General features: G+C 47.6%; 2 protein-coding genes and 1 pseudogene across 2 annotated transcripts; 2 read left to right on the forward strand and 1 right to left on the reverse strand.

Moving 5' to 3' along the window:
• Positions 1–2,960: 2,960 nt before the first annotated feature.
• On the forward strand, positions 2,961–22,994 carry LOC136639090 (solute carrier family 2, facilitated glucose transporter member 5-like). Its single transcript, XM_066613115.1, has 12 exons — positions 2,961–2,966; positions 3,171–3,230; positions 6,699–6,859; positions 8,653–8,777; positions 11,062–11,214; positions 11,302–11,427; positions 13,047–13,234; positions 15,230–15,340; positions 18,322–18,423; positions 19,796–19,871; positions 20,823–20,950; positions 22,803–22,994. Exons 1-12 carry the CDS (start codon positions 2,961–2,963, stop codon positions 22,992–22,994), a joined length of 1,428 nt encoding a protein of 475 aa, XP_066469212.1.
• A 5,289-nt stretch (positions 22,995–28,283) lies between these two features.
• On the forward strand, positions 28,284–76,057 carry LOC136639091 (solute carrier family 2, facilitated glucose transporter member 5-like; annotated as a pseudogene).
• Positions 76,058–78,660: 2,603 nt separating this feature from the next.
• On the reverse strand, positions 78,661–108,150 carry LOC136639092 (solute carrier family 2, facilitated glucose transporter member 5-like). The gene is made up of 8 exons (XM_066613117.1): positions 108,109–108,150; positions 86,492–86,652; positions 85,945–86,078; positions 82,475–82,627; positions 82,271–82,396; positions 80,742–80,929; positions 79,005–79,115; positions 78,661–78,729 (listed from the first exon to the last, which is right to left on the reverse strand). Exons 1-8 carry the CDS (start codon positions 108,148–108,150, stop codon positions 78,661–78,663), a joined length of 984 nt encoding a protein of 327 aa, XP_066469214.1.
• Between the last annotated feature and the right edge of the window lie 23,266 nt (positions 108,151–131,416).

Raw genomic sequence — 131,416 nt, forward strand, 5'->3', positions numbered from 1 at the left:
ATCAGATGCCCCTGGGAAGCTCACCAGCGGGACACAAAAGGGATGGCATGAAGGGCCGTCTTCTTTGGCCTCACAACACTTTGCATTTGCCTGTCTTTGTGATGGGGGTTCCATCTCACTAGCATGGCTAACAACAGAGGTGTAAACCTCCAGGGGTAGCAGGACTCAGGTCTCCCCCCCCCCCCAATAAGGAATATTAGCCATCTTAGTGCACCATGGGCCCAGTAACTTAATGTGACTCTGCTTCTTCCTGCCATGAGCTTCCTGTGGGCAGACATGTAAAAAAGATGAAGGGAGAACTACTAATTCTTACTATTAACAAATCTGCAGATGAGGAATTTGTCACAGGCAGTGGCGTCACGAGGGTTTGCGTCACCCGTTGCAGGACGCCAGCGCATCATCCCCTTGCAGTGGGCGGGGCAACACCCCAGGTGGTGGGTGTGGCGATGTACCATCACTCCGCCCCCACTGGTTTCTTGGCTGTGCCTTTTGATAGAACAAATATAGAACACATTCTGCATGAAATTACACATTGATTGATATATAACATGATGGCATTATTCTTCCAAATTATGATTTTAGTGATTTTGGTCATTAGTGGTGTCACACATACGCCACAAGGGTGTCAAGTTACTAACACCTTATTGCAGCAGCTCTCAAACTTTTAGCACTGGGACCCACTTTTTAGAATGACAATCTGTCCAAGACCCACCAGAAGGGATCCATGCATTTTTTGTTCTTCAGTTTTTTGGTCATAACTTTTGATAGAAAGGAGATATTTCACTCTGGTTTTTTGTATTGCATTTCGCTCGTAATTCCACATCCAACGGTATATAATGTAATGGGGTTACTCCTAACCACCACGATTTTAGCATGTCACCCTCCCAGTGCGTGTCACCCCCCTGTGCGCGTCACCCAGTGTGGCCCGCACCCCCTGCAACCCCTAGGGATGCCACTGGTCATAGGTGATGCTTTTCAAACCTGTTGCCTGGCAAAATGAGAAATTCCCCATCACACATGCATCCTTCTGTCCTACCCAACTGTCAACAGCTACCCCTGGAACTTTCCAGTATCCGTTGCCTGGATTGGCTCTGGAAAGCTGTTATTATTGAAGAGAAAACAGGGCTTGGCTGACTTCTTTTTACCAGGAAAGGAGAGAAGCTCTCAATGTGGTCAACAAGACTTTTTCACCCTCTTTCGTCACTTTTGTCACCCTCCCAGTGCACGTCACCCCCTGTGTGCGCATCACCCGGTGCGGCCCGCACCCCCTAGCGATGCCACTGGTCACAGGTGATGCTTTTCAAACCCGTTGCCTGGCAAAATGAGAAATTCCCCATCACACATGCATCCTTCTGTCCCACCCAACTGTCAACAGCTACTCCTGGAACTTTCCAGTATCTGTTGCCTGGATTGGCCTTAGAGAGCTGTTAACATCGAAGGGAAAACAGGGCTTGGCTGATTTCTTCTTACTGGGACAGGAAAGAAGCTGAGGTTTGTTCGTTACGGATTCCTCCATGGCAATTACCTTGCGAAGGGTTGGATGACTGCCTCTCGTCAGCCTAGCCCCTCGCTCCTGGGCCTGCTTATCCTGGGATTACTATTTCTTCTGTCATCGTCTCTTGAGCTTTTGGCTTTGTTTCAATGTTCAGGGGTCAGTGTTTCTTCTTTGAACCCTTAGGGTACAGAGAACCATTTAGTTTCCCATTCCTTTTGCGAAGAAAAGCTCTGTGCGAACTTTTTGTTGCCACCGAAATGCAGGATAGACATATTCTTCCTCTGGAAGGTGCTGAGCAGGTGTGGAGAGAAACAGAAGAGGACCAGGGCTCTTTTCAGTGCAGTTTTATAAGGAACAAAAAAACCACCATTCCATAGCTGGAAGGAGTCCGACCATGACCAACTAGCAGCTGCTTTGCTTTGCTGTATGGCAGTGTTTCTTAGTCCACCCTGAGCCTCTTACTGGTGTTTATTGCACTGCATCTGGCCTTGCAAGCCTGAAGTAACTGGCAATGACATAATCACCAGTCACTTCCAGTGGGTACCTCCAATAGGTGGACCGTGCAAAGTGAGGGACAAATGTTGAGAAATGCTGCTTTGTGGGTTTGCGGGAGGAAGGGAGGAAAGGTAATAATTCCCCCACCATTGGTAGTAGTCCCCCAACAGTTGGTTTTCACAGGTAGCTCATGCCAGGAAGAAGAGTCACATTTAGTCACTGGGCCCATTATGCACTAACATGGCTAATATTCCTGACCACGGGAGGGGGTTTTGAGCCCTGCTACCCTGCTACCTACTAGCCCTGCTAGCCCTACTAGCCCTGCTACCTACTATCTCAAAAAAGACATAGTGGAAATGGAAAAGGTGCAAAAGAGAGTGACTAAGATGATTACGGGGCTGGGGCACCTTCCTTATGAGGAAAGGCTACGGCGTTTGGGCCTCTTTTCAGCCTAGAAAAGAGACGCTTGAGGGGGGACATGATTGAGACATACAAAATTATGCAGGGGATGGACAGAGTGGATAGGGAGATGCTCTTTACACTCTCACATAATACCAGAACCAGGGGACATCCACTAAAATTGAGTGTTGGGCGGGTTAGGACAGACAAAAGAAAATATTTCTTTACTCAGCGCGTGGTCGGTCTGTGAACTCCTTGCCACAGGATGTGGTGCTGGCGTCTAGCTTAGACGCCTTTAAAAGGGGATTGGACAAGTTTCTGGAGGAAAAATCCATTATGGGGTACAAGCCATGATGTGTATGCGCAACCTCCTGATTTTAGGAATGGGTTAAGTCAGAATGCCAGATGTAGGGGAGAGCACCAGGATGAGGTCTCTTGTTATCTGGTGTGCTCCCTGGGGCATTTGGTGGGCCGCTGTGAGATACAGGAAGCTGGACTAGATGGGCCTATGGCCTGATCCAGTGGGGCTGTTCTTATGTTCCCCTGGAAATTTATGCCTCTTCTGTTCGCCATGCTAGTAAGATAGAACTTCCATGTCAAAGGCAGGCAACATCCTTCCTAATGCCAGGTGTTGCAGGCCAAAGAAGAAGGGCCTTGTGCCAAGATTATCACATTTGTGTCCTGCTGGTGATCTTCCCAAGGGGCACCTGACTCTTATGTTCTGCTAGAAGCTGAGAGAATCAACAACTTCCTGACAGATCCCCCTCTTCTTCCCCCACAGTTGCTCCTGACCCCTCCTTTAGAAAGCATGGAGACTGCAAGGTCAGGGCCTAAGAAAAAGGTGAGAAATGAGTCTGTCCTGTGGGTTTATAAATCACGAATGACCTTAAGTGAAATGAAATTGTTTTCTAGACTACAGATAGGCCTGGCCTGAAAGAATATATTATATGTTGGATGGTACAAATTGTAATCTGGAAGAACAAGATGAGAAAAAATATGGAGTTAGAAGTATTAAAGAGATGATGGAGGAAAAGGCTCAGTAGAGAAGCTGGTTCTCAGAGCCTCCTTCCCTCTCATTGTGGTCAACAAGACTTTTTCTGAAGAAATGTGTCAATGCTTGTGTGCATTGTAAGTACTTATGAAAGCTTCCTGGAAGGTTGTCATCAAGAATGTGACTGGTAGTGCTGATGGAACCTCCTAGAATGGTTTTGGGGAGATAAGCCCCCTGGTAAGCGGGGAGAAGCAATGAAAATAAATTAGTGATATAGTTGTTATTGCATAGATACTAGTAGGCAGACCCTGGAAACAAAGGGATGAGTTCTCAAAGGTAGGTGTGAAAAGGAAGACAGTACGTGGCAGACAGTACTGGGGTCAAAGCAAGCAAGAGCCTGAGAACAGGTAAGTGGAGCTTCTACGGTTCAGTTTTTTAAAAATCAAATAGTGTAGCAGGGGAATGAAAGGGGACTAAACCATAGAGGAGCATAGAGGTGCTTTACAGGACTGATCCCAAGTGTGGCCCTGCAAGTGTGCATGATTTCTAATGGAACAGAAAGTTTTTGTTCATTTGGGCTTATTTTGGCCCAAATCCTAACCAACTTTTTTTGGAGCACTGATTTTTTCAGCCAACTTTGCTGCAATTTTAACCGCTTTGGACACACTCAACAAAAGTTGTTATGAGTTTCATTAAATAGGGCGCAAAAAGTTGTATAAAGTAGGTAAGTTTCATTTGTTTTGAAAAAACAGCAAGGGAGACATTATGTCTCAAAGTTGTCAAAATCTCACAATCGTACTGAACATGGTAGCAGTATGGGGTCAAACAAATGGCTATATCTCCACAAGTATTCTACCGGCGAACCTAAAACTTTACCAAAGTTCGTTTCAGACATGTGGGACTCTACACACAAAATTTCATAAAAATCCGTGATGGTCACGCGGGGAGCCCTAGACCACTGGACATGGAATGACCCAGATGCAAGGGAGGGCACCAGGATGAGGTCTCTTGTTATCTGGTGTGCTTCCAAGGGCATTTGGTGGGCTGCTGTGAGATATAGGAAGCTGCACTAGATGGGCCTATGGCCCGATCCAGCAGTGCTGTTCTTATGTTCGTAAGCCATGATGTTTATGTGCAGCCTCCTGATTTCCGAAGGAAGCTATCTCAGAATGCCAGGTGCAAGGGTTGGATATCAGAATGCCAGTCTCTTGTTGTCTTGTGTGCTCTCTGAGGCATCTGGTGGGCCACTGTGAAATACAGGAGGCTGGACTAGATGGGTTTTTGGCCTGATCCAGCTGGGCTTTTCTTATGATCTTATGTTATTATGTCTCATAGGAGCTCACAAATTTCCTTACCTGGCTTGTATTGATTGCCTCCTTGGGATCTACCTATTGTGGTTTCAACCTGTGGTTGGTCAATGACCCAATTACGGTAAGACACCCCTGAAGTGCAGATGGTTTCTTAGGGGTTAATGTGTAAGTTTTAACTGTTGCTAGTTTTCAGGGACATTCTATGTTTTGGGTACATGTACCATTGCATTTTGCAGGACATTTTGGGAATGCATCTTAAAAATTTGTACACATACATTCCTGATTTCACCTTTTCCCATCTGTAGAAGTTAAATCACTTCAGGGGCGCAGGGAAGTGCTTGCATCTGTCTGGAGACGCAATTATACTGCATTACTAGCTTTCCATTTCACCTCAGCCTGTCCAGATCAAACTGCCTCTGTGATAAAAGTTTATAAAAGGGGCTCAGCTGCAGTGGCAGCTCACTCCTGTATATGTTCGCTCAGGGGTAAGTCCTATTGTGTTCAATGAGGCTTCCTCCCAGGAAAATGTGCATAGGATTACAGCCTACTAAAATCAATATAGTCTGGTGCATTTTGAGATTTTAAGATTTCATTGGATGGGAAGCATACAAATGGTGCACTTCTAGCTGCAGAGATGGTGAGGTCATCACTGTTGCTCACTGGTTTACCAGTTGGTAACTGGCCATGAAAGTCACAGAGCTGATCATCATGGCTGGCGGCTTACCATTTGAATTCCCCTTTCCCCACAATACCCTGACCGCATACAGTTGCTTTTGAGTGAGCTTAGGGGCCAGATGTTGAGAGGAAGGGAGGAGGAATTGAAATAGCTTGCCGTTGATATCAGACACCCCAAGGGGAGCATCACTGGTGCTGTGCCATTGCTGCCACTATGCCAAGAAGGTCTGTCATTGGTTTACCAACGGGCGGGCAGCCCAATCCTAACTAAATACCTGTGTGGCAATGTAGCTGCACCAGCGTCGCTTCCTTTGAAACTCACAGGGGATTTTGAGCTGCTGGAGGTCTCCTCAAGGTAAGGGGACATTAGAGCCCTTACCCCAGGGAAAGTCCCAATGATCGCAATGGGATAACATGGACCTGCACTGACTCAAACGCAGGTGGAAGTCCGTGATGCTCTGTGCAGGTGGACGAGAACCGAGAAGAGGCCTGGGATATGGTTTGGATTGCCTCCACCAATCTCACACCCCACCAAGTCTGATCCACCCTTGTTTCTGTCTCCACCATTGTCTCTGCCTCTCTCCACTTCTCTGGCACACATAGTGCAATCACTATGGTTCCCTGTCCTCAAAGGTCTTATAATTTAAAAAGATGCAGAAGAAACAGCCCCTAGAAAACGCGCTTTTCTGGGGTGAATGGGGTCAGTTGCTCCCCCCCCTTGCCTCTGCTGGCTAAGTGGGGTCAGCAGACTTGGTGACGCAGCTGCAGAGGCAGAGACAGGCGTGAGGTGCAGGCCTTCAATCCTCTGGGCCTCTCCGTGCAGTGGGACAATCCAGACTCAGACAAATCTGCTCTGTGGTTATGGTTGCAGGAGGAATGTAGAGGGGTGGGGACAAAGGATGAACAGAGTCACTCTACCGATCAAGGGTGTGAATACAGCACTCTCCTCCAAGAGCAGATGGAGTTATCTGCTGTTGCAGAAAAGATCTTCCACAATGCAGCTGTGCCATGTGTGGGACTGATTTATTTCAAGGGGAGCCCTGTCCCAGCTCTTCTACTCTTTGCTGACCAAGGCTGTATAAGAACCGTGGTCCTGGACAAAAGAATTAAAGGACAATCTCACTTGTAAAAATTGCAGATTTGGCCCACCACAGATTCTGCTGGACCTTCCCCCCGGGAATGATTATGCCTGGTGCATCGTTCAGCTCCCTTCACTGGGCAGCCAAAATTGGCAGCAATTCCTTTTCAAGCATATGCTCAATTGTAATCCAGTTTTGTTAGCCAGCAATGTGTGCAGAGACCTTAACACTGTTTGTTGTGTGTGTGCTTCTAGCTTAAGCAGTATTTTCATAATATAACTACACAAGTTGTGGAGAAGAGCACCCGGGACGCCCAGATGCACCCATCCCTGTTGATCTTCACTGTTGCTTCCTTTCTACTGGGATGCTTGCTTGGGTCTCTTTTATTTGGCCCCCTGGCAGATAATTTCGGCAGGTATTGCTATTGTGATTGCTGAACTATTTATCCTAAAGTTCAACTAGGTTCTACCAGTGTCGGGGGGAGGGGGAGGGAAGGATGTAATGCAGCTCTTGAAGCTTCCCTGGAGCATTTACAGCCTAATCCTAATTTAAAGTAGCCCACAAGGTGCCAGTGGTGTTGGCAGAGGGTCCAGTGCATTCTTGGGGCTGCTAGGGACCATGTGGAAGCAGAATGTTTTATTTACCCTCCTCTGCTCCTACATAGTCCCCAAAGGGTCTACTTGAACCTGCACCAGCAAAACAGCAGGTGCAACTTTGAATAGATCAAAGAAGGTGCGTAGGGACAAAATGAGAGTTAAGGTATCTGTGGAGCTCTGCCAGCTGATATTCACCCCACCTGCCCACAACACCCTCTGCTGTTTGCCCACTTCCTGTCCACCCCTGCCCTATTCCTCCACCTCCCTGCCACATTCTGCTCACCCCCTGCCCCTATCAGTGGCCTACCTGTATTGGTGGGCGCGTGGGGTACGGTGATGGTGCTACCGCCTCTTGCGGCAGTGCTCAGAAAACAGCTGCCAGCACTGTGCTGTGTGTGCAGCTGACAACCATTTTAAGGAAGAAGAAAGCCTTTCTGCTGCTGTAAAGAGGTCCAGCCACTGGTCCGGTCCTACTTAGTAAAATAAATATGTATTCCCTGCATGGTTTCCCCTCTACTTGCCAGCAGCGTTCAGTCAACTGAAGCACCTTTGGGAAACTGCAAATGTGAAGATATCATGTTACTTGTATCTAGAGCAGGGGTGCCCAAAACCCGGCCCTGGGGCCACTTGCGGCCCTCAAGGACTCATAATCTGGCCCTCAGGGAGTCCCTAGTTTCCAACGAGCCTCTGGCCCTCCATAGACTTGTTGGAGCCCGTGCTGGCCTGATGCAACTGCTCTCAGCATGATGGCCCACTGTTTGACCTCTTGCGTTAGCTGTGGGACGAGAACTCCGTCCACTGCTTGCTGTTTCGCATCTGTGATGCAGCAGTGGCAGCAAAGAAAAGGCTGGCCTTGCTTTGTGCAAGGCATTTTCTAGGCCTTGAACTATTGCAGGATCTTCTTTCATTCATATAAGTTCCATCTCTAATATAGGCATTTTTGTAAATTTATTCAAATTTGAAATGTAAATTAATTCTTTATTTCCCTGGCTCCTGACACGGTGTCAGAGAGATGATGTGGCCATCCTGCCAAAGAAGTTTGGACACCCCTGATCTAGAGGACTTAGAGGACTGTGGGGTGGTGGTGGAGGAGGGGATGAGTGGGACATATCCTCCAGTCTTTAGGTAACTCTACTCAGTTTGACTTCCATTGATTCTTTGCCTGGGACATCATCTAGCACTAATCTCCAGTTTACTCAATGTGCTACAATATATTACATACAGTACAGAGCTCAGTAGCAGAGCACATATGTTGCATGCAGAAGGGTCTCGGGCTCGCAAATGCAAGTAGTTCAAATATCTTGAGTGGCAAGCCTTCCAAAGCAATTTCCTAGCCATTATGAAACATGTGAGCCATGCCTACTAGAAGCCAAATAAGGAGGCTGAATAAAGTTTACAGTGGATTGGGGGGGGGGGGTTGGGGGTGTCCATCCCTTGTGTGGCTCCTTGTCCCTTCCAGTAAGTAGCAACCCCAGATCACAATTTCCATGAATTATAATATCAGGATGTTATTGCAACTCAAGAGCTGCTCTCCCAGCCTATTCAATCCCTGGTCTTTTGGTGCAATCATGCATTCTATAGCATTCCCCCACCTTCTTCATTGTCTTTTTAGGAAAGGTGTCTTGCTGATTAATGATGTTCTCAGCATAGTCTCTACTATTCTCTTGGCTGTTTCCAAATCAGTCCATTCTCATGGTTTCTATGCTTTTGCACGCTTTCTCATTGGAATGTGCACAGGTGAGTCGGGGTTTAGTGGCTTCATTTTTTTTTTTTTGGGGGGGGGGGGAAGGAAAATTCCAGGAATGAAGATTCAGAGATACTGTTTCTAGATTTGCTTACACATTCCAGAGACACTGAAAAAGGGCCTGCGCTCCAAAGAAATGAGATGTGCACTCCGAAAGAAGTGCAATGATCACAGCTTTGTTCTGAAGCGGTCAGCAAAGCAACAGGATCCACTTTAAGTTGTCTTAAACCGAACAGTGCCTTGGCTTCTTAGCGGTGGAAACTGCTGCAGCAAAACCACAAGCAAAGCATGAGCTATGTTTATGGTTCTCTCTGAGATGAGCATCTCATGACGGGGGTTCGTGGCCACATTCTGAAGACTTGGCTCAAGTGAAGGCATCTCTTGCAGAGGATGGGGGGCATTCCTGACCCTTTGAGAGATGCCCTTCCCACCGTTAGGAAGCAAGGCCACTCCAAAACTAATCTGAGCTCTGTGGCTCAGCATTTTTCCTCACATTTTTTAATTTTCCTCCTCTTCCTTTCTCTTCACCTTTTTGTCCTCCTGCCCCCCTTCTCAGGGCTTGGCCCCCACACAGGCAAAAGAGGGGATTTTTCAGTGGGCTTTCTGCAGTCATGGATGTGACCCACTGGAGCTTTTTTCTCCATGCTACTGTGTGAGAGAAGCCTGCGGCCTACTTAGGTGCCTACTTAGGTCTGGCAGCAGCTCCTGATTTGAGTGACAAACAGAGAGGCCTCAAAGCCCTCGCAGTGTTTTTGGGGAGAAATGTGGCAATCTCTGGTGCTACCCCATAGCCAGTCCTGCCAGTGCATCAGTCCCGGAGGGCTCAGCTTCACCACGCTCAGATCACAGCAGAGGCGGGAGATCTGCAAAGCTCCCTGATCCACTTCGCCCACCCCTGCCAACTTAATAGGGTCTGGCAGACCCATGCATTCAACACCTTCCCTCACAGGGACCTAGCCGAACAGTCCTAAGCTGCGGCCTCCCCTTCTCACCCTACGCCTTTGTGGACCGGGTGGAATCGGGTGGAGCGCATTCTCCCTTGCCTCATGCTGTCCCTATCATGTGCCAACTGCACAAGAGACAGGAGGGAGGTAGGGAATGTGGCAAGCCCAGGAACAGTTGTCCAAGCATCCACGGTACCAGGAATGACACTGGGACGTGTTTTCTGCCAGGCTAACCCCCCCCCCCTCAAGCCAGTATGACTATCCCTAACCAGGGGTATTGGGGCTACTACCTCCCCAGGCTTGCTTGATCTCTCAGGAAATCAGGCCTGAATGCAGCTCCTTGACAAGGTATTATGGCTGAGTTGAGTTGCGAGTGTCAAGCTGCCTGACACAGAGACCCTGCTCCCTACCAACTATCGCAGGAAGAGCACCCTGGGACACAAAAGTCCCAGGGCTAAGCACCCCAGAAATTATTATTATTCACATTTTTATACCACCCTTCCTCCGAAGAGCTCAGGGTGCCGTACACAGTTGCTCCCCTCCTTTTGTCCTCACAACAACCCTGCGAGGTAGGAGAGGCTGAGAGAAAGTGACTGGCCCAAGGTCACCCAGGAAGCTTCGTGGCTGAGGGGGGATTAGAACCTGGGTCTTCCAGGTCTAAGTCCACCTCCCAAACCACTACACCACGCTGGCTCTCCAACCCAGTCTCTCCAGGTTTGGCCCAGTCCAGGGACTCCTCAGTTTCTGAGTCTGCAGTATGTTCCAACTCATCTACGGGAAAGGTGAACTATCGGGGGATGATGGTGAGGGCAACCAAGAGGACTGACATGGACAGTCCTTTTCCTACAGACCCAATCCCCATGGCTTTTGGGTAATGAAATGCAGGAGCTTGATCTTAACACTGTCATAGAGACAAAGGTGGAATCACCTTTCCATCATTCTCAACACTGTCACAGAGACAAAGGTGGAATCACCTTTCCATCATTCTGGAGGCATCAGAACAATGCTTCTCCAGGGCTCATTTAGGCCCGAGGTGGCCCTTTCCCGGATGTTTTTCATCAAGCAGTGGAGGCAGACTGGCCACCCCATCTTGCCCCAAACACACACCGCACCTTCTTAGCAGGTTGCACTCTTGGACACGGTGTTGGAATCACTCAGGGTTCCTGGGGTGGATGTCCCTATCACAGCCCTCTCCACTTCTGCAATTATCCCCTCTGGAGGGGAAGGTGGGCCTAAAGATCACATGTGGTGGTGGTGGTGGGGCAGTCCTTTCTATGCAAATATTCATGTTTCTGCATACTGTGAATTAACTTTTGATTTGCTATCTAATCAGGCATATTCTCCTGTGCTGTTCAAATATACCTTGGCGAAGTCTCCCCCACCAACCTGAGAGGGAGTTTAGGCATCTTACACATGTTCTTTATCAGCGTTGGCATCCTGATTTCCCAGGCCCTTGGTGGTCAAGAACTCCTAGGCAACCCGAAAGGTAAATCAGAGAAGTGCAGCCTTCGGCCTGTAGCACACCAGACTCATCATCATACCAGTCTCATCATCAACATGTCTTCTTCCACAGGTTTGCCATTCCTGCGGAGCATCCCTGGAGTAATGTCATTATTTCAGCTCTTCCTTCTGCTTCCCTTCCCTGAAAGTCCTCGGTACCTGCTGATTCAGAAGGAGGATGAAGAGGGTGCAAGGCGAGGTAAAATGGATCTGAAATGCAGAGGCCTGTGCAGCTGTGAGAACTGCAGAGACTGAAGACACCTCCCCTGCCTGTTGCGTAGAGAGCAATCCCGTTATTGAAACTTCTTGCCCGATCTCAGTGCTCTAACAATACTAGTTAATTGTTGTTATCCCAATGTTATTGTTTATGCGCAGCAGCCATCAGTAAACATTATGTATTGGTACACTTGGATAAGAACATAAGAAGAGCTCTGTTGGATCAGGTTGAGGGCCCATCTAGTCCAGCTTCCTGTATCTGACAGTGGTCCACCAGAGGCCTCAGAGAGCACTCAAGTCACTGTACCTTTTTGAATGGTATCTTTTGAACCAGTGTGAGGCAGCGGTGAAGAAGGCCCATGCCTGGGATAATTAAATAAGGGATTGAAAATAATATGGCCAATATTATAATGCAATTGCACAGTTTGATGGTAAGGCCACATCTGGAATACTGCATACAGTTCTGGTCACTGCATCTCAAAGAGGATACAGCAGACCTGGAAGAGGTGCTGGCCAAAGTGCGCCTACCAAAACATTTTCCTCTCTCCATGTAAATCTTAGGGAACATTTTGGGTACACGCTGCTTGGACGTCTCCAGGAGGCTAAGAGATGGAGCTTTACAACTGTGGTGTGTGAATTTGGTTGGCAGCAACCCACTTTCCTGTGGTAGTGCTATGGATGCAAAGTGCCCCCCTGCCCGAGCTGACACTGGCCCCCTCCTTGTGGTGCCAGGAGGCTCAGAGAGCAATCCTATGCAAGTATATTAAAAGCAATGGGATTTACTCCCAGGGAAGTGTGTATAGGCTGGCAACTATATAGGTGTATGGGATGGGATAGAATCAATAGAGACACTACTATACCAGGCCTGTAATGGAGGGACTGTCCTCTAGCGTCTGTTACAGGATTGGATCCAGAGAGTGGGAACTTTGGACCTACCCAGTGGAAGTCCCTGTACAAGGCCACCATGTTCCCTTTTGTGTAAAGGCTCGTCCTCTTAGGTCATCAGAGAAGGCCTTTTTACAAGTGCTGCCGCCTAGGGAGGTACGTGGGACAGCGGCAAGAAATAGGGCCTTCTCAGTAGTGGCACCAACGCTATGGAACTCCCTTCCCCTTGACTTGAGAATGGCTCCCTCTCTTGAGACTTTTCGGCGAGGCCTGAAAACCCTTCTGTTTAAACAAGCCTTCTGAGTTCTCGGCCTTTTTAACATCTTTTTAACATCTTTTAATATTTTTTACAGGCCTGATTCTTTTATGATTTGCTGCTGCTCTATGCTCTTTTTACCTATTTTTTATCTGACTGCTGTTTTTTATGATATGTGTTAATATGTTTTTATTTGTTTTAAATTATGTTTTTTAATCTGTTGTAAGCCGCCTTGAGTCCCTTTGGGGAGAAAGGCGGGGTAAAACTAAAGTTATTATTATTATTATTATTATTATTATTATTATTATTATTATTATTATTATTATTAAAGGTCTCAGCCAGTGAGAATTCTCAGTATGAGCAATTCACCGCTTCCAGGCAAGTGAGGTTGGCTTTGGCTGGGGCCCTCCAAACTCTGGATCTGACTCCTTCAAACCCTTCCTTCCTCACTTCCCACCCAGCCTTGCAGAAGCTTAGAGGTCAAGATGACGTGGAGGATGAGATCGAAGAGCTCCGTGAGGAGGACCTCTATGAGAAGAAAGAAAAGAAGATGACCATCCTTAAGCTGTTGCACTCCCCACGCCTGCGGTGGCAACTCATTTGTGTGGTCACCTTGTTCGCGACCCAGCAGTTCTCTGGCGTCAACGCAGTAAGATGATACCACTAGAGTTGTTTGGAAGGCTGAACTAGCAAAAACATGTACAGATATGGAAATGGAGGGTATTTTCAGGTGCAAATGTTTACAGTCCATCTTGGATCATCCATGAATCATTGTGGCCGCAATCCTAACCAACTTTCCAGTGCTGACAGAAGGGCAATGCAACTCTGAGGTAAGGGAACAAACATTGTCTTTCCTTGAAGAGGCCTCCATAAGTGGCCCCCAACTGCAGGATGCAACACATGCCCCACCGGCACAGCTATGCCAGTGCTGGAAAGTTGGTTAGGATTGCGCCCTGTATGTCTGTCTCTCGGGAGACCAGCCTTTGTGCATTGGGGGATAATGCATCTGGACAGACTATGATGTTGGCAAGAACTATCCACTAACAGTCATAGAGTCATAGAGTGAAGTTGGCATCACCTAGCAGGATGGGCTTCTCAGGTCCACTGCACCTGTGTTCTGATAGTACAGGTTCATTGGGGGTAATCTGGTGGTTGGCGGTGGTGGTTGGCAACCTTCAGTCTCGAAAGACTATGGTATAAGCCTACAGCACCAGGTATTCCCAGGCGGTCTCCCATTCAAGTACTAACCAGACCTGATCCTGCTTAGCTTCCAAGATCAGACGAGATCGGGCATGTGCAGGGTAACAGTTGCTAGGGCAGATTGGCATGGGTGCAGCTAAGCCCTTTCCTGTGACCTGCATTCACCAGTTTGAACCACTGCTATAATTAATATGCTGGTTAAGGGTCTAACTAGATGACCTGAGGCATCCCCATCTATTTCCCGAAGGCCATGTGAAATCAAAGCATGACACAACATATTGGTGCTTTGCAATTCTCCTTTTCTGTTCAAGTATTTTCCCCCTTGACATTAATCCGGAGATGCCTTGGTGTGATGCAGGTCTGTGGACATGTGACAGTCACATCTATCTCACTTTGCAAAGAAAGAGAAGTGAAATAGGATTTTTTTTTTAAATCATAGCATGTGTTGTTGACTCTTTTGGCTTCGTATTTCCTAGTTACGGCAAACTGTGACTCACAATGTTTGCTTTCCCTTACGAGTCATTTCTTCAGAACGTAATCAGGTTGCAGGTAGATGTGGATTCAAAAAGATTTTTCTGCGAGCGTTACTGATTATGTGCCCAATCCTATCCAATTTTCTAGTGCCGATGGGGTGGGCACTGCATCCTGTGGTGGGGAGGCTGTCACAGAGGCCTCTCCAAGGGAACATTTGTTCCCTTGCCACAGGGCTACATTATGGTTGCACCGCTGCTGGAAAGTTGGATAGGATTGGGCCCTATAGCAGCAGGTTTTGAAGCAGAAGAGAAAATGAGGTGTCTGACCTTGGACAAGCTCCTCCCACTAAAGAACTCCCGATAACAAAACTATAGTGGAGGACTTGATCTTCCAGGATTTGATACCCTGGATCAAAGGCAGCTGACCTTTCTTCCAAACCAGGGGTGCCCAAACCCCAGCCCTGGGGCCACTTGCGGCCCTTGTGGCCTCTCAATGTGGCCCTCAGGGAGCCCCCAGTCTCCAATGAGCTTCTGGCCCTCCTGAGATTTGTTGGAGCCCGCACTGGCCCGAGGCAACTGCTCTCAGTGTGAGGGTGACTGTTTGACCTCTCTCGTGAGCCGTGGGACGAGGGCTTCCTCCAGTGCTTGCTGTTTCATGTCTGTGATGCAGCAGAGGCAGCAAAGGAAAGGCCAGCCTTGTTTTGTGCAAGGCCTTTTATAGGCCTTGAGCTATTGCTAGACCTTCATTCATTCATATAAGCTCATCTTTAATATATTCATTTATGTAAAGTTATGTAAATTTATTCAAATTTTAAATGTAAATTAATTTTTTCCCTCCCCCCCCCGACACAGTGTCAGAGAAATGATGTGGCCCTCCTGCCAAAAAGTTTGGACACCCCTGTTCCAAACTATGGGTGACTAATAGCTTTTTCTATGAAGCTGACTTTTTGGTTGCTGTGATTTCATTTCAGGCATACTATTATTCAGACAGAATCTTCATGGTTTTGAACACAGATGAGAATCGTGTCCGGTACATCATGTCTGCCACAACCTTTATGCTCCTCTTTGGGCAAGGATTATCAGTAAGCCTCTCTCATCTCCATCTCTCTGCCCTCTTTGCTTGCAACCTGCACTGAAACCATTTTATGCCAGTTCAGGTAGGGGTCTCGAACGTGGGCCTCCAGCAGTTACTCTCAAGCACCTTACCTCCTAAGCCACTATTGCATTTTGTGGGGGATGGAATTGCTGCTCTGGCATGCTGCTCAGAAGATACAAAAAAATAGGCAAAAAGAGAGGAAAAAGAGGACATTCATTGCAACCAGTTTTTAAACTTATGCTTGGGAACAGTGGTGTTGTGAAAGTGGTACAGGCTGAGTCTCGGTATCCACGAGGATTCTGTTCCCAGCACCCACATGGATACCAAAAATCACATTAAAGGGAATCCATTTTAAAAACAATGTCCCTTTGCTCAGTGATTTAAAAACAACCTTGCTGACCTTTGCAATGCACGACAGAGGCATCGGGCAGGCAATCAACCAATCATTCTCCTTCCTGATACATAGAAAGGCTCCACTCTTGCAGCAACCCCTAACCACCGGGAGTGCGGCAGAGGTGATAATCCCCTGCATTCTTTCACATGCTCAGAGGGAAGGGAGGGTTTGCTTGCCTGAGAGTGAAGCTGTTCTAAGTGCCTGGAGAGTGAACGATTGATGGATTGTCTGTCAGCAGCCCTCTCCCGCACTAATGAGGCAATTGCTAGATGACTTTCCCCCTTTAAATTAAAGGCCCTTCTCATCACTTTGAGATAAAACTGCAAGTGGAAAATCCGTGGATAATTAGGTTATACCTGTACTTCGAAGTTGTTTGCACCGTTCACCCATGTCAATGGCCCCAAAAATGTTAGACACTGCTAATTATGACCACTCACTCTACAAGCATTGCTAATTCCCCAATTTGAGTCAATTGGAGTTATTCTGTGTGCACATGACATATATAGGGACACCCACGTACATGTGAATGAACAGGGCTTGTGCTTGCAGTGAATTCTATTACGACGGGGCACCCACATTTGCAAGACCTTCGTGAAAAGGGTGTCCCCTTTGGGATGGATGCCTAGCAGTGCTTACAGCCTTCCTTTCTCTTAATATCCTTTAATTAACGTGGCCTTTCCAAAGAGTTCAGCTTGACCTCACCCCTTTCAGAGCAAAGTCCTGCTTGGCTCCCAAGATTGCCATCTAGAAAGCAAAATGGAATTAGATAAGACTACACATGTGTTGGGAAAAAGAGGACTTTTATAATGTTGCCCTGACATTGACAGAAAAGGAAACTGCGGCCACTTAGCCTGAGAACTGAAGGAGCCAATAAGGGTCGTACTGGCACTATTTAAGAATGTACCTATGCTTGACTCTCAGGTCTGAGCAAAGTCACAATGCCAGGCAGCCACATGTACTTGCCTGCTTGACCACCTTCCTGTCATGAACCAAATTCCTCACCCGTGGCCCTGTAGATCTATGTCTGTTTGGGGTCTGAGTGGGGCAGCAGGGACATCACCCCTTGGCTCCAGGGCCTCCAGGCCCAAGGTTTGTCTGGGCTTGTCCTGCTCTGTCCTACTGGGAAAGTATCCAGAGGAAGTGAAGCTCAAAACAGTAGTGGAGAAGGGTTTATCTGCACCCCGGTCCCAGTTCAACTGGGGTGGCCAATCCCCTTTCACATGCTGGCTACCCAGTCCTTCTCCCTGATTAGGACCAAAGGGAGGGCACCAGGAGGCAGGTCTCTTGTTATCTGGTGTGCTCCCTGGGGCATTTGGTGAGCCGCTGTGAGATACAGGAAGCTGGACTAGATGGGCCTATGGCCTGATCCAGTGGGGCTGTTCTTAACCAGTTGCTTATCCCAGCCTCTGGACTTCTAATATCCTGGGCCAGCCTCATCAGATCCCATTATCAGCTCCACCCTCTTCCCATGGTGAGGATCCCTTCTGTCTTGTGCTGTGCCTGCCTGGTTGCCTGCAGGCTGCACTTTTCAGTGCTGCAGGGCACACTACCAGCTCCAGCACTCTTGCTGCGCCCAGACTGGCAGACATGGCATTGCAGTTTCAGGCAAGGATGCAGGCGGACACCAAGGAGATTTCAAGGATAAGAAGCTTTTATTCTCAGCCGGCTGCCGGTCACAGGAATAGCTTCCAAAGTCTGTGACACCTGGTTTCTCGGGGCTTTGGGTTGATATACAGAACAAATCCTCATTGTAAAGCATTGGCTAGGCTTCTGGTTGGCAAAATGCAAATTGCAAAGCATTGGATACATTCTTGATTGGCAAACAGCATATCACGTGAAGCTCGTCTCTGCCCACATATCCCACTACTCAATTTCTGCTCAGCATGTTTGGCTAAATATGGCACTTTAAATATGTGAAATCTTTCTAGCTGCAAAAAGTCCCATCTCTCCCTCCCTGCATTGGCTAATAGGATGCTTGCAAAAGTCTCTTTTCTCTTCCAGCCACCTGTCTGTTGCAGTTAAGCTAGCAGTTTCCTGTTTTCTTTTTAACTGCAAAAGTTCTGCAAAACAACTTCTTGCGGTCAAAGCTTGGTCAGCAACACCCTTTCCCCTGTAGACACAAAAGGCATTCAAGGGGCATCTTCTAAAATATCTCACTGACCCAAGCAGCTGAATATAGGGCCTGCTTTGACCAAGCGCCCTGCTTACGCTCACAGCAAGGCCCAAACGGGGCTCTGAATGGGTTCGAACACTCGAAATTCTAGGGGTTCCCTCACAATGGGAGCAAATCAGGTAGCCTGGGAGGTCACTTGGTCCTTTGCATGTTTGGTGCCAGACCCTAACTTGACTTGACCATATTATCTGCCTTTGGAGTTCAGGGCAGTATATATGGCTTCCCTCCGCATTGCATTCCTATTTTGTATGTGCAACAATCCTGTAAGACAGGTCAGGATGATCGATCCACTGTCAACCTATGAGCTTCATGGCCAAGCAGTGATCTGAGCCCAGCTTGGACATGATACCTTGTTGGCTAGTGATGGTTTCCTCTCCCTTCCTGCCTTTGTATTGTCTAGGTTTGCAAGATTGATTCCTGGGGACGGAGGCCTCTGCTTCTCAGTGGTTTTGGCATCTGCATCATCTCTTGTGTTCTGCTAACCATGACCCTTGAACTTCAGGTCTGTAACACAAAACATGAAGCATGAGAGCAATATTTTTTTGTCTGTTAATTTTTAAAGATTTCCAGATCAGCACGCAATCAGCGCTGAAAAAATAAATGTAATAACAGAAAAAGAGCAGCGTAACACCACAGAGATAAAAAAAATATATTAGGGCCCAATTCTAATCCACTTTCCAGCACTGACATAAAGGCAATGCATCTCTGAGATAAGGGAACAAACATTCCCTTGTCTTGAGGAGGCCTCCATGAGTGCCACCCATTGGCAGTGCTGGAAATTGGGGTAAGATTTGGGCCTATTCTTCATCCTAAAAATGTGAGTTAATCTTCATTTTGGGGATTTTTAAGTAAATGATGCATGGGGAGGACATTATGGGTTACATTACAGGTTACAAGCCATGATGTGTATGTGCAACCTCCTGATTTTAGAAATGGGCTATTTCAGAATGCCAGATGCAAGGGAGGGCACCAGGATGAGGTCTCTTGTTATCTGGTGTGCTCCCTGGGCATTTGGTGGGCCGCTGTGAGATCCAGGAAGCTAGATTAGATGAGTCTATGGCCTGATCCAGTGGGGCTGTTCTTATGTTCTTATGTTCTTAAGAATGTATGACAAAACTAACTAAAAGCTACAAAAAATGGGACCTATATGAGCATAAAGGTAAAAAAAATACTATATATGCAGTGTTATCTTCATTTTAGATTTCAAAAGGGTTTTGTGGCTCCCGAGGTTTTTCTCCAGAAAACGGGTCCAACTGGCTCTTTGAGTGTTTAAGGTTGCCGACCCCTGACCTAGAAGATCAGGTTTGGCTGCCCAGTTGCTAAACATGTGACAATCTTAGCTCTCTAGCCTTGCAGGAATTTCCCCAATCTACAAATGTATATGGGCTAGAGATAATGGAGTTTCAAACCAAGGACAGAGACTGCTTGCAAATGATGCCCTCGCAACTTTTTAGGCTGCTGAACCTGCACAGGAGCTCCTGGGGAGTTAAAATTGTCTGAAAGTACAGAAAAATAGAGGAAAAAGGGCTTTCATTGCATCTGCTTTTTAAAGTTATGCTTTGGAACAGTGGTGTTGTGAAATGTGAGTTGGCCTTCATGTTGGGTCGTTTGCAGACGTATACAGGAGGGAAAAAAAGTTAGGTTGGCCCTTAAAATTGACTTGGATGGAGCAGAGCAGTGGCCAAAGATGTAGATTTCCTTTGACTGATTTTTCCTGCAAAACCGACAACTCTTGCTGTTCTCTGGCATTTGTTGCATTCTATTGGCCAGTTGTGCTGTGGTTGAGGGCAAACCAATGGTGAGGAAGGGACATCCCCTAAGATAAGAGGCACCTGGCAAACTCTTTAGTGCATTATCTGAACTTTCTTCTACAGGTTGCAGAGTCACGGATGGCTTATGTTAGCAGTTTTCTCCTCCTTGCCTTCAGGACTGGAAATCTCATTGGGCCAAGTAAGATGTTGGATGCACTGAGCTCCAGTGGAGCAAGGGATGACTGGGATAGATAAATTAAAGCCCAATCCTAACATGCCCTGGAGCAGACCAGCCAGCTGGCCTGTGCTGGATCCAGAGTACGGCTGAATCAGGTTGCAGTGCAACTCAGAGTAAGGAGAATTAATTCCACTCTGTGTCATGCGGCAGCTGCACCTATGGGGCAACTCGGATCTGCATCACCTAAAGAAGTGGCGCAGATCCAAGTGGCTTGGTGTAAGGCTGGGTCGCTCGGGAGGGAAGTTAGGATCTGGCCTAAGTGCCGGATTCTGGTACTGCACCCCTCCTTGCCCTGGTCCTCCCACCAGTCACCTGCCTTCCCCTTGCCCTGGAACACCTTTGTTTTGCCTTTCTCCTGCCCTTCCCAACCTCCCGCTCTGGCTGCTCTCAGCTGGTGCAACTCTCTGGCTAAAGTCTGTAAAGCGGTGTGGGCAGGCTGGTGTGTGTCCTTGCACTGGCCTCCCAAGGAGGTGCAAATGTGCCTTTTGGCACATTTGCAACATTCCTGGGCCAGCGCAAGGGATTTGCGCCAGCCCAAGGGTAACCCAGGATTTCATCCTTAGAGCGCAATCCTAACTTGAACTGGAACAAAAGGCCTGCACTGTATTCAGTGCAAGGTTGGGACTGACTCGGCTCCCGCTCCCTGCCCGCCTGCCCCCAGGAATACCCCCCGCCCGCCCTCCCCCCACCCTGGAACGTCTCCCTCCCACCTCCCTCCCATCTCCTCTGCACCCTCCCCAGACCACTGCATCGGCCGAGCTTGGCCAACACAGCCTTGCCTCTACCTCGAGGAGGTGCAAATGTGCTTTACGTCACAAGGGACTTGCGCCGGCCCAGGGCGCTATTAGGATTGCTTCCTTAGTGACTCAATAAAATTGGTATTAATTGTTGCAAGCCTTTCTCTCTAATCAGCTTCAATTCCTCATCTGATGGTAACGGAACTGTTCCTGCAGTCCTCTCGGTCCTCAGCCTTTGCGATTGGGGGTTTTGTTCAGTGGTTCCTAATTTTTCTTATTGGTTTCGCGTACATATTGGTAGAGGTGAGTGATTTTGCAGAATTGTGCAGTTGGGAGGAAGTGAATGGTCTGAAACTGAACTGGTAAACCAAGTCAAGCTAGCCCAATCTATCCCCTCCCTAAAAATAGCAAATGAAGCTCTATCCTAAGACTGATAATCATAATTAGAAAGGCCTAGTTATTTTGTTTACAGCTGAACCTCAAGACATCTCAGAGATGTACATCTTTTGCAGCATGGTTTAGTGGATGGGTTAGTGCACAAGTGCCATAAATTCTACTGCCTGGCCTTGAACAAGTTTGTCTTATATTCTCAGCCTGACAAATGAGGGAATTTATGAACTGATAACCTCATGGCCTGAGCAACTGTGTATTGCGCCGCTGAGGCTTTGGCTGGAGACATAACAGCTTCTGCGTTGTGCCAGCATGTGAACTGCTGCTGCATCGTGCCACATTGCACCCCATAATGCCTTCTGGGTTTGCATTCTGGGATGCGCTTCTGGGGCATGGTGCAACCACCAAGTCTTATGAGATGGTTTGCGGTGGTGAAAGGTTCAAGAACTACTGGACTAGAAAATACCTTGGAGATCTGCTGTCAGTGGATGTAGACATAACGAACTAGATCAGTGTTTCTCAAACTGTGGGTCGGGACCCACTATGTGGGTCGCGAGCCAATTTCAGGTGGGTCCCCATTCATTTCAGTATTTTATTTTTCATATATTAGACTATGCTACCACGGCATGTGACTGCATTTGGGGAAATGTTACAGACCTGTACTTTTAACAAGCTATTATGTATATTTTTTTAACAATGATAGTAAACGGGATTTACTCCTAGGTAGGTATGGGTAGGGTTGCAGCCTAGGATTGTTAAAAATGTTCCTGCTTGATGATGTCACTTCCGGTCATGACATCACTTCCGGTGGGACCTGACAGATTCTCTTTCTAAAAAGTGCGTCCTGGTGCTAAATGTGTGAGATCCACCGAACTAGATGATTTGACTCATTTTAGGATAGCTTTGTCTGCTTGCATGGTTTCAGAGTTCTCCTCAGCCACAGAAGGCAACAGGGCATGTACAGCATCAGCCCTCCCTCCCCCCAATCTGTAGGCATTGAGATGACTTTGGATTGGCCAGGTCTAGTAGCCTGGGCCTTTCCTTTTGCCTGGTCAACCAAAAAATGCCTCCCCCATACAGCAGGATTCCAGACTGCAGCTCAAATTTCTGCTTCCAGCAACAGAATGAGTAGGAGAATGCACAATCCATGCCTGGTTTTATGTTTTGCCTCTCCTGGCCTGGCCCTGATCCCTCAAGGTTATATCCTCAAGGTTGCGCCTGATCCCTACCTCCCAGGGTGCTTGTGAAGACTAAAAAAAAAAAGTCATCTGCCCTGATCTCCTTAGAACAGTGTTTCTCAAACTGTGGGTCGGGACCCACTACGTGGGGCGCGAGCCAATTTCAGGTGGGTGCCCATTCAATTTCAATATTTTATTTTTAATCTATTAGGCTTGATGCTACCATGGCATGTGACTGCATTTGGGGAAATGTTGCAGACCTGTGCTTTCGACAAGCTACGATGGAGATTCATTTCACAATGATAGTCAATGGGGCTTACTCCTGGGCAAGTGTGGGTAGGATTATAGCCTAGGATTGTTAAAAATGTTCCTGCTTGATGATGTCACTTCCAGTCATGACATCACTTCCGCGGACAGTTTCTCATTCTCAAAAGTGGGTCCCGGTGCTAAATGTGTGAGAACCACTGCCTTAGAAGAATTATTCCTGGAGGAAGATACAGTATTAGCATGATGAAAATAAGCTTCTGTGTTGTGCTCATGCCTGTTTCTCTCTCTTCTCCTCTCCCCTCTTTTGTCTCCATCTCTAGAAACATATCAGGGCCTACAGCTTCCTCATATTTTTGCCATTCAGTGTAGCTGGCTTTGTTTATATCCTCAAGTTTGTCCCAGAAACAAAGAGAAAGACCTTTCTGGATATTAGGAAGCTCTTGGAAATATTTTTGTCCCGGCAGTACCTGAATGAGCAGCCCTCGGCCAAAAAGAAACCACAGAGGCATTAGGTGCAGCCCCAAGCAATTGACTGGATGTCACGGGAGATGTCAACCAACCAGAGTCTCGCCCTTGGGCATACTTGACAAGGTCTAGTGAAAGAACAATGTGATGCTATTGCACTGGATGTTTTCCACTCCAGTTCATTTGCTGTCACTTTGAAGGGGGAGGGGAAACTTTCAGTGCCCTGATGTCATGTTTCATGTTTCTTTTGTGTGATGTCAGTGGGAGAGACATGTGGTGACACCTACTTAATCCTTGGCCCTCTTGGCTCTCTAATTTGCAAAGAAAGAGAGACGAGGCAGGAGTCTCTAATAGCACCAGCGGCTTTTGACTTTTACTATTTCTGTTTATGGGGAAATTCAGCATTTTGTATTTAATCCATCAGTATGTAGACAAACTGTAATTGGACATGAATTTTAATAAAAAGTAAAGATAGCAAATGCTCTCGTAATCTTGTCATTCAGCTGTCGGGTTTGTGGACACATTTGAGTTTGTGGACTCAAATGCTGAAAGCAGTTATCCTCCTAGTCCAAAGGAATGCTCTGTACGGATATTTCTTCTTTTCTCATGAAATTATTTCATTAATTCTAAAGTGCATGTATGATTACAGCGTGGTTGGTCTGTGGAACTCCTTGCCACAGGATGTGGTGACGGCATCTGGCCTGGATGCCTTTAAAAGGGGATTGGACAAGTTTCTGGAGGAAAAATCCATTACGGGTTACAAGCCATGATGTGTATGCGCAACCTCCTGATTTTAGAAATGGGCTATGTCAGAATGCCAGGTGCAAGGGAGGGCACCAGGATGATGTCTCTTGTTATCTGGTGTGCTCCCTGGGGCATTTGGTGGGCCGCTGTGAGATACAGGAAGCTGGACTGGATGGGCCTATGGCCTGATCCAGCGGGGCTCTTCTTATGTTCTTACAGTGTCAAATATGTGAAATGCCTTCTTGGCTCTTTAATCTGTTATCCGTGTTGTCTCCCCTGTTGCACATTCTTTCTGTTACTTTAGGTGTGGTGTAAGAAATTAAAATTTCTGGAAAATTCTTCTTCATGTCCTCCCAGACAGATCTGAGCACCCATTTTTCCCCCCTGTTTTCTTGCCCCCCCCAAACTGAGTAAATACACATAGCATATTCAAAGCATAATCCAGCGTTGGTGCTCTGCCACTCCACTTAGCCGAGGTGTCGCAAACGTGCCATAAAGCATGCTTGCACCAACTTGGGAGTAAGCAGTGCCAGTGGGGAGGCCTGTGCCACCCCACCAACACTGTATCCCATCAACCGGCCACTGGCAGAGGTAAGACTTGCACCAGGTGGTGAAGGGGTGGTGGAAGGAAGGTGGAACAGGGGGCAGATTGGTCCTGGGTGGGATTGGCAGAAGCTTTCTCTGCTATATCCTAACTCCGTTCCTGGACCAGGCACCCTTACATCAGGCTGTTTAGATGTCCACCAGCATACAGCCCAGTCCTGAGCTGCCAGGGGCGCCCAACCTCGGCGGCACCGAGAAAGGCTGCCGCCAGATCCTGTGTGCCCCGGGCTACTGCGGGTGGCACCTCAGGAGAAGGGGACTTTTGTCCCCTTCTCCCAGGTAAGCAGCCCCGCAATGAGGCTACTCACTTTACTGCAAAACAAAAGGTCTGCGGTAAAGTAAAGGCGCTCGTGTGGTACGCTGACCGCTCCACGAGTGCTTTGGATCTAGTGGAGAGGAGCTCCATGGACCCACCTTCCTCTCCCCTGGCACGCCTCCCGCCCGCCTCTGCCCCCCCGCCTCCCCGTCACACCTCCCCCTGCCCTCTCTCTGCCCCCTGCCGGCTTCCCCCCTCCCCGGAACACCTCCTCCTGCCCCCCTCCCTGCCTTTGCTTACCGTGCCACGGCTTGGCGGTCTGGGACACTGCTGAGCCATGGAGTTAGGCGCCCGTCCCATGCTAGCCTAGTGCTAGCCCAGCACTTGCCAGCGCTGGGCTAGCACAGCTGGTAGCCCGGCGGTGAAGCGCGGCGGCATGAAGCTGTGGCACCGAGCCCAGGATTGGGCTCTAAATAGCTGGAGATCCAAGTGACTCCATAGGGCAGGCTGGGGGATTAGAGTAAGGGGAAAAATATCCCCTTACTCCAAGGAGACCTCATCAGGCTCCCAACTAGCACTGGATACATCACAGGCCATGTGGCTAGTTAGGATTGGATTGTGATCCAAATTTAAAATAAAAATGAAGACATTAAACAACAAACCTCAATATTAGAATAAACAATTGAGTAAATGCACATAATACAACACGTTGATCCAAATGTTAAATGAAGAAATTAAATATCATGATGCAATATTAGAATAAAAAGCAAAAAGCCTATCCAAATCCCTTTTTTAAACATATTTTTCCAAATATTTTGCATATAGTGTATCCAAAAGAATACAGGTTGAGCCTCATTATTCGCATGGTTTCCGTTCCAAACACTCAAATGCTTGGATGGCAAAAAAACGCACTATAGCAAATCCATTTAAAAAACAAAGTTCCTTTGCTCTGGTGATTTAAAAACAGCCTTGCTGACCTTTGCGATGTAAGATAAGAGTCATTAAGGCAATCCATCAATCAGTCATCCTCCAAGCTTAGAAAGGTGCTTCACTCAGCCCCTCCCTTCACCAATGCAAAGTGATCACCTTTCTTTCACGTGCTCAGGGGGGAAGGGAGGGGTCGCCTGGAGACAGAAGGATTGATGGATTGTCAGCCAGCTGCCCTCTCTCTCTCTCTCTCATTAAGGAGGCTATTGTTAAAGGACTGTTCAGTTTTTAAAACTGATTTTAAAGGGATGCGTTTTTTCCCTTCTTCAGGGATCAGCACATTCCTACTCATTTGCAGGGCACATTCGTGTCGAGTCAAATCCGGGTATAAAAAATCCGTGTATAAATAGGCTGGAGCTGTATATCTTTTTCACAAAATATGCAGTCAAACTGTCTCATAAAATTCACTGAAAATTACCATGGCAGTATTATGGGAGTATTACTAATTACTAGTATACACATTAATATATACTAATACCAGAATATGGGCGCAATCCTAACCGGCACTTATGCCAGCATAGGAGCCCCGGGAGGGTCACAAATGTGCCATAAAGCACGTTTGCGCCTCCGTGGGAGGAAGCTGCATCGGTGCATCCAGATGCGCAGATGCACAGAAGCCTCCGCTGCGGCTTCCTCCCTGCCACTTGTGCTGGCGCACCCACGCCGGCACATGAGGGTAGGCGTGGGGGGTGGGGAGGAGGCGGGAGGGGGCGTTTCTGGGCAGGGGGAGGGCTGGTGATGGGAGGCCCCCGGGGTCGGGCACACGGGGAGCTGTTGGAGGGGCGGGGCTGGGACCCGGTGGTTATGCCGGATCCCAACCCCCGTCCCCGGGGAGCGACTTCAAGCTACTCCGCTCTTCTTGGACTTGCGCCACCTCCAGAGGTGGCACAGGTCCAAGGAGACCCATTGGGGCTCCAGCCCTTATGCAGGGGTAAGGGGAAGAGCTTCCCCTTGCCTCTGGCTGAGCTGCTGCAGCCAATGAACCTGCGTTGGATGCAGCGCAAGCCTCCTAGCTTGCCTGCTCCAGCACGGGTTTGGATTGCGCCCTATGTTGTTGAAGTAAAACAGGCATGAGTCAAATCCAATATTAAGGAAAGGTTCACATTTAACAAAATCTGATTGCAAACTCCAATCTTGCATCCCCAGTTGTTTGCACTGCCTAATCTGGAACCTTAAAAAAGTGTTTCACGCTTATCCAAGTCAAAATTCAATTGCAGGCAGCCGTTACTATTTTCAATACTGAGCAGTCATAAGGCTTTCTGCTGTAAACATATAGCATCACCATGTTTTTGTAACAGAAACATGCAGATAGCTGAGGATGTGATTTTAAAGTTACAACAATAATTTCATTTGTTAATGTAACTTTACTGTGACAAACTCCTGTAGTCTTCAAAAATTTACACTATTCATAAGAACATAAGAACATTTACACTATTCATAAGAACATAAGAACATAAGAACATAAGCCCCACTGGATCAGACCATAGGCCCATCTAGTCCAGCTTCCTGTATCTCACAGCGGCCCACCAAATGCCCCAGGGAGCACACCAGATAACAAGAGACCTCATCCTGGTGCCCTCCCTTGCATCTGGCATTCTGACATAGCCCATTTCTAAAATCAGGAGGTTACGCATACACATCATGGCTTGTACCCCATAATGGATTTTTCCTCCAGAAACCTGTCCAATCCCCTTTTCAAGCCGTCTAGGCTAGACGCCAGCACCACATCCTGTGGCAAGGAGTTCCACAGACCGACCACACGCTGAGTAAAGAAATATTTTCTTTTGTCTGTCCTAACCCGCCCAACACTCAATTTTAGTGGATGTCCCCTGGTTCTGGTATTATGTGAGAGTGTAAAGAGCATCTCTCTATCCACTCTGTCCAACCCCTGCATAATTTTGTATGTCTCAATCATGTCCCCCCTCAGGCATCTCTTTTCTAGGCTGAAGAGGCCCAAACGCCGTAGCCTTTCCTCATAAGGAAGGTGCCCCAGCCCCGTAATCATCTTAGTCACTCTCTTTTGCACCTTTTCCATTTCCACTATGCCTTTTTTGAGATGCGGCGACCAGAACTGGACACAATACTACATACCATAAACTCTAGCCCTTAATCAGAATAATAGAAATAGACTCTATGATTAATTGTTTTGCATTCCAAAATTTCCTGAAATCTTCCCAGTTTTTATTTTAAAAATATTGCTTATTGTAGAATTAGAGTTAGTGTCTAGTGTCTACCAGGTGAACATATGAACAGCCCCACTGGATCAGGCCATAGGCCCATCTAGTCCAGCTTCCTGTATCTCACAGCGGCCCACCAAATAAATGCCCCAGGGAGCACACCAGATAACAAGAGACCTCATTCTGGTGCCCTCCCTTGCATCTGGCATTCTGACATAGCCCATTTCTAAAATCAGGAGGTTGTACATGCACATCATGGCTTGTAACCCCATAATGGATTTTTCCTCCAAAAGCTTGTCCAATCCCCTTTTAAAGGCGTCCAGGCCAGATGCCATCACCACAGCCTGTGGCAAGGAGTTCCACAGACCGACCACACACTGAGTAAAGAAATATTTTCTTTTGGGATCCACCTTACCAGCCACAGCTAACAGGCTCCAGGGTCGGCCTGGAGACTCCGCTTCGCTCACTGGCTGGCCTGTGGCCCCAGACTCCCTTCAGCGGCTGCCACCACCATGGTTCCAGGCCAGGGTTGCTGGCCTTGCCATCTGTGCCACAAAGCCATCTGGGGCATGCCCCGGCGTCGGATGCCAAAGGACTGGACTGGAGAGCTTCTGGCAGCAGGCCCCCGGGGTGCAGCCGGGGGCCAGGACCAGTGCATCCTCATTGTACTGTCTTCAACAGACGTCCGGAAACTATCCCCACTGGACAGGGTGGAGGTGGAAGTGGGAGGGAAGGGACAAAGTGAAGAGCAAGGACACAGAGGGCCCTCCTTTGGGAGCTGGACGCAAGGAGGAGGCATCCCCACAGGAAGCCTGAGAATACATAAAGACCTGGCAGTGTCTGCAGCTGGGCCAGAGCCTGGCAGATTGCAGTGACCCCGCTCAGCAAGCAAGGAATCAGGAGGAGGAACCAGGGTGCCATAAGCCGCTCCCCTGGCCCAGTGTGAGGCCAGTCCAGGTCACCCATGGTATGGTTCAGAGTCAACTCCACCCAGAAGCATGCCATGAAACAGAAGTCTATTGGTTGGCAACCTTCAGTCTCGAAAGTCTATGGTATAAGCCTACAGCAACCGGTATTCCCGGGCGGTCTCCCATCCAAGTACTAACCAGGCCTGACCCTGCTTAGCTTCTAAGACCAGACAAGATCTGGCATGTGCAGGGTAACAGTTGCTGCACCCAGAAGCATACATCGGGTTAATTTACGTATCTTACTGCCCAATCCTATGGTTCTTTTACGACAGTGGGAGTAGTGTTTCTTTGTCATAAAAGGCCTCGCGACGGTGTGAACCTCACTCAGTCCGGGCATCATTTCACTAGTGGCTTTCACAGGCTTGTGGACCTTGCATGGAAGGGGGCTCATCTTCCAGGCACTCACTAGTAGTGCATTCAAGGACATATATGGTTGGCAACCTTCAGTCTCGAAAGACTATGGTATAAGCCTACAGCACCCGGTATTCCCAGGAGGTCTCCCATCCAAGGACTAACCAGGCCTGACCCTGCTTAGCTTCCAAGATCAGACGAGATTGGGCATGTGCAGGGTAACCCCACCTAACTATCCCTTCCCAGAAATGTCCACCTCACCAGAACTGATCAAAACCAGAAAACCAGAGCCCTTATTCTTACCGTTTGGCTATGCCCTTACTGGATCCATTTGGGCCCTGCTAGCGACTGAGCTCCTCCCTGTTTAATATATTGTGTACATGCTGCCCGTACTGTCCTTATAAGTGTCACATGTCAAATGGGCATGGTCTTATCCTGGGGCTATGTGATAAGAAATGCACCAGGGTAGGAAGACAAGGGAGACTCCAAGTTTTTGGAGGACTCAGGAAAGGAAAAGAGAGGAGTGGGAATTTAGAATTTGGGTCTTTCTATTAACGCAACTGTCAACAGCTGCCCCTGGAACTTTCCAGCATCTGTTGCCCGATTGGCTCTGGAATGCTGTTAACATTCAAGGGGAAACAGGACTTGGCTGAGTTCTTCCTCTCCCCAGGACAGGAAGGAAGCTGAGGTTCGTTGGCAGGGTCTTCACCTGTTTGTTACAGATGCCTCCGTGGGAATTACTTTGAGTAGGGTTGGTTCACTGCCTGTAGGCAGCCTAGCCCCTCGCTCCCAGGTCTACAGGTGACCTGTAGGCAGCCTAGCCTCTTACTTTTAGGGCCCTAACCAACTTTCTGGCACTGATGCAGCCGTGCCAGCAGTTCATATGCTGACTCCTACAGTGGCGGGGGGTTAGCAGTCATGGAGGCCTCCTCAAGGTATGGTGACATTACCTTTCCCTTGCATTGCAGCTGCATTGGTCCTGGAAAGTTGGATAGGGTTGGGTCCTTACAGCCCAATCCTATGCATGTCTACTCAGAAGTAAGACCCACTGTAGTCAATGGGCCTTACTTCCAGGAAAGTGTGGATAGGATTGTAGCCCCAGTCGCTTATCATGGACAACAATTCCTTTCCACCTAATCTCTTGAGCTTCTGCCTGTGTTTAAATCTTCAGAGGGTCAGTTTTCCTGATTGCGAGTTCTTAAGGGACCGAGAACCAATTATTTTTCCGTTTCCTTTGCTTTGGGAACTTCTTGTTGCTATTGAAAAAAGCAGGATAGAAATAGTATTTTGCCCTGGAAACTGCTGAGCAGGTGAGGAGAGAAACAGAGTAGGGCCAGGGCCCTTTTTTGTTCAGTTTTAGAGAAACAAGCACATAGGAACCCAAAGCCACCATTCCATAGCTGAAAGGAACCCGGATGACACTTGGCCAACTTCCCTGTTGGGAGGGAGGGAGGGAGGAAGGGAAGGATGCATGTGTGAAGAAGGGGAATCTCTCAGCTTGCCAGGGACGGGTTTGAAAAGCAGCACCTGTGACAAATTCCTCATCTACAGAATGGTTAACGTAAGAATTACAGTAGTAGTACTCCCGCCATCCTTTTTTACATATCTACTCATTGGTAACTCATGCCAGGAAGAAGCTGAGTCACATTAAGTCACTGGGCCCATGATGCACCGAAGATGGCTAATATTCTTGGCAGTGGGGGAGGGGGCTCAGAGTCCTGCTATCCCCCTATGTTTATGCCTCTGCTGTTATCCATGCTAGTGAGATGGAACCTCTGTGTAAAAGGCAGGCAGCATCCTTGCAAATGCCAGGTGTTGTGGGTCCGAAGAAGGGCAGCCTTTGTGCCAAGAGCATCACTTTGATGTCCTGCTGGTGATCTTTCCAAGGGGCATCTGATTCTTATGTCCTGCAGGAAGCTGAGAGAATCGACAACCTCCTGATGGGTCCCCCTCTTCTTCCCCCACAGTTGATCCTGATCCCTACTCTTCTTCTTCCCCCACAGTTGATCCTGATCCCTACTCTAGAAAGCATGGAGGATGTAAGGCCAGGGCCAGAGAAAAAGGTGAGAAATGAGTCTGTCCTGAGGGTTTATAAATCACTGGTGACATTCAGTGATATTAAATTTTCTTCTAGACTACAGATAGGCCTGGCCTGAAAGAATATAAGATGGTAAAAACTGTAATTTGGAAGAACAGAAAAGAGAGGAAAAAAATACAGGAATAGTATCAAAGAGATGGTGGGTGGCGGAAAAGGTTCAGAGGAGAAGATGGTTCTTCTAAGTCCCTCTCAGCAAGACTTCTTCTAAAGAAACATGTCTCAGCTCCTGTACATTGTAAGTATTTATGAATGTCTCCTGGAAGATTGTCATCAAGAATCTGAATGGTATCACTGTTGAAGCCTCTCAGAATAATTCTGAGGACATGTAGTTGGCAACCTTCAGTCAAGTGGGGAGAAACAAAGGAAATGACTTGGGGCGCAATCCTAACCCCTTATGTCAGTTCTTTCCAGCAATGGCATAGCGGTGCCAATGGGACGTGTGCTGCATCCTGCACTTGGGTGTCACTCACAGAGGCCGCCTCAAAGTAAGGGAATATTTGTTCCCTTACCTCAGAGCTGCATTGCCCTCATGTCAGTGCTGATATAAGGGGTTAGGATTGTGGCTTTGGTGATATAATTATTACTGCATAGGTACTTGTAGGCAGTGTTGACAGTATGTTGCAGACAGTATTGGGGTTAGAGTAGACATGAGGTGAGAACATGTAAGTGGAGCTTCTATGGTTGGGTTTTTAAAAATAAAATAGCATAGCAGGGGAATGAAAGGGGACTAAGCCATGATGTGGGGTAGTGGGGCTTAACAGGACTGATCCCAATTACAGCCCTGCACTTGTCCGCATGATTTTTAATGTAACAGACAGTTTTGGTTGGTTTTCAATAGAAGCTGATTTTGCTGTTAAATTAAAAATATTGCCCAGGTGGGCTGTGATCAAGAGTGGAACTGTTGTTGGGGCAGGGTAGTAAAGCCCTCCTACCCTCTAAAATAAAATATTTTATTTTTAATATATTAGACTTGATTCTACCATGGTATGTGACTGCATTTGGGGAAATGTGACCGATCTGTACTTTTAACAGGCTACTATGTATATGCTTTTAACAATGATAGGAAATAGAACTTACTCCTGAGTAAGTGTGGGTAGGATTGCAGCCTAGGATTGTTAAAAATGGCCCTGCTTGATGATGTCACTTCTGGTCGTGACATCACTTCTGGTGGGTCCTGACGGAATCTCATTCTCAAAAGTAGGTCTTGGTACTCAAAGTTTGAGAATCAGAGAGTGAAGATTAGGCAGGACACAGCTTTAGGCAGGATGCAGCTTCCATTTTGAACTGGAATAATACCAGTTTTTGTGAAAAGGAAAGGAAAATATTCTAGTTTAATTGGATAGTCCAAAGTACAGAAGTTGCATTGATGAAGCCATATCTGGTTTTGTGACCACTGGTTATGTTCTATTTTTATGAGTAGACCTTCCTTTTTAAATGTATCAGCCATTTATAAAAGCAGCGTTTGTGAGTGATCTGCCCTGTGTACTCAGGTCACAGCTTCTGTTCATTCATTCATCCCATAGGAGCTGACAAATTTCGTTATCTTGCTTACATTTGTTACATGTTTGGGAGCTTCCCAATGTGGTTTCAACATGTGGTTAGTCAGTGACCCAACAACGGTAAGACAGCCATGCAGTACAGATGATTTCTTAGGGGTTAATGTGTAAGATATAATGGTTGCTAGTTTTCAGGGATATTCTGTATTCTGGGTACATGTATCTGCCTTTCTAGGAGATTTTGGGGATGTGTCTTAAAAATTGTATGCATGTATTCATGATTCAGTCCCTTCCCCATCTGTAGAAGTCAAATCTCTAAGGGGTGCTAGATTAGTGCAGTGTTTCTCAACCAGTGGTACAGGTACCACTAGTGATACTTGAGGTGGTGTCTGGTGGTACTTGCAGGACCCCTGGAAATCTGCCGCCCAGCAGTGAAACCAGGACTGTGATGCAACAAAAAGTAGAAGGCTTGGCTCGGTGGGCAGAGCTCCAAAGCATGATTCCATGCTCAAAAAAGCCTTCCCATCCATACTGAGCCTCTTACTGGTGTTTGTTGCATCATGTTTGGCCTCCCAACCCAGAATTAATTGGTGATTATGTCATCACCAGTTATTTCTGGTGGTACTTCGAATAGGTTGACTGTGTGAAGTAGTACAGCGGAGGACAAACTTTGAGAAACACTGGTCTAGTGCAGGGGTGCCCAAACCCCGGCCCTGGGGCCACTTGCGGCCCTCAAGGCCTCTCAATGCGGCCCCCAGGGAGCCCCCAGTCTCCAGTGAGCCTCTGGCCCTCCGGAGATTTGTTGGAGCCCACACTGGGCTGACGCAACTGCTGTCAGCATGAGGGTGACTGTTTGACCACTTGCATGAGCTGTGGGATGAGGGCTCCCTCCACTGCTTGTTTCATATCTGTGATGCAGCAGCAGCAGCAAAGGCCAGCCTTGCTTTGTGCAAGGCTTTTTATAGGCCTTGAGCTTTTGCAAGACCTTCATTCATTCATATAAGTTCACCTTTAAAATATTCATTTATGTAAACTTATGTAAATTTATTCAAATTTTAAATGTAAATTAATTCTTTTTTCCCTGGCCCCTGACACAGTGTCAGAGAGACGATGTGGCCCTCCTGCCAAAAACTTTGGACACCCCTGGTCTAGTGCAATGTTTCCCAAATGTCATGACCCACCAGTAGATTCCAACCTGATTGTTGGTGGGTCCTGAAAATGAAAAACTGGTAGCTGACAAGGAAAATGTATTGATCCCTAAGGAAAGTATTGAAACTGAGCTGGACATGTGCATTTACTTGTGAGTAGGTGACTGTGCATCAGTCCACTTTGAAGGGCATGCTGAGAGGAACGCAACACCACCAGAATGATCCTGATCCGATTAACCCAGGCCTCCCCCCCCAAAAAAAAACACTCAAAAAAGAAGTCCTCCCTCCAGTCTGAAAAGGAAAAGAGTGTAGAGCCCTATGGAAAGTGAGCCACACCTGCCTGTTTTCTCCTGAGTAGGCAAACTTGCCTTGGTTCTTATTGAAAACCAGGCAAAGGGGGGTGGAATGTCACCAGAATGGTCCCAATCCGATGAACAGAGCTCTACAAATACTCCAGAAGGTGGCCCCCCACCATAGTAAAAAGAATAAAAACCTTTTTTTTTAGTCTCGTAAAGCCAGGTGGGTCCCAATAAGGTCATTTTAAAAAGCGGGTCCCAGCGGTAAAAAGTGGTTTGGGAACCACTGTTCTAGTGCATCTGCCAGGACACACAATCATACTGCATTTTCTGCTTGCCATTTCACCCCAACTTGTTGAGATCAAACAGCCTCTGGAATGGAAGTTGGTAGAAGGGGCTGAGCTGCAGTAGCAGCCCAATCCTATACCTGTGTTCTCAGAGGTAAGTTCTATTGTGTCTGAGGGGGCTTACTCCCAAGAAAGTATAATATTACAGCCTAGTAAAATCAGTACTGTCAGGGGCATTTGGAGAAGATTTTATTGGGGTGGGAAGAATTCAAGTAATGCACTTCCAGGCAGCAGAGATGGTGAGATCTCTGTAGCTGCACTGGCATTCCAGCTGGTAACCGGCTATGGCAACAACAGCGATGATCTCAGCACCTTTCTGGCTGGAGGCATGGCATTTGATTCCCCTTCCCCACAATACCTTTACCCATACCAGCTGTCTCCAAACCGTGGACTGCTATGTTTGGATAAAGCTGTCCCCATGCAGCATGGGGCTTTCTGTCATGTGCTACAGCCTGATTTTGTTGTGTCCAGTCTTCCCCCCAACGTTATGCTGGCCAGCCATGCCTCCCCTGGGGCTTCTGGGGTGACAGGAGAAGGGAAGTGGCCAGCCAGCGCAAGACTGTGGAGGAGATCGGGCACAACAAAATTAGGATGCAGCACAAGGACAGCTTTTTCTGAACACCAGATTCAGCCCATGGGCTGGGGCTTGGTGCTTGCTGCCCTATACGGTCACTTTTGAGCAGAGTTAGGGAGCCTGGTGTTGGGAGGAGGGAGGAGGAGAAATTCAAGTATGGGCAAAGAAGCTCTGTCATTGGTTTGCCAACATGGTGAAAGTGGTATCTAAGGTGCTTCAAGGTGCTTGCATTTCAAAGCATGAGTGGCAATTGGTGCTTGGAGTTAATAAAACATTGTTTATTCAATTACAGTGCTTTTGATGGTGACTGTGTCTTAAGCTACACACACATGATGCCAAGCTTGGATTCAGTGTTCTGATCCAGATCGGTGATGGATCGCTTAGTTTCAAACTCTCACTAGTAACCTCTTAGACCAGAGCCGGACATTGCTGCTCCGCTTGCACCTTGCTGTGAGATGGGGCTCTTGGCACATTGGCTGATGGTGCGGTGAGTGGGGACAAGAGGAACAAGAGGAAGCATGGTTTGGCCTGCTGAGATGGCAGCAGTGCGGACATGTGGGCGGGGACAAGAGGGTGGAGCCAAGAAGCGGGGGAGCAACAGGCCAGTGTTGTTGACTTTAGATGTTGCGTTGCAACCGCCATGGCAGCCAAGCCAAACCTCTGCTCCCAGTCTGGCTACTCACCCATGGCCCATTGGAAGTTTAGGCCAAGGATGCAAGGCTGGACTCCGGCACTGACTTACGGGCAACGCAGCTCCGAGGTTAAAGGAATGAACATTCCCTTACTTTGAGGAGGCCTGCATGAGTGCCACACAACTGCAGGTTGCAGCACATGCCCCATTGGCACTGCTATGCCAGTGCTGGAAAGTTGATTAGGATTTGGGCCTGAGTTGGTGAAGCCCCCCCCCCCCATTGGCAGTGAAGCACAAGAGGCAAAACCCTAGTGACGAGTCACCAGAAGATGGGTAGAAGGAGGACTAGAGTGCAACATTTAACATCCTCCCTTTCCGACTGCGAGGCCTCAGGAGTGTCTGCACAGGACCCTATGTGCTGTCCCAGATCACATCTTGACTAGCTGGATGCTTACCTATTTTCCTGCCCCTTAGGGATCTTCCTTGCTTCCTGGGTTGCACACCGGACCCCAGGTGCTGCACCTCCATAGATCAAGAGGCTGATGGAAGACAGGAGGTTTGCTGATAGCAAGTCATGGTGAATTCACTGGCAAGGGGCAACTTGGTATTATTGCCAGGTAATAAGTAGGAGAAGCTGCATGGAAGTCAAATAAAAGAGGGATATGCTGCCTTTTTTTGACTGTTCAGTTTGCAGATGACAGGCTTTCAAGCTCATTTAGAATTCTGTTCCTTCTTGGGTGTTAGTCTATCCTGGACTTAAGTCCACAAAGTCAGGAAGAATGTTCTAAGACAGGGGTGTCCAAAGTTTTTGGCAGGAGGGCCATATCAACTCTCTGACACCGCGACGGGGGCCGGGGTGTGGTGTGTAAAGAATTAATTTACATTTAAAATTTGAATAAATTTACATAAGTTTACATAAATGAATATATTAAAGATGAACTTATATGAATGAATGGAGGTCTTGTGCTAGCTCAAGGCCTATAAAAGGCCTTGCACAAAGCAAGGCTGGCCTTTCCTTTGCTGCCGCTGCTGCATCACAGACATGAAACAGCAAGCAGTGGAGGGGAGCCCTCCCACAGCTCACGCGAGAGGTCAAACAGTCGCCCTCACGCTGAGACAGTTGCGTCAGGCCAGAGTGGGCTCCAACAAATCTCAGGAGGGCCGGAGGCTCACTGGAGACTGGGGCTCCCTGAGGGCCGCATTAAGAGACCTCGAGGGCTGCAAGTGGCCCTAGGGCCAGGGTTTGGGCATCCCTGTTCTAAGAAGTGAGAATGCTGGGAACATGGGCAAAAGCGACCATGTCATCTCAGAATTTTTTTTCATAAAAACCTAAATTGAGGGAATACAGCACTGATGGTAATCAGAGGGGAGTTCCCTTTCAATTTTGTGGTCCCCAGTCACACAGCTCTGAGCCATGCTCTGCAAAACGTGGAGCAACCGCGAAAGTCTGCCTTGTGCATGTATGTGCAATCAGTAAAGGAACGGTTCCCTGAGCCCAGAAGGTTCTCAATTTAAAAAGATCAAGATCAACCGCTAGAAAATATGCTCTTCTGGGTGAATGGGTTCAGTTCCACTCCCCTTGCTGAGTAATTTGGGGACAGAGGACTTGGGGCACTGCAGTGGCAGGGACAGGCTTGAGGTGCAGGAAGGGCAGTCCACACCTCTCAGAGATTGCTGCAGGGGGCCCTTAGTGGGTAACAATGCCTGCTATGCTGCCCCAACTTTGGAAGGAGTAACGGAGGTAGCAAGAGCGCTGCTGCCAGGCTGCAAAAGCACAGCGACAAAGGCGAGATTGAGAGGAGATCTGCCCCCTCTGGTCCACCTGCAGGGTCTCCGGCCAGCACTGAGCTGTCAGAGGAGCGGAAGCAGAGGATTGATGGAGAGGCAGCTGTGAGACAGCAGATGGGCTCAGCACATCACTCTGCCACACAGAGCAACTGAACACAGAGCATGGAACACAGTGAATAGGCTTCAGTCAGCAGTTTGTCAGTGAGGGGGTGGAGGAGCAGCAGACTTTGCCTGGGGAGCAGGAGCACTAAGATGTGAAGTTATACCTAGATCTGCCTCTGAAATGCTGGAGAGTCTGCACAGGACTCTTACATGGCGCAACCAAGCAGGCATGTCATGTGTTCTTGACTGGGGCATCTTGTAAAATGGTTTTCAGATGCGCCTCACGACTGGAGCTTTTGACTTCTCTGTACATGCAAGTCCTGTTCTCACTGAGATGGCAAACCTATGTCCAGCCTGTACCATGTCATTCTGCAGGAGCGGACTCACATTCCGGGATGCTGCTCCGTTTGGAAATACTCCTTCCACATACATGCTAGCACACAAGGGAGAAGGATCCTGTTGCAAACTGCTTGTCTTCTAAGTGCAGGGAATTTTTCACAGTGTGGAAGCATTCAGTATTCTGAGCCTCTCCTTGCAGTGATACAGTCCAGACCCCAAGATCCCTACTCTGAGGTTCTGTTTGCAGGAGGAATGCAGAGGGTGGAGACAAAATGTCAACACACGGTCGGGTCTACTGATCATGGGTGTGAATAGCTTTCTCCAAGAACAGATGGAGATGCCTGCTGTCGCACAAAAGATCTTGCAAAGTGCCATGTGTGAGGCAGACTGACTGGTTTCCATCGCTCAAATGGGGCCCTGGCCCACCTCTTCCGTTCTTTGTCAGGTGGCTCACTGTTGACCTAGGCCTGTGCAAAAAGCAACGGTACAGGCCAGGCAAGAGCTGAACCCAAAGCTTGACTCTGTTCTTCAGGAAAGAATTAAAGGTCAATTTCACTTGTAAAAGTTGTAGCCACATCATGGATGCCACTTGCGCCTGATGCATATACGAGAGGCTCCTCTCATTGGGGAGCCAAAATTGGCAGCAGCTTCTTGTCAAGTTTATGCTCAATCGCAATCCAGTTGCGCTGCCCAGCAAGGTGTGCAGACTCTGACTCTGACTAGTGTGTATGTGCTTCTCTCCTAGCTCAAGCAACATTTTCACAACTTTTCCCAGTTGTGGAGAGGAGCAGCCAGAACGCACAGATGGACTCTGCCCTGTTGGTCTTCACTGTTGCTGCCTTCTCAGTGGATGCTTGTCTGGGTCCCTTTTACTTGGCCCTTGGCGGATAAATGTGGCAGGTATTGCTATTGCGATTGCTGAACTGGATATCCTAGGACTCGGCTCGATTCACCACTGGCAGGGTGAGGGGAGGTGACGCAGCTCCTGACAACCTCTGTCTCCCTAGTAACATTTACAGCCCAATCCTAATTAAAAGGCAGCAACTGTTACTCTGCACATGCTGATCTCGTCTGATCTCGGAAGCTAAGCAGCATCAGGCCTGGTTAGTACTTGGATGGGAGACCGCCTGGGAATACCGGGTGCTGCAGGGCTATACCATAGTCTTTCGAGACTGAAGGTTGCCAACCAACCTATTTAAAAGCAGGCTGCAGGGCATAATAGCAAGCCTTGCATACTGCTGGGGACTTGCTCCCTCATGGTCCCCCAATGGGTCTAAGTGAACCTGTGCCAGTTGTGCAGCTGGTGCAAGTTTGAACAGACCAACAGGGGTGTGCCAGGGACAAAATGGGGTGAGGATCTTGGCAGAGCAATCCCTGCTGACACCCATCCCGCTGACACTCACAACAGGGCCACGCCACTCTACCCAACTCACTCTCCCTGCCCCATTCTGCCTACCCCCACCCCTAACGGTGGCCTACCTGTACTGGTGGTTGCAGAGATGTGTGGTGACATTCATCACCAGCTGGTGCTATCGCCTCTTGCGGGTCGGTGCTTGCAAAGTGGTCGCCAGCACTGTGCTGTGGGGTGCAGCTGACAACCATTTTACAGCAGTAGAAAGCCTCCTTGCAGCTGTAAATAGTCTGGCCGCTGGCTTGATCCTAGTTAGTAAAATAAATCCCTACTTGATTTCCCCTCTGCTTGCCAGCAGTGTTCAGTCAACTGAAGCACCTTTGGGAAACTGCAGATGTGAAGATACCAGGTCACTTGTCTCTTTTTCTAGACTTCACTAAGCGGACTGTAGGGGTGGCTGATGGTGGAGGTGGAGGAGAAACGTGTTTTCCAGTCATTAGATAATAATACCCAGTTTGACCTCTATTGATCCTTTACCTAGGACATCATCTAGCATTAATCTTTAATCTTTAATCAGCTATGTCATTTACTATTGAGAAGGGGCCAGACTCAGAGCAAAGTCGTTTTACATTTTGCATGTAAAAGGTCTTGGGTTCCCTCCCACAAATGCAAGTAGTTCAAATACCTTGTATGGCAAGCCTGCAAAAGCAATTATCAAGACATTATGAAATCTGAGAGCAATGCCTTCCAGAAGCCAAATAAGGAGGCTGAATAAAGTTTATAGTGAATTGGAACTTGGAGTGTCCATCCTTTGTGTGGCTTCTGTTCATTCCAATAACACAGGCCCACACACATTTTGCTTCCTTAAACATTACACCAATTCCTGGGTATATTTGGGGTGCCGATTCCAAAAATGGCATCCGTTTTGCCCTATCATGCCTAGTTTTTGGAGACAAGGCATAGCCTCTTTAGTGAATGGTTCAAGCAGCTTCCTCATGAGGAAGACTACACCATGGCTTCCTCATGAGGAAGCTGCTTCAACCATTCACTAAAGAGGTTATACTATATCTCCAGAACTAGATGCGATAAGGCAAAATGGATGCCATTTTTGGAATCGGCACCCCAAATTCATATCAAACCAGCATAAAGTTTGGGGGAAAACCTTTCTGACCCTCAATTTTGTAGGCCTGTGTAATTAGCAACCCCAGACCAAAATTTCCATAAAGTATCAGGATCTTATTGCTACTAATGCTCTCTTAGTTCATTCATTCACTGCTCCTTTGATGCAACCATACTTCTCATCCCCCCATCCTTTTCACTGTCTTTTTAGGAAAGCTGCCTTACTGATTAATGATCTTTTCTGCATAGTCCTCTACAATTGTCTTGGTTGTTTCTAAATCAGTACATGCTTATGGTTTCTACACCTTGGCACGCTTTCTCATTGGAATATGCACAGGTGAGTTTGGGTTTAGTGGTTTGATTTTTGAATAAACTAAGGTTCCTGGGTTGAAATTCATGCCCTTTAATCAGGACCCACAGGACGTGGTGATGGCATCTGGCCTGATGCCTTTACAGGGGATTGGACAGATTGCTGGAGGAAAAAGTCCATCACAGTTTCAAGCCATGAGATAAAAGTCACTTTGAGATACAGAAAGCTGAACTAGATGGGTCTTTGGCCTGATCCAGCGGGGCTCTTCTTATGTTCTTATAAGTTGGCAACCTTCAGTCTCGGAAGACTATGGTATCGCGCTCTGGATGGTGGTTCTAGCACAGCGTCTAGTGTGGCTGAAAAGGCCAATTCGGGAGTGACAATCCCTTCCACACTGGGAGCAAGTGTAGTGTGACCCTGGTCTGTCTCCCTGGCTGTGGGCCTTCCTTCTTTGCCTCTTGCCTCAGCCTGTTGGCCATATGTTCTTATGGGTATGTGCAGTAAAAGCACATACCTGAAAGCCTTAGGAATGAACCTCAACAGATGGGAAACCTTGGCCTTTGAGTGTTCTGCTTGGAGGCAGGCTGTGCAGTATGGCCTTTCCCAGTTTGAAGAGACACTTGCCAACAGTCTGAGGCAAAGAGGCAAAGAAGGAAGGGCCCGTAGCCAGGCAGACAGACCAGGGACAGACTGCACTTGCTCCCAGTGTGGAAGGGATTGTCACTCACGAATCGGCCTTTTCAGCCACACTAAATGCTGTGCCAGAACCACCATTCAGAGTGTGATACCATAGTCTTCAAGACTGAAGGTTGCCAACATGAGTGCATAAAATTAGTCTGTGGAACTCCTTGCCACAGGATGTGGTGATGGTATCTGGTCTGGGTGCCTTTAAAAGGGGATGGGACAGATTTCTGGAGGAAAAGTCATCGCTTGTTGTCTTGGGTGCTCCCCGAGGTATTTGGTGGGCCACTGTGAGATACAGGAAGCTGGACTAGATGGGCTTTTGGCCTATTCCAGCAGGGCTCTCGAATGCCAGATGCAAGGGAGGGCACCAGGATGCAGGTCTCTTGTTGTCTTGTGTGCTCCCTGAGGCATTTGGTGGGCCACTGTGAGATACAGGAAGCTGGACTAGATGGACCTTTGGCCTGATCCAGCGGGGCTCATCCTATGATCTTATGAAGCTTTGCCTCATTATTCTAGACACAAATTTTGTTTTGAAACGTTTGGCACCAGTTCATAGCTCTGAAGTGACAAGGTTCTATTTTGTCTTAAACGTGCTTGGCTCCTTGGCAGTGGAAACCGCTGAAGCAAAATCACAAACAAAGCATGAGCTATGTTATGGGTCTCTCTGAGATGTGCATCTCATGACTGGGGTTCATGGTCAGCTTCTGAAGACTTCGGCTCTGATGGAGTCCTCTAGGACAAGGATGGAATCATCGGTAGTACTGGTCTTGAAACTGTGAAATGTTGTGTAGGAAGCTGTATTGTAAAACCTGTAAAAAGAGTGAATGAAACAGATATATTTAGAAAAGGCGCTTGTGTGTAGATTTATATTTTCTTTGTTTATTTGACATATATTTGACATATGGCATGTCCCATGGGCTTGGGGCAGGTTACTGTATGCTAAATACCTTTCTCTATCTCTGGAGTTCTGAAATTCTGAGAGGCAGCTGCTGAGAATATGTCGCTATGTATTACGTGGTACCTGCTTGGGTGCAGAGGTAGAGTTGAGGAGGTCAACATTTCCAGTGGTGGTAAACACCATACAAATCTCACCCAATAGCCTGTCATAGGTATGGAGTGTGGGAGTCCAGTTGGGATAGAAGAGTACCTTGTAGGACTCCCTAGGGGGCATTCTGAGGTGATGAGCGATTAAATATTATCATCTGTTGGTCAGTGCATCACTAGGCGTTTTGAAGCTTCCATGGCCATTTTTTAACATCCACAGCCCTCCTGACGCTAACTGCCGTGGCCATTTTGAAGCTATCAGCAGCCATTTTTAAACATTCACAGCCTTCCAAAAGTACGCAATTCCAAAAGTGGCCATTTTGAATCCATGGTGGCCGTTCCAAAGCTATCCACAGCACTGAAGCATCCGTAGCCATTTTTAAACACGCACAGCCCTTTTGAAGTGATCCCTGGTCACATAGCCGCAGGGACCAGGAAAGATTTGATTTACTCAGTCATTTTGGTGTCACTCCCCTCCCAAGTGTAACAACTGATGTGGTCTGTGCTCCCACATCCCCTAGTGACACCCTGCTGTTGGGGGTTTCCTTTCTATGTAAATAGACATTATTCTGCACATGCTAACCCCTGCTAACTGGGCAATGAGACACGTTTTAAAGTGGCGTTCTTTTAAATTTACTCCAGCATGGCGTCTTTTCTAAGTGGCTGTTGCTGGTGTCTCCTCTATATTTTTTCAAGATTGTGAGTCCTTTGGGCACAGGGAGCCATTTATTGAATTATTTCTATGTAAACCACTTTGTAAATTAGTCTTTTAAAAGCAGTTTACAAATATTCTTAAGAATGATGATGACGATGATGAGTGTAGAATAAATTAACCTTTGACTTGCTATTGATCAGGCATATTCTCCTGTGCCATTCCATTGTACCTTGGCGAAATCTCCCCCATCAACCTGAGAGGGGGCCCTAACCAGCACAAGCATGATGTTTATCAGCATTGGCATGTTGATGTCCCAGGTCCTTGGTGGTCGTGAAGTCCTAGGCAACCCAAAAGGTAAATCAGAGAAGTGCAACCTTCGGTCCATAGCACACCAGACTCAGCATCATACTAGTCTCATCGTCAACATGTCTTCTTCCAGTGCTTTTTTTGTAGAAAAAAAGGTGCAGGTACTCACAACTTGTTAATCTTTTATTTATTTATTTATTTATTTATTTTATCTATCTATCTATCTATCTATCTATCATTTATTTATTTATTTATTTATTTATTTACCATTTTTTTATTGGAGAAATAAAATATTTTTATGTGCTTCCCCTAAAGATGAACTTACTTCTGAGTAGACATGCATACGATTGGGCTGTCAATCTCCACATCCCCTTCCCCGTAGCTACTTTTTCTAAGCATGGGGGAAAATACATTCGAGTCAATGGGGCTTTCCTCCCAGGAAAGTGTAGAGAGGACTCAGCCTCAGAGCCAAAGCCTATGGCTGTCTCCTCAGAAGTCAGTCCCGTTAGAGGCAGTAGGGCTTCCTCCCAGGAAAGTGTAGACAGGACTGCAGCCTCAGAGCCCCTCCTGTGACTGTCTCCTCAGAAGGTCAGTCCCACTAGAGGCAGTGGGGCTTCCTCCCAGGAAAGTGTGGAGAGGACTGCAGCCTCAGAGCCAAAGCCTATGGCTGTCTCTTCAGAAGTCAGTCCCACTAGAGGCAGTGTGGGCTCACTCCCAGGAAGGTGTGGAGAGGACTGGCAGCCTCAGAGCCCCTCCTCCGCCTGTCTCCTCAGAAGTCAGTCCCTGTAGAGGCAAGTGTGGCTTCCTCTCAGGAAAGTGTGGAGAGGACTGCAGCCTCAGAGCCTGTTCCTCTGCCTGTCTACTCAGGCTGCAAGGCTATGACACTTTCCCAGGAGCAAGCCCCATTGAGCACAATGAGACTTACTTCTGAGTAGGCACGCCTAGGCTCGTGCTGCAGATTGGCACGGGGGACTGCACCAGCCAGCTTCCTCCCCTCCTCCTCTGCCAAGCCAGTACCTGGGCATTCCATGGGTGCCGCAGCCCGTCTCCCTGGCTGGCTGGCTGGCTGGCTGGCTGGCTGTCCATCCTCCTCCTCGGTGTCGGCGCGTTGTCCCCCGCACCCTCCACTGGCTTGGAAGCAGGGAAGCAGAGCGTGGGGATGAGGGGAGGCAGGCTGGGCTCAGGCGAGAGCTTGGGGATGGGGCAGGAGGGGGTCGTTGTGCAGTCAGGCAGGGGCCAGGCGCCTGCCCACCCTACACCCCCCAGCAGCCACCCAGTGAATGCCTCTGTTTGCTCCCCCCCCGGAATGCCTCCGAAGGGGAGGGGCCCTGAAAAAAGGTGCCGGAACTCCATCCCCCCGCGTTTCCATTAGAAAAAAAGCCCTGCTTCTTCCACAGGTATGACATTCCTGCTGAGCATCCCTGGAATAATGGCATTATTTCAGCTCTTCCTACTGCTTCCCTTCCCTGAAAGTCCTCGGTACCTGCTGATTCAGAGGAAGGATGAAGAGGGCGCAAAGCAAGGTACTGTGGTCCTGAAATGCACAGAGAGATTTATAGAAGCGGTAACTGCAGAGGCTGAAGACACCTCCCCTGCTTGTTGCATAGAAAGTAATCCCATTATTCACCCTTCTTGCCTGATCTCATTGCTCTAGCAATTCTAGATCACAGTTGTTATGCCAGTATTGCTGTGTACAGCATACCATCAGTATACATTTAAGTATTGGTACACATGGTTAAGTACGTAAGAAGACCCTGCTGGATCAGGCCAAGGGCCCATCTAGTTCAGCTTCCTATGTTCCAACAAACACCTCAGGGTACACTCAAGACCACATGATACCTATATCTTGCTGGATGCTATTTGCACACAAATGTAGATCAATATGCAGAGCTGCTGAATATGGGCCCATTGTATTCTTCAGATCAGGCTCTACTGTGTATCCTATCAACTCTTAAGATTGCCCTGCAGCCAGAAGCAAGACCTTAACAGTAATGGCTCCAGGATTGTAGAATAATCTTCCCCTTTGCCGGGTTATAGTGGGCAATGTTCCTTCCATTTCCCCCCCCCCCCCCATTGTGCAGAGCAGTTAATGACCTTCCCTGGGCCTCCTAATGCCTTATAAGTATAAAAATGTCACTGCTGTTTCTCTGTTAAACCAGAAGTCACGTGTTTTGAGCTGCCAAGCTCAGCCTTGCAAAGGCTGCGGATTGGATGTACACAGCCTCTGCTGGGCTCGGAGGACCCTCCAGAGGTGAAGGAGGAGAGCTCCCCTTGCCTCTTGAGGATGTGTATGCGCAACCTCCTGATTTTGGAAATGGGCTATGTCAGAATGCCAGATGCAAGGGAGGGCACCAGGGTGAGGTCTCTCGTTATCTGGTGTGCTCCTGGGGCATTTGGTGGGCCACTGTGAGATACAGGAAGCTGGACTAGATGGGGCCTATGGCCTGATCCAGTGGGGCTGTTCTTACGTTCTTATGTTCTTACGAGCACGTAGGGGGCTGGGTGCCCTGCAGACCCGATCTGCAGATAACTGAATCTGCATATACTGGATTTGCGGATATGGCCCCCCCAGTACTTATTTATTTATATTTTTCCCACCTAGCTCGCTGTGCCCCAAATTGTGGTTCCCAAACTTGCGGGTCATGACCTACCAGCCTGAGAAGTGCTGACCAGTGCCCGTTTAAGGGGTGGGGAAAGTGGGAAAGGCAGCAGTACGATCAGGATTGCGCTGCTGTCAGGATGAAGGGGGAGTTGTTACTCTTACCTGCAGCAGTGCTGAGCAGCCCTGGGATGTCCAGGGGTGTGGGGAGCCCTGCGGAGGCTTCTCTGTTCCTGCAAAAATTTTTAAAAAGGAAAAAAGGGCACTTCCATTTCAGCGCCAAAGCGGCAAGTGCCCTTTCCTCCCTTTTGTTTACTGTTTTGCAGGCACAGGGAGTCCTTCGGAGTGCTGCCTGCACCCCCCGGACTCCTCAGACTGCAGCGCTGGTTGTGGTGTAAGCAGAAAAGCCCCCTCCTGTCCCTGACAGCAGTGCAATCCTGGAGATCAGTTGCTACCTTTCTCCTCCCCCAACAACTTACAGTGTTCCCACCTCCTTTTTAGGAGTTTGGGAAGCACTATATTAGATGTTCAAATTATGTTCTAACTCCTAGTTTATTTAGATTAAGGGCTCATAGTTAGGATTGTGCTGCATGTTAATCTGGGGCATTTGATAGGCCGCTGTGAGATACAGGAAGCTGGACTAGATGGGCCTATGGCCTGATCCAGTGGGCTGTTCTTATGTTCTTAACTACAATTCCCAGGAAGCTTTGCAGGTCTCTTGTTATCTGGTGTGCTCCCTGGGGCATTTGGTGGGCCGCTGTGAGATACAGGAAGCTGGACTAGATGGGCCTATGGCCTGATCCAGTGGGGATGTTCTTATGTGCTTAATCACCTTGTGGGGCCAGAAGGTGCAGGTGCTTGGGGTGTTCGGGGGGGGGGGAAGATCCTTGGGAATATGTGCACATTTATTTGGACTGTTTGCAAACCCTGGATCCCTTTCAGTTTGTAGTTGGCAACCTTCAGTCTCGAAAGACTCTGGTATCGTGCTCTGAATGGTGGTTCTGGAACAGCATCTAGTGTAGCTGAAAAGGCCAATTCGGGAGTGACAATCCCTTCCACGCTGGGAGCAAGTGCAGTCTGTCCCTGGTCTGTCTCCCTGGCTATGGGCCTTCCTTCTTTGCCTCTTTGCCTCAGACTGTTGGCCAAGTGTCTCTTCAAACTGGGAAAGGCCATGCTGCACAGCCTGCCTCCAAGCGGGTCCGCTCAGAGGCCAGGTTTCCCACCTGTTGAGGTCCACTCCTAAGGCCTTCAGATCCCTCTTGCAGATGTCCTTGTATCGCAGCTGTGGTCTACCTGTAGGGCGCTTTCCTTGCACGAGTTCACCATAGAGGAGATCCTTTGGGATCTGCAGTTTGAGCCGGGAGGTACTCATGCAACTTTAGTTTGTAAGCCACTTCAAGCCCTGGAAAAGAGACTCATAGAGCAGTGTTTCAACCTTGGAATTGAGAACCCAATGGGGTTACAAAGCTTCTGTTGTGGAGTTGTTGCGGCTTATGAGACTGAAAAAGGTTGAAGAACACTGGACTAGAGCACCGCCAGGTAAAGGGGCAGGCATCTGGTGTACCTCTTCAGGTACCAGGAGACCGTGTCCCAATCCTGCTCAGGTTCTTGGCAATTGTGCTAAAATAGTTCTCACTAGCGCCGGATTTCATGGTAGCTTTTTCTGTTATCTCTAATAAGAATGTTTTTTTACAGTGAACAGTGCTGGGAGGCCATTACAGGGGTGGGGAGTGGGTGGTGATGGGGATTGGGTGGGAACATAGGGTCCCAGGTTGCGAGTGGGATCAACAGTGGTGTCCCCATCTCATACTTTATTTATACATTTATATATGGGGTTGTGGCACGAAAAGGTTAAAGACCACTGCCACAGAGCAATCCTATGCAAGTATATTCAGTGGGACCTACTCCCAGGGAGGTGTGCACAGGATTGCAAATAAATATAGGATGGAACGGGAGTATTATGCCAGGCCTGTAATGTGGGGACTGATCTCTAGCATCCAACTCAGGACTGGCTCCAGAGAGTAGGAAGGTAGGACATACCAAGGTCAGTGAAAGTCCCACTACCTGTGCAAGGCCACCATTTTCCCTTTTGTGGAAAGGTCTCAACCAGTGAGAATTCTCGTGTATGTGCATCCCACCTCTTCCAGGCAAGTGAGGTTGGCTTTGGTTGGGGCCCTCCAAGCCCTAGATCTGACTCCTTGCCTGCCCATGCCCTATCCCATCTGATCTTGGAAGCTAAGCAGGGTCAGGCCTGGTTAGTACTTAGATGGAGACTGCCTGGGAATACCAGGTGCTGTAGGCTTATACCATAGTCTTTTGCAGTGCTTTTTTTGTAAATAAAAAGGTGCAGGAACTCACAACTTGTTATCTGTCTATCTGTCTATCTGTCTATCTATCTATCTATCTATCTATCTATCTATCTATCAACCATTTTTTATTGAGAAATAAAATATTTTTATGTGCTTCCCCCCTAAAGATGACCTTACTTCTGAGTAGTCATGCATAGAATTGGGCTGTCAATCTCCACATCCCCTTCCCCAGCTATTTTTTCTACACATGGGGAAAAATACTGTACAGGTTGCACTTGTAGCATGTAGTATGTAGTGTGGCACTACTTCGAGAGAGGAAGCAGTGAATGGATTCCAAAAAATGGCTTACATGAGTTCCATGTAGTAAAATTACTCTAAGCAACTGTGGGAGTAAGAACAAAAAAGGAATTCTTACACAAGAGGTGTCTTTAGATTGCACATAGAAACAGCTACGTTTGCAAACAAGCGATTAAATCATGGTTTAATTCAGGTATCAGAATACTCTGTGTCTTTGGGAAGGCGATTGCATACAATTGTATGTTCTCTGCTCCCGTGCATTGCTGGAGAGGAGCTGCAAATGCTGGCTGGCGGAGGGCATGCTTGTGGGGGAGGGATGAGGAGGCTCTCTGTGCAAGGCCTGGACAGCACAATTGTACACACGTAGAATCCCTTTTCACCTTCCCTTAGCATGTGAAAACAGGTGCAGATATATATCTCTGCCAGGATTAAGAGCCCAATCCTATGCATGTCTACTCAGAAGTGCACTTTAGTGAATGGGGCTTACTGTGGATAGGATGGCAGCCTCACGGCCCAATCCTGTGCCTGTCTACACAGAAGTCAGTCCCACTAGAGGCAGTGGGGCTTCCTCCCAGGAAAGTGTGGAGAGGACTGCAGCCTCAGAGCCCTTCCTCTGTCTGTCTACACAGAAGTCAGTCCCACTAGAGGCAGTGGGGCTTCCTCCCAGGAAAGTGTGGAGAGGACTTCAGCCACAGAGCCCTTCCTCTGCCTGTCTACTCAGGCTGCAAGGCTATGACACTTTCCCAGGAGTAAGCCCCATTGAACACAATGGAACTTACTTCTGAGTAGATATGCTTGGGCTCTCAGGCTGCAAGGCTATGCACCCTTTCCCAGGAGCAAGCCCCATTGAGCACAATGACACATACTTCTGAGTAGACATGCCTAGGCTCGTGCTGCAGATTGGCACGGGGCTGCACCAGCCAGCTTCCTTCCCCTCCTCCTCCACCAAGCCAATACCTGGGCGTTCTGTGGGTGCCGCAGCCCGTCTCCCTGGCTGTCTGTCTGTCTGTCCATCCTCCTCCTCGGCGTCGGCGCATGTCCCCCGCGCCCTCCACTGGCTTGGAAGCTGCGCTGGGAAGCAGAGCGCAGGGGGAGGGGAGGCGGGCAGGGCTCAGGCAAGAGCTTGGAGATGAGGGCAGGAGGGGGTCGTTGTGCGGTCAGGCAGGGGCCAGGCGCCCGCCCACCCTGCACTCCCAGCACCCACCCAGTGAATGCCTCTGTTTTGCTCCCCCCTCCTGGAATGCCTCCGAAGGGGAGGGGCCCCTGCAAAAAGGTGCCAGAACTCCGTCCCCCCGCATTCCATTAGAAAAAAAGCCCTGGTCTTTTGAGACTGAAAGTTGCCAACCCCAATCCTTTACTTCCTTACTACAGCCTTGCAGAAGCTTCGAGGTCAGGATGATGTGGAGGATGAGATCGAAGAGCTCCACCTGGAGGATCTCTACGAACAGAAAGAAAAGGGGACAACCATCCTTAAGTTGATGTGCTTCTCACGCCTGCGGTGGCAACTTGTCTGTGTGGTCGCCTTGTTTGCGGCCCAGCAGTTCTCTGGCATCAACTCAGTAAGATATCACAAGAGTTGTGTTTGGAAGGCTGAGCAAGTAAAAATGTGTACAGATACGGAAATGGAGGGTATTTCAGCTGCCAATGTTTACAGGCTATCTTGGGTCATCCATAAGTCACTGTGTGTCTGTCTCTCGGAAGGCCAGCCTTTGCACATTGGGAGATAATTCATCTGGCCAGAATCGGGCTGGTGAGAAATATCCAGCGCTCTCAGACTGTAGAGTGAGTTTGGCATCACCCAGTAGTATGGATTTTTTTAGCTCCACTGCCCTTGTGCTCAGATTGTGGGATTTCATTATGATAATCTCCTAGAAGCCCAAGCCTATGCGTGTCTGCCTAAAAGTTAAGTGCCATTATAGTCAATATGGTTACTCCCAAGTAAGTGTAGCCAGGTTTGCAGTGAAGGGCAGGTTGGCATGGGCACAGCTAAGCCCAGTTCTGCTGTATGACGTGCACTCACCAGCTGTAATCACTGTGCTATTACAGGTAGATTATCCCTTATCCGGACATCTGAAATCTGGTCTATTCTGAAATCCAGACATTTTTGTCCAAGACTTTAAAAAAAACACAATCTTTCTGTTGTGCAAACACCACAAGGTCTCGTGCACATCCCCACATATAGTGCAGGTACAGGCTGTAAGTTCTGTTCTCTGCTCTGTGGTGTAAGAGGCACTGTTGACAAATGTCAGAGGCCAGCAGACACCCTTATGGGTAGCAGTGAAAAGGGCAAGAGGAAACATTTCTCATTGTATATAATCAGTTATTCTGAAATCCAGACAAATCCGAAATCCAGACCCCTTCCCATTTCAAGCAGTCCAGATAAAGGATACTCAACCTGTATGTACATGCTAACTAAGGGAGCAATCCTAATTTGCCCTTGGGCCGGCACAAGTCCCTTGCACCAGCCCAGGAGGGTCGCAAACATGCCATCAAGCACATTTGCGCCTCCTCTAGAGTTGTCTGGGCAGGTGCAGGGATGCACGCTGGCCTGTGGAGGCTGAATCCAGCCTCCGCCCTGACTTATCTAGGGAACCTTGCATTGGCTGAGCTTGGCTGACACAAGGATCTGGCGTGGGTGGGGAGGAGGTGGGAGGGAGATGTTCCGGGGTGGGTGGCGGGTGGGGGGAGAGCGGTCCTGGGGATGGGCGGGCATGGAGTGGGAGGTGGGGCTGGGTTTCAGCAGATACGACAAATCCTAGCCCCGATTCCCGAGCAGTGTGGAGTGGCCGCAAGGTGCTCTGTTCTCTTTGGATTTATGCCACCTCTGGAAGTGGTGTAAGTCCAAGGAGACTTATTGGGGCTGCAGTGGCTTACCCGGGGGTAACAGGAAGAGTTTCCTCTTACCTCCAGCTGAGCCACTTTGGGTGGCTCAGTAGCCTTTTCCATGAAGCTGACGTTTTGTTACTGTGTTTTGATTTTAGGCATACTATTATTCTGACAAAATCTTCCAGTCTATGAAGGTAAATGAACATAATGGCCGGTACGTCAGCGCATTGTTAACCTTTTTGGTCCTCTTCGCACATGGATTATCAGTAAGCCCCTCTCTCTCTCTCTCTCTCTCTCTCTTTCTCTCGCTCTCTCTCACTATCCTAAGCATGCATCTTTACCCTGCACATGCCCAATCTCGTCTGATCTCAGAAGCTAAGCAGGGTCAGGCCTGGTTAGTACTTGGATGGGAGACTGCCTGGGAATACCGGGTGCTGTAGGCTTATACCATAGTCTTTTGAGACTGCCAACCACCTTTTCTAGATATCTACCTGGGGGCTGGGGATAAGAATAGGCCCTCAGTTTGGCTGTACTTGTCGTAAGAGGCGACTAAACAGCCACCGGGTAGATGGGACTCGATAGCCTGGGAAGGCAGCTCATCTGAGAGAAGGAAAACTCTGATCCCAAACCTCCACTGCCTTGTGGCTACATCCAGTTACAGAAAAGGCTTCAGGAGTCAACCTTGAGGCAAAATCTGGAGCTGGAGTCCCTGAGGCAGTTCATGGCTGAACACAGTCACGTTCTGGCAACTCCTGCGACGCCGCTGGAACCAACCATATTGGCTTCTGCCTTTCCTTTGGAGCATTTCAGCGATGTGGAGAGGTGGGATTTGCTGCATGGGTAACAGTCTATCCTCCATATCTACTTGACCCAGGCTTCGCGCACTGGAGAGGACACTCTGTTCCGGAACCACCATTCAGAGCGCGATACCATAGGCTTCCAAGACTGAAGGATGCCAACAACCTGGGAAAAAAAATTATGCCAGTTCTGATAGAAGTTCACAACTAGGGTCTCCAACAGCTACACTCGAGTGGCTTACATACCATGCCACTGTGGTGAATTATAGAGGACAGACTGACTGCTCTGCCATGCTATCCTGACACTGACAGAGAAGGATATTGCAGCCACTCAGCCTGAGAACTGAGGGGGCCAATAGGGATCCTGCAGGCCCTATATAAACATTCACCTGCACTTGGCTCTCAAGTCTGAGCAAAGTCACCATGCCAAGCAGCTATATGCTTGCCTTGCTGCTTGGCCACCCTCCTGTTTTAAACCAAACTCTCTGCCTGTGACCCTTCTGATCTATGTCTATATGGGGTCTGAGGGGAACCGTGGGATATCAATCTTCGGCCAAGGATTTGAGTTTGAAGTTTTTCCTGCCTGTCAAGGAACTGCCTAAAGGTTGTTCAGTGGGGAAAGGGTTATCTGCAGCCTGTTCTTCCTTCAGCTGGGCTGGTCTGTCTGCTTCCAAGGAGGGCCTTCCCACCCACCCATCTATTGGCTAGAGCAGGGGTGCCCAAACCCCAGTCTGGGGGCCACTTGTGGCCCTCAGGGGCTCCCAATCAGGCCCTTGGGGAGCCCCCAGTCTCCAATGAGCCTCTGGCCCTCCAGAGACTTGCTGGAGCCCATGCTGGCCCAATGCAACTGCTCTCAGCATGAGGACGACTGTTCACCTGAGCTGTGAGACAAGGGCTCCTTCCACTACTTGCTGTTTCATGTCTGTGATGCAGCAGTGGCAGCGAAGGAAAGGCTGGCCTTGCTTTGTGCAAGGCCTTTTATAGGCCTTGAACAACTGCAAGGCCTTCATTCATTCATTCATGTAAGTTCCATTTCTAATAAATTAATGTACGTAAATGTATTCAAATTTTTAAATTAATTATTTTTTCCCCCGGCCCCCGACACAGTGTCAGAGAGATGATGTGGCCCTCTTGCCAAAACCTTTGGACACCCCTGGGCTAGAGGGTAGGCAGCTCTTCTTAGGTATACAGTGGTTCACCTTACTTGGAAGCAGACAGCCACTCCTCCTAGGTTCTGTTCTTCTTATACCCTGGGCTGGCCTCATCAGACCCCATAAGCTGCCCCACCCTCCTCCCATGGTGAGGAGCCCTCCTGTTTGGTGCTGTGCCGTCCTGGTTGCCTGAGGTTGCCCAGCTCAGTGCCTATTGGGCACTCTGCCAACTTCTGCATCCTCAATGAACCCAGACCGGTCGCCATAGGACAGGGCCTCTGAGAGGAATTTTATCAGAGGGTACAAAGTTTCTTTTGGGCCCCTTCCCCAAAGGGGAGGGCACAATGGAGGCAGGGAAAATAAGGCAAGGGGAGGGTGCCGGCAGCCAGAATAGTCTTTGGAGTCTAGGTCAGTGGTGGGATTCAACCGGTTCGTCCCGGTTCTATGGAACCCCTACTTAATCAAGGTCTTGGTTCTGAGAACCGTTTGCTGGCAGGGAGCTCTGACGCCTCCTGCGACTGCTCTGAGAATGTAGGAGAGGGCGCGATCCCTGACGAGGGCAAGAGGAGCAGTTCAGCTGCCCGCCCCGCACCTCTCCTCCCCAGTGGAGCTAGCCAGCTCAGCTCTCCCAGTGGGTCGGGGGCGCGGGTGGGACGAAGAGGAGGGCGCTGGAGCTGCTTCCGCCCAAAGAGCCCCCGCCGCCCGAGGGCGAGCCCCCCCCACCGTGCGTCCCCTCCTGCCCATGCAGCCTCGCTAAAGAGGGCAAGAGGAGCAGTTCAGCTGCCCGCCCCACACCTCTCCTCCCCAGCGAAGCTAGCTGGCTCAGCTCCCCCGGTGGGTCGGGGCACGGGTGGGACAAAGAGGAGGGCGCTGGAGCTGCTCCCACCCAAAGAGCCACCACCACCTCTGAGGGCGAGCCCCCCCGCCCCGCGACCCCTCCTGCCCGAGCCTGCCTGCCTGACCCTTGTGGAGCCCTGACCCCCCAAGCACCCCTGACCCCCTTCCCATGTGCAGCCCTGACCCACAAGCAGCCCTTAGCTTCTCATACTCTTCTCTGAGGCTTCGATCTTATCCACACTCTCCTGAGAGTAAGTCCCATTGAACACAATGGAACTTACCTCTGGGTAGGCACTGAGCACAATCCTAACCAGGTCTACTCAGAAGTAACTCTTATTTTGTTCAATGGGGCTTACTCCCAGGAAAGTGTGGATAGGATTGAAGCCTCAGTGATGTAGATGAGATGCTTCCTTCTTTGCCTTCTGCTTGACAGTGGCTGCAATCCTAACCACACTTTCCTGGGAGTAAGCCCCATTGAACAAAATAGGAGTTACTTCTGAGTAGACCTGGTTAGGATTGTGTTACGTGCCTACCCAGAAGTAAGTTCCATTGTGTTCAATGGGGCTTACTCCCAGGAAAGTGTAGCAAAGTTTGCCACACTTTCCTGGGAGTAAGCCCCATTGAATACAGTGGGACTTACCTCTGAGTAGACACTGTCAGTCAGAAGTCGAAGAAGGAAGCCTCTCAGGCTGTGATCCTATTCACACTTTCCTGGGAGTAAGCCCCATTGAACACAATGGGGCTTACTTCTGAGTAGACATGCCTAGCATTGCCTTGTCAGTCCGGAGTAGAATGAAACGCAGCCCCGGGACCTCCAAGGGGCACCTCCTCCTTCCAGCTCCAGACTGCAGAAGTTTTTGGAGCTCCCCCTCCACCTTTGATCCAGACAAGAGGGTCAGTCTCCCAGTGTCTCACCCCACCAGTGGCTCTCCCCAGAAGAGTTTTTGCCCCTAAGGGACATCAGCCCCCTCCATCTCTCACACAGGAAGGGACTGAAGATCACTTACGTCTTCCCACACACTTCTCCAGCTTGGATGGGCTCGGAGGGCTAGAGGTGCCCAGTGAGAGGAGCCAAGGGAAGACTTGCCTTCCCCTGTGAAGTGCAGGTGCAGCTCCGCAGCTGCATGCCTCCTGCTGCTGCCTCTCCTGCCTCTGCTGCCACTCTGTCACCCCCTTTGCCACTTTCACCTGGAACCGCAGCAGATGGGTTGCCGACCCCTGGACTAAGCTAATTACTGGGCTGGGGCCCCTTCCTTATGAGGAAAGCCCAGGCATTTGGGCCTCTTCAGCCTAGAAAAGAGGCGCCTGAGGGGGGACATGATTGAGACATACAAAATTATGCAGGGGATGGACAGAGTGGGTAGGGAGATGCTCTTTACACTCTCACAAAACACCAGAACCAGGGGACATCCACTAAAATTGAGTGTTGGGAGGGTTAGGACAGACAAAAGAAAATATTTCTTTACTCAGCGTGTGGTTGATCTGTGGAACTCCTTGCCACAGGATGTGGTGATGGCGTCTGGCCTGGACGCCTTTAAAAGGGACCTGATGGCATCCACCCAAGAGTTAAACTACCTTTCGGTATATCTTTTGGTATACTGGTAAATGGTCATTAGGATATAGAACCTGTTGTTAATTTATTTGAATCCCACCACTGGTCTAGGTGTACCAGGCTTCTTGATGCGGAGCCCAGGTCCACCTGAGCATGCAGCGCTGGCATTTAAATAAAGTCATACGGAAAACCAAGCACACTCCCAAGTCTCTCTAAAACCTTTGAAATATAGAAAATCCATTGCAGAAATTAGCATCATTGTATTTAGGCTCACGTTAAGATGGAAAGTGTCCTGTGTGCACCAAAATGAACTTCTGCAGCAGCTGTAGCCCCGCAGCTGGGTCCTGAGCTCCTCTCCACTTCTTCATGGTTACTGGATCCACAAGCTGAAGAGCTACTGCATCAGGCCAGTTTCCTCCCAGATCTGACACTGTGTTAATGAGGGTCCACTGATGCATTCCTGGCCCTGGCTCCGGTGTGTATGGATTGCAGCAGCAGTTGCCACTGCAACTGTTTGTGCCCCCAGCATCATTTGCAGGCAGCAAATTCAGGTGAGATAGGAAAATGTCAGATCCCAGGAACTTTCTGGCCCCCCTCCTTTGACTCCTGGGCCCCCTTTCTGATCCTGGGCCCGGGTACAAATTACCTCCTTTACCCCCCTCTCCTAGGTCCTGCCTTAGGAGCCTGGGAAGGGAGCTGGATGCTGATGGGTCTGAGGTCAGACAGTCTATATCAGGGATGTCCAAACTTTTTGGCTGGAGGGCCACATCATCTCTCAGACACCATGTCAGGGACCAGGAAAAAAAAGAATTAGTTCACATTTCAAACTTGAATAAATTTACGTAAATGAATATATTAGAGGTAGAACTTATATGAATGAATGAAGGTCTTGCAATAGCTCAAGGCCTATGGAAGGCCTTGCACAAAGCAAGGCCAGCCTTTCCTTTGCTGCTGCTGCTGCATCACAGATGTGAAACAGCAAGCAGTGGAGGGAGCCCACAGCTCACACGAGAGGTTGAACAGTTGACTGAGAGCTGAGAGCAACTGCATCAGGCCAGCGCGCTCCAGCAAATCTCCGGAGGTCCAACTGAGGGCTCCCTGAGGGCCGGATTGGGAGTCATCGAGGGCCACGAGTGGCCCCAGGGCCAGGGTTTGGGCATCCCGGTCTGTGTGTTTGGGGCTGGACCCGAACTTGACTTGACCATGTAATCTTCCCCTGGAGTTCAGGGCAGTATATGTGATTTCCCTCCACATTACATTCCTATTTTGTGTGCGCAAGAATCCCAAAAGACAGATCAAGCTGCGAGGTAGTAATTGATCCAGTGTCAACCAATAAGCCTCATATCCAAGCAGTGCTCTGAATCCAGCTTGGACACTCTGTCCACTATCCCTTGCTGGTTCATGATGCCTTTCTCTCCCTTTCTGCCTTTGCTTTGCCTAGATCTATAAGATGGATTCCTGGGGACGGAGGCCTCTGCTTCTCAGTGGTATTGGAGCCTGCATCATCTCCTGTGTTCTGATAACCATGACGCTGGAACTTCAGGTTTGTAGCACAAAACCTGAAGCATGAGAGCAACGGAGTTGATTTCTTTTAAAGGTTTCCAGGGCAGCATGCAAGCAATATTTGAACGATAAATACAATATGAAAAATATTGTAGTGTGTTTAGATTGTATATCAGTGGTTGTCAAACCTTTAGCACCAGGACCCACTTTTCAGAATGATATCTGTCAGGACACATTGGAAATGATGTCATTAATCTGGAAGTGATGTCATGGCCAGAAGTGACATCAAGCAGGAAAATTTTTAATACCCCACATGATGAAATCAAACAATTAATAATAATTAACAGCCCAATCCTGAGCTGCCCAAAGTGCCCAGGCTCGGCGGCTCCGAGGAGGGTTGCCTCCAAATCCTGCACCTCCTGTGCTACCACGGGAGGCGCCTCGAGAGAAGGGGAGGTTCGTTCCCTTCCCCCGAGTAAGGTAAGCAGCCCCGCAATGGGGCTACTCTGTAGAAGGTCGGTGCTAAAGTAAAGGTGCTCATGTAGGGCTCGCAGCCCTGCACAAGTGCCCTGGATCCTGGGGAGCATAACTCTGTGGATCTGCCTCTCTCCCTCCCCTCGACATGCCTCCCGCCCGCTCCCTGGCACACCTTCTGCCTGACCCTGCCAGCCTCCCCCCTCCCCGGAATGCCTCCCCCACGCCCCCGTCCATGCCTCCGCCTCCTGTTCTGCAACCCGGCAGTCCGGGAGACCACCGAACCGCGGATCCCAGGCCACTGCCCAGCACTAGCCCAGCACCAGATGGCGGGAGCCCGGCGATGAACCCTGCGAATGTGCCTTATGGCATGTTTGCAACTGTGGTTGCAATGGTTGCAACAGAGCCATGCTGCTGCATCCAACTTTCCAGCTTTGGTGTAGCTACAATGCAGCCCCGTGGTAAGGGAACACATGTTCCCGTATCTTAAGAAGGCCCCAGTGACTGCTCTTCCACCACATGATGCAGCGCCCACTCCAAGGGCTCAACTGCACCAGCACTGGAAAATTGGATAGGATTGGCCCCTGAGTAAATTAAAAGTTTACAATAATTATAAGTTTAAAAAAAGAAATAAAACATGATCCAAATATACTTCATCCTATATATGTATGTGTGCTAGCCTTCCAGTTTTGGTTTTGCTTTTTTCCAATAAATTGTCAATGGGTGGAACAAACTTCCTGAAAATATGCATGGGGTGTTAGAAGGGCTGTAGTAGTTTGCCTCTGCTGCAGACACTCCTCCCCGTTTGTGGGGTCATGGTCAGGACTGGAACTGCATTTGGGTCAATAAACTGGAAGCCATCCTTCTCCCCATGTTTGTAGTGGCTGCAGTTTCAACCTGTTTCATGTGTACCTGTTTTTCTAGGAAAAAAGTCTTCCAAACTAGAAGGTTAATATGGTTTACAGTCATGGGTAGCTTGTTTATTCAATGGCATTTTGAAATGCCTAAGCAAATAGTAACATCTTTGTTTTTACTCAGTATCAAAAAAAAACCAAAACATTCTGTTAAGGTTATTTTTGTATGGGATGGTTGGTGTAGGATCCCTGCTTTGTCCCAATGTGCGCAGGTTGCAAGAAAAACAGCAAATACAGCAGAGTACTTTCAGCACATGTATTTGAGCAAGGGATATCACAAGTAGAGTAGTCAGTAAACAGTCCAAGAGTCAACACGAAGAGCAGTCAGTCCAAGTATAACAAATCCAAATCAGTTTCCAACAATACACAGTCAAAGGTTCAGTCCATAAGTCAGTAATAACATATACATACAGTATCCAGCCTCCTCAGTCACTGGCAGCAGTTCCTCAGTTATCTCCAACAACTCCCCAACTGCTGCACTGGAAGCTCCAGCAAACTAACCTTATGTAGTTAGCTTAGCCAACTGGTGCTGGCTTGGTCACACTCAGGGTGTGTCAGTCCCAGGTGCCTGCTGATTCTGCTGACTCAGCAATCTACACCTGCTCCCTGAACCAACTTGTAAGCTGTGGTTCTGCTTCCCTCAGACCACAAAGCTAACACATTCCTGGTAGGAGCATTCTAAATTCAGGGGGACATGACCAAGAAGGCCTTTTCCCTCATAACCACTTACCTGCCTGCCTAAACTGAATGGAGATTTACCTCCATGTGAGGTGCCGGCGGAGGCCTAATAGCCCAAATCACATTAAAGCTGGTCCTGACTCACAATATGGGACGGTAGAGTCTCTGAAGAAGAGCAAATAGTCTGGACAGGTTCATATGAGAGAAGGAGTTCTTGAAGTATTCTAATTCCGGCCAGTTAGGGAGCTTATCATTCTGAGCTAAGCTTCACATAGTGGGATGCCCTTGGCACCATTCTCTTAATAATAGGTATCTTCCCTGTTGAGCTACTGGCCTGTTGAGCTACTGGCCCAGTATCTAAGGGAAAGCAGGAAGCAAGAGGGTGTGCCTCTGGGCTTATCACTAGGGTACGGGTGTCAAACATAAGGCCTGCAGGCCCCTGGAAACTCTTTATCCAGCCCCCGTGATGATTGGGCTTTCCCAGCATTGCCCTTTCTGCTGAGGTTCAAGGAGGGAGAGACGGAAGGAGGCCTCAGAAGGCAAGGAATGTTATTGAGAAAAGGCAGGCTAAGAGGGGTGATTGGGGCAGATGCTGCTGAGGCCCTGGGAGATCCCAGTCATTATGTGGGCTGCCCTTTCAGCAGCTCCACTTGTGCTGAAGTGTCCTGTTGAAGACCACCTCTCAGCTGCTGAGCTGTGGAGTGACACAGCTGCTGCTGAAAGGGCAGCATTCTTGATAATCGGGCTTTTCAATATCTTGAAAATATGGTCAAGATTTGCACGTTTTCTGTTCTGTCTTTTGCAGCAAATGAGTTTCGATGTGAGAACCAAGTGCTTATTTCTGGCCATCATCTGCTTCATGAAATCACTTTTTTCAGTGATGTCACTTCCAGCCCTCAGCAGGTGCTATTAATGCTATCAATGCTATTTGGCCTGCTGTGTGAAACTCCTGCACTAGGTGCTGCGTCCCTGAGTCATCTAGCCTTCCTCTGAGGACTCACGCTCTCTTTTTGACAGGTCTATGAAGTCTACTGCCAACTTTCCAGCTCACTGTGTTCGGACTGCTCAGCATGGGTTCTGAGGGACAAGACAAGGGTGCCAAGGGTAGTTCACTCTGTGAAGCCAAATCCCTGGAGTTCAGCGCTCTCCTGGAGGGGTTTGTTTATTCCCACTCTGCCTGGTCTAAGTAGCCTGGGATGGTGGCAGCAGATGCAAACTATTACTATTAGTAACAGGGTTTATAGACCACTCAGCAACTGGCAGGGACCAGCAAATACTTCCTGTGGGCTAGCATGTATATAATGTTGCTTTGATGACATCATCAAGCTACATGATTAGGGGAGTGGAGCCCACGTGGTCATCCCACCCCATCCCTTGACCTAGATCAGGGGTGTCACACTCGTTTCATGCCAAGGGCCAAACAGCATTCATGGTACCTGCTGAGGGCCTGAAGTGATGTCATTAGGCAGGAAATGATGTCATTAAACAGGTCATAACCAAAAATAAAAGCACTTTTTCCTCACTTAGGAACTCATTAGCTGCAAATGACAGAAGAGAAAATACACAAATCTTGATCATATTTCAGGATATGGCAGAGCCCAATTTTCACATGGGCTTTATTTGTAGCAGTAACACCTCAGCACTGCTCAGCAGCTGAGAGCCTGAGGGCCGGATAAAAAGCTTTCACGGGCCGCATCCGGCCCCCGGGCCTTGACACCCCTGACCTAGATGGTCAGGTTTAGCTGCACAGTGACAGCCAAACCTGTCCCTAGCATATACAATCTTGGTACTCTAACTTTGGAGGAATTTCCCCAATGTATGTGGGCTAGATAATGGAGTTTCAAAGGGCAGAGACTGCTTGCAAAGGATGCCCTAGTAGCTTTTTAGGTTGCTGAACCTGCACAGGAGCTTCTGGGGAGTTAAAAATGTTCCCCAAATACAGAAAAATAGGCAAACAGAGGAGAAAAAGGCCATTCTTTGCAACCATTTTTAACTTTATGCTTTGAAATAGTAGTAGTAGTTGGCAACCTTCAGTCTCGAAAGACTATGGTATCGTGCTCTGAAAGGTGGTTCTGGAACAGCGTCTAGTGTGGCTGAAAAGGCCAATTCGGGAGTGACAATCCCTTCCACACTGGGAGCAAGTGCAGTCTGTCCCTGGCCTGTCTCCCTGGCTATGGGCCTTCCTTCTTTACCTCTTAGCCTCAGACTGTTGGCCAAGTGTCTCTTCAAACTGGGAAAGGCCATGCTGCACAGCCTGCCTCCAAGCGGACCGCTCAGAGGCCAGGGTTTCCCACTTATTGAGGTCCACTCCTAAGGCCTTCAGATCCTTCTTGCAGATGGATTTGAAATAGTGGTGTTTTGACATTTGGGGTAGCCTTCCCATTGGGTCATTTGCAGAAGCATACATGAGGAAAAAAAAGAAGTTAATTTGATCCTTTAAATTGACTTGTATGAAGCAGAGGAGCGGCCAAAGATGTAGGCAGATTTTTCCTGCAAAATTAACACTGCATATTTCTCATGTGGACTCAACTCTTGCTATTCTCTGGCACTTGTTGCATTCTGTGGGCCAGTCCTGCTGTGGTTGTGGGCATACCAATGGCAAAGAAGGGAATCCAACTAAATTCCTCCATTATCTGAAGGAGGATCAACTTTCTCCAACAGGTTATCATCTCATGGATGCCTTACGTTAGCTGTGTTCTCCAGTTTGTCTTCATAACTGGAATTGCCATCGGACCAAGTAAGAGGATGGATGCGCTGAGTGGAGCAAGGAATGACTGGGATACACAAATTAGAGTCCAAGCTGAACTTTCCCCATCCCCCGCTGATGCAGCGACGTCCAAATGGTGACTGCTCCATCCTTTGGTTGGAGTAGCTGCAGAGGTCTCCTTTGGATGAGGAAACAATAGTTCTCTTACCTGGGAGTAAGCCTTTGTGGGAGGGGTGGGGGGGGGTCTGCTTGGACATGTGCTAGCTAAATAGCTGGTACAGGTCTGTGTGAACCCATACCATGGGATTGGGTCCGTAAAGGGTGATAGGATATTGGTGGCGCTATTGTCACCAATCTGCCCATGCCTGCTCCCACTCCATCCTGTTTTACCCCTCCTGGCCCTGATCCCCCCTTCCCCACCCCTTCTGCCTCTCTTGCTGACTTAGCTGCTCTGGTGAACAGAGGGAGACATGTTGATGATGATGTTGTTAAGTGCTGTCAGAGCACCATTGATTACTGGCTCTGACTGCTTTACAGCCCGTAACTGACCCTGTGTGAGTCATTTAAAATGATACTGTTGCAAGCTTTCCTTTCTCATCAGATTCGATCCCTCACCTGATGATAACAGAGTTGTTCCTTCAGTCCTCTCGGTCTTCAGCCTTTGCGATTGGGGGATTTGTTCATTGGTTCTTCATATTGCTTATTGGTTTCACATACAGTTTGATAGAGGTCAGTGATTTTGCAGAAAAGTGTAGTTGGAAGGATGGTCTGAATCTGTAAATCAAGCCCAGCCTGTCCCAATCTATCTCCTCCCTAAAAATAATAAATGAAGCTAAATGCTAAGGGTGATCAATTCATCATAACTGGACAGCCCTTAAAATTCAGGTCAGTGTGCTATCAGCTGAACGTTAATCCCCAATTTACCATAAAGCTCACTGAGCAAGTTTGTCTTTCAACAGAGCCCAGTGGTTCTTCAGGGTTTCAGGTTCATGGTGCCCTTAGGTTTGCCATCCATTTTTCACAATGCTGCAGGGGTTCCTGTGGTGGCTTTAAAATAACTATGGCACCCCTGTGAGTTTGCTACAGCACCCTGGCACACAGTTTGGGAACCAGAGGCTTGGTTCGATAATCAGGGAATTAGAGTATTGAACTTCGTGGCCTGAAGGTGGGAGCTATGGTGGGCTGTGCTGAGGCTTTGGCTTGAGTCTGGAGCTATCATTTAGTGGTTTTGCAGAAAGTCCCCAGGTTCAGTCCCTGAAATCTCCAGAAAAGACCTTGGAGATCTGCTCTCAGTGCATGTAGACAATGCAGAACGAGTTGATTTGAGTTGGTACAGGGTAGCTTTGTCTGTTCATATACCTTTAGAGCCCACTTTAACCACAGAAGGAAATAAGACATCACCCCCTCTGATCTGCAGGCCTTGGAACAACTCTGGATTGGCTAAACCTGATAGCCTAGCCCTTTTGCCTGGTCATCAAAGCAATGCCTGCCCCACACTGCAGGTCTCCCGGCTGCAGCTCAAATTTCTATTTCCAGCAACAGAATGAATAAGAGAATGTACTATCCATGCCTGGTTTTAAATTCAGTCTCTCCTGTCCTGGCCCTGATCCCTACTTCCAGAGCGCTTGTGAAGATTGGGAAAATGAGATTCTCTTGCCCTGATCTCCTTTGAAGTAGAACTCCTGGAGGAAAATATAAGCATGGTTAAAAATAAGCAACTGTATTGTGCTCATGACTCTCTCCCTCTCCCTTTTTCTCTTTCTTAGAAACATGTCAGGTCCTACAACTTCCTCATATTTTTGCCATTCAGTGTAGCTGGCTTTGTTTTTATCCTCAAAGTTGTCCCTGAAACGAAGAGAAAGACCATTCTAGATATTCGGAAGCACTTAGAAATATATTTGGCCACGAGGTACCTGGAGAAGCAACCGACAGCAAAAAAAAAATCAGAGAGGCACGTCAGCAGGAGGCTTCCTAGCCGAATCTACGGGTCACTTCCACATGCTTGGCAACCCAGACGTTCGGGGATGTCATGATGTCGCCATCGAACGTTCGGCCCTTTTAAAGAAAAAGGTTGCCAACCCTGCACTAGGTGATCCTGGATTCAGAGCCAGGATAGCAAGGCCCGAAGGAGGGTTCAGGCAGGTGTCTCCTCTAAGTTAGATGCTCTGCACAGGGGAGTGGACAGTAAATAGACTGGGACCATTGCAACTGGCCAATTTCTGTTCAGATAGTCAATAAACATGACCCTTCTGGTTTTTCCAAGCCTGTATTACTTATTGTGGGGGGTTAATAGAAAGAAATTAAAGTGTAGTGTTGCGATGGATGACCTTCTGTATAATAAAAGGAGAACTGTTGAAGGTACAGACAGCGAAAGTTCAGTTTGGGTGGGACTTTTGAGATGTTTCCCAGAAACTCTACAAGATATGCAGATCCTGAACTGTTTTCCAAATAAAAGAGACTAAAATTATAGGCTGCTGCTCTAAATTCTTATTTGCACTCAGGTAAGAGAACCTAAATTTGTGCCCATGAGGGTATCGGGTTAAAATTTTCATCTATCAAAATTGAAGCAAAGGGCGGTGTTTCTCAAACTGTGGGTCAGGACCCACTAGATGGGTTACTAGTCAATGCCATCTGGGTCCCCATTCATTTCAACATTTTATTTTTAATATATCAGACTTGATGCTCTCATGGTATGTGACTGCATTTGGGGAAATGTGGCAAATCTGTACTTACAGCAGGTTACTATGCATATTCTTTTAACAATAATAGTAAATGATAGTAAATGGGGCTTACTCCTGGGTACATGAAGACCTGTACTTTTAACAAGCTACTATGTATATTAACAATGATAGTAAATAGGACTTACTACTGGGTAAGTGTGGGTAGGATTGCAGCCTCGGATTGTTAAAAATATTTCTGCTTGATGATGTCACTTCTGGTCATGACATCACTTCTGGTGGGTCCTGACTGATTCTCATTCTAGAAAGTGGGTCCCGGCGCAAAAACTTTGAGAACCACTGGCATAGGGGAATTTCCTTGGCAAAAGATATCTTCTATTATTTATGCCTGATTACTAATAGGTCTAATATTCAGATCAATAAACCAGATCACAGGTTTAATAATAGAGCTGTTCCATCTATCATTGGAATTCCATATTAAATTGTTTTATTAAGAACTTCAAAGAGTTCTTAATAAAGGTTTGCTCTAATCAGGACTCTCATGAACAGTTCTGGAAGGTGCCCATGTCCAGAAACAACCAGAAACACACCCCGATGAAGGCAGCAATCCAACAGCTGATGGACATCAGAGTAATATGGCTGGTCCCATGAACGCACTGGCAATCCATCTCTTTTTCTGGTACCCCCCAAAAGATCCAGGACGTGCATGCACAGAGCTGGCACAACATGCAGAAGCCAGTGGTGTGTCCAGAGGAGTATGGTTTTGTGGTCAACAGGGAGAAGATCCTCATACCTGTACAGGTGTTAGAGGGCCTCTACATAGACACAAAGAGTTTTCAGAGCTCAGTGTCAGAGCACAAGGTCAGACAAGCACAAGTGTCAGACAGCACAAGGTCCTGCATTTGCTACGGTTATTGGCAGTCTAATGGTTATATTTGGGGAGGGGGGATTTCAGAGTTATCCAAAAATAAAAATTGCTCAAAGTGGTGTTATGTGTTTTTATTCCAAATTAACATTTTAATCATTTTAAAACATTTTTATCAAGTGTATTCACTGTCATATAGATAGTGTATATGTGTTTTATGTCCACGGCTGGCAGCAAACATAGCTACAGGCATAAAACACATAAAACACTCCCTCCCCCAAAGAGCGCAATGATATAGGGCCCAATCCTATCCAATTTTCTGGCACCAGTGCAGCCTCAATGCAGCCCCAAGGTAAGGGAATAAATGTTCCCGTACCTTAAGGAGGCCTCTGTGACTGCTGCCCTACCACAAGATGCAGTGCATGCCCCATTGGCCCAGCAGCACTGGTGCTGGAAAATTGGATAGGATTGGACCCATAGTCAACTACTTGAATTAAACTTACAGGAGCCATTTAAGATTTGCAGGCCACTTGAATGAACAAACTATAATGAACCCAAAGCTGCCAAACATAGAGAAGATACTTAAGAAAACATTAAAACATTGAGAAGATAGCAATTTAAACCAACAGGATTGAATATAGCAGTGTTTCTCAAACTGTGGGTTCAAAACCCACTAGGCGGGTCATGAGCCACTTTCAGGTGGGTCCCCATTCGTTTCAATGTGTATTTTATTTTTAATACATTAGACTTGAGGCTACAATGGTATGTAACTACATTTGGTATGTAATTACATGGTATGTAACTACATTTGGGGAAATGTTACAGACCTGTATTTTTAACAGGCTACTTATGTAGTTGGCAACCTTCAGTCTCGAAAGACTATGGTATTGCGCTCTGAATGGTGGTTCTGGAACAGCGTCTAGTGTGACAATCCCTTCCACACTGGGAGCAAGTGCAGTCTGTCCCTGGTCTGTCTCCCTGGCTATGGGCCTTCCTTCTTTGCCTCTTAGCCTCAGTCTGTTGGCCAAGTGTCTCTTCAAACTGGGAAAGGCCATGCTGCACAGCCTGCCTCTGAACAGGCCGCTCAGAGGCCAGGGTTTCCCACCTGTTGAGGTCCACTCCTAAGGCCTTCAGATCTCTCTTGCATATGTCCTTGTATCATGGCTGTGGTCTACCTGTAGGATGCTCTCCTTGCATGAGTTCTCTATAGAGATCCTTTGGGATCCGCAGTTTGAGCCAGGAGATACTCATGCAACCTTAGTTGTTAGGGTGGTTTGTAAGCCACTTCGAGCCCTGGAAAAGAGGCCCATAGAGCAGAGTTTCAACCTTGGGATTGAGAACCCAATGGGGTTACAAAGCTTCAGTCTGCTGAACTTTGCTGCAAGCAGCTTGGAGGACCTGCAGGTTGCGCTCACTGGAACAGGCCTTGTATGCTGCTTGAGCTCTCCTCTTCTCCTCAATGACTGGTGTCAACTCCTCAGAGTAGGCTTCAAACCAGTCGGCCGCCTTGTTGGTCTTCTTGCCAAATATGGACAAGGTGGTGTTGTAAATGGCATTCTTGAAATGTTCCCATCTGTTGAATGCGTTTGCGTCGGCCGGGCCTGGAAGAGATTCCTCAAGCGCTCGTGCAACTTCCTCCACTTTTCTCTGATCCCGGGTCTTGCTGGTATCAATGCAAGGTCTTCCTTCCTTCTTCGTGTGGAACAGTCACTTTGTTCGTAGTTTCACTCGCTGCACACCAGGGAGTGGTCAGTGTCACAGGCAGCACCCTGATAACTGCATGTGATCATGATGCTGGGAAGGCTGGAGCATCTGGTGAGAATCAAGTCGAGCTGGTGCCAGTGCTTTGATCTTGGGTGTCTCCAAGAGACTCTATGTTGGAGCTTCGTGTTGAAGAACATGCTGCTGAAACAGAGACTGTGATGACAGCAAAACGCTAGCAGGCGTTGGCCATTTTCATTCATCTTCCCAGTGCCAAACTGACCTACGCAAGTGGGCCACGAACTGTTATCAGCACCAACTCTAGCATTGAAATAGCCGAGGATGAACAATGGCTCTTACGGGGATCTTCTTGATAGCGGTGGCCAGATCATTGTAGAATTTGTCTTTGGCTTCTGCTGGAGACGACAGAGTCAGTGTATATGCACTGATGAAAGTGACAACCCTTTAACCTCATCCCTTCTCCCACTCTGCAATCCTCCATTATCCTCACACCTTCTCTCCCTCTGCAATCCTCCCTTACACTCATCCCTTCTCTCCCTCTGCAATCCCCCATTTCCCTCATCCGTTCTCTCCCTTTGCAAACCCCCATTTCCCTCATCCCTTCTCTCGCTCTGCAATCCCCCATTTCCCTCATCCCTTCTCTCCCTCTGCAATCCCCCATTACCCTCATCCCTTCACTCCCTCTGCAATCCCCCATTTCCCTCCTCCCTTCTCTCCCTCTGCAATCCCCCATTTCCCTCCTCCCTTCTCTCCCTCTGCAATCCCCCATTTCCCTCCTCCCTTCTCTCCCTCTGCAATCCCCCATTTCCCTCCTCCCTTCTCTCCCTCTGCAATCCCCCATTTCCCTCCTCCCTTCTCTCCCTCTGCAATCCCCCATTTCCCTCCTCCCTTCTCTCCCTCTGCAATCCCCCATTTCCCTCCTCCCTTCTCTCCCTCTGCAATCCCCCATTTCCCTCCTCCCTTCTCTCCCTCTGCAATCCCCCATTTCCCTCCTCCCTTCTCTCCCTCTGCAATCCCCCATTTCCCTCCTCCCTTCTCTCCCTCTGCAATCCCCCATTTCCCTCCTCCCTTCTCTCCCTCTGCAATCCCCCATTTCCCTCCTCCCTTCTCTCCCTCTGCAATCCCCCATTTCCCTCCTCCCTTCTCTCCCTCTGCAATCCCCCCATTTCCCTCCTCCCTTCTCTCCCTCTGCAATCCCCCCTTTTCCCTCCTCCCTTCTCTCCCTCTGCAATCCCCCCTTTTCCTCCTCCCTTCTCTCCCTCTGCAATCCCCCCTTTTCCTCCTCTCCCTCTGCAATCCCCCCTTTCCCTCCTCCCTTCTCTCCCTCTGCAATCCCCCCTTTCCCTCCTCCCTTCTCTCCCTCTGCAATCCCCCCTTTCCCTCATCCCTTCTCTCCCTCTGCAATCCCCCATTACCCTCATCCCTTCACTCCCTCTGCAATCCCCCATTACCCTCCTCCCTTCTCTCCCTCTGCAATCCCCCATTACCCTCCTCCCTTCTCTCCCTCTGCAATCCACCATTACCCTCATCCCATCTCTCCCTCTGCAATCCCCCATTTCCCTCATCCCTTCTCTCCCTCTGCAATCCCCCATTTCCCTCATCCCTTCTCTCCCTCTGCAATCCCCCATTACCCTCATCCCTTCACTCCCTCTGCAATCCCCTTTCCCTCCTCCCTTCTCTCCCTCTGCAATCCCCCCTTTCCCTCATCCCTTCTCTCCCTCTGCAATCCCCCATTACCCTCATCCCTTCACTCCCTCTGCAATCCCCCATTACCCTCCTCCCTTCTCTCCCTCTGCAATCCCCCATTACCCTCCTCCCTTCTCTCCCTCTGCAATCCCCCCTTTTCCTCCTCTCCCTCTGCAATCCCCCCTTTCCCTCCTCCCTTCTCTCCCTCTGCAATCCCCCCTTTCCCTCCTCCCTTCTCTCCCTCTGCAATCCCCCCTTTCCCTCATCCCTTCTCTCCCTCTGCAATCCCCCATTACCCTCATCCCTTCACTCCCTCTGCAATCCCCCATTTCCCTCCTCCCTTCTCTCCCTCTGCAATCCCCCATTACCCTCCTCCCTTCTCTCCCTCTGCAATCCACCATTACCCTCATCCCATCTCTCCCTCTGCAATCCCCCATTTCCCTCATCCCTTCTCTCCCTCTGCAATCCCCCATTTCCCTCATCCCTTCTCTCCCTCTGCAATCCCCCATTTCCCTCATCCCTTCTCTCCCTCTGCAATCCACCATTACCCTCATCCCATCTCTCCCTCTGCAATCCCCCATTTCCCTCATCCCTTCTCTCCCTCTGCAATCCCCCATTTCCCTCCTCCCTTCTCTCCCTCTGCAATCCCCCATTTCCCTCCTCCCTTCTCTCCCTCTGCAATCCCCCATTTCCCTCCTCCCTTCTCTCCCTCTGCAATCCCCCATTTCCCTCCTCCCTTCTCTCCCTCTGCAATCCCCCATTTCCCTCCTCCCTTCTCTCCCTCTGCAATCCCCCCATTTCCCTCCTCCCTTCTCTCCCTCTGCAATCCCCCCTTTTCCCTCCTCCCTTCTCTCCCTCTGCAATCCCCCCTTTTCCTCCTCCCTTCTCTCCCTCTGCAATCCCCCCTTTTCCTCCTCTCCCTCTGCAATCCCCCCTTTCCCTCCTCCCTTCTCTCCCTCTGCAATCCCCCCTTTCCCTCCTCCCTTCTCTCCCTCTGCAATCCCCCCTTTCCCTCATCCCTTCTCTCCCTCTGCAATCCCCCATTACCCTCATCCCTTCACTCCCTCTGCAATCCCCCATTACCCTCCTCCCTTCTCTCCCTCTGCAATCCCCCATTACCCTCCTCCCTTCTCTCCCTCTGCAATCCACCATTACCCTCATCCCATCTCTCCCTCTGCAATCCCCCATTTCCCTCATCCCTTCTCTCCCTCTGCAATCCCCCATTTCCCTCATCCCTTCTCTCCCTCTGCAATCCCCCATTACCCTCATCCCTTCACTCCCTCTGCAATCCCCCCTTTCCCTCCTCCCTTCTCTCCCTCTGCAATCCCCCCTTTCCCTCATCCCTTCTCTCCCTCTGCAATCCCCCATTACCCTCATCCCTTCACTCCCTCTGCAATCCCCCATTACCCTCCTCCCTTCTCTCCCTCTGCAATCCCCCATTACCCTCATCCCATCTCTCCCTCTGCAATCCCCCATTTCCCTCATCCCTTCTCTCCCTCTGCAATCCCCCATTTCCCTCATCCCTTCTCTCCCTCTGCAATCCCCCATTACCCTCATCCCTTCTCTCCCTCTGCAATCCACCATTACCCTCATCCCATCTCTCCCTCTGCAATCCCCCATTTCCCTCATCCCTTCTCTCCCTCTGCAATCCCCCATTTCCCTCCTCCCTTCTCTCCCTCTGCAATCCCCCATTACCCTCCTCCCTTCTCTCCCTCTGCAATCCACCATTACCCTCATCCCATCTCTCCCTCTGCAATCCCCCATTTCCCTCATCCCTTCTCTCCCTCTGCAATCCCCCATTTCCCTCATCCCTTCTCTCCCTCTGCAATCCCCCATTTCCCTCATCCCTTCTCTCCCTCTGCAATCCACCATTACCCTCATCCCATCTCTCCCTCTGCAATCCCCCATTTCCCTCATCCCTTCTCTCCCTCTGCAATCCCCCATTTCCCTCCTCCCTTCTCTCCCTCTGCAATCCCCCATTTCCCTCCTCCCTTCTCTCCCTCTGCAATCCCCCATTTCCCTCCTCCCTTCTCTCCCTCTGCAATCCCCCATTTCCCTCCTCCCTTCTCTCCCTCTGCAATCCCCCATTTCCCTCCTCCCTTCTCTCCCTCTGCAATCCCCCATTTCCCTCCTCCCTTCTCTCCCTCTGCAATCCCCCATTTCCCTCCTCCCTTCTCTCCCTCTGCAATCCCCATTTCCCTCCTCCCTTCTCTCCCTCTGCAATCCCCCATTTCCCTCCTCCCTTCTCTCCCTCTGCAATCCCCCATTTCCCTCCTCCCTTCTCTCCCTCTGCAATCCCCCATTTCCCTCCTCCCTTCTCTCCCTCTGCAATCCCCCATTTCCCTCCTCCCTTCTCTCCCTCTGCAATCCCCCATTTCCCTCCTCCCTTCTCTCCCTCTGCAATCCCCCATTTCCCTCCTCCCTTCTCTCCCTCTGCAATCCCCCCATTTCCCTCCTCCCTTCTCTCCCTCTGCAATCCCCCATTTCCCTCCTCCCTTCTCTCCCTCTGCAATCCCCCATTTCCCTCCTCCCTTCTCTCCCTCTGCAATCCCCCATTTCCCTCCTCCCTTCTCTCCCTCTGCAATCCCCCATTTCCCTCCTCCCTTCTCTCCCTCTGCAATCCCCCATTTCCCTCCTCCCTTCTCTCCCTCTGCAATCCCCCATTTCCCTCCTCCCTTCTCTCCCTCTGCAATCCCCCCATTTCCCTCCTCCCTTCTCTCCCTCTGCAATCCCCCCTTTTCCCTCCTCCCTTCTCTCCCTCTGCAATCCCCCCTTTTCCTCCTCCCTTCTCTCCCTCTGCAATCCCCCCTTTTCCTCCTCTCCCTCTGCAATCCCCCCTTTCCCTCCTCCCTTCTCTCCCTCTGCAATCCCCCCTTTCCCTCCTCCCTTCTCTCCCTCTGCAATCTCCCATTTCCCTCCTCCCTTCTCTCCCTCTGCAATCCCCCATTTCCCTCCTCCCTTCTCTCCCTCTGCAATCCCCCCATTTCCCTCCTCCCTTCTCTCCCTCTGCAATCCCCCCATTTCCCTCCTCCCTTCTCTCCCTCTGCAATCTCCCATTTCCCTCCTCCCTTCTCTCCCTCTGCAATCCCCCATTTCCCTCCTCCCTTCTCTCCCTCTGCAATCCCCCCATTTCCCTCCTCCCTTCTCTCCCTCTGCAATCTCCCATTTCCCTCCTCCCTTCTCTCCCTCTGCAATCCCCCCATTTCCCTCCTCCCTCCTCTCCCTCTGCAATCCCCCCATTTCCCTCCACCCTCCTCTCCCTCTGCAATCCCCCCATTTCCCTCCACCCTCCTCTCCCTCTGCAATCCCCCCATTACCCTCCTCCCTTCTCTCCCTCTGCAATCCCCCCATTTCCCTCCTCCCTCCTCTCCCTCTGCAATCCCCCCATTTCCCTCCACCCTTCTCTCCCTCTGCAATCCCCATTACCCTCCTCCCTCCTCTCCCTCTGCAATCCCCCCATTTCCCTCCTCCCTCCTCTCCCTCTGCAATCCCCCCATTTCCCTCCTCCCTCCTCTCCCTCTGCAATCCCCCATTTCCCTCCTCTCCCTCTGCAATCCCCCCATTTCCCTCCACCCTCCTCTCCCTCTGCAATCCCCCCATTTCCCTCCACCCTCCTCTCCCTCTGCAATCCCCCCATTTCCCTCCTCCCTTCTCTCCCTCTGCAATCCCCACATTTCCCTCCACCCTTCTCTCCCTCTGCAATCCCCATTACCCTCCTCCCTTCTCTCCCTCTGCAATCCCCCATTTTCCTCATCCCTTCTCAATCCTCCCTCTGCAATCCTCCATTGGGGATGATGCAGGAGTGGAAGGGCAGAAAGGGAGATTGTGGGGGATGGTGGACTACAGGGTGAGAGAGGAGGGTTGTGGGTAATGGGGAATTGCAGAGGGAGGAGGATAATGGAGGATTGCAGGGGGAGGGGGAGAGAGGGGGTGTTATCAAAGTGTTATATAATATCTATTTACTGAATTTAAAAAACTGAGGAAAATGGATGCTCAGTATGGCTGGGAGAACATTAAGAGAAAGAAGAATTTTTCAGTAATTTTAATTTCTTACACTATACGTAGTTGGGCAGAGGGAAGCAGCTAGGATAATAGATTATTTATTATCATCATGTTTAGATTAGAGAGCCAAGAGGGCATGTCATACATTTGACACTGGAATCATATATGTACTTTAGAATTTCATGAAATAAATGGGAAACAGATACCCCCTCCCACCCCAAAAAAGTCAGAGCATTCCACTGGATCAGAATGAAAACTGCGATCAACACAATGTCCACAAGCACAGGAGAAGATTAAGACAGCACTTTCTACCCTTGCGTTTTATTAAAATTCATGTCTAATTACAATTTGTTTCCATTGAAGGAATAAAGTGCTAAATTTTCCCCATAATCAGGAGTTGTAAATATCAACAGCCCCTGGTAGAATAAGAGAATCCTTGTTTATATCTCTTTCTTTTTAAAACGGAGGATTAAATAGATGTCACCAGTGGCCACCAAGTTTCTCCATATCTCCCCCGTTGACATCACACAAAAGAAACATACAATATGACATCATCACATTCCGCCCTCCCCTTTAAGTGGTAGCAAACTTAAAGTTGCTGTGCCTAGTGGCTTTCTCTCTCTTTTTCTTTATTGCTTCTGGCTTCTCATTCAGGTACTTCTGAGGCAATAATGTTTCCAAGAGCTTCCTAATATCCAGAAAAGTCTTTCTCTTTGTTTCTGGGACAACCTTGAGGATATATAAAAAGCCAGCCGCGCAGAATGGCAGGAATATGAGGAAGCTGTAGGTTCTGATATATTTCTAGAGATGGAAACAAAATGGCGGGGGGGGGGGGAGAGAAACAGACATGAGCATAATATAGTAGCTTATTTTTAATCATGCTTTTATTTTCCTCCAGGAATTCTGTTTCCAAGGAGACAGGGCAGGGGTATCTCTTTTTTTCAGTCTTTACAAGCACCCAGGAATGTAGGGATCTGGATCAGGCCAGGAGAGGCTGAACACAAAAACAGGCCCGGATTGCATATTCCAGATTGCAATTCTGCTGGAATTGTCTTATGCTGGAAGTAGAAATTTGAGCTGCAGCCTGGAGTTCTGCAGTATGGGAGACGAGAGCTGTCTAGGATACCATTATAAAACAACAGCTCCAGCCTCAAGCCAAAGCCTCTCCAGTGCAGCCGACCATAGCCCCCACCCGCAGGCCATGAGGTTTTGAGTTCAAGAGATGAATTTCCTCATTACCAGGCTAAGCCTGCAGTTCCCAAACTGTGTGCCACAGTGATCTCATTGGGGCAATGCGATATATTTTAAAGGTACCACAGGAACTGCCAGGTGTGCTGTAAACAAACATACTAAGGGTGCAGTGAGCCAGAGACCCTGGGGAACCACTGGGCATAGCAGAAAGACAAACTTTTTAATCTGAAAAACAAACTTGCTCAAGGGTGTAGTAAGCATCTTTGGAGTTGACATTCAGCTGATATCCCTAAAAATTCAGCTCAAAGTGCTATCTTATTATAATTAACCAATCACCCTTAGGATATAGCTTCATTTGTCATTTTTAGGGAAAAAGTAGAATTTGGGAGGGCTGGGCTTGGTTTACTGATTCAGACCATTCAAATCCACCCAACCACACTTTTCTGCAAAATCACTCACCTCTGTCAAAACAAATGCGAAACCAACAGCAAAGATTAAGAACCACTGAAAAAATCCCACAACTAAAAAGGCTGAAGCCCGAGAGGACTGCAGGAACAGCTCTAATAACATCAGGTGCGGAATGCAATCTGTTACGAGAGAAAGGCTTGCAACAATTAATACCATTTTAATTATCAGGCAGCCCAATTCTCTCCTGCACTGGAGGCAGGCTGGCTAGCCTGTGCTGCATCCAATGCAGGGATGGGAGTGGCTAAATTGCTGGCCCAAGAGGGGGTTAGGATATGGCCTAAGTGCTGGGGGCTAGTCCCACCTGCCTCTTGGGCTTGGTCTGCCTGCCAATCAGCCCACCCTGCTTGCTCTCCCTTGTCCCGAAACACCCCTACTGCACCCTCCTTCTGCCCTCTCCAACCCTAAATGCTGGCTTCCTTAGGCCTGGGCAAACACACCTTTCACCGAGTTGGATCAGCTGCCAGGAAGCCAGCACAAGTCATTGTACCTACCCGGCTCCCGAGTGCACATTTGGGACAGTCCTGGGCCAGTGTAAAGGACTTAATCCAGCCCAAATTCCTTTTAGGATTGAGCTCTACCAATTTATCTATCCCAGTTATCCCTCCCTCCACTGGAGTTCAGTGCATCCATCATCTTACTTGGCCCAAGGACAATTCCAATTACGAAGATGAAGAGGAGAAAACTGCTAACATAAGCCATCCATGGCATGATAACCTGTTGGAGAAAGTTGATCATGCTTCAGATAATGCACGAATGAAGTCACCAGGCGCCTCTTATCTTAAGGAATGTCCCTTCTTTGCCACTGGCACGCCTTCAACCACAGCAGGACTGGCCCACAGAATGCAACAAATGCCAGTGAACAGCAAGAGCTGAGCCCACATCAGAAATATGTGGGGTCAGTTTTGCGGGAAAAATCTGTCAAAGGTGATCTACACCTTTGGCCATTTTGCTTCACCCAAGTAAATTTTAAGGGTCAAACTAACTTTTTTTCCTTGTGTATATGTCTGCAAATGATCCAAAAGCAAGGCCACCCCACGTTTCTAAATACAGCTGGTCTTTGCCATTGCTGAGTGGTATATAAATCCGCTTAATGATCGGAGTAGTTTGAATCCACTACCACCATCCCAGGCTATAGAGATCAGGCAAAGGACGGCGGACTGGAAAGAGCTCAGGGCAGTGTACCCAGCTGCTCCCCTCTTTTTGTCCTCACAACAACACGCCTTGCTTCCTGCTTTCTCTTTACTGGACCAACAACTGAACAAAGAAGCAGGCTTATGACTAAGAGAATGGTGCCAAGGGCATCCCTCTATGTGAAACTTAGCTCAGAATTACAAGCTACCCAAGTGATTGGAGTACTTCAAGGACCACCTTTTCTCATATGAACCCATTCATCCAATGTCCTCTTCTTCAGAGCCTCTACTCTGTAGGTAAGCAGCTGAGCAGTTATGAGGGGGAAGCCTCCTTGGTCATGTCACCATGACTCAAACCAGGAATGTTCTATCTTTTTAAGGTTAATTAATTAATTAACAGTATTTATATCTTTTTATAAGTTGGGCAATCTTTTTAAGGTTGGGCAAATATTTTTTTTTGTCTAGGCAATTCAAAATGCCATGACATGAACGTAAACTATAATACAGTGGTTCACACACATTTAGCACCGGGACCCACTTTTTAGAATGAGAATCTGTCAGGACTCACTGGAAGTGATGTCATAACTGGAAATGACATCATGAAGCAGAAACATTTTTAATAATCCAAGGTTGCAATACCTGTGCTTACCCAGGATTAAGTCCCGTTTACTAGCATTGTTAAAAGAATATACATAGTAGCTTGTTAAAAGTACAGGTCTGTAACATTTCCCCAAATGCAGTCACATACCAGGGTAGCATCAAGTCTAATAAATTAAAAATAAAATATTGAAATGAATGGGGACCCACCTGAAATTGACTCGTGACCCATCTAGTGGGTCCCGACCCATGGTTTGAGAAACACTGCTATGATAATCTTCTACTCTGAAGGGTTTTACTAAATACATAAAACAGGTGAAAACTGTAACCAGTGGCTTTAATATTCCCCCCACCCACAGTTCCAATCCCAATCATGGCCCCCACAAACATGGGGGGGGGGGACTGCAACAAGGGTAAACTACTAAAGCCCTCCTAACACCCCTCCCAAATTTTCAGTACATTTTGTTCTCCCTCATCCACAATTTTTAAAAAAGTAAACCCAAAAACTGAAGGTTAGCTCCCGTTTTCAGGTTGAAGTCTTATTGGACCCTGTTGTTTTCAGTCTCTCCGGTTTCGTGCTGCTGTTTTTCATATTGTAATGTTGACACCACCACCTTGGAAATCCTGGCACAAGACCGATCGACATGGCGCACGCTGATCCACCAAGGCTGTCAGACATCTGAAGCCAGAAGGACAGCCACAGCACAAGAGAAATGCCACAGCTCTGTACTTTTCACAGGCTACTATGTACATATATGCTTTTAACAAAGGTAGTCAATGGAGCTTACTCCTGGGTAAGTGTGGGTAGGATTGCAGCCTAGGATTGTCAAAAATTTTCCTGCTCGATGATGTCACTTCCGGTCATGAGATCACTTCTGGTGGGTCCTGAGAGATTCTCATTCTAAAAAAGTGGGTCCCAGTGTTAAACATCTGAGAACCACTGCTTTACACCATAACATACACTATAAATAAAATACTGTTCATATTATATTTATTGTTTCAATGTTGATTGCATGCTGCCCTGGAAAACTTTCAAATAAACAAGCAACACTGCACTCCTGCTGCAAGTTTGGTGCCACAGACCTGAAGTTCAAGGGTCATGGTTAGCAGAACACAGGAGATGGTACAGATGCCAAGACCACTAAGAAGCAGAGGCCTCCGTCCCCAGGAATCCATTTTATAAACCTGGCAAAACAGAGGCAGAGAGGGAGAGAAAGCCATCAGGAGGCAGCTAAGTATAGTGGCCAATGTGTCCCAGCTGGGCTCAGATCACTGGCTGATTGTGAAGCTCACTGGTTGACATCGGGTCAATGACTGCCTCTTAGCTCGCACACAAAATAGAAGAGTAATGTGGAAGGGAGTCATATATACTGCCCTAAACTCCAGGGGCAGATCATGTGGTCAATTCAAGTTAGAGTTAGACCGCAGAAATATAGAGCGTCTGGCCTCAGACTCACCAGGATCCAGTGCCCTCCCCAGACAGCCGAACTGGACTCCTATGGCGGCTGGTGTGGGCCCATGAGGATGCAAGAGACCTGGCACAGTGCCCAAAAGGGTCCTGAGAAGGGCAGCTTGCAGGCAACTGGAAAGGGGCCTCACCATGGGAGAAGAGTGGGATGGCTTATGGGGCCTGTGAGGACAGCCCAGGATAGAAGAACAGAGCCTGGACTGAGTGGAGTGGCTGGTTGGTCCCAAGCAGGGCGAACCACTGTATACCTGAAAAGAGCTGCCTACCCTCTAGCCAACAGGTGGGAGGGCAGGCTCAGCTGGGAAGCTGACTGACCAGCCCAGTTGGAGGCGGACCAGGCTCCCCATGGAACCTCTGAGACTCATTTTCTGTAGGCGGTTCCCTGGTGGGTAGGAAGAGCCAGGAGCAAGGTGAATGCTTATATAGGGCCAGAAGGATCCCTTTCGGTCCTCTCAGCTCTCAGGCTGAAAGGCTGCAGTTTTTCATCAGTGTCAGGACAGCACGGCAGACCAGCCAACCCACCCCCTCCAAGCTGCCACAGTGGCACGGGAGGTGAAGAAACTGAGAGCAGCTGTGGGAGGCCCTAGTTGCAGGTGGACTAGACGTCCTCTTTTTCCAGCTCATGTCCTCTTTTCTAGCCTCATGACCTGAAAAGGAACTGAAATGTCCTCCTTTTCCCTGTGAGCAGGCAGTGCATAGCCTTATTGTATTTAATAAATAATATATTACATATGTGTAAGATATTAAATTTAAAACTAAGTAATATAGTGTTTAAATTAACAGCATGAAATCAATATACGAGTGTTTTTTAGCTCTTATTTTGTCATGTCCTACATTTTTCTTGGATGTCCTACATTTTGGGGCGCCTTATCCTCTTGCAGTTATTTTTCATTTGGCCGTTCCTCCAAAGGGCTCAGGATGGTGGACGCGGCTGTTGTCCTCACAACACATTTTGTCCTGTGAGGTAGGTGAGGCTGAGAGAAAGTGACTGGCCTTTAGTCACCCAGGAAGCTTCATGCCTGAGGGGGGATTTGAACCTGGATCTTCCAGGTCTAAGCCTGCCTCCCAAACCACTACACCACCCTGGCTCTCCGTTCTGGTCACCCTGCCTAGTTGGGGACTTCTATCTGAACTGGAATAAAATGATTTCCATGCAGATTTCTTTCTAACAAAGTTATGACCTAAGGAAGAGGGTACAGACTTAAAGGAAGAGAGAGGTGGGAGAGGCTTACTGATAATCCATGTCCAAAAAGGCTGCAGAAAGTTAACAATGCACTGCTGTATCTAAGATTATTCTTCTCTACCTTCATACTTCGGAAAACTTTCTCTGCATAATAATATGCCTGAAATCAAATCATAGTAATCAAATGTCAGAGATGCAATTTGGTACTGGTCACCCAGGATTCTGAGGACATGCCAGCTGCCTTTGATGGAGAAAAGTTTCATTTCCTAGAAGATAGTCCTTTACTATCGTTTTGTTATCCTCAATTCCCCAGTGCCAAACTTTTTGGTATCAGAATATATATGAGAGATGCCACCTTACATTTTCCCAAGTTAGTCCCACAAGTTTGAAGAACGTGGGGGGAGGAGTTTGGCCAAGGTCAGACACCTCATTTCCTCTTCTGCCTTAAGGCCTGCTGACACAATCAGTGATGCTCACAGAACCATCCTTGAGTCCACCTCCACCTGCAACCTGGTTACAACCTGAAGAAATGACTCCTAAGGGGAAAGCAAGCTGTAGGAGTCACAGTTCTCCATAACCAGGAATTAGGAAAGCCCAAAGAGTCAACAGCCCCTGGTAAGATCCAAGATTCTCAATTCACTTCTCTTCCATTGCAGGAATGTGACTGCCCCATGTCCATGTCCTCACTGCAAGGCATCTCCTTATTAATGTCAAGGGGGAAAAAACACACAAACACACACACATGAATTGAAAGGGGGGAATGCAAAGATGGCTTGTAACCCATAATGGATTTTTCCTCCAGAAACTTGTCCAATCCCCTTTTAAAGGCATCTAGGCCAGATGCCGTCATCACATGCTGTGGCAAAGAGTTCCACAGACCAACCACACGCTGAGTAAAGAAATATTTTCTTTTGTCTATTCTAACTCTCCCAACACTCAATTTTAGTGGATGTCCCCTGGTTCTGGTGTTATGTGAGAGTGAAAAGAGCATCTCTCTATCCACTTTATCCTTCCCCTGCATAATTTTGTTTGTCTCAAGCATATCCCCCCTCAGGCGCCTCTTTTGTAGGCTGAAGAGGCCCAAGCACTGTATCCTTTCCTCATAAGGAAGGTGCAACCTCCTGATTTTAGAAATAGGCTATGCCAGATGCAAGGGAGGACACCAGGATGCAGGTCTCTTGTTATCTGGTGTGCTCCCAGGGGCATTTGGTGGGCCTCTGTGAGATACAGGAAGCTGGACTAGATGGGCCTATGGCCTGATCCAGTGGGGCTGTTCTTATGTTTATGTCATGTCATAAACTCAATGTTGATTTGACTCAATGTTACTAGGGAAATAAATGGGGGCATCTCAGGTCATCTACCTAAAGCAGGAATGGGCTTAGCTGCCCTGCAGTGCAATCCTATCCACACATACTTGGGAGTAAGCCCCATTACTAAAGGACTTACTTCTGAGTAGACATGCATAGGTTTGGGCTCCTGGCAGATTAACACAATGAAATCCCACAATCTGAGTATGGGTGCAGTGGTCCATACTACTAGGTGATGCCAAACTCACTCTACAGTCTGACTGAGAGCACTGGATACTTCTCACCAGCCTCTGGTTCTGGTCAGATGCATTATCTTCCAATGCACAAAGGCTGCACTCCCTAGCGACAGATACACAGTGACTTATGGATGATCCAAGATGGCCTGCAAACATTTGCACATGAAAATACCCTCCATTTCCATATCTGTACACATTTTTGTTAGTTCAACCTTCCCAACAACTCTAGTGATATCATCTTACTGCAGTGATGCCAGAGAACTGCTGGGTCATGAACAAGGTGATCACACAGATAAGTTGCCACCGCAGGTGTGGGGAGCACAACAGCTTAAGGATGGTCATCTCCTTTTCTTCCTGCTCATAGAGATCCTCCTGACGGAGCTCTTCGATCTCATCCTCCACATCATCCTGACCTCTAAGCTTCTGCAAGGCTGGATGGGATATAAGGAAGAAAGGAATTGAAGGAGATCCAGGGTTTGGAGGGCCCCCGCCAAAACCAACCTCACTTACCTGGAACAGGTGGGAAGCACATACAGAGAATTCTCACTGACTGAGACCTTTACACAGAAGGGAACACGGTGGCCTTGAACAGGTGGTGGGACTTCCACTGGCCTCAGTCGGTCCAAAGTTCCCACTCTCTGGATCCAGTCCCAAGTTGGATGCTAGAGGTCAGTCCCTACATTACAGGCCAGGCCCAGTAGTGTCTCTATGTATCCTATCTACCTATAGATTTGCCATCCTATACACACTTCCTTGGGAGTAAGTCCCATTATTTTAATATACCTAACTTTTTAGTAGACTTGCATAGGATTGCTCTATAGAAATGTTTCCCAACCTGAGGGTCATGGCACCCACAAACAGAGGCAGCAATGGGTAGTGGATTCAGGTAGTACAGAGGCATGTTCTGCCCCAGGAACAAACAGGCCACCTAATATGGGAGGAGATGGTGCTACAGACACTACATCCACATGATACTCTTAAAGGTTTATCAAAAGGACCTTGAATTCCACCCAGAAATGGACCAAGAGCCACTACAGCTAGAAAAACACCCAGCTACAAAGAGGGGCAGCTCAATCACCACCAGAGGAAGCAAATGGTGCTCCTTTCCATCCAGGTCCTTTCCCTGGGATGGGGGGAAGACACTGTGTGAGCCGATTTTTTCAGCTGGATTTAAAACCAGTCACTGGAGGAGACAGCAGGAAAAGGGGGAGGGCCTGTGAAAGTTGGTGCTGGCTTTCCCACAGGGAGAAGGGGAAATGTGTGGGGAAGAAAAGGGTGAAATAGGCTTGTCTCTGTTACCAACAAGTTATATATATATACACACACACAGAGCTTTATCTCTTAGCCAATTGGAGATGTGGAACAGCATGTATCCTGAAATTTAAATGGGGTAGGAGAGGGGAGAAGAAAAGGCTTTGGTGGAGAAAAGGCTCGGCTTCCAAATGTGGACAAAAGAGCCTACAGATGGCTTGTTTCCAGGGGCTCTGAATAAATGCATACTGATCTACATTTGCATGCTTATAGCATCCAACAAGATATAGGTATCATGTTGTCTTCACTGCTCCCTGAGGTATTTGGAGGAACATGGGAAGGTGGACTAGATGGGCCGTTTCCCTGATCCAGCAGGGCTCTTAGTATGTTCTTATCCATGAGTACCAATACATAATGCATACTGATGGTTGCTGTTTCTATGCAACAAGCAGGAGAGGTTTCTTCAGCCTCTGCAGTTACCACTGCTACAAATCTCTCTGTGCATTTCAGGACCATTTTACCTTGCCTTGCACCCTCTTCATCCCTCCTCTGAATCAGTAGGTACCGAGGACTTTCAGGGAAGAGAAGCAGTAGGAAGAACTGAAAAAATGCTATTATTGCTGGGATGCTCTGCAGGAATGGCAAACCTGTGGAAGAAGACACATTGCCGATGATGAGACATGTCTCGTGTGCTATGGGTTTAAGGCTGCACTTCTCTGATTTACCTTTCTTGGTACCTAGGACTTCAGGACCACCAAGGAGCTGGGACATCACCATGCCAACACTGATAGCCAACCAGGGCAGGGTGGCTATGCCCCCTCTCAGGTTTGTGGGGGAAATTTCTCCAAGGAACAATGGAACGGCACTGGAGAATATGCCTGATAAGATAGCAAGTCAAAGATTAATTCACAGTATGCAGAAACATGAATATTTGCATAGAAAGGAACCCCCAAAAACAGGTACTGCTATTTACGTAATTGCTCATCACCCCAGAATGTTCCCTGGGAAGTCCTACAAGGTACTATTCTATCCCAAACTGCGCCTGACACTCCATGACTATGACAGATGAGATTGTATGGAGACATGGTGTGCACAATCACTAGTATGATGACCTCCTCAGATCTGCCTCTGCACCATATGATACACAGTAATGCATTCTCAGTGGCCTTGGAATGTCAGAGATAGGTGAACATAATTAGTACACATTTGCCCACCTTAAGCCCATGGGATACCTCATGCTATATGTACAGGTAGGAGAAAATGGCTTCATTTTTTCCAAGGATTTCAGTTTTTTGTTGTTGTTTTTTAAAGTTAGGAGTGCAAAAAGCAGTGTTATGCGCTATTCAAAATTTACACTATACGGGGGCCTCGTATCCGTGGATGCTGTGTTCACTCTTTCACTTAATTGTGGATGTGGGGGGACCCCCTGCGCCCTCCACCCACCAGAGGTTATTCTGAGCCACACAGAGGCCACACAAGTGTGCACATGGCCTCTGCAAGGCTCAGAGTGGAAACTTAGGCCAAAAAAGACACTGACCGTTTTTCCGTAAAACTGGAAGTGACATTTTTATGCCTTTAAAAGGCATTAAGAGGGCTGAGGAAGCCCTCTCCCCAGCCCTCCTAATGCCTTTTAAAGGCAGAAAAATGTAACTTCTGGTTTTGTGAAAACCTTAGAAGTGACTTTTTTTTTTTGCCTAAATGGCCATTCTGAGCCCCGCTGAGGTGACGGGCAGATGTGCATGGCCTCTGTGGGGATCTGATGAACCTCCGGAGAGCGGGGGGTATCCCCAGTTTGTGCAGATTCAAGTATCTGCGGCGGGTTCCAGAACGGAACCCCTGTGGATACCAGGGGACACCTGTAATTATATATCATAATTGCTTTAAAAGTGTACTAGGTGGGTGATATAGATGGTATAGTGTCAGCAAATGCAGCCATTACCATGCACCCCCATTAAAAAAACCCAAATAAGTTTGTTTTTAGGTTTCGAGAGTTTTTTGGTTTTTTTTACAGAGCACGTGTTATGTGTTTTTATTTTGTTATCACTGTTTTCTCCCACCTCTAGCTACATGTCAAATATCAACTATATGTCAAATAAATGAAGAAAATAGCAATCTCACTTCTATGCATAGCAGCCTCTTATAATTTCATCTGTTACATTTCTTCTTTTTTACTAGTTTTACAAATCAGCAGCCATTTTCAACCACTATGCCATGGCACACTAATGTGCCGCGAGTGGTCCACAGGTGTGCCACAAGAATTTGAGGGAAGGTCATTTATTAATAAGGCCAATGGGAGATGTGAGCCCCCACTGGCAGCATGGTGTGTCTTGTCATGTCAGAAACCTGGTGGTGTGCCTTGACCATGTTAGTGCCTTGTCAGTGTGTCATGAGATGAAAAAGGTTGAAAATCACTGCAGTAGAGTTTTCTATTCAATACTTCACAGAGTTTCGCGATCAGTCCTACCCATTGCTCTCCTCCAGTCATAGAAGACTTCACTTGAGCCAAGTCTTCAGAACCTGAGCATGCACCCCAGTCATGTGATGTGCGCCTCAAAAACATCCACATGGCCAATGCTTTGCTTGGTGCTTTTGCTTCAGCAGTTTCCACCGCCAAAGAGCCCAGCCACTGTTCAGTTTCAGAAAACTTAAGGCAGGGCTTGTCACTTCAGAGCCATGCACTGGTGTCAACCATTTTTCAGCAAAGCTATGCCCATTGCACTTCTTTGTGAATGCACCAGTGGCATAGCTAGAGGGGTAAGCAAGTGTAAAGTCATGCACATTGGGGCAAAAAATCCAAACTTCACATATAGGCTGATGGGTTCTGAGCTGTGACAGATCAGGAGAGAGATCTTGGGGTGCTGGTGGACAGGTCGATGAATTAAAAAAAACTCACCTAAGCCCAATCCAGTCATAAAGCGTCCCAAGGCGTAGACAACATGAGCACGAAGGGTTTGGGAAACAGTCAAGGTAACACCAGATACTATGTTTATAAGATCATTAACCTGCAAAGCACGTTTCCTTAAAAAAAAAAAAAAAATTTTAAAAAACTTTGAAGCGGGTGGGGAACTGCCATGGAATTATAGTTGCATCAAAGGAGCAGAGAATGAATGAGCTGGGAAAGCAGCTATTGCGTTGTAATAACATCCTGATACTATAATTTAAGGAAAATGCGATCTGGGGTTTGCTACTTACTGGAAGGGACAAGGCACCATGCAGAGAATGGACACTCCAACCCCCAATCCACTATAAACATTATTCCGCCTTCTCAGTTGGCTTCTGGTAGGCATTGCTCACATGGTTCATAAGGGCTAGAAAATGGCTTCTGCAGCCTTGCCAGGCAAGGTATTTTAATGCCAAGCATTTGTGGGGATGCAGCCGGAGACCCTCTTTGTGCAAAGTGTGTGCTCTGCTACTGAGCTCTGGCCCTTCCCCAAAAATAAACTAGAGCACATAGATAGAGCTGGAGATTAATGCTAGATGATGTTCTAGGTCAGGGGTGCCCAAAGTTTTTGGCAGGAGGGCCACATCCGCTCCTATACTGTGTCCAGGGCTGGGGGAAAAAGAATTAATTTACATTTTAAATTTACATAAGTTTACATAAGTTTACATAAATGAATATATTAAAGATGATCTTATATGAATGAATGAAGGTCTTGCAATAGCTCAAGGCCTATAAAAGGCCTTGCACAAAGCAAGGCTAGCCTTTCCTTTGCTGCTGCTACTGCATCACGGATGTGAAACAGCAAGAAGTGGAGGGAGCCCTCATCCCACAGCTCATGCTGCGAGCAGTTGCGTTGGGCCAGTGCAGGCTGCAACAAATCTAAGGAGGGCCAGAGGCTCATTGGAGACTGGGGGCTCCCTGAGGGCCACATTGAGAGGCCTTGAGGGCCACATGTGGTCCCAGGGCTGGGGTTTGGGCACCCCTGTTCTAGGTGAAGAATCAATGGAAGCTGAACTGGGTAGGATTACCTAATGGTTGGAGAACATGTTCCTCCTCCACCTCCACCACCAACCTCCCCAACAGTCCTCTGAGTGAAGTCTAAAAAGATACAGGTGACCTGGTATCTTCATATCTGCTGTTTCACCAAAGATGCTTCAGTTGACTGAATACCTCTGGCAAGCAGAGGGGAAACCATGCAGGGACTACACATTTATTTCACTAACTAGAACTGGGCCAGCGGCCAGACCTATTTACAGCTTTCTGCTGCTGCAAAATGGTTGTCCGCAATATGCACAGCACAGTGCTGGTGGCCATCTTCCAAGCGCTGCTTAGAGACGACAGCACCAGATGAATGCCATCGCACCTGTCCCACTGATACAAGTCGGTCACTGGTAGGGGTGGGAATAGGCAGAACTGGGCAGGGAGGGTGAGGAACGGGGCTGGGTTGGGCAGACTGGAAGGTATGAGGTGTGTATCTGCCAAGATAACTCTGTTGACATCCTAACTTCCATTTTGTCCCTGACACACCCCTGTCGGTCTACTCAAACCTGCACCAGCTTCAGAGCTGGCACTGGTTCAAATAGCAGACCCACTGGAGACCATGTGGGAGCAGGTCCTCAAAAGTCTGCAGGAGCCCTGCTGTACCCTGCAGACTGCTTTTAATTAGGACTGGTCTGTAAATGTTACTGGGGAGGCAGAGGTTGTCAGGAGCCACATCACCTCTTCTCCTCACTCAACTCTGCCAGCAGCAGAATCTAGTTGAGTCCTAAGATATCCAGTTCAGCAATCACAACAGCAATACCTGCCGCATTTATCGGCCAAGGGGCCAATTAAAACAGACCCAAACACACATCCCAGTAGGAAGGCAGCAACAGTGAAGATCAACAGGGAAGGGTGAATCTCTTCATCCTGTCTCTCCTTATCGACAACTTGTATAGATAAGTTGCTCAAATACTGCTTGAGCTAGAAGAGAAGCACATAGATAATAATCAGTGTTAGGGTCTTTACACAGGTGCAGTGACATCCATTTGCCCAAAGTGTTGCAAAGTGTTGCAAGGTTCAAAAGCAAGACTCAGCAGTCAGGGTGATCGTCTGCAAGCTTTTATTTTGTTGCCAGCAATGGGCGTCTCAAGGGACTCCTGTCCAAAGCATTGAGAGCATGTGTCAATCTTAACCAGACCCTTAATAACATTTTGGGTCCTTTGTTTGAAGATTTTGAACTTCCCATTGGCTGACGTTTGACATCATAGATGGGGCTAACTCTTAATAGGCTGTAGATAGCCTTAGAGACATTTGATTGGTGAACTTCAATTACAGGTTCCAAATAAGGCAAAATTGTTCATTTAAACATATAGAATACAAAGTTTTCAAAAAACCAGTAGAGAGCACTGTAACCTTATTTTATTCAGAACTGGCCTTTTTGGCAAGTCTTTAGAGCTATTTCTTGGCATACATCTCCTTTAGGATGGCCTTGTCTGAGCCACCTGCCTTATCTTCTCCTGTTCTCAGCAAAACACTGTGGGGCTTTCTGCCAACCTTTGTTAAGCAAGGTCCTTTGAACTTGCTTTTACTCTATGTTTTAATTCTATTTGTGCCCTGTTCCTTTGAGTACATTTAAGGGATCTATAGCGATATAGATCCCTTAAAGAGATAGCGAAAGAGAGCGACTAAGATGATTACGGGGCTGGGGCACCTTCCTTATGAGGAAAGGCTACGGTGTTTGGGCTTCTTCAGCCTAGAAAAGAGACGCTTGAGGGGGGACATGATTGAGACATACAAAATTATGCAGGGAATGGACAGAGTGGATAGGGAGATGCTCTTTACACTCTCACATAATACCAGAACTAGGAGACATCCACTAAAATTGAGTGTTGGGCGGGTTAGGACAGACAAAAGAAAATATTTCTTTACTCAGCGTGTGATCGGTCTGTGGAACTCCTTGCCACAGGATGTGGTGCTGGCGTCTAGCCTAGACGCCTTTAAAAGGGGATTGGACGGGTTTCTGGAGGAAAAATCCATTACGGGTTACAAGCCATGATGTGTATGCGCAACCTCCTGATTTTAGAAATGGGTTAAGTCAGAATGCCAGATGTAGGGGAGGGCACCAGGATGAGGTATCTTGTTATCTGGTATGCTCCCTGGGACATTTGGTGGGCCGCTGTGAGATACAGGAAACTGGACTAGATGGGCCTATGGCCTGATCTAGTGGGGCTGTTCTTATGTTCTTACGATATACCTTTCATATATTTTAATATAAAACAAGCCAAACTTACTGTATATAGGATTTCTTTCAAATGATAAATCCATTTCTCATTTACCTTTAAACACATTACATGTTCTCTATATCAGTTACAACAGGGGCTTTCTCATGAATGCTTTTGCTTATCTCTGTGTCTGTGTCTCTCTAGCTAAAAACCCTATTTCAGCCTGCCAACTGATAAACATTCTCTATAATACTAAGGCTTCATCCTACAATGTTGCAAATATGTGTGTTTTCCCCACTTGTAACATCTTGGCTTGCCCGCATACTGCTGCCAAAAAAGAGTTTTATCTTTTCCAAATGTATCAATGCAAGACTTTGAGGCCCCCAAGGTCTCAGCTAGCAAAACAGCTTACTAAACTGCTTCTCTGTGAGACTAGCTATGATATTTTAACTGGACATAGTTTTCATTATTCTATGTGTTTCTATGTTGAATCAAACATTTTCATAAAATCAGACAGTTAAAATTTACTTATGATTTACTTATGATTGCTACTATATGTCCATATATATGTTGGTTACACTTTAAGGACAAAACTATTTTCAAGCTTTGGAAGAATAACTGACAGACATGCAAACATGGTGATATCTTTTGGCACTTCTGTGAGACTTCTGTGTTCTGAAATAATTCTTCCAGTGTTTTAACATAAGGCTTCTAGCTCAGACAATAACACTGTTCTTTGCTCTAAAAAGCATGGAAAAATAAGCATTGAAACCGTAAATGCTAAGATGGGTATTCTTCGGCCAAATAATGCCCATCTGCTCGTTGTTATGCCATTCCAACAGAGAGCCTCAAAGGCAGGAGCCTCCCTAGCATGTGGAAAGTGTTATTCTTCTAAAGTTTTTATCTCTTGCTAGTGTCTAGCTAGACGCCTTGAGCAACCTTGACATTTTGCCAATTCAGCAGAGCATGCCAATTCAGCAGAACAGCCAGTTTTCAATTTTTAAGCCTTTTTCCCTAATGAAATGGGGTGGCTTTTAAGCTTTTTAAGCATTTGCCCTATTAAGCATTTACCCTAGTGGCATGTTACCCTGGTCATTCTGGTCATTCATCACTATCAAAAGATGTAGCGTGATAATGCTGAACCTGCAACTTTGAGGAGTGAGATTGTCCTTTAATTCTTTTCTGAAGAACAGTCAGGCTTTGGGCACAGCTCTTGCAGGGCCTGTACCATTGCCTTTCATACAGCGTTGGTTGGCAATGAGCCATCCTGACAAAGTAGAAGAGGTGGGCCAGGGTAGGACCTAGGAGAGGGGGTAAAGGGGGTAATTTGTTCCCCAGGCCCAGGGTCAGAAAGGGGGCCCAGGAGCCAAAGGAGGGGGCCCAGAAATTTCCTGAGATCTGACATTTTCTAATCTCACCCAGATTCATTGTCCACATGGGACGCTGGGGACATTACCGTGGGCACATGGCAGAAACTTCTGCAACAGGCCATACACAGGAGAGCCAGGAATGCATACATTCCTGAACAGTGTCACATCTGGGAGGAAGTTGACCTGCTACAGTCGCTCTTTGGCTTGTGCATTCGCTTCCCATGAAGGAGTGCAAAGGAGCACATGGACACAGCTGAGGGACTACAGCTGCAGCAGAAGTCCGTTTTGGTGCACACAGAACATTTTCCATTCTAGTGTGAGCCTAAATACAATGCTCCTCACCCCCTGCAATAGTTTGACACCCCTGCACTAGAGCTTTCTTGCACCCACTTAGAGATTTGATTTCTCAAGCCAGGGAAGGGGCTGAATCATGAATTGCGAGTCTAGGGCACAGGTGTGCCTGCAATTTTTTAAAAGCATCCCCCAAATCCCCCAAATGAAAGTATGTTACATGTACCCAAAACACAGAACATCACTGAAAATTACGAACAGTTCAATCTTAAACATTAACCCTTAAGAAAACATCTGCAGCACAGGGCTGTCCTACCGTAATTGGGTCATGGACTAACCAAAAGTTGAAACCACTTTGGAAAGGTCCCAAGCAGGAAACAAATGTAATCAACATAAGGTACTTCGTCAGATCCTATGAGATGAATGAACAGAAACTGTGACCTGAATACTCTGGGCTGATAGTTCACATATCCTGTTTTTACTAATAGCAGATACATTTAAAAAGAAAAACCTTGAACATAAATATCAAATATAGCAAGAGATCAAAAGCAACCTCTATAATTTGGACCAATTAAACTAAATCCAGAACATTTGCCTTTCCTTTTTCATAACAATTGGTACAATTCCAGTACAAAATGAAAAACCCATGCAAAGCTCCTTCCCGCTTAATCTTAGCTGTATACCAGAGCTTTTGTAATAAACCAGTTTGTACATGTGCAGCGCAATCCTATCTTGTGCTGGAACAGGTCCGCCAGGAGGCCTGCGCTATATCCAGTGCAAGATTGGGGCCAGAAGTGGCTCAGCCAGAGGCAAGGGGAAACTCTTCCCCTTACCCCCAGGTAACCCACCATGGCCCCAATGGGTCTCCTCAAACTTGCGCTACCTCAGAATGTGGTACAAGTCTGAGGAGAATGGAGCGGCTTCAAGCTGTTCCGTGCTGCATGGAAAACGGAGCTGGGCCGACACAATCCTTCCTTCCCAAGTTGACTTGGAGGCTGGATTCAGCCTCCATGGGCCGGCACACGTCCCTGCGCTGGCCCTGCTGACTCCTGAGGAAGTGCAAATGTGCTTCACGGCACATTTCTGACCCTCCTGGGCCGGTGCAAGGGACTTGCACCAGCCTAGGGTGCAATTAGGATTGCATCCTGCGTCATACGAGACATGACCCAAAACACTTGTGGGGCTTCCTTTTGGTTTTGTCATTTTAAATAAATAGTGCACCTAAGAGGGCAGCAGGGAGTGAGAGGGCTTTAGGACTTGGCCCCAACCACAGATCCAATCTTGAATCCACCTGGGCAATATTTTTAATTAAACAACAAAACATAAGCTTGTATTGAAAACCAACAGAAGCTTTCTTTCTTTATTTTCAAATTCAAAGACCTTTATTGGCATAAACTGTCAACTCCATGAACAGACCATTAAAAAACAAAATTAAAATACAAACAAAAATCATATCACACCAGCCTGTTATCAGGCTTTTCTTCAACCGCCATAAGAAAGTTTGCAACTCCTGCCATGACTTCCACTGGACTATCATCAAGTAGGTACGTACGTTTTGCAAGGTCCATGAAACCAGTCTTATTCACTAAGACAGGTTCTAAATGGATAGTAGGCATATCAGCATAGATTGGACGGTAAAAAATGGAGGTGTGCGCCACTTAACAATGGGGATATGTTCTCCAATTCCCATTGTTATGCGATTTGGTGATCAAGTGAATATTCAGTTCAACCTATGGCTTTGTTGCGCAAACAGACACTCTCTGCCAGACACTAGCTAGCTTTGCATTCCCTCTGTTGTGTAAACAGACAATCTGCTGCAGACTATGGGAGTCAAAATTGCCTCTTTAAGAGCATCTTTATTGTGCTTTGACCACCATCATATATGTGGTCCATCATTAAGTAAACAGTTGTTAAGCGACACACACCTGTATATGGGGGAAGGTCTCGATCAACACTGAGCTACAGGGGCAGCAACAGTATAAGGGCCCAATCCTATCCAATGTCTCAGTGCTGGTGCTGCTGTGCCAATGAGGTACGCACTGCTTCCTGTGGTGGGGAGGCGGTCACAGAGGCCTCCTCAAGGTATGGGAACATTTGTTCCCTTACCTCGGGACTGCATTGAGGCAGCACTGGTGCTGGAAAGTTGGATAGGATTGGGCCCTAAGGCTGCGATCCTATACACACTTTCCTGGGAGCAAGTCCCATTGAACATAATGGCATGCCTAGGAGGGAATCTTGTGGTACCTACCCAATGGAACTTCAGATGGAGTAACATTAAATCTGGCTCAGGTAATAGCGAAACATTCCTTTGGATTAATCAGGAAGAGCTAATGCCATCTGACTATAGTGAAGCGGGATATGGAAATTTAAAGGGAAACATACCCTAGAGGCCAAGTGACGTAAGGTTTGGAATTCAAAATCCAAAAGTCTCTGTTTAAGCTTCCTAAAAAGTTCAACCTCTGGGGACGTGGCCAATAGGTCAAAAGAGAATCCCAGGGTTTCTATTTCCCCCCAGACTAAATGTAACCACTTGGGAGAATCCGATTCAGATAGCATAAGCTGTAGAAGGCTGTTCGGACATTTTTTTCATTAAAAATGATACGCACATGCAGGGCACATGCAGTATTGGGATCAATACTATAAAGCCCTTCCAGCCCCATCATGGTTTAGTCCCCACTGCCACTTACCAGGTGGCTTATCTCCCCAAAATCATTCTAGGAGGCTCCATCAGCAATACCACTCAGAGTCTTGATGACAACCTTCCAGGAGGCATCCATAAGTTCTTAGAGCAGTGGTTCTCACCCTTTTTAGCTTGGGACCCACTTCTGAGAATGACAATCTGTCTGGGACCCACCGAAAGTGATGTCAGCAACCTGGAAGTGACGTCATAGGCAGAAATGACATCATCAAACAGGAAGTGGCATCACTGTGATATCAGAGCCGGAAGTGATGTCATCAAGCAGGAAGTTCCTGCCTAGAAACTCAAACTGTAAATGACAAGAGACCGTATTCCAGCTCAGAAGCTTCTTCCAATTCTCCCTGCCCTCACTACCATTGCTATCAAGCAAAAAATCAAACATCTGGAACAAAATATTGGTGTATTTATTTACTACTGTTTTTATTTCTGTCTTTATTTACAAAATCTCAAGCTGCTTCTTGTATTGCGCTTGAAACTAACAAACAGTGATATGGCTACTGATACTGTGCTCAGCACGTCTCAATGCTGGGTAGCTTAAAATGGCAACACCCACTTCCAAAATGGTGCCACCTAGGTCTTTTGCCATCTTCCAACATGGCTGCCACCAGCTTCTCACAACCCACCAGAAATCGGATTGCGACCCACAGTTTGAGAACCACTGTTAGAGTGTACAGGAGCCAAAACACATTTCTTCAGAAAATTTTTTGCCAATCTCATTGAGAGGGACTTGGCAGAACCAGCTTCTCCTCTGAGCCTTTTCCTCCACCCACCATCTCTTTGATACTCCTGTCTCCATATTTTTTCTCTCTTTTCACCTCCTGTTCTTCCAATTTCTAGTTTTTAACCATCCAACATATAATACATTCTTACATGCTGGGAATATCTGTAGTCTAGAAAACAATTTCATTTCACTTAAGGTCATTAGTGATTTATAAACACACAGGACAGACTCATTTCTCACCTTTTTCTTGGACCTTGCAACACCCATGTTTTCTAGAGTAGGGGTTGGGAGCAACTGTGGGGGAAGAAGAGAGAGACCCATCAGGTGGTAGCCTGGCGGTAAGCCCCGTGAGGTAAGCCTTACGGCACATTTGCAGCACTACACCCTGATGGAAAGCTGGAGCCGAGCTCAGGATTGGGCTCTCAGGACATGATCCTATCTTGTGCTGGAACAGGCTGGAAGAGGCTTGCGCTGTATCCAGCGTGGGATAGGAACCCAAAGTGGCTCAGTCAGGTACAAGGGAAAACTTTCCCCCTTACCTCTGGGTAAGGCACCCTGGTCCCCATGGGTTTCCTCAGACTTGCGCCACCTCCTGAGGTGACACAAGTGGCTTGAAGCCACTCTATGCTGCTCAGGAACAGGGGCTACGATCAGGCATAACTGCCGGGTCCTGGACCTGCCTCCTGCTCCCCACCCGCCTCAGGGACCACCCTCCACCAGCCCTCCCCCTGTCCCAGAACGCCTCCGTCCAGCGTCCTCCCTGCCCTGCCCAGGCCCTTGTGTCGGCTGAGCTCCTTTCTGCTCTTCCATAAATCGTTGTTAATATAATTTTTTATGTCTATCTGCTTTTCTGCATGGTCTATATCTCTGAGGCTGCAATCCCAACGACACTTTCTTGAGAGTAAGCCCTACTGAACAAAATAGGACTTACTTCTGAGAAGACCTAGTTAGGATTGTGTCCTGTGTCTCCTACACTATCGGTGCCCCTGTGTGACCAGGATTGGGCCCATAAGACTATGATTGGGAGGAATAGTTATCCCATGATAAGCAGGCCCAAGAGCGAGGGGCTAGGCTGCCTACAGGCAGTGCACCAACCAACCCTACTCAAGGTAATTCCTATGGAGGCATCTATAACAAACAGGTGAAGTTTGTGCCAACAAACCTTGGCTTCCTTCCTGTCCCAGGGAGAGGAAGAAGTCAGCCTAGTCCTGTTTGCTCCTCAGTGTAAACAGCATTCCAGAGCCAATCAGGCAACGGACACCAGAAAGTTCCAGGGGCAGCTGTTGACAGTTGAGATGAAGGGGTTGGCAAGTGTTCCAACAAAGCAGGTGCTGGAGCACATCCTTGCAATTGCTTCTGGTCAGCTAGACACTGGTGCAATGGAGCTGACATTGCACAGTGGTTAAGAGACTGGGCTATAACAGTGGGAGTGGGGGCTGTACGCTCTGCTACCCCCGGATAAAACCTCTGCTGTTCCCCATGCAGCAGAGTTTATACATCACTGATGACATTAATAGATATGAAATTGTTTTCTAGACTACAGATAGGCCTGGCATGTAAGATTACATTACATCGTAAATTAGATGGTAAAAATTGTAAATAAAAAAAAAAAAAAAACACAGAAGCAAAGAGAGTGAAAATATGGAGCTAGCAGTATCAAAGATATGCTTTGCAGGTCTCTTGTTGTCTTGTGTCCTCCCTGTTGCACCTGGTGGGTTACTGAGAGATACAGGAGACTGGACTAAATGGGCCTTTGGCCTGATCCAGCAGGGGTCTTCTTAATTTAGAAGTTGGCTAACTCTGATTGACAGTTGCAAGGGAGGGCACCAGGATGCAGATCTCTGTTGTCTTGTGTGCTCCCTGAGGCATCTGTTGGGCCACTGTGAGATACAGGAAACTGAGATAGATAGGCCTTGACCTGATCCAGTGGGACTCTTCGTACATTCTTATGTTAATATGTCTCAGGGTGCAATCCTAACCAACATTCCAGCACTGGCATAGCTGTGCCTGTGGGGCATGTGCTGCATCCTGCATTTGGGGGACAGTCATGGAGGCCTCCTCATAAGAACATAAGAACAGCCCCACTGGATCAGGCCACAGGCCCATCTAGTCCAGCTTCCTGTATCTCACAGCGGCCCACCAAATGCCCCAGGGAACACACCAGATAACAAGAGACCTGCATCCTGGTGCCCTCTCTTGCATCTGACATAGCCCATTTCTAAAATCAGGAACATCAGTACATGCACATCATGGCTTGTAACCTGTAATAGATTTTACGTCCAAAAACTTGTCCAATCCCCTTTTAAAGGCATCCAGGTCAGATGCCAACACCACATCCTGTGGCAAGGAGTTCCACAGACCAACCACACGCTGAGTAAGGAAATATTTTCTTTTGTCTATTCTAACTCTCCCAACACTCAATTTTAGTGGATATCCCCTGGTTCTGGTGTTATGTGAAAGAGCATCTCTCTAACCACTCTGTCCATCCCCTACATAATTTTGTTTGTCACAATCAGGTCCCCCCTGAGGCATCTCTTTTCTAGGCTGAAGAGGCCCAAACGCCATAGCCTTTCCTCATAAGGAAGGTGCCCCATCCCCATAATCATCTTAGTCGCTCTCTTTTGCATCTTTTCCATTTCCACAATGTCTTTTTTGAGATGCGGCGACCAGAACTGAACACAATACTCCAGGTGTGGCCTTACCATAGATTTGTACAACGGCATTATAATATTAATGCCATTAAAAGCTGGAATCCTTAGCATCTATGCATTGCTGAAACAGAGACACCTGTGTTGGCTCGGTCATGTTGTGAGAATGGATGATGGCCTTTCCCAGTTTGAAGAGACACTTGGCCAACAGTCTGAGGCAAAGAGGCAAAGAAGGAAGGCCCATAGCCAGGGAGACAGACCAGGGACAGATTGCACTTGCTCCCGGTGTGGAAGGGATTGTCACTCCCGAATCGGCCTTTTCAGCCACACTAGACGCTGTTCCAGAACCACCATTCAGAGCGCGATACCATAGTCTTTCGAGACTGAAGGTTGCCAACTGCAATTATAATATTAGCCGTTTTATTCTCAATACCTTTTCTAATGATCCCAAACATAGAACTGGCCTTCTTTACTGCTGCCGCACATTGAGGCGACTCTTTCATCGACCTGTCAACCACCACCCCAAGATCTCTCTCTTGCTCTGTCACAGACAGCTCAGAACCCATCAACCTATTTGTGAAGTTTTGATTTTTTGCCACAATGTGCATGACTTTACACTTACTGACATTGAAGCGCATCTGCCATTTTGCTGCCCATTCTGCCAGTCTGGAGAGATCCTTCTGGAGCTCCTCACAATCACTTCTGGTCTTCACCACTCTGAAAAGTTTGGTGTCGTCTGCAAACTTAGCCACCTCACTGCTCAACCCTGTCTCCAGGTCATTTATGAAGAGGTTGAAAAGCACCGGTCCCAGGACAGATCCTTGGGGCACACCGCTTTTCACCTCACCCCACCTTTTCACATTGTGAAAATTGCCCATTGACACCAACTCTCTGTTTCCTGTTCTTCAACCAGTTTCCAATCCATGAGAGAACCTGCCCTCTAATTCCCTTACTGTGGAATTTTCTTAGCAGCCTTTGGTGAGGGACCCTGTCAAATGCCTTCTGAAAGTCCAGATATATAATGTCCACAGGTTCTCCCACATCCACATGCCTGTTGACCTTTTCAAAGAATTCTATAAGGTTTGTGAGGCAAGACTTACCCTTACAGAAGCCAGGCTGATTCTCCCTCAGCAAGGCCTGTTTGTCTATGTGTTTGGAGATTCTATCTTTGATGAGGCATTCCACCATCTTACCCGGTATAGATGTGAGGCTGACCAGCCTATAGTTTCCTGGGTCCTCCCTCCTCCCCTTTTTAAAAATCGGTGTGACATTTGCTATCCTCCTCAAGGTAGGGCAATGTTTGTTCCCTTACCTCAGAGTTGCATTGCCCTTATGTCAGTGCTGGAAAGTTGGTTAGGATTGTGGCCTCAGCCCCTTTACATTGTAAGTACTTATGAATGCTTCCTGGAAGGTTGTCATAAAGAATGTGAATGTTATCCCTGATGCCTCCAACTACACTGCTGAGCCAAGGTGCTTACATTCCATAGCCATAACTGTCAAGGGATGTGCACAATCCCACTGAAGGGAGTTACTGGAGGAATACCCCAGTGTTTAATACAGGAGGCGTTTTCAAGATCAGGCCCCAGCAGAGGCAGTTAAAGCCTGTTGAAAAAACAAAGAAGGTGCTGAGTCACTCAGCAGGTGCCAAGTGATTGCCTGCTGAGAGACTCTAGACGCAGCTGGAGATGGGAGGGGCCGATTAGTCCAAGCCTGCCCTCACACACACGCTCATTGGCCAGCAGTGTTGTAAAAACGAAGTAGCCACCGCAGGTCAAACTGGGTTGTTGAATGGCTAGACGCGGAGCACTCTGTCGCTGTGCTCCACATATTGTGAGAGTGGGTGGCTCTGGTTCCCTATGTTGGAACCCACGCTTACTGCCTGTTCTGGAATGCAGTGTACCTGTAAATACAAGTTTTTGGTGAAGGACCCTGCTGTCTGTCCTGTGTGTGTTTCCTCAACGCCGACACAAGTTTTCAGCCACAGCTGCTACACACATACTCCCCGGGAACTGTGCCAGGCTGAGCAACTTTGGGCAGTGGGAGTACGCTCTATCATTCATCCGATGCCAACATGAGTGGTACCGCATGAGTGGTAATTGGTACTTGGACCTGATGTTCTGTTTTATCAGTTGCGCTTTTGACAGTGACCAAATCTCTAAGCTACGCGCACGTGATGCCGTACTTGGATTCACAGTGTTGTGGTCTGAAATCAGTGATGTGTTGTTTCATGGTCCTGGAACAAGAGAACAAGGTCCCAGAAAAAGAGGGCAAGTGGCTTGGCTGCTGTAGTGGTAGCAGTGGAATATCTGGTAGGGGAGGTGAGGGTGGAACCAACAAGGAAGGGAGCATTAGACAGGGCCAACCTTAAGAGCTACAGAGCCCAACTGGAAACATTAGGTTCACAGCAAAGGTCTGTAGAATCTTAGGTAAATAAAATTTGTTATAGACTTTATATCTCTATGGTAGAGTGGAAAGCCATCAAAATTTGCACTTAGAAAGTGCATGTGAGTTAATGGATCTAAGCACATTTTAACCCATTTTTGCCCAGCCCACAGGTGTACGCATTTGGTCCCTGTTGCGAATATGCAACATGAAATGGCTTAATATAAAATGTGTATAAAATACACATAAGCCAACAAGCAAACAAACCAAATGTGTAGATTCTTTGAAAAGTAAATACCGTAGATACTCAGGTATAGTACTGAAATTTTTGCCAAGTAATCAAGCTCCAATTCTCACTTTGCCTGATCTCCGGGTCAATCAGAGGGCAGAGCCTTTCAACTCTGAGCAGGTTCTTTCTCCTCTAAGCTTAGGCAGGCAGCTGGTTAGTTGCTATAGTTACTTTCCTGGGACGTTCCAGCCAAAGTTAACCTTTTATTCCCCTCCATTCCCTTTTGCTGCTGCAACCTGATTCCCTTTCGCAAAGGCTTTGCATTTGGCAGAGGTCTTTTTTTTTTTTCAACACCAGGATGGGACCCCCTTTCCATTTGAAGCTACAATTCAATGCAGCATTACTTAAGAATAACACCCATGGAAAGCAGTGGGTCTACTTCTGAGTAAAAAGGGTTGCAAATATATGTAGCTGCAGCTCTCTGCTGTGAATTGAATTGCACACTTTCAGTTATGTGCTATGGGTTGTATGTTGTATGTAGAGCTGCTGGCTTAACACACCAGACACCTTCAAGGTGGATTTGATTCATGGTTCTCCTGCAGTGGTTCCCAACCTTTTTCACTTGCATATCCCTTGGCAATAATAAATTATACCCTTCATATTAGTAAAATGTTTGTAATAATACAAGCCCTCATCTCCTCTCTATGAAAACCCAGACTTCATGTATTCATCACAGTGTTTTCTCTTTTTATCTGTTTGAGGAACAGTAGACTCTGCCTTTGCACTGTTTTGCACCAGAAGTGTGCTGGGAAATTCTGGGTGAATGAACACTTTCCATATTATGTTTCAGCTTTTTTACTGTGCTGGCTTTCAATCACTGGTTCTGTTGCACGGCGAATCAGGGTTCAAGAACAAACTCAGCAGACCAAAGTTGTGGTGGTTTCCAAGCTTTTATTCATTGCCAGCAATGGGCTTCTCTTGGTGGTTCAAAATGGGGAACACAGAGAGCTGTGGTCTCTCAGTGTCCCAGAGAAAAAAGCAACTTTCCCATGCTGGGTTCCAGTTTAAATACTCCTAAGCTCTGTGTTTGAAAAGCTTTACTGCTATTCATTAAGAGCTGGCTGACATCATAAATGGGTCTTTCTTGCTGATTGGCTTATGCCATATTTGGAACATATATTTAAATATCTCAGGTTACTGTGTTTGCCATATTTGGTGAGCTCCTCCCTCCTAATATTATCATATTTCCAGAATGCACTGTCCTCAAAGTTCTGCAGGGGGCACTGTGTGCCTATTTTAATTTTCTTAATTATTCCTATTTCTCTACTGTTACCCTGCACGTGCCTGATCTTGTCTGATCTTGGAAGCTAAGCAGGATCAGGCCTGGTTAGTACTTGGATGGGAGACCGCCTGGGAATACCGGGTGCTGTAGGCTTCTACCATAGTCTTTCGAGACTGAAGGTTGCCAACCATTTATTTCTCTAATTATGCTTTTAATTAATTGGTGTTTAGACTCCTTTTATTTGTTTTCAAATGTGCTAACTTATTCTGATCTTGAACAGTTTATATTTTGCTTCTAAACAAAGTTTTTAAGGGTTTTCTTTCTTCTGTAAAATCTCAGCTTTGCTCTGATATAAGTGGTATTTTCAAAAGATATTTTCAACTGGAGGCCCCCTCTTATCGGGGTCCTGCCAATTTGATTTACTATTCTTATACTTAGAAATTCACTATCTATCTCTGGCGCCATGGTAAGTCATTAAATCTCTTTAGTTCTTTCTGTCTGTTGCCCTTTAAGTTATACATTTTGACAGACGAAGTATTTCAAGGGAGCAGGCTTGCTTTTGCTTTTAGATAAGAATTCCACATTCCAATTTAGCTGTAACAAGCCTTATGCATTTTTTAATACTTATTTCTGTTTATATTCTAACTTTTAGTCTTGACTTATATTGATTAAGATTATCTGCAAACATACTGCATTTTATACTGCATTCTGCCTTAGATGCTTTTCTTATTTCAATTAGAAGTTCTAATTGAAATATCTAGATCTGTCAATTTGAAGTTATAGAGCTGCAGGCTCTTCTGTTAGACTCTCATGTCTGGCGGTTTGCTTCTAATAATTAGTTTTGTCTTTTATTCTGCTAAGGATTCACTTCTGATGCTGCCAATCTTAGTTTCTATTCTGGTGCTAGGGAGCTTGTAAACTGCTTTTTGTCCAGAAGCTGGCAGCTTGTTTACCTCCTTGCTAATGACTTCACAACTTTGGTAACTCTTTTATTACTTTATTGCCTAGTAGCTGTAACTCTATCTCTTTATTGCTTGGCTAATTTGCTGCAACTTTAGAGACTATAGAATACTCCTTTCATTCTAAAATACTGCTAAGCGTAAGACAAATAACTGACTTAACTATATATTGGCAACCTTCAGTCTCGAAAGACTATGGTATCGCGCTCTGAAAGGTGGTTCTGGAACAGCGTCTAGAGTGGCTGAAAAGGCCAATCCGGGAGTGACAATCCCTTCCACACCAAGAGCAAATGCAGTCTGTCCCTGGTCTGTCTCCCTGGCTATGGGCGTTCCTTCTTTGCCTCTTTGCCTCAGACTGTTGGCCAAGTGTCTCTTCAAACTGGGAAAGGCCATGCTGCACAGCCTGCCTCCAAGCAGGCCGCTCAGAGGCCAGGGTTTCCCACTTGTTGAGGTCCATCCCTAAGGCCTTCAGATCCCTCTTGCAGATGTCCTTGTATCGCAGCTGTGGTCTACCTGTAGGGCGCTTTCCTTGCACGAGTTCTCCATAGAGGAGATCCTTTGGGATCCGGCCATCATCCATTCTCACGACATGACCGAGCCAACGCAGGCGTCTCTGTTTCAGCAGTGCATACATGCTAGGGATTCCAGCACGTTCCAGGACTGTGTTGTTTGGAACTTTGTCCTGCCAGGTGATGCCGAGGATGCATCGGAGGCAGCGCATGTGGAAAGTGTTCAGTTTCCTCTCCTGTTGTGAGCGAAGAGTCCATGACTCGCTGCAGTACAGAAGTGTACTCAGGAGGCAAGCTCTGTAGACCTGGATCTTGGTATGTTCCGTCAGCTTCTTGTTGGACCAGACTCTCTTTGTGAGTCTGGAAAACGTGGTAGCTGCTTTACCGGTGCGCTTATTTAGCTCGGTATTGAGAGAAAGAGTGTCGGAGATCGTTGAGCCATGGTACACAAAGTCATGGACAACCTCCAGTTCATGCACAGAGATTGTAATGCAGGAAGGTGAGTCCACATCCTGAACCATGATCTGTGTTTTCTTTAAGCTGATCGTCAGTCCAAAATCTTGGCAGGCCTTGCTAAAACGATCCATGAGCTGCTGGAGATCTTTGGCAGAGTGGGCAGTGACAGCTGCATTGTCGGCAAAGAGGAAGTCACACAGACATTTCAGCTGGACTTTGGACTTTGCTCTCAGTCTGGAGAGGTTGAAGAGCTTTCCGTCAGATCTGGTCCGGAGATAGATGCCTTCTGTTGCAGTTCCAAACTGACTTAACTATGATCACTCATTTTATATCTAATTCTCAAAGTAAGCTTCCCTTAAAATTCAACATATTTGTTCTTCTTCTCTCTATGTGTTTTCCTTCTGTTTAAATCCTATTTTCTCTGTCTAAAAGCAGCCCATAGGTTTGAGGGGGGTTTACATTCTATTCTTTGAAGTCAGGCAGAGTCCTATATATCAACTTAATTAGCTTTGACAGTTACTAACTGTTATCTTGATGTGTCAAAGTGTTTTATTGGTGGGGCCTCTCTGCCTTGTACTTTAGAAAGTTCAATTTGATTCTCCTGTATTCTTTATTTCCAAATTTATTTACTCTCTGCATTATAAAACTTATTGCTTATAAATAAATTGGGTGCTCTCCTTTAATTTTGTTCTTATAAAAGAGCAATTGGGGATGTATCTTTGATTCCTTCAAAGGAATGTCTCTTCTAACAGACTATGCATTCCATTTCTGATGACACCTAACTGACAGACAACTGCTGTCTTCCCTCTAAGGCTTCTGGGCAAAATGGATTCAATCACTTCTTATATCTGCTTAGCAAATGTGCTTGCTGAACAAAACATATATGCTTTCTAATAGCCCAAAATGCTCTCTCATGAGTCTTGCTTGTGATATGCCTTGAACTGTCCTAAACACAAACATATTGCTCTGTTCAAACAATCTGCCTTTACAGAATAACTGACTTTGGTCATGCTAAATGCATTTTTCCCTCTAACATAACATAACAACATTTGATTCATTAACACTATTCAGCATTGATATATCTTGGCATCATGTACATTTGGTTCATACATACATTTGAACAAAACATCATGACATTTTACTGTATTTACTTCTGGCCTCTTAGCATAAGTATGGCTGCCTTTATGGCCTTGTCTCAGTTCATACATGAATTGATGACCAAAAACTAGCTGTTGGTGGGGCTTTCAAAGCCAACTAGCTACCTTCTTTCCTGCCTTGCTGGTCCTTGCAATGTATTCTGGAGCATGACCTGCCTTTTTCTACCATTATTCCATTCTTTTTCAAGTACCCCTAAAGGTCCTGTTGAATGTCCCTGGGAGTACATGAATACCAAGTTGGGAACCACTGATTTACTGGTATGTTGTTTACAGTGCACTTACTCTGATAGTGTTTACAAAAAGGTGGTGAAGACCAGAATTTAAAAAGAATAAAAATGTATCTTGTGATCTTTTACTATGTTTTTAATAAATTAGAGACTACAGTTCTTAGGTAACAATTAGTGGTAGGTTATTTTTCAGGATCTGGCCTGGGGTATCTGTGGGATCGACTTATAGGCGAGTATCTGTGGTAGTTACAAAACCACTTGTTTTAGTGACTGTGAAATGATTAATAAAATCAATTTTATTTTTTATTTTTACTCTACCGCAGGGGGAGGGCTCTTAGGCACAGGGCCCAATGAAGAGCAATTGGCTTTGGCCAGTGTTACTGACCTTAGATTTTGCATTGCTACCACCACCGCAGCCAAGCCTCCGCTCCCAGTCCAGCCTCTCATCATTGGCCCATTTGAGGCTTAGGCCAAGGATGTGAGGCTGGACTGGGAGCAGAGACCCTCCCCACTGGCACAGGAGAGGCAAAACCCCAATCTGCTCCACTGCCTATTAACCACACGTACCGTCAAGAATTTCTTCCTGATGTCCACCTGGAATCTCCTTTCTTGCAGTTTGTACCCATTGGATCTAGCTCTACTCTTAGAAGTAGTTGAGAACAAATTTGTTCCTTCTTCCATATGGCAACCTTTCAGGTATTTGAAGAGCACTATAATATCCCCTCCCAGTCTTCTCTCCTCCAGGCTAAGCATACCAAGTTCCCTCAGTCTTTCCTCAAAGGGCTTTTGTCCAGTCCTTTGATCATCCTTGTCACTCTTCTCTGAACCCCCTACAGTTTGGCTGCATGTTTTTTAAAGTGAGGTGCCCAAAACTAAACCCAATACTCCTGGTGAGGTCTCACCAACACAAACTAAGCAGAACAGCTACTTCTTATGAATTGGAAGCTACAATTCTACTCATGCAGGCTGAGACTGTATTAGCTACACCACACTGCTGACTCATATTCATATTCACCTCTTCATAAATGACCTGGAGACAGGGGTGAGCAGTGAGGTAGCCAAGTTTGCAGATGACACCAAACTTTTCCAAGTGGTGAAGACCAGATGTGATTGTGAGGAGTTCCAGAAGGATCTCTCCAAACTGGCCAAAATGGCAGATGCGTTTCAATGTAAGTAACTGTAAAGTCATGCACATTGGGGCAAAAAATCAAAACTTCACATATAGGCTGATGGGTTCTGAGCTGTCTGTGACAGATCAGGAGAGAGATCTTGGGGTGGTGGTTGACAGCTTGATGAAAGTGTCGACCCAATGTGCAGCAGCAGTGAAGAAGGCCAATTCTATACTTGGGATCATTAGAAAAGTTATGGAGAACAAAACGGCTAATATTATAATGCAGTTGTACAAATCAATGGTAAGATCACACCTGGAGTATTGTGTCCAGTTCTGGTCACCACATCTCAGAAAGGCCATAGTGGAAATGGAAAAAATGCAAAAGAGAGCGACTAAGATGATTAGTCTGGGGCACCTTCCTTACAAGGAAAGGCTACGGCGTTTGGGCCTCTTCAGCCTAGAAAAGAGGGACTTGAGGGGGGACATGACTGAGACATACAAAATTATGCATGGGAAGGATAAAGTGGATAGAGAGATGCTCTTTACACTCTTGCATAACACCAGAACCAGGCGACATCCACTAAGATTGAGCGTTGGGTGAATTAGGACAGACAAAAGAAAACATTTCTTTACTCAGCATGCGGTTGGTCTGTGGAACTCCATGCCACAGGATGTGGTGACGGCATCTGGCCTGGACGCCTTGAAAAGGGGATTGGAAAAGTTTCTGGAGGAAAAATCCATTACGGGGTACAAGCCATGATGTGTATGTGCAACCTCCTGATTTTAGAAATGGGCTATGTCAGAATGCCAATGCAAGGGAGGGCACCAGGATGCAGGTCTCTTGTTATATGGTGTGCTCCCTGGGGCATTTGGTGGGCCGCTGTGAGATACCAGAAGCTGGACTAGATGGGCCTATGGCCTGATCTAGTGGGACTGTTCTCAAGTCTAGCCCTGACCCCCAACCCCTTTGACCTGAGTGGAAACAAGTCATAATGGGGGAGGGGTGCTTCTGGGTTATCCAGAACTGTTTTTACAGTCAGTTTCACTTGAGTTAATGTCTTTTGGAAAAGCAGGTCAGCACATGAGTCAGTCGCACTTGTTCTGACCTCCTTTGAGTTTTTGCTAGGGTTCCAACTGCAGGAACACTTGCCAAAAAAGCCCAAAGGAGGTCAACAGGAAGCAAAGTTAATAATTCCTGTTGACCTCCAGTTGTTTCTGAATATGCTGGCTGCAGGAGGCATCTTGCAAAGAACTTCTTCAGTAGGTAAGGTTTTAAATCAGATAAATGGGTGCCGGGGGGGAGGTGTCCTCATAGCCACAGTTTCTGGTATCTGTGGGGGGGGGGTGGAAACACATCCCCCATTGATACTGGGGCACATCTATAACATTTTCACATTTCCATTAGAGAGCCAAGAGGGTATTCCATACAATTGACACTAATCATACATGTACTTTAGAATTCAGTGAAAAATTTCGTGGGAAAAGTAGAAATGTCTGTATAGAGAAAAATAGCCAGAGAATTCCTTCAGACCAGGAGGAAAAATACGATCAGCGATGTGTCCACAAACTGGAGGTGAAGGACACGATTAAGAAAGCACTTGCTTGCTTTTTATTAAAATTCCTATCTAGTTACAATTTGTTTCCACTGAATGAGAAAATCCAGAGTGCTGCTTTCCCCCCCTAATCAGGAGTTCTAATGATCAACAGCCCCTGTTATGATTGGAGACTCCTCCGCGTCTCTCTATGTTTGCAAAATGAGGGATTAAGTACATGTCAGCAGTGGCCACCACGCATCTCCGCCGTTGACACCACACAAAAGAAACATGTAATACAACATCATCACATTCCCTCTCCCCCTTTAAGTGGTGGCAAACAAACTGGAGTGGAAAACAGCCAGTGCCACAGCTTCATGTTTTTCTTTCACGTGACCTTGCCAAGGAGACACAGGGATGAGATCCAGGTAGGCTGGCATCTCCTGTGGCATCCAGTTCACCACTTGGGGCTGCACCTAGCGCTTCCCTCTCTTTTTCTTATTGGCTGCCGGCTTCTTATTCAGGTACTTCTGCTTCAAATATGCTTCCAAGAGTTTCCTAATATCCAGAATAGTTTTTTTCTTTGTTTCTGGGACAACCTTGAGGATATACAAAAAGCCAGCCATGCAGAATGGCAAGAATATGAGGAAGCTGTAGGTTCTGATATGTTTCTAGAAATTAAAACAAAAGGGGGGGGGGAGAGAAACAGACATGAGTACAATACAGTAGCTTATTTTTAATCATGCTTATATTTTCCTCCAGGAATTCTATTTCCAAGGAGATCACAGGGCAGGGGTATCTCATTTTTCCCAGTCTTCACAAGCACCTTGGGAGGTTGGGATCAGGGCCAGCCAACACAAAACCGTGCATGGATTGTGCATTCTCTTATTGATTCTGTTGATGGAAATAGAAATTTGTGCTGCAGCCTGGAGTCCTGCAGTATGGGAGAGGCATTACTTTTTGACCAGGCAAAAGAAAAGGGCCAGGTTACCAGGCCTAACCAGTCTATATTTGTCACAATACCTGCAAAAGGGGGAGGGAGCAGTGGAGGTGATGCCCTTTTCCTTCTGTGGCTGAAGAGGACTCTGAAGCCATTTGAACAGATAAAGTTGCCCTGAACCGACTCAATTCATCTAGTTCCGCATTGTCTACACCAGCCATTTTCTACCGTGAGTGGTCCACAGGTGTGCCACAGGAATTGGGGGGGAAGGCCATTTATTAGTAGGGCCAATGGGGATGTGAGTCCCCCACTGGCCGCATGGTGTGTCTTGTCAATTGTCAAAAACCTGATGTTGTGCCTTGGCAATTTTAGTGCCTTGTCAGTGTGCCACGAGATGAAAAAGATTGAAAATCGCTGGTCTGCACCCACTGACAGCAGATCTCCAAGGTCTTTCCTAGCCCTACCTGAAGATGACAGGGATTGAACCAGGGGCTGTCGGTGATACCACTAAATGACAGCTCCAGCCTCAAGCCGAAGCCTCAGCAGCGCTGCCCACCATAGCTCCCAGCTGCAGGCCATGAGGTTTTGAGTTCAAGAGATGAATTTCCCGATTACCAGGCGAAGCCGGCGGTTCCCAAACTGTGTGCCACAGTGATCTCATAGGGGCAACGTGGTATATTTTAAAAGGTACCACGGGAGCAGCTAGGGGTGCTGTAAAGAACTTACTAAAGGCACAGTGAGCCTGAGACCTGGAGAACCACTGGGCATAGCAGAAAGACAAATTTTCTAATCTGAAAAACAAACTTACTCAGGGTGTAATGAGCATCTTGGGGGCTGACATTCAGCTGATAGCCCTAAAAATTCAGGTCAATGTGCTATCTAATTATAATGAACTGATCACCCTTAGGATATAGCTTCATTTGTTATTTTCAGGGAGAGGGTAGAATGGGGAGGGCTAGGCTTGGTTTACTGACTGAGGGCCCGAACCTCTCCAACTTTCCAGCGCTGGAACTGCCACAGTGCAGCCTTGAGGTAAGGGAACAAATATTGTCATACCTTGAAGAGGCCTCTGTCATTGCCTCCCACCATAGGACGCAGTAAACGCCCTATTGGCAGGGCTGCACTGGCACAAGAAAATTGGATAGAATGGGGTTCTCAGACATCCACCCCACCACACTTTCCTGCAAAATCACTCACCTCTAACAAAGTGAATAAGGAACCAAAAAGTAATATTAATAACCACTGGAAAAAACTCCCGACGGCATACGCTGAGGCCCGCGTGGACTGCAGAAACAGTTCCGATATCATCAGGGGAGGGATCGAATCTGATCAGAGAGAAAGGCTTGCAATTGTTAACACCGTTTTAATCGACGGGAAGTCCAATCTTAGCCTGTGCTGACCGGCTGGCCTGTCAGCTTTATCCATTGCAGGGTTGGAGGTGCAGCTTGGAATAAGAGGACTTACCCTGAGTGATGCCCCAGCCACTGCAATGGGGTTAAATCGCTGGCACAGATCCAAGCAAGCCAGTGTAACACCGGACTGCTCGGGAGATGGGTTAGGACAGAGGCCAGTCTCACGGCCCTCCTGGACTCCGTACACTCACCAGCCCACCCTCCTTCCCCCTGCCTCAAAATGCCCCAGTATGCCTTCCCAGCTCCCTCCCCAACCCCTGCACTGGCTTCCCTATGCCAGCGCAAACATACCTTTTGCTGGGCTGGATCCAGCACCAGGAGGCCGGCATGCATTCCCGCGCTGGCCTACCTGGCTCCTGAGTCGTCACAGACATGTCTTATGGCATGTCTGCAATACTCTCAGGCAGGCAGAAGGGACTTAATCCAGCCCAAAGTCCTTTTAGGATTGCGCTCTCACTAATTGATCTATCCCAGTCATCCCTTGCTCTACTGTAGCTCCATCATCTTACTTGGCCCAATGACAATTCCAGTTACGAGGGTGAGGAGGAGAACACTGCTAATATAAGCCATCCATGGGATGATAACCTGTTGGAGAAAGTTGATCATGCTTCAGATAATGCACGAATGAGGTCGCCAGGTGCCTTAGAGGATATCCCTTCCTTGCCACTGGGATGCCTTCAGCCGCAGCAGGACTGGACCACAGAATGCAACAAATGCCAGAGAACAGCAAGAGTTGAGCCCACATCAGAAATATGTAGTGTCAACTTGGCAGGAAAAAGGCAGTGTCATCCAAGTCAGTTTCAGGGCCAAACTTTTCCCCCCTCATTTGTGTTTGCAAATGATCCAACAGAAAGGCCACCCCACATTTCAAAACACCACTGTTCCAAAGCAGAACTAAAAAAAAACACACAAAACTAGTTGTGATGAATGCCCTTCCCGCCCTCTATTCTTTGCCTGTTTTTCTGTATTTTTGGACCTTTTGATCTCCCCAGAAGCTCCTGTGTAGATTCAGCAGCCTATAAAGCTACTAAGGAATTCTTTGCAAGCAGCATCTGTCCTTTGAAACTCTGTTATTGGAGAAATTCCTGCAAGGCTAGACAATAAGACTGTCAGGTGTTTAGCAACTGGGCTGCCAAACCCGAACGTCTGGGTCAAGGAGGGGATAGGGTGACCACGTGGGCTCCACTCCCCCAATCATGTAACTCGATGACATCGTCAAAGCAAATGTATACACACTCCAGCCCACAGGAAGTCTCTGCTGGTCTCTGTCAGTTGCTGAGTGGTATGTAAATACTCTTAATAATATTAACCAGACAGAGTATTATTAAATACTCTTAATATTATTAACCAGACAGAGGATGGCTGACAGGAAATAATAAAATCCCCACCCAGGACAGCACTGGACCTCAGGGGTTCAGCCTCACACTGCCCTTGGCACCGTTCCCTTGTCCCCCAGAACCCATGCTGGATAGTCCCAACCAAGTGAGCTGGAAAGAGACTTTCTACAGATCTATCACAGAAAAGACAGAGCGAGCAAGTCCTCACAGAAGGCAGGATAACCAGGGGAGTAGCTCCTGGTGATGAGAGTGCAGGCACTCCTTTTCGCTTCCTGCTTTCTCTTTACTGGGCCAGCAGTTGAACAGGGAAGCAGCCTTATTATTAGGAGAATGGCAGCAAGGACATCCCACTACGGGAAGCTGAGCTTGGAATTATGAGCTACCTAAGCGGCTGGGATTGGGATACTTCAAGGACTGTCTTCTCTCATATGAACCAGCCAAGACAATTTAGGGCGCAATCCTAACCCCTTCTGTCAGTGCTTTCCAGCACTGGCATATGGGCAATGCAGCTCTGAGGTCAGGGAACAAACGTAAACCATAATAATCTTATCGTTTGGAGGGTTTTAAGAGGGTAGGGTGGCTTCATTATATTCTCCCCTGTAGTTTCAATTCAAAAAAATCAAACCCACAAACATGGGGGGGGGGCACACTTCAGCAGAGGCAAACTACTAAAGCCTCCTTAACACCCCTCCCATATTTTCAGTACTTCTCCCCCCCTCCCATCCACAATTTTCTTTAAAAATAAATCCCAAACCCATTTTTTTAGCCCATGTTTTCATGGGCTAAATGGGCTTTCACAGATGTTTTTCATGTTATATTTAACATGTTGTTACAATATAATATACAATATAAATAAAATATTATTCATATTGTATTTATTGTTTCAATGTTGATTGCCTGCTGCCCTGGAAAATGTTAGAATAAACCAACAACGTTGCTCTCCTGCTTCAGGTTTTGTATTGCACACCTGAAGTTCAAGGGTCATGGTTAGCAGAATGCAGGAGATGATGCTGATGCCAAGACCATAGAGAAGCAGAGGCCTCCGTCCCCAGGAATCCATCTTATAAACCTAGGCAAAGCAAAGGCAGAAAGGGAGAGAAAGGCATCACGAGCCAGCAAGATACAGCGGTCAGATGTCCCAGCTGGGCTCCCATCACTGCTTGGCCATGAGGCTCGTTGGATGACTTGGGGTCAGTTACTGCCTCTCAGCTCTCAAGACCCCTCTCTTACAGGCTTCTTGCATACACAAAATAGAATGTCAAGTGGAGGGGAGTCACAGTCACATATACTGCCCTGAACTCCAGGGGCAGATTACATGGTCAAGTCAAGTTAGGGTTAGACCTAGAGATGTGAAGGCCCGGAATAAAACCCGAAAAATTCAGACAAAAAAAATTCCCCCCCGTTTTTTTCCTGAAGACTTTTTTCTTTTTTTCTAAAAAATTAAAACTTAGTCCCACTCCCTTCTATACACTTCCCCGTCTTCAGTTCTTTTTACGATAATGGTTATTTTATTTTTATTTAATACCGTGGAGAGGAAATATGAATAATTGTTACTTCTGGATTTTTAAAAATTGTTTTGTGGAGGTTTTCTTATCTCTTCCCCATAAACCAGTAAACAGTTCAGGAGATTGTTGCTCCATTTGTTACGATTACAAATAAATATTATTTAAAAAGTAAATTCTGTCTGTAATAATTGTTTGGATACACTAAATTTTTAAAATGCTAGTTGTGATAACTTTATGCCAAGTCAAATTGTCCATAATCATATTTTATGTCCCTAAAGTAACAGTATTTTATGTCCATAGACATATTTTATGTCCCTAAAGTAACAGAATGACTTTCAATTTGGAAAAGAAAAAAAAAGTGCTAATGTAGCATTTTTTCCCCCAAAATTTCCGTTTTTCCCCACAAAAAAACCTGGAAAAAACCTGGGTTTTTTTCCCAAGCTTCAAAATTTCTGGAAATTTTACATCTCTAGACGTAGACCCCAAATACACAGACTGCATGGTCACAACCCATCAGGATCCGACACCCTCCCCAGGTAGACCAACTGGACTCCCATGGTGGTGGGTCTGCGCACATTGAGAATGCAGGGGCTGGCAAAGCAGGCACTGAGAAGGGCAGCCTCAGGGAAGATGGGAAGGGGCCTTACCGTGGAAGGAGGGTGGGATAGCTTATGGAGCCTGATGAGGCCAGCCCAGGAAATAAGAAGCCCAGATCTGGCATAAAATAGTTTCCATGCAAATTTCTACCAAGGACACAACCTCAGGAAGAAACTGAGTGTAAAAAAGGGAGAGATGCTTACTGATAATCCATGCGGGAAGAGGATCAAGAAATTTAGCAATGCACTGGAGTACACAACAATGTTCTCCTGTATTTTCAAAGCCAGGAAGATTCTGCCTGCATAAAAATATGCCTGCAATCAAATCACAGGAACAAAACGTCAAACTTTATGGAAAAAGCAACTGGTTCCCCAATGTTTGGAGGAAAGGCCAGCTGCTTTTGATCTAGAAAAGTTTCATTTCCTGGAAGATAGTCCTTTACTGTCGTTTTTTCCCCCTCAATTCCCCAGTGCCAAACCTTTTGGTAGCAGAATTTATAACTTAGAGCAGTCATTTTCAACCACTGTGCCATGGCGCACTGGTTTGCCGTGAGTGGTCCACAGGTGTGCCACAGGAATTTGGGGGAAAGTCATTTATTAATAGGGCCAATGAGAGATGTGAGCCCACACTGGCAGCATGGTGTGCCTTGTCGATTGACAAAAACCTGGTGGTGTGCCTTGACCATTTTAGTGCCTTGTCAATGTGCCCTGAGATGAAAAAGTTTCAAAATTACTGCCTTAGAGAGACACCACATTCCATTTTCCCAAGACAGCATTTATTTTAAAAATCTCACAAGTTGGGGGGGGGGGGGGGAGGAGTTTGGCCAAGGTCAGACACCTCATTTCCTCTTCTGCCTTAAGGCCTGCTGACACAATCAGTGATGCTCACAGAACCATCCTTGAGTCCACCTCCACCTGCAACCTGGTTACAACCTGAAGAAATGACTCCTAAGGGGAAAGCAAGCTGTAGGAGTCACAGTTCTCCATAACCAGGAATTAGGAAAGCCCAAAGAGTCAACAGCCCCTGGTAAGATCCAAGATTCTCAATTCACTTCTCTTCCACTGCAGAATGGGAAGGATGTGACTGCCTTGGGGAAATAGATGGGGGGTCTCCGGTCATCTAGCTAAGTCAGTATGTAAATAACAGCAGGGTGGTTAAAGCTGGTGACTGCAGGTGGTAGTTCACTACAGCAGGAATGGGCTTAGCTACATTCATCAGTAGCATAGCTAGAGAGGGGGTCACAGCACCACATTTTGAAAGTGTTGTGCAAGTGCCCCCTCCCACTTGGAGCCATTCTGGGCAGCTCACTGTTTTCTTCTAGCTGACTGGAATGGTTTAGAAAGGGAGGGGCCACTTGCATGGTACATTCAGGTGCTTGCCAAAACTTTGTGTGGTGAGCGCCCTCTCGTAACCCTCTAGCTAGGCTACTGGTGCCCATGCCAATCTGCCCTGCACTCCAGTCCTATCCAGACATTCTTGGGAACAAGCCTCATTGACTATAAAGAGATTTACTTCTGAGTAGACAGATATAGGCTTGGCTCCCAGTAGGTTACCGCAATGAATATTCACAGCGTAAATACAGATGCAGTGGACCGGAATAGCCCATACTACTGGGTAATGCCAACCTCACTCTACAGTCTGACCGAGATCACTGGATATTTCTCACCAACATCAGTTCTGGCCTATGCCCCCAAAGCACAGAGGCTGGCCTCCCTAGAGACAGACACATGCAGCGCAATCCTATCTTGCGCAGGAACAGGCAGGCCAGGAGGCCTGCACTGCATCCAGCTCAAGACTGGGGCCAGAATCAACTTAGCCAGAGGCAAGGGGAAACTCATCCACTTACCCCCAGGCAAGCCACCACAGCCCCAATGGGTCTCCTCAGACCTGTGCCACCTCAGGAGGTGACGCAAGCCTGAGGACAATGGAGCGGCTTGAAGCCACTCCATGCTGCTCCAGGAACTGGGTTGGGATCCAGCTGAGGCATAAACATCAGGGGCAGCAGAATCTCCCCACACTGTCATAGCCCAGTCTCTCAACCACCCTACAGTGCCAGCTCCATTGCACCAGTGCACCAACCACCAGTTGGCCAGAAACAATTACAAGGATGTGCTCCAACATCCACCTTGTTGGAACACCTGCCTTCATCTCAGCATCCAACTGTCAACAGCTGCCCCTGGAACCTTCTGGCATCCGTTGCCTTATTGGCTCTGAAATGCTGTTAACATTGAGGAGCAAACAGGACTTGGCCGCCTTCTTCCTCTCCCCGGGACAGGAAGGAAGCCGAGGTTTGTTGGCACTGTCTTCACCATTATAGATGCCTCCGTGGGAATTACCTTGAGTAGGGTTGGTTGGTGCACTGTTGGTAGGCAGCCTAGCCCCTCGCTTTTGGGCCTGCTTATCATGGGATAACTATTGCTTCCATCATAGTCTCTTGAGCTTCTGGCTTTGTTTCAGTGTTTACAGGGTCAGTATTTTTAATTTTGAACCCTTAGGGGCCAAAGAACCAGTTTTTTTTCCATTCCTTTTGCTAAGGAAACCTCTGTGGGGATGTTTTGATGCTATTGAAATGCAGGATAGAAATATTCTTCCCTGGAAAGTGCTGAGCAGGTGTGGAGAGAAACAGAAGAGGACCAGTGCCCTTTTCTGTGCAATTTTATAGACGCAAGCACACGGGAATAAAAAGCCTCCATTCCATAGCTGGACATGGCCCAACCATTACAAATGACCAAGTCCTCCAGCAGCTGCTTTGGTTTGCTCCGTTGGTGGGTTGGAGGGAGGGAAGGAGGCAAGTGTGAAGGGGAATCTCTCAGCTTGCTGGGTAACTTGGTTTGAAAAGCATCACCTGTGAGAAATTCCTCATCTGCAGAATTGTTAATAGTAGGAATTAGTGGTTCCCTTTTTGTCCTTTTCTACATATCTACTCATGCCATGAAAAAGAAGAGTCACATTAAATCACTGGACCCATGACGCACTAAGATGGCTAATATTCCTAATGGGGAGGTTGGGGGGGGCTCTGAGCCTGCTACCCCCAGGTTTATGCCGCTGCTGTTAGCCATGTCAAAGGCAAGCAACATCCTTCCAAATGCCAGGTGTTGTAGACTAAAGATGAAGGAACTTTGTGCCAAGACCATCACTTTTGTGTACTGCCAGAGAGCTTCCCAAGAGGCATCTGATGCTTATGTTCTGCAGGAAGCTGAAAGAATTGACTACCTCCTGATGGGACTCTCTTCTTCCCCCGCAGTTGCTCCCGACCCCTACTCTAGAAAGCATGGAGACTGAAAAGCCAGAGCCTGAGAAGAAGGTGAGAAATGAGTCTCTCCTGTGGGTTTATAAAGTGCTGATGACTTTCAGTGATATGAAATTGTCTTTTAGACGACAGATAGGCCTGGCACTTAAGAATATATTACTGTATTGGTTAGTCAAAAAACTAATTTGGCTGAGCAGGAGGAGAAGCTGGTTCTGCCAAGTCCCTCTCAATGTAATCAGCAAGACTTTTTCTGGAAAAAAAGTGTCTCGGCTCCTGTATATTGTAAGTACTTAGGAAAGCTTCCTGGAAGCTTGTCGTCAAGAATGTGAATGGTATTGCTGATGGAGAGCTCAGTCCCAACCTTACATTGGGCTGGCGCAAACCCCACGCGCTGGCCTGGGTGTGTCGCAAATGTGCTGTAAAGCATGTTTGCACCTCCTTGTGAGTTGGGAAGGCCGGCGCAAGGATCAAACTTGCAGCTTCCCTGCGCCATATTCTGGACCTGAGCCAGTAAGGAAGTCAGCCCGAGGGCAGTCGGTGCAGGGGTTTGAGGAGGGTGGACCGGTGAGCAGACCTGCCCGGGGAGGGGGGGTGGGTCCAGCCTCCAGCACTTAGGCCAGATCCTATTCCAGGGGTAGGCAATCTTGAACACTCAAAGAGCCATTTGGACCCTTTTTCCAGAGGGAAAAAAACCTCAGGAGCCACAAAACCCTTTTGACATCTAAAATGAAGATAACACTGCATATATAGTTGTTTTTTTTAACCTTTATGCTCTTTAAGGTCCCATTTTTATAATGTAGCCCCCTCTTGTAGCTTTTAGTTAGTTTTGTCATACATTCTTGTCCTGTGTTTTCAGAGGCCTGGTCCTCTATGGTGTTTTGCCTGATTCCAAGGCCATTCTCTGCCTGGAGAATTATGCCCACTTTAAGCAAATTAGCTCCCCTTCTTTCCCCCAACAAATGACCCCGGTTCTGCCCTGCAGTCCTGCTGGACCCCACCTCCAGGGTAGCTCGCCTGTTCAACCTGCAGAGGTCCTCTCTCCTGCCAGCAGCCTCCCACCACTATAGCAGACCCTGGGTCATCAGCAGGTCTTGGGCACAGCAGCCACACTTCAAACTCCAGTGTCTCCAGCAGTCTGTTAGTCACAAAGTCAGTCAGAATATCCAGGGCAGAGTCCAAAGTCAATAAGCCAAGTCACAGTCCAAGGTCAGATTCCAAAGTCAGTCAGTCAGTCAAATCGGTCAGAGTATCCAAGTCAAAGTCAATAAGCCAAGTCAGCCTCCTCTCCAACTTGCACTCCTTCTACAACCCACACCCCCTTCCTGCCTCAGGTGTTCCTTATATACCTGAGGGCCCTATTGCCTTCAAGTGGCTGCAGCTGTGCAGCACACTCTGCTGGATGCCCAGGACTTACCCTTAAAGGGGCCACTACTGATACCACATCTACCTCCTCACCAGATCTTCCAGGATTCCAATACATATGGCAGTTATGACATCCGCTTATCTTACATGGATACTAAAGAACTCCCCCCACCTTCCAGAGGCACCCTGCTGGAAGGAAAAAAGGACACAGACTCCAGAGGTGGGGAAGAGAAGAAGCCAGAGTGGGGCAGCCACAGGCCAGCTTCTGCCCTGCCTGCCTGCCCTCCCTCACTCAGGCTGCAACCCTCTCCACACTATCCTGGGAGTAAGCCCCATTGACTACAATGGGACTTCTGAGCAGACAAGTTGGTTGGAGCTCTCAGGTTGCAGTCCTCTCCACACTTTCCTAGGAGGAAGCCTCACTGACTACTTGTGAGTAGACCTGCCTAGGAGGGGGCTGAGGCTGCAGCCCTCCACACCTTCCTGGGAGGAAGCCCCACTGACTACAGCGGGGCTTACTTGTTAGTAGACCTGCACAGGAGGGGGCTGAGGCTACAGCCCTCCACATCTTCCTGGGAGTAGCCCAGGGACTACAGCGGGGCTTGCTCACAAACAGACCTGCTGGGCGCGGGCTCCCACTCACCCGTCCTTGTGCTTGGCCTTGAGCAGGCTCCAAGGCTGTAATCCCAGGCACCCTTTCCTGGGAGTAAGCTTCATCCGCTGTAATGGGGCTTACTACTGAGTAGACACACAGGATGTCTCCTCTGCTGTGGAGGAAAAGCCTCTCCTTGCACTGAGTGGGGACCTGCTCAGGGAAAGGCAGGCTGCAAGGGTTCGCAATGGCTGAGGAGGAGGGCATCCTGCTGGAGAGTTGGGGAAGGGAAAAACAGGGAGCTTAAGCCTGCAGAGCGGGTAAATTGAAAAGGGAAACCAATGCGGGGCAGGTGGGGGTGAAGGGAGAGGAGCGCAGTGAGCTCAAGGGGCAGAGGGAAGCAGCCTGCCCTCCCAACACAGGTGCCTCCTGTCACCCCCTTTGTCACTTTCACCCGGAGGAGCCGCAGCAGACAGCTGAAAGAGCCGCATGCGGCTCCAGAGCCGTGGGTTGCCGACCCCTGTCCTAACCCCTATCTTCGACTTGGTTGGCCTTACACTGGCCTCTTGGATTTGCACCAGTGATTTTGCTGGCACAGATCCGAGGAGCTCCACAGGGGCGACTGGGGCATGATTCAGGGTAAGGGGACATAAGCCCCCTTACTCTGAGATGTGCTGCAGCCACCTCCTAACTTGCACTGAATATGATGCAGTCCAGTTGGACTGCCTGTTCCAGCGCAGGTTGGGATTGCTCTGGGAGCCTCCTAGAATTATTCTGGGAAATAAGCCATCTGGTAAGTGGGCAGAAGCAAAGGAAACGAGTTGGTGATCTGCATTTATTATTGCATAGATACTTGTAGGCAGACCTTGGAAACTAGGGGAAGGTACGAAAAGGAAGACAGTACATGGCACTGGCAGACAGTATTGGGGTCAAAGTAGGCATGAGCCTGAGAACGTGTAAGTGGAGCTCTATGGTTGGGTTTTTACAAATCAAATAGTGTAGCAGGGGAATGAAAAGGGCTAAACCATGATGGGGTAGAGGGGCTTTACAGGACTGATCTCAAGTGCTGCCCTGCACATGGGTGCATGATTTTTAAAGAAAAAAGAAAGCTTTGGTTGATTTTCAATAGACGCTTCTATTTTTTGTTTAATTAAAATTTTGCCCAGTTGGGTTCAGGATTGGGTTGGGGCAGAGTACTGAAGCCCTCCTACCCTTCGGTGTAATGTTCCTCCCCCATCAGTCCCCCCAAGCACATTACTTATGTGCAAAAACAAAAAGGAAGCTCCAGAAGTGTTTTGGGTCATGTCTAGTTTGATGCTCAATGTACGGTCTATTACAAAAGTTCTGGTATAGAGGAAAGATTAGGCCGTTTCTCATGGGCCTTTCCTTTTGAACTGGAATAGAACCAGTTTTTGGGGAAAAGAAAAGGCAAATGTTCTAGATATAGCTTAATTGGGCTGTCCACAAAAACAGAAGTTGCATTTATAAAGCCATATCTAGTTTTGTGACCTCTTTTTTTGCATATTTTTGCTTAGGTATATCTTTTTAAAGGTATCAGTTTTTAATAAAAAAAAAATCAGTTCTTAATAAAAACAGTTTATGTGAACTATCAGCCCAGAGTTCTCAGGTCACCGTTTCTGTTCATCCGTCTCATAGGAACTGACGAAATTCCTTCAGTCGTTTACATTTGTTATCTGTTTGGGAGCTTACCATTATGGTTTCAACTTGTGGTTAGTCCATGACCCAGCTACGGTAAGAGAGCCCTGTGGGGCAGATGATTTCTTAAGGATTAATGTCAGATATGACTGCCCCTAGTTTTGGGGCATATTCTGTTTTGTGTTTTGGGTACGCATACCATACTTTGCCTTTGCAGGAGATTTTGGAGATGCTTTTTAAAAATGGCATGCTCACATGTGCCCTAGAGCGATTTGCGATTCAGTTCCTTCTCCATTTCTATGTGTCTTAGAAATTTCTTATTCTCTAAGGGGGTTCAGGGAGGTGCTAGTGCAGGGGTCACCAAACCCCAACCTGGGGGCCAGATGCGCCCCACGACAAGCCTCTGTCCGGCCCACTGCAAACCTCTAGTCTCCTGCAAGCCTCTGGTCCACTCAACCAAATGTGACCGGAGTGGTACTCCAGTTGTGTCTGGAGGGTGTTCTGAGGGCCGGAGAGACCATGTGCTTCCCCTCAGAATGCCTTCTAAAGGCCTAAAAACCAGAAGTGACTTTTGGAACCTTAGGCTTTCTGAGGTTTTCTAATGTATTTATTTCAATTTTATATTTAAAATTGATTTATTTTTCCAGCCCTCGACACCATGCCAGATATTTTATGTGGCCCTCTGGCCTAAAAGTTTAGAGGTCCCTGTGCTAGCGCATAGTTCTAGTGCACTGGATACACAGCAAGCGGTTTGTCAGTGGGGGTGGAGGAGCAGTAATTTTTGCCTGTGAAGTAGGAGCATTAAAGTTACGGAAAGGTGTCTAGTTTTAGCTCTGAAATCCTAGAGCGGTGTTTCTCAAACTGTGGGTCGGGACCCACTAGGTGGGTCGCAAGCCAGTTTCAGGTGGGTCCCCATTCATTTCAACATTTTATTTTTAATGTTTTAGACTTGATGCTACCATGGCATGTGACTGCATTTGGGGAAGTGTTACAGGCCTGTGCTTTTAACAAGCTGCAGTGTAAATTCTTTTAACAATGATAGTAAATGGAACTTACTCCTGGGTAAGTGTGGGTAGGATTGCAGCCTAGGATTGTTAAAAATGTTCCTGCTTGATGATGTCACTTCTGGTCATGACATCACTTCCGGTGGGTCCTGACAGATTCTCATCCTAAAAAGTGGGTCCCCATGCTAAATGTGTGAGAACAACTGTCCTAGAGAGTCAGCTAGTGATTATTATGTGACACAGCCTAGCAGTGGGAAAGTGCCCTGAGATCTTGGTTGAGGCATCTGCTAAAAGGTTTCCCAGTTGCCCCTCACAACTGGAGCTTTTTACTTCTCTGTATATGTGAGTCTAGTTCTCATTGAGATGTTAAAGCTGTGTCCAGCCTGTGCCTTGTCATTCTGCAGGACTGAACTCGTATGCTGGGATGGAAATATTCCTTCCACATTTCATGCTAGCACATGAGGAAGAAGCTTGTAGCTTGTAGCTGCTCGTCTTCTAAGCACAGGGGTACAGTCCAGACCAGACAGACCTACTTTGAGGTTCTGTTTGCAGGAGGAATGCAGAGGGTGGGGACAACATGTGAACAGTCACTCCACCAATCTGCTGATCAAGGGTGTGAATAGTCTGCAAGAGCAGATGGAGATGCCTGCTGATGTAAGAAAAGGTCTTCCAAAAGAGACCTATGTGACATGTGGGGCTGATTTACTGATTTCCATGGCTCAAATGGGAACTTGGCCCACCCACTCTTTATCAGCATGGCTCATTGCTAACTCATTGCTTTATGAACACTGGATCAGGCCAAAGGCCCATCTAGTCCAGCATCCTGTATCTCACACTGGCCCACCAAATGCTTCAGGGAGCACACAAGACACATGACACAATCTGTGTCTTGGTGCCGTCCCCTGCATCTGGCAATCTGAGGTAGCCTCCCTCTAAAACCAAGAGCTTGCATATGCCTACCATGACTTGTAACCCGTGATGAACTTTTCCTCCAGAAATTTGTCCAATCCCCTCTTAGTGGCATCTAGGCAAGATACCATCACTATTTCCGGTGGCAAGGAGTTCCACAGACTAATCACACACTGGGTAAAGAAATATTTTCTTTTGTCTGTCCTGATTCTCCCAACACTCAATTTGAGTGGTTATTCCCTGGTTCTGGTGTTAGAAGATGAAGAAGAGTGTCTCCCTATCCACTCCATCCATCCCCTGCATCATTCTGAATGAAAAACAAGGCCAGGCGAGAGCTGGACCCAAAGCGTGAAACTGTCCTTAAAGAATCAAAGGACAATCTTTAAATTGTAAACTTTTCAGGTTCAGCACCATCTCGCTGCACCTCTGGGCAACTGCAGGGGCTCCTGTGCCGGTTGCCATGGATCTGTGCATAGACCCTAACACTGATGGTTGTGTATGTGCTTCACTCGTAGCTTAAGGAAAACGTTGACATCGTTAGTATACAAGAAGCAAAGAAGGACACAGAGATGCATCCCGCCCTGTTGGCCTTCACTATTTCTTCCTTTGTTATTGGCTGCTTGATTGGGTCGCTTTTATTTGGCCCAATGGCAGATAAGTGCGGCAGGTATTGCTGTTGTGATTGCTGAACTGGATATCCTAGGACTCGACCCTGGCAGGGTGGGGGGAGGAGGTGATGCAGCTCCTGACAATCTGGGCCTCCCCAGTAACATTCACAGCCCAATACTCACCCTCCCTGCCCCATTCTGCCTACCCCCGCCTCTATCAGTGACCAGCCAATACTGGTGGGGGCAGTTTGCATTTGACATTCATCTGGGGCTATCGCCACTTGGAAAATGGACACTGGCACTGTGCTGTGCATGCAGCTGACAACCTTAAAAGAAGCAGAAAGCCTCTCTACAGCTGTAAATCGGCCGCTGGCCCGGTCCTAGTTAGTAGAATAAACTAGTTAGCAAAATAGTTAGTGTAGTCCCTGCATGGTTTCCCCTCTGCTTGCCAGCAGTGTTCAGTCAACTGAAGCACCTTTGGGGAAATGGCAGATGAGAAGATACCAGGTCACCTGCATCTTTTTCTAGACTTTACTCAGAGGACTGTTGGGGTGGTTGGTGGTGGAGGTGGAGGGGGAACATGTTCTCCAACCAGTAGGTAATACTACCCAGTTTGACCTCTATTGATTCTTTACTCAAGGCATCATCTAGCATTAATCTCCAGCTCTGTCAGTCTGCTATATTATAATATTGGGGAAGGGCCCAAGCTCCGTAGCAGAGCACAAACCTTGCATGGTTGGAGAGTCAACCCCAGATCAAAATTTCCATAAAAGACCAGGATGTTATGGCAACTCAATAGCTGCCCTCCCAGCCCATTCATTCTCTGCTGCTTTGATGCAACCATACATTCCATGGCATTCCTCCACCTTCTTCATTGTCTTTTTAGGAAAGGTGTCTTGCTGGTTAATGATCTTTTCAGCATAGTCTCTGGTTTAACCTTGGCTGTTTCCAAATCCTTTCGTGCACATGTTGTTTTTGCCTTGGCACGCTTATTCACTGGATTGAGCACAGGTGAGTTTGGGTTTAATGGTTTAATTTTTAGAAAAACAAACCTTCCTGGCCTGAAATTCATATCCTTTAAAAGGAAAGTTTTGCGTAGTATTCTAGATACTCATGGCTATTCACAATACAAAATCATCTCAGAGATGCTCTTTCTAGAGATGATTTTGCAGACTGGACAAGGCCCAAAAAGAGGGCCTGGAACCCAAATCAGTTTGATGGCCATTCTTCAAGAAGTGCAATGAGCACAACTTTGTTGTGAAATGGTTGCCACTGTTTCACGGCACCGGAGTGACAAGTTCCACTTTAAGGGCGCAATCCTAACCCCTTATGTCAGTGCTTTCGAGCACTGACATAAGGGCAATACAGCTCTGAGGTAAGGCAACAAACATTCCCTTACTTTGAGGAGGCCTCCGTGAGTGACACCCGACTGCAGGATGCAGCGCATGTCCCATTGGCACCGCTATGCCAGTGCTGGAAAGCACTGACACAAGGGGTTAGGATTGTGCCCTAAGTTGTCTTAAATGGAACAGTGGCTTGGCTCTTTAGCGGAGGAAACTGCTGAAGCAAAATCACAAGCAAAGCATGAGCTATTTTTATGGGTCTCTCTGAGACGCACATCTCGTGACTGGGGTTCATGGTCAGATTCTGAAAACTTGGCTCAAGTGATGTCTTCTAAGACAAGAATGGAATAATGGGTAGTATTAATGAACTCTGTGGAATGTTGAGTAGGAAACTGTATTGTAAAACCAGTAAAAAGAGGAAATGAAACAGATATATTTATAAGAGGCTCCTCCTGTTCATTTATTTGACATATCAGATACCAACCCACAGGCTTGGGGTGGGCAAGTGTATATACGAATTATGTTGGCTGTCTCTGGAAATTCAAATTTGAAAGGCAGCTTCTGGGCATGTGTTGCTACGTATCATGTGGTACCTCATTTGGCACAGAAATAGAGATGAGGAAGTCAGCATAGCGGTGGCAGTGAATACCATGTCTCCATATAATCTCACCCAGTAGCCTGTCATAGGCATGGAGTGTGGGACACAAGTTGGGGCAGAATAGTATCTTGTAGGACTTCCCTGGAACATTTTGGGGTAATGAGCAATTAAGGGCACAATCATAACTGTGCCATAGGCTGGCGCAAGTCTCTTGTGCTGGCCTAGGAGGGTCGCAAACATGCCATAAAGCACGTTTGCGCCTCCTTGGGAGTAGGCTGGGTCGGCGCAGGGACACGGATGCATCTCCGTGCCAACCTGGGGAGAAAGGGTTGTGTTGGCCAAGCTCAGCTGATGCAGGGCTCTGGGGTGGTGGGGAGGAGGTGTTCTGGAGGCAGGTGGTGGGCATTCCAGGGGGCAGGCAGACAGGGCGTTGGAGGCAGAATTGGGACTCAGCAGTTATGCTGGATCCCAACCCCGTTCCCCAAGCAGCGCTGAGCTTCTCCAAGCAGTGCTGAACGACTTGAAGCTGCTCCTCAGATTTGTGCCACCTCCTGAGGTAGCGCAAGTCCGAGGAGACTCATTGGGGCTGTGGTGGTTTACCCAGAGGAAGGCAGAGTTTGCCTTTGACTCCAGCTGAGCCACTTCTGGCCCCAATCTTGCACTGGATACAGTGCAGGCCTCGTGGCCTGCATGTTCCAGCACAAGATAAGATCGCGCAGCACAAGATAAGATCGCGCTGCACATAGCATAATCTGTCTTTGGGGGTTTTTGAGGGGGGGGAGGGGGTCTATACAAATATGCATGTTTCTGCATATTGTGAATTAACCTTTGACTTGCTGTCTGGTCAGGCATATTCAGCTGTGCTGTTCCAATGTACCTTGGAGAGATCTCCCCCACAAACCTGAGAGGGGGCCTAGTCAGTATGGACAAGATGTCTGTCAGTATTGGCATGTTGATTGCCCAGGTCCTTGGTGTTCCTGAAGTCCTAGGTTCCGAAAAAGGTAAATCAGAGAAGTGCAGCCTTAGGCCCGTAACGCACCAGGCATGTCTCCTCAGCGGCAATGTGTCTTCTTCCACAGGTTTGCCATACCTGCTGAGCATCCCTTCAATAATGGCATTTTTTCAGTTCTTCCTACTGCTTAACTTCCCTGAAAGTCCTCGGTACCTACTGATTCAGATGAAGGATGAAGAGGGTGCAAGGCAAGGTAAAATGGTCCTGAAATGCATGGAGACCTGTGTAGCTGTGATAACTGCAGAGGCTGAAGACACCTTCCCTGCTAATGGCATAGAAAGTAATCCCATTATTGACCCTTCTTGCCTGATCTCAGTGCTCTAACAATACAACATCACTGTTGTTATCCCAGTGTTATGGTTTATGTACAGCAGCCACCAGAATGCATTGTGTATTGGTACACTTGGATAAGAACATAAGAAGAGCCCTGCTGGATCAGGCTGAGGGCCCATCTAGTTCAGCTTCCTATGTTCTACCAGGCATCTCAGGGAGCACTCAAGGCAACAGGATACCTTCATCCTGTTGGATGCTATATGCATGCAAATGTAGATCAGTCTGCATTTATTCAGAGCCACCTAAAAGGGCCAGTTGTATTCTTCAGAGCAGAACAAATCCAGTTTTTTACTTACCTGTCATTGCCGGTGGTGGCAGCAGCAAAACTCAGAAGTGCCTTAGTAACTATACTATGGATACCCAATCAGGTCACTATCCTCCTTAAGAGGGTAGCCTCCCAACCAAAACTGTGCACACCTACTCTGGAGAGTTACGATGCCCACACTGGGAACCACTGCTATACAGCAATCCTAGGCTACTCAGAAGTAAGGTACATTAAAATAAGGGGACTTGCTCCCAGGGAACTGTTTAGTGCAGGGGTGAGCAAACATTCGACTTTAGGGATCCTGGACCTTTAAGAATTGTGTAGTAGAGAGAATTTCAGCAGGCGCAGCCTGTTACCAGGTCAGCTGGTAAAAGCCTGTTGGTTATCTCAGGCCCTGCCTCAGAACCCCCGCCAGACTGGTCCTCCTCATTTGAGGACTGTGTCATATAGTTGACCTCAGAACTAGAACTATCATTACTTTGTCTTTCACTGTCCTTTTTTCCCTTTCTCTTGAACATGAGAACATAAGAACAGCCCCATTGGATCAGGCCATAGGCCCATCTAGTCCAGCTTCCTGTATCTCACAGCGGCCCACCAAATGCCCCAGGGAGCACACCAGATAACAAGAGACTCATCCTGGTGCCCTCCCTTGCATCTGACATTTTGACATAGCCAATTTCTAAAATCAGGAGGTTGCAGATACACTTCATGGCTTGTAACCCATAATGGATTTTTCCCCCAGAAACTTGTCCAATCCCCTTTTAAAGGCATCCACATGCTTCGGCACATGAGTTCCACAGACCAACCACACGCTGAGAAAAGAAATATTTTCTTTTGTCTGTTCTAACTCTCCCAACACTCAATTTTAGTGGCTGTCCCTTGGTTCTGGTGTTATGTGAGAGTGCAAAGAGCATCTCTCTATCCACTTTAATCTTCCCATGCATAACTTTATATGTCTCAATCATGTCCCCCCTCAGACGTCTCTTTTCTAGGCTGAAGAGACCCAAACGCCATAGCCTTTCCTCATAAGGAAGGTGCCCCAGCCCAGTAATCATCTTAGTCGCTCTCCTTTGCACCTTTTCCATTTCCACTATATCCTTTTTGAGATGTGGCGACCAGAACTGGACACAATACTCCAGGAGTGGCCTTACCATCGATTTGTACAACGGCATTATAATATTAGCCATTTTGTTCTCAATACCTTTTCTAATGATCCCAAACATAGAATTGGCCTTCTTCACTGCTGCCGCACATTGGGTCGACACTTTAATCAACCTGTCCACCACCACCCCAAGATCTCTCTCCTGATCTGTCTCAGACAGCTCAGAACCCATCAGCCTATATGTGAAGTTTTGATTTCTTGCCCCAATGTGCATGACTTTACACTTACTGACATTGAAGCGCATCTGCCATTTTGTTGCCCATTCTGCCGGTCTGGAGATATCCTTCCGGAGCTCCTCACAATCACTTCTGGTCTTCACCACTTGGAAAAGTTTGGTGTCATCTGCTCCGTGTCTAGCCATTCAACAACCCAGTTTGACCTGCAGTGGCTACTTTGTTTTTATAACGCTGCTGGCCAATGAGCGTGTGTGTGAGGGGACGTTTGGGCTAATCGGCCCCTCCCGTCTCCAGCTGCGTCTAGAATCTCTCAGCAGGCAATCACTTCGCAGCTGCTGAGTGACTCAGCACCTTCTTTGTTTTTTCAACAGGCTTTAACTGCCTCTGCTGGGACCGGATCTTGAAAACGCCTCCTGTATTAAACACTGGGGTATTCCTCCAGTAACTCCCTTCAGTGGGATTGTGCACATCCCTTGACAGTTATGGCTATGGAATGTAAGCACCTTGGCTCAGCAGTGTAGTTGGAGGCATCAGGGATAACATTCACATTCTTTATGACAACCTTCCAGGAAGCATTCATAAGTACTTACAATGTAAAGGGGCTGAGGCCACAATCCTAACCAACTTTCCAGCACTGACATAAGGGCAATGCAACTCTGAGGTAAGGGAACAAACATTGCCCTACCTTGAGGAGGATAGCAAATGTCACACCGATTTTTAAAAAGGGGAGGAGGGGGGACCCAGGAAACTATAGGCTGGTCAGCCTAACATCTATACCAGGTAAGATGGTGGAATGCCTCATCAAAGATAGAATCTCCAAACACATAGACAAACAGGCCTTGCTGAGGGAGAATCAGCCTGGCTTCTGTAAGGGTAAGTCTTGCCTCACAAACCTTATAGAATTCTTTGAAAAGGTCAACAGGCATGTGGATGCAGGAGAACCTGTGGACATTATATATCTGGACTTTCAGAAAGCATTTGACAGGGTCCCTCACCAAAGGCTGCTAAGAAAATTCCACAGTAAGGGAATTAGAGGGCAGGTTCTCTCATGGATTGGAAACTGGTTGAAGAACAGGAAACAGAGAGTTGGTGTCAATGGGCAATTTTCACAATGTGAAAAGGTGGGGTGAGGTGAAAAGCGGTGTGCCCCAAGGATCTGTCCTGGGACCGGTGCTCTTCAACCTCTTTATAAATGACCTGGAGACAGGGTTGAGCAGTGAGGTGGCTACGTTTGCAGATGACACCAAACTTTTCCGAGTGGTGAAGACCAGAAGTGATTGTGAGGAGCTCCAGAAGGATCTCTCCAGACTGGCAGAATGGGCAGCAAAATGGCAGATGCGTTTCAATGTCAGTAAGTGTAAAGTCATGCACATTGGGGCAAAAAATCAAAACTTCACAAATAGGTTGATGGGTTCTGAGCTGTCTGTGACAGATCAAGAGAGAGATCTTGGGGTGGTGGTTGACAGGTCGATGAAAGAGTCGCCTCAATGTGCGGCAGCAGTAAAGAAGGCCAGTTCTATGTTTGGGATCATTAGAAAAGGTATTGAGAATAAAACGGCTAATATTATAATTGCAGTTGGCAACCTTCAGTCTCGAAAGACTATGGGATCACGCTCTGAATGGTGGTTCTGGAACAGCGTTTAGTGTGGTTGAAAAGGCCGATTCGGGAGTGACAATCCCTTCCACACCGGGAGCAAGTGCAGTCTGTCCCTGGTCTGTCTCCCTGGCTATGGGCCTTCCTTCTTTGCCTCTTAGCCTCAGACTGTTGGCAAAGTGTCTCTTCAAACTGGGAAAGGCCATGCTGCACAGCCTGCCTCCTAGCGGGCCGCTCAGAGGCCAGGGTTTCTCACTTGTTGAGGTCCACTCCTAAGGCCTTCAGATCCCTCTTGCAGATGTCCTTGTATCGCAGCTGTGGTCTACCTGTAGGGCGCTTTCCTTGCACGAGTTCTCCATAGAGGAGATCCTTTGGGATCCGGCCATCATCCATTCTCACGACATGACCAAGCCAACGCAGGCGTCTCTTTCAGCAGTGCACACATGCTAGGGATTTCAGCACGTTCCAGGACTGTGTTGTTTGGAACTTTGTCCTGCCAGGTGATGCCGAGGATGCATCATTGCATTACATATATTACATCATTACTATTTACAAATCCAATCCCATCCCCAAGTCTTTCACCATCTGGTGATGTCTGATTGCTCCCAATCGCTTCGTTAGGCCATCTGCGACCATTTCTTCAGCGGGGCAGTATTGTAGTCTGATGAGGCCCTTGTTTATAGCGTCTTTCACGCTGGCATATCTGATGCCAATGTGTTTGGTTCTGGCCTTCAGTCGGTGGTGGCAAGGATGATACAGGCTTGGTTATCCTCCTGCACCAGGATAGGCTGTGGGCTTTCCAGGCCTATGGCCTGAACCAATTGGGCGTACCACGTTAACTCTAGGCATAACTGCGATAAGGCCCCGTATTCTGCTTCTGCGCTGGACATGGATACATACATTTGTTTGGTGGAAGCCCAACCCACCAAAACACCCGCAAACTTGATAAGCAGCCCTGTGGTAGATTTCCTAGTTTGAACATCTGACCCCCCCAGTCTGCATCCACGTAAGCAGACAACATTAGAACATAAGAACATAAGAACAGCCCCACTGGATCAGGCCATAGGCCCATCTAGTCCAGCTTCCTGTATCTCACAGCAACCCACCAAATGCCCCAGGGAGCACACCAGATAACAAGAGACCTCATCCTGGTGCCCTCCCCTGCATCTGGCATTCTGACATAGCCTGTTGCAAGGTGCAAAAACCAAGATGTTATAAGAGATCCTAGATGTTGCATGGTAATCCCAGGTTCCAAAGCAAACTCAGTAGACAGTGGTGATCAAATCCAGGCCTTTATTGTAATCCATCAGCAAAAGGTGGTAAATTAATCCACGTCTCCAAAGGAGACTGCAAGCATTAGAAGTGGAAAGGAAAAAGCCTCAAAGGAGACTGCTTGCACCAGAAGTGGGGAGAAGAGAAGCGTGTAACGCCTCCTTCAGCTGACTTTTATTACAATCTGGGGTTCCCTCCTTGAAACACATTCATGGAGACAATTCATTGGTGGGTTCAAAACATCCGTTGTTCTATAATAGGCCATCTTATACATCCAACATAGACAATTCATATACCCTCAGCAGTCAGCAAATGGTACTGCACTTCAATTTCGCTCACAAGTGATCTCACCTCATTGCATGACTATCGGATGATGAACTGTGGCCTTCGTAAGGCAACATACTTGCCATTGACGTCATGGTGTGTGTGTTCATCTAAAAACTGCTGCGAAATGATTTTCTGTGGGAATCTGACCTTTACAATGTGCTAATCCGGAAATGCTTTGCTGTGAACCGGAAGATAGCCTTGAACCTTTCATCGCTGTTAGACTACCACAACTTATTTCGGCTAACGTTAGTTACATGTGTTAATGCACCAAACTGGTTTTAAAATGAAGAACAAGAAATATAAGGAAACTAAGCTGACTAGTATCCTTCTATGAAAGCTGGTGTGAAGATTTGCTTTCTAGCATTTGTGTGCACAGCCTAGTGCTCCGAAAGTCTCCAAACTGGACATTTCTGAACTTAAAGCAATATTAAAACTTCAAGCCGAATTTCAAACTGCCGAAATTTTTTTTCCTGTGCTCTGAAAACAAAGACTTCATTCAAATGTATCAACATTGTTCTGCTGTAATGAGAACACTGCGGCACGTTGCCAAATCCAGCCACCGCTTGACTTGTAGGAAAACCGTAACCATTTTTTTTTTACTCAAGTTGAACATTCAAAGATGGGCCATGCTGTTTACGTTTCAGGTAAGTATCCTATACCATAACTACCAGGCTCACCTTGCATCAAGCCCATTTCTAAAATCAGGAGGTTGCACGTACACATCATGGCTTGTAACCCGTAATGGATTTTTCCTCCAGAAACTTGTCCAATCCCGTTTTAAAGGCGTCCAGGCCAGACGCCATCAATTGCCCATTGACACCCACTCTCTGTTTCCTTAATGCCTGTTAACGTTAATGCCTCCTTTGGCTCAATTTTCAGGCCACAGTGGCTAGGCTCTTTCAAATATCTTATGACCCTTTTAACTGCGAATCAATGGGCCTGCTGTGGGTCTGATGCAGATCAGCTAAGATAGTTCATGGCATAGGCTATATCGGGGCGTGACCATTGGGTGAGATATAGTAAAGACCCAATAGCAGATTGATACAGGTATTTGTCAACTTGGGGGCTGTTACTGTAATCACCTTTGAGGAAATCAGTGGCCATAGGGGTCTTGGCCCCTTTACACTGTTCCATGCTGTAAGTTTTGAGCACCTGCATGATTTTGTTCCTCTGGTGCCACAGGTATCCACCTGTTGGCATCTGTTCAATTTGCACCCCAAGATACTGTTGCACATCACCTAGTTCTTTAAGAGTGAAGTGCTTTTTCATCTCCTGTATCATTTGGTGCACTCGGTTCTCATCCTTTGCCATGATTAAAATATCATCAACATAAACAAGCACAATGGCATTTGTGTGGTCTTTGTATATACAGGGGTCAGCTTTGAAAGGTTTGAAACCCATTTTTCCTAGGGCACTGTCTAGGCAGACATTCCATTCATGTGCTGCTTGCTTAAAACCGTATAGTGCCCTGCATAGTTTCCGTCCTTCCCCGGGTACCCCACTTTCAAAACCAGGGGCAATTTTCAAATAAAGATCATTCTGCAGGGGTGAGTTCAAGAACGCGGTATCTATATCAAGATGTTTGACATGGTACCTTTGACTAGCAGCCAATGCCAGGCACATTCTTATGCTTTGGCTATGCAACGTAGGTGCAAACGTTTCATCATAATTTGTAGGTGCTTGTGCACATCCCTGGGCTTCTAGTCATGCTTTGCACATTGTCAGGCCTCCAACTGAAGCCTTCTTTAACTTGAATACCCATCTAGAGCCTATAGCTTTCTCTCCAGTGGATAGCAGCACTCTGCTAAACACTCCTTTCTTACAAAGTACAGTGTACTCCTCTCTCATTGCCTGTTGCCACAAGTCTTTCTGGGGCTTTGGCAACAGCAGCACCTCATTATAACTTTGGGGTTCCATCATCACAGTACACAAGTTCACATCATCTGCACCTCTTTCAGAACGCCTTAGCACTGGCGATTCTGCTTTGGGCTGCAAAGGAATTTCTTCCCCCTCCTCCTCACTTACAGGTTCCCTTTCACTCTCAGAGGAATCTAGCTCCTTATTAGCCTGTCTCTGTAATAACGCTCCTGGCTGTCTCTGGCAAAGACACATAACTCTCCTTAACCCTTTGCCGTCCTTGTTCAGCAAACGACGCGGAACGTGAGCATATTAATTTGTTGTGTTTATCAGCAAATCTGTAACTTTTTGCTGCTTGCTGGTAGCCTAGAACGATTAAATGCTGCGCTCGGTCTTGCCCTTTACACCTTAATTTTCCTGGCACATGGATCCAGGCAAAACAGCCAAAAGTTCTTAAATGGGATAAGTCGGGTTTTTGGTTGTAAAGCCGTCCAAAGGGTGATTTATCTATGGGTGAGTTCCAGAGCCTATTTGTCAGGTAATTAGCTGTTTGGATTGCTACAGTGCAGTATTGGTTACCAAGCCTTGAGTCTCTGTTGAGGCAGTAGCAGCTTCCTTATCGGCTGCTCGCAGCCGAATGTAGTTTTTAAAAATTCAGTCCACACACAGAGCACTTTCAATATAAGTCCTTCATTAGTGCAGTCAGCATTACAAGATAACAAAAAAAATAACATCAGTGCAGCAACGAACAGAAAAACGGCATAACTTGCCCTACACATAGGAAATCAGCCTTCCCTGCAGTTTCATTCTTCCCTTCCCCTTATCCAGCCTGGCCACGTA

This window comes from Tiliqua scincoides, chromosome 2 (assembly GCF_035046505.1).
Source record: "Tiliqua scincoides isolate rTilSci1 chromosome 2, rTilSci1.hap2, whole genome shotgun sequence".
NCBI lineage: Eukaryota > Metazoa > Chordata > Lepidosauria > Squamata > Scincidae > Tiliqua > Tiliqua scincoides.

What these genes read in the sequence shown, in the direction of transcription:
- LOC136639090 (XM_066613115.1), top strand. An exon ending in CTGGCAGATAATTTCGGCAG is followed by an intron (nt 6,860 to 8,652) that starts GTATTGCTATTG and finishes TTGTCTTTTTAG; the next exon opens with GAAAGGTGTCTTGCTGATTA. An exon ending in TCTCATTGGAATGTGCACAG is followed by an intron (nt 8,778 to 11,061) that starts GTGAGTCGGGGT and finishes CTATCTAATCAG; the next exon opens with GCATATTCTCCTGTGCTGTT.
- LOC136639092 (XM_066613117.1), bottom strand. Translation starts at nt 108,150, where the DNA reads ATGCATGCCGGCCTCCTGGTGCTGGATCCAGCCCAGCAAAAG. An exon ending in TTTTGCAGCAGCAGAAAGCT is followed by an intron (nt 82,628 to 85,944) that starts GTAAATAGGTCT and finishes CTATCTTATCAG; the next exon opens with GCATATTCTCCAGTGCCGTT. An exon ending in AGTCCTAGGTACCAAGAAAG is followed by an intron (nt 82,397 to 82,474) that starts GTAAATCAGAGA and finishes CTTCTTCCACAG; the next exon opens with GTTTGCCATTCCTGCAGAGC.